We start from the raw sequence: 144,179 nt of genomic DNA on the forward strand, positions 1-144,179 counted from the left end.
GGGATGTTCCAAATAAGTGTTTGATGAGCATTCCTCAACTTTATCAGGTCTTTTTCGCCACTTGTGCCAGTTTTTTTGAAACATGTTGCAGGTATCAAATTACAAATGAGCTAATATTTGCAAAAAAAAAGTTTTCCAGTTTGAACGTTAAATATCTTGTCGTTGCAGTCTATTCAATTGAATATAAGTTGAAAAGGATTTGCAAATCATTGTATTCTGTTTTTATTTACCATTTACACAACGTGCCAACTTCACTGGTTTTGTGTGTGTATATATATATATATATATATATATATATATATATATATATATATATATATATATATATATATAGTGGCGGTGTATATATATACATATATATATATAGTGTATATATTTAGTGGCGGTGTATATATATATATATATATACACATACGTACATATATATATACACACACACACATATATATATATACATATATATACACATACGTACATGTTGTGTTTGTCAGTTCGCAACATATCTCAAAGAAGGATTCTTTATTATTTTAAACGTATGCTAATTTTGATATTTTTGAAAATCTTTCAAAAATAAGGAGCCATGTAGAGCATTCAAACAGGTTTCTTTATTTAGAACATTTCTACATATTTATTTTGTGGCATATAAAAAAGCCAGTGTTTTGAGATTCCACCAATTTTTTGAAAAACTTTTTTTTTAAAAAGTGCAAATAAGCATGTGTAAAATTTTTGAAATCAAATCCACAACTTGACTATTACTTTGAATCAGAAATGTGATTAAATCAATTACAATTAATGCAACCAGCTCCAGATTCCACAAACAAGAACAAAGATGTGTTTCTTTTGAATTAGTTTTAAACAATTATTAATTATTCAAATATATAACATTAGAGACACAAACGAACACACAAAAAGTGGCAGTGGCACACAATTTTAGGCACTTTTTCAAGCAAACAAGGTTAGCCAATGTAAGCGATTTCAACTATGAGTTGCAGTAGGATAAAAAAATACTGCCGCAGTTTCGTATTTTGGCAAGTTGCTGCGCCTGGAAGAACATGTAAGATGTTGTAGGGCTGCAGGAAGTAAATAGGATGTGTTCTCATTTACGTATCTGAACTAACTATGACACTAAGTTGTAGCCATGTACCTGGAAAATCTTCAAAACTTTAAATTGAGGCGCAACCACTTTATAAATATCCCTGAAGTACAAAACTTACTGAGCCGGTGAACTATAAGGAGAGGTATACTTGATCCACGCCACAAGAAAAAAGGTGAGGTCCCTGAGCTTAGTAGTTGAGGATCTGTACGTCAAAGAGGTCACACACACCCTCGTGGTCATCCAGGTGGAAGCTGTAGTCTGCATAAAAATGACACACAAAGAACACGCACACAGTGTTTACCATGCTGACTAACATCAGCTCATTGATGAAGTCAACAGCTTCTACGAGCGTATAGGATTTAAACATTGTACTGTAAGATGCACACTTGTGTATTTAATAATAATAATGGATTAGATTTATGTAGCGCTTTTCTAGACACTCAAAGTGAGAAGCCATCATTTATTCACACCTGGTGGTGGTAAGCTACTTTCATAGCCACAGCTGCCCTGGGGTAGACTGACGGAAGCGTGGCTGCCAGTTTGCGCCTACGGCCTCCTCCGACCACCACCAATCATTCATCATTCATTCACCAGTGTGAGCGGCACTGGGGGCAAGGGTGAAGTGTCCTGCCCAAGGACACAACGGCAGCGATTTGGATGGAAAGAGGCGGGGAACCCTCAGGTTTCTGGCACGGCCGCTCTACCCACTATGCCATGCCGCCCCAAATTTATATATATTTGAGGGGATTACAGTTTAAACCAGACCTGGGCAAATTAAGGCCCGGGGGCCACATGCGGCCCGTTAAGCTTTTCAATCTGGCCCGCCGGACATTCCCAAATTTTTTTTTTTTAGATGTTTAAGATGTAAAGTGTAGCTGCCATTATGATGTGCAGTGATGTTTTCTAATGATACATAACTGTATCATTAATGTAAACATTAAAGGCCTACTGAAATGAATTTTTTTTATTTAAACGGGGACAGCAGATCCATTCTATGTGTCATACTTGATCATTTTGCGATATTGCCATATTTTTGCTGAAAGGATTTAGTATAGAACAACGTCGATAAAGTTCGCAACTTTTGGTCTCTGATAAAAAAAAACCTCGCCTGTACCGGAAGTAGCGTGACGTTGTCAGTTGTTCACTCCCTCATATTTTCCTATTGTTTTCAACGCAGCTAGAGCTATTCGGACCGTGAAAGTGACGATTACCCCATTAATTTGAGCGAGGATGAAAGATGGACGAGGAACGTTAGAGTGACGGACTAGAATGCAGTGAAATACATATTTTTTTTCGCTCTGACCGTAACTTAGGTACAAGCTGGCTCATTGGATTCCACACTCTCTCCTTTTTCTATTGTGGATCACGGATTTGTATTTTAAACCACCTCGGATACTATATCCTCTTGAAAATGAGAGTCGAGAACGCGAAATGGACATTACAGTGCCTTTTATCTCCACGACAATACATCGGCGAAGCTCTTTAGCATCTTTAGCATAAGCTAACGTGATAGCATCTGTCTCAAATGCAGACAGAAACAAAATAAATAAATCCCTGACTGGAAGGATAGACAGAAGATCGACAATACTATTAAACCATGTACATGTAACTACACGGTTAATAGATCTCAGCCTGGCAAAGCTTAACAATGCTGTTGCTAACGAAGCTAAGGCTAACTTAGCAACCGGAGCTCACAGAGCTATGATAAAAACATTAGCGCTCCACCTACGCCAGCCAGCCCTCATCTGCTTTGCTCAGCAACACCCGTGCTCACCTGCGTTCCAGCGATTGACGGCGCGACGAAGGACTTCACCAGATCATCCATGCGGTGGGTCTGCTAGCATCGGCTAGGCGTCTGCTAGCATCGGCTAGGCGTCTGCTATCCGAGTAAGTGGTCCTTGTGTTGCTACAGCCATCTACAACGTTCTTCTTTGCAGCCTCCATTGTTCATTAAACAAATTGCAAAAGATTCACCAACACAGATGTCCAGAATACTGTGGAATTATGAAATGAAAACAGAGCTTTTTGTATTGTATTCAATGGAGAAGGCATACCTCTGTTCCTCGGGCTACGTCACGCGCATACGTCATCCTTCGAAGGCTTTTTCAACCGGAAGTGTGGCGGGAAATTTAAAATGTCACTTTATAAGTTAACCCGGCCGTATTGGCATGTGTTGCAATGTTAAGATTTCATCATTGATATATAAACTATCAGACTGCGTGGTCGCTAGTAGTGGCTTTCAGTAGGCCTTTAATGTTTACATTAATGTTTATTTTCAATTCTTGTTTCTTTTTGCTTTTTATTTTATTATTACTATTATTATTATTATTATTATTATCGTTTTTATTATTCATTCTTGAATGGCTTTTTTGTTGTTTTTTGCAAAATTTGTTTGTTTTTGTTTTGTCTACATATTCGAAATAAACATGAAAGAAAGAAAGAAAGAAAATGACCGTAAGTCTTGAACTATACCAAGTATTTCAATGGTTGGAATCTGCGCTTTTGCATGATATTTAGATTTTAGATTTAGATTTAGATTTTAGTGACTAGTGTTGTCCTGATACCAATATTATTTCGATACTTTTCGGTACTTTTTGATACTTTTCTAAACAAAGGGGACCAGAAAAAATTGCATTGTTGGCTTTATTTTAACAAAAAATCTTAGGGTGTGGAGGACCAGTACTTTTCAGCGGCGGTATAGTACCGAATATGATTCATTAGTATCGCGGTACTATACTAATACCCGTATACCGTACAACCCTACTAGCGACTCTGGTAATCTACGTCACAGCAGCTCAGACGAGGCACCAAGCAGTGTGGGTGGGGAGCGTTTCCACAGAGTGTTTCCAGAGCCTGAAATGCGAGTGTCAGGGACAGACGCGGAAGGAGATTTTTACAAGAAAATTCTAAAGCTTAGTGATATCAAATATATCATATTGTAGATGTTTATTGTTTTTTTACCCTTCACGTTCATATTCCACTGGTTTGTTGCATTTTTGTTGCATTTGGCTTGATTGTAAAATATGTCGATCGAGAGGGTGTGTGACATTCATATGTTCTCAATATTCAGTGTTTTATCGTTTATAGAAAAAAATAAAATTCCATTCCGTTTTTAAGGCGGTCTGTCATAACATTTTTAGCATTCAATCAGGCTTTATTGTGAGGTTTTGTATCAGTTTTCCTAAAAATAGATATACCGGCCCCCAGACACATTTTTTTCTCAAAATTTGGCCCCCGAGTCAAAATAATTGCCCAGGCCTGGTTTAAACTACGGCTGTCAAACCATTAAAATATTTTAATCGCAAATAATCGCATTATCCATAGTTACCTCGTAGTCGCAGATAATTTTATCTTTAATAAGTTTACCTTAGACCAGGGGTGTCAAATTACTCCCAAGTGGGCCGGACTGGTAAAATGATGGCACGATAACTTAAAAATAAAGACACATTCAGATTGTTTGATTTGTTTAAAAATAGAACAAGCACATTCTGAAAATATACAAATCATAATATTGTTGGGTTTTTTTACACTTATATTTTGCTGTTAATAATGTATTTGTTGTTATTTATATTGGTGTTAATTTTCAATCTATCAAGATAAAAAAAATTGTATCAAAATCAAATTACAGGATGTTATTTATGTACCGGTAGTTTGATAATTTTCCTGGACTGGTGCACTAACATCCTGTGGTTTAGCATCATCTACAAAGATACAAAGAATTGCTATTGCGACATCCAGTGGACACATTCAGAACAGCTGTTTCTTTCATTCAAAAATTTCAGGTTCATTTTTAAACTTAGCAAACTCATCCCGCATGCCGGGTAAAACCTGTTCGCGGGCCTGATCCGGCCCTCGGGCCGTACGTTTGACACCCCTGCCTTAGAATTGATTAACGTGGACCCCGACTTAAACAAGTTGAAAAACTTATTGGGGTGTTACCATTTAGTGGCCAATTGTACGGAATATGTACGGTACTGTGCAACCTACTAATAAAAGTTTCAATCAATCAATCAAAAGACAGTTCATTTTCAAGTTTTGTCAAACAGTGCCGTTAAAGGAAATTAACATTTCCTTGTTATCAAGGAGTTCACTTTGATGCGTTAACTTATAAATATTGCAGCGGTTAACTTATTGTTTACACACCATGCCTGTTATGATGGTCAAGATGTTAAATAAAAAATAAAGGCCTGTACAATTAAGTTTTCATGAGAAGAACAGTTTGATCCTGGAACATATTATTTGTATTTCCTTCTGGAATAATTGCTTTCAAATACTAACACATCATAGGTTGACATTAGAGGTGTCCAATAATGGCTTTTTTGCCGATATCCCGATATTGTCCAACTCTTAATTACCGATTCCGATATCAACCGATACCGATATATACAGTTGTGGAATTAACACATTATTATGCCTCATTTTGTTGTGATGCCCCGCTGGATGCATTGAACAATGTAACAAGGTTTTCCAAATTAAATCAACTCAAGTTATGGAAAAAAATGCCAACATGGCACTGCCACATTTATTATTGAAGTCACAAAGTGCATTTTTTTTTTTTAACTTGCCTCAAAACAGCAGCTTGGAATTTGGGACATGCTCTCCCGGAGAGAGCATGAGGAGGTTGAGGTGGACGGGGTTGTGTGTGTGTGTGTGTGTGTGGGGGGGGGGTGTATATTGTAGCGTCCCGGAAGAGTTAGCAGTGTTTCCCATAAACTGGCAAGATACATGTGGCGGTGGGGGCGTGGCTATGGGCGTGGTCACCATGACATTATCGAGTAATTTGCATAATTTACTACAATGATATGATTTTCTTTAAAAAGGCTCAAAAAATGTATACTTACTAATTAATAATAACCGTTTTGTTTTAAACGTCCATCTATCCATTTTACAATATAATTACAACACTTTATGTACATATTTATATACAGATTTGAACAATAAGTTATTCACTGAAATATATTTATTAATTGTGGTTCTTACAAAAAATATATCTTATAAAATATAAAAGCTAAAATGTCTCTTAAAGCTTTGCCCCTTTAATTAGTGCATACTAAATGATTTAACTTTAGCCTACTACTACAACCATATTATTTACCAGCAACATAAAGTGAAACAGAGGCAGAGGTGTCCTGCCACAGTCAGCAACAAATAAACAGAAAACAGTAGTGGTGGTAGATAGACACAGAGCTTCATCAAACATCTGATCCACTGAACAAAGAGCTCCAAAAATCTTGAACTTTAGACTGCCATCAGTTTTACTCCCTACACTTAACCATGTGTTTCCTACTGCCTGCAGACTTTGCACCCTTTGTTATATACACATGTTGTGTTTCTAATATAAATACATTTAATAAAGTCAAATACAAATAAGGCAACAAGAGAAGTATCCTACACTTCTCTTTTGTAAAGTAAATCTGAACAGCCGATATGGGCATCTACATCAACTATATGATTTGCCTGTGAAGCTGGACAGGACAAAAAAAAAATTTAAAAAAAAAAAATCTTTTTTTTTTTTTTTTTTAAATTGTGGCGGACGTAATTCTTTCGTGGCGGGCCGCCACAAATAAATGAATGTGTGGGAAACACTGGTTAGTGCTACCAGGGGTTCTGGGTATTTGTGCTGTTGTGTTACGGTGCGGATGTTCTCCCGAAATGTGTTTGTCATTCTTGTTTGGTGTGGGTTCACAGTGCGGTGCATATTTGTAACAGTGTTAAAGTTGTTTATACGGCCACCCTCAGTGTGACCTGTATGGCTGTTGACCAAGTATGTCTTGCATTCACTTGTGTGTGTGAAAAGCCGTAGGTATTATGTGACTGGGCCGGCACGCAAAGGCAGTGCCTTTAAGGTTTATTGGCGCTCTGTACTTCTCCCTACGTCCGTGTACACAGCGGCGTTTTAAAAAGTCATACATTTTACTTTTTGAAACCGATACCGACAATTTTGAAACCGATATCGATAATTTCCGATATTACATTTTAAAGCATTTATATTGTAAAACAAGACAAATTGATCAGAAATGTTGACTGACTGAGAGAGCAGCAATCTCTCCAGAGTCCTACCGTCTTTGTCCACCTTCATGGCGTTGTGCCTCAGCAGGCTGCTTACGTCCAGCATAGACTGGAACTCTGGGCCAGCCATGTCCATCTGCTCAACCTCCAAGACTGAGGCTGGCTGATAGGGACACCCTGCAGTGACAAGAATGATTAGCAAAGCACATGGAGACACCTGGAACATTCGCTCAGGTTAATGGAGGGACAATGATCCTGACTCCGGAACTGCAAGTGACGCTGTGAATGGATTGGTTTATCCTGCTCAACGAAAGCGGTCTTGCTCGCCTCTCATCTAGGCCCCACACAATATCCTTACCCATGTGTCCATCTGGTGGGGAGGACAAGGGCGTCAACATGTCATCATGATCTGGCAGCACCATCTGGTGGTCTGAGGTGAGCGAGTCCTGGCTGCAGGAGGTGGTGGTGCTGGACCTGGAGGAGTACGCGGGTGTCCAGAAGTGGCGCCGGTCAGGGCTGAGAGATGGACAGGGTGTGGTCAGCACGTGGTAGAGCTCATCGCTGGGGGGCACGGGGAACACCACGGGCAGAGTGCAGTCCGAGTCCCTGTTGATGAGCAAGACCTTGATGGGTGCTACCTTGCTGCGTAGGTTCACCTGGTAGTTCTTCTGACCGGTCTTGCTCACAGAAGCAGAAAGCAGATATTAGCAAAGGCAAATAAAGTAAAAATGTGTGTTCTTGAAATGGCCGACCTTTGGAAGTAACAGCACCTCCAGCTGAGTCTCAGGTGGAGCCACAACCGCCAGAACAGTGCTGCCGCTGAAAGCGTCGCAGATGTCCTCATGCGTCACAAATGTATAAGTGGGGAGGGTGTTAAGAAAAAGGATTACAAACCAGGGTGACACTGAGGACAATAAACTGGAAAAACAAGACTGGGAGCGCTGTGCGATTTGGGATTAGCCTGGCTAACAACAGCAATTATAGTCATAATCCACTCATCGTGTTTACTCTATTCTCTGAGCAAATGGTGTTAAGAGGATCATGCGGGAGGCTAAAATGAATGAGTCAGTCCCCAAAAGTTAGAGATGCTACCTCAAAGAAGCATTTAAGTCCCATCTTAAAACTCATTTGTATACTCTAGCCTTTAAATAGACCCCCTTTTAGACCAGTTGATCTGCAGTTTATTTTCTTTTCTGCTCTGCCCCCTCTCCCTTGTGGAAGGGGGGGCACAGGTCCGGTGGCCATGGATGAAGTGCTGGCTGTCCAGAGTCGGGACCCGGGGTGGACCGCTCGCCTGTGCATCGGTTGGGGACATCTCTGCGCTGCTGACCCGTCTCTACTCTGGATGGTTTCCTGCTGGCCCCACTATGGACTGGACTCTCACTATTATGTTAGATCCACTATGGACTGGACTCTCACTATTATGTTAGATCCACTATGGACTGGACTCACACTATTATGTTAGATCCACTATGGACTGGACTCACACTATTATGTTAGATCCACTATGGACTGGACTCACACTATTATGTTAGATCCACTATGGACTGGACTCTCACACTATTATGTTAGACCCACTATAGACTGGACTCTCACTATTATGTTAGATCCACTATGGACTGGACTCTCACTATTATGTTAGATCCACTATGGACTGGTCTCTCACTATTATGTTAGATCCACTATGGACTGGACTCTCACTGTTATGTTAGATCCACTATGGACTGGACTTTCACACTATTATGTTAGATGCACTATGGACTGGACTCTCACTATTATGTTAGATCCACTATGGACTGGACTCTCACTATTATGTTAGATCCACTATGGACTGGACTCTCACACTATTATGTTAGATCCACTATGGACTGGTCTCTCACTATTATGTTAGATCCACTATGGACTGGACTCTCACTATTATGTTAGATCCACTATGGACTGGACTCTCACACTATTATGTTAGATCCACTATGGACTGGACTCTCACACTATTATGTTAGATCCACTATGGACTGGACTCACACTATTATGTTAGATCCACTATGGACTGGACTCTCACACTATTATGTTAGATCCACTATGGACTGGACTCTCACTATTATGTTAGATCCACTATGGACTGGACTCTCACTATTATGTTAGATCCACTATGGACTGGTCTCTCACTATTATGTTAGATCCACTATGGACTGGACTCTCACTATTATGTTAGATCCACTATGGACTGGACTCACACTATTATGTTAGATCCACTATGGACTGGACTCTCACACTATTATGTTAGACCCACTATAGACTGGACTCTCACTATTATGTTAGATCCACTATGGACTGGACTCTCACTATTATGTTAGATCCACTATGGACTGGTCTCTCACTATTATGTTAGATCCACTATGGACTGGACTCTCACTGTTATGTTAGATCCACTATGGACTGGACTCTCACACTATTATGTTAGATGCACTATGGACTGGACTCTCACTATTATGTTGGATCCACTATGGACTGGACTCTCACTATTATGTTAGATCCACTATGGACTGGACTCTCACACTATTATGTTAGATGCACTATGGACTGGACTCTCACTATTATGTTAGATCCACTATGGACTGGACTCTCTCTCACTATTATGTTAGATCCACTATGGACTGGACTCTCACACTATTATGTTAGATCCACTATGGACTGGACTCACACTATTATGTTAGATCCACTATCGACTGGTCTCTCACTATTATGTTAGATCCACTATGGACTGGACTCTCACACTATTATGTTAGATCCACTATGGACTGGACTCACACTATTATGTTAGATCCACTATGGACTGGACTCTCACAATATTATGCTAGACCCACTCGACGTCCATTGCATCCGGTCTCCCCTCTCCAAGGTTTCTCATTGTCATTTTCATTGACATCCCACTGGGTTGAGTTTTTCCTTGCCCTGATGTGGGATCTGGACCGAGGATGTCGTTGTGGCTTGTGCAGCCCATTGAGACACTTGTGATTTAGGGCTACATAAATAAACATTGATTGATTGATGAAAAGACGTTGAGAGTGAGAGATGCACACAAAACATAACCCCATGACAAGGCCTTCTTATATTGAGTCCACAAGTAATTGTCAATGCCTGTTTTTGGAGGTTACTTCCCTCAGAACATAAAAAACAGCTTTCCTACATTCCAAATCTCATTTTCATACTTGGAAAATTTGTCTCTGACTCTTTTTACCTGCTTTTGTTAACTAACCAATGGTTTTCTGGTAGTTTCTACTAACATTTTTGAAACTTTTTCTTCATTTTTGTCAAATTGCTACTCCTCCCATAACATCCTCTGCGGCACACTTTGAGAAATCACTGTTAGAAGAACTGAAGTTGTTTGCGATCCAGACTCAAGCCAAAATGTACTTAGTATAAAATGGGACAATGATAAGAGTTTTTACACACTATTGCAGAGATGTGGCACCAAACCATTTTCAACATGAAGTCACGAGCATGCAAGGATATTTGCTGGTGACTGGATCGTGTTTCAAGCACTTGGTAGTCTCCTCTAGCCACATCTTCTGGTTGTCCAGTTCTTTCTCTTGGGCCTCTAGCGCAGAGATCTGGGCTTTCAGAACCTTCACCTGATCAACCACTTCCTGGGTCTCACTCCCCTTGCTCTCCCTCCTTATAAAGTTGTAGCACAATTGCTGAAGCTGTCACATTACATACAAAAAAAGACATGTTCTGAACCAACCTCCACCGGATGACATTTTTGTTTTTCTTCTCAATCAACCCCACTCCTTCCAGTACATTGGTGATGTCGTATATGCGTCTTTTCTGTCTCACGGCCAAGCTCTCTGCGGCCTGTTGATTGAAACAGAAATTGTTTAAATGACACAATTGTATATAAGTGTATATATGGTGAGATGAGTAAGATTATCTTGAAAATGAATGGATGGATGGGCTAAATTCAGAATGTTTATCATGGTTCTTCTTCTTTGTACTTTGTAAACACTTTAAGTTTGAAGAGTTTCTTGAAGTGGATCATATTAGTACATTGTTTGATTTCTTTGCTTAATCCATTCCATAATTTAATTCCACATACTGATATACTGAAGGTCTTAAGTGTTGTACGTGCGTACAATATTTTAAATTTAACAGTGGTTTCTTGCTACTTTATGTTGTATATTTTTACACAAGATTTCCAATTTTCCAGTTAATTTTATCATTTATTATTACACCCAAAATGTGTTTTTTACCCTTTCAATATCTACTCCGTCTATTTGTACTTGTGTTTGACTTTCCCTTCTACTGTTACCGAATAGCATTATTTTAGTTTTACTGACAAAAACAGACTATCTTGGAATCTCAGTAAAACTAAAATAATGCTATTTGGTAACAGTAGAAGGGAAAGTCAAACACAAGTACAAATAGACGGAGTAGATATTGAAAGGGTAGAAGTGGGTGACATTGTTATCACCAGGAAAGATGAGGTCACCTACCTAGGTTCCATTCTAGAGGCTAATCTTTCCTGTGATAAAATGGCAACCAAGGTAATCAGAAAGGTTACCAACGAACGAGATTTCTCTACAGAATCTCCTCTCTGGTCAACAAAAGCACCATGAAGATTCTAGCGGGAACTCTCGTTCAACCCTTTTTCGATTACGCATGCACCTCCTGGTACCCTAGCACCTCCAAACCTCTCAAATCTAGACTCCAAACATCCCAGAACAAGCTAGTCAGGTTACTTCTAGACCTCCACCCCAGATCCCACCTCACTCCTACCCACTTCTCCAAAGTGGGCTGGCTCAAGGTGGAGGACAGAGTAAAACAACTTGCACTGAGCCTAGTCTATAAAATCCGCTACACCTCCCTGATGCCGAAGTACATGTCAAACTACTTCCTTAACGTAAATGACAGCCATAACCACAACACCAGGGGGAGCGCCACTAACCACGTTAAACCCAGATTCCGATCTAACAAAGGTCTAAACTCATTCTCCTTCTATGCCACATCAATATGGGATGCACTCCCAACAGGTGTAAAAGAAAGTGCATCTCTATCCTCCTTCAAAACAGCACTAAAACAACACCTCCAGGCAACTTCAACCCTAGCCTAACACCCTCCCCCTTCCACATCCCACCTCCCCGGATTGTAAATAACCAAATGTAAATAATCAAATGTATTTCTAATGTATATACTTGTTCTTATGCTATCTGAGCTCACTATGTTTTCTGCTCGCTGTACATATCCTACCAAGTCAGACCTACACTGTTTCAATGCCCATTTCTCTGATGATACAATTGTTGATGACTGAAGTGCTGATATCAACCAAACCCTCTTCATTCCACCCCCCGGATTGTAAATAATGTAAATAAGTACATACTCTGATGATTAACTTGTGTGATGACTGTGTTATGATGATAGTATATATCTGTACCATGAATTGATTACGTGGACTCCGACTTAAACAAGTTGAAAAACTTATTGGGGTGTTACCATTTAGTGGTCAATTGTTCGGAATATGTACTGAAATGTGCAATCTACTAATACAAGTTTCAATCAATCAATGAATCAATCAAAAGAAACTCGACTTTTGGGTGCAATAATACATGATAAAATGAACTGGAAAACTCATGTGAAAAATATATAATAAATAACGGAAGAAATGAACAAATTAAAAAGATGGTTTGACAAAAACAGACTATCTTTTTAATTAGTTCATTTCTTCCGTTATTATTTATTTTATATTTTTCCACATGAGATTTCCAGTTCAATTTAGCATCAATCAAGCCTAGAAATGTGGTTTTCATTTACTCTTTCGATGGTAATCAGTGGTACTTTAATTTTAACTATCAAAACACTCCAATTCAACAAGAATGACAAGGCTGATTAGGCTTTTATTTGTACTTTGTACCGTTTGCCGAATTATTTCCGTCAACGTTGTACCGTTTAGTTCAGACCTGGGCAAAATAAGGCCCGGGGGGCCACATGCGGCCCGTTGAGTTTTTCAATCTGGCCCGCCGGACATTCCCAAATAACTTTTTTAGATCTTTAAGATGGAAAGTGTAGCTGCCATTATGATGTGCAGTCATGTTTTCAAATTACCATACATCTCCTACTATACAAAGTATTTCAATGGTTGGAATCTGCGCTTTTGCATATTTTAGTGACTAGTGTTGTCCTGATACCAATATTATTTCAATACTTTTTGGTACTTTTCGATACTTTTCTAAATAAAGGGGACCAGAAAAAATTGCATTATTGGCTTTATTTTAACAAAAAATCTTAGGGTGTGGCGGACCGGTACTTTTCAGAGGCGGTATGGTACCGACTATGATTCATTAGTATCGCGGTACTATGCTAATACCCGTATACCGTACAACCCTACTAGTTACTATGGTAATCTACGTCACAGCAGGTCAGACGAGGCACCAAGCAGTGTGGGTGGGGAGCGTTTCCACAGAGTGTTTCCAGAGCCTGAAATGTGGGTGTCAGGGACAAACGCGGAAGGAGATTTTTACAACAAAGTTCTAAAGCTTAGTGATATATCAGATTGCAGATGTTTTTATGTTTTTTTTTACCCTTCGCGTTCATATTTCGCTGTGTTTGTTGCATTTGGCTTGATTGTAAATATTAGGGCTGTGAATCTTTGGGTGTCCCACGATTCGATTCAATATCAATTCTTGGGGTCACGATTCGATTCAAAATCTTTTTTTTTTTTTCAATTCAACACGATTCTCGATTCAAAAACGATTTTTTTCCCGATTCAAAAGGATTGTCTATTCATTCAATACATTGGATTTCAGCAGGATCTACCCCAGTCTGCTGACATGCAAGCAGAGAAGTAGATTTTTGTCAATGTTTTATCAACTGATTGCAATAATGTACATTTGTTTGAACTATTAAATGAACCAAAAATATGACTTATTTGATCTTTGTGAAAATATTGGACACAGTGTGTTGTCAAGCTTATGAGATGCGATGCAAGTGTAAGCCACTGTGACACTATTGTTCTTTTTAATTTTTTTTTATAAATGTCTAATGATAATGTCAATGAGGGATTTTTAATCACTGCTATGTTGAAATTGTAACTAATATTGATACTGTTGTTGATAATATTCATTTTTGTTTCACTACTTTTGGTTTGTTCTGTGTCGTGTTTGTGTCTCCTCTCAATTGCTCTGTTTATTGCACTTCTGAGTGTTGCTGGGTTTGGAATTGGATTGCATTATTATGGTATTGTTTTGTTGGATTGATTAATTAAAAAAATAAAAAATTATAATCAAAAAAATCAAAAAAATTAAAATCGATTTTTAAAAAATGAGAGTCGATTCTGAATCGCACAACGTGAGAATTGCGATTCAAATCAATTTTTTCCCACACCCCTAGTAAATATGGTAAATGGGTCGTACTTGTATAGCGCTTTTCTACCTTTTTAAGAAACTCAAAGCGCTTTGACACTATTTTCCACATTCACACACTGATGGAGGGAGCTGCCATGCACGGCAGCTAACCAGTCCCATCAGGAGCAAGGGTGAAGTGTCTTGCTCAAGGACACAACGGACGTGACTAGGATGGTAGAAGGTGGGGATTGACCCAGAAACCCTCAAGATTGCTGGCACGGCCACTCTCCCAACCTCGCCACGACGATATGTGGATTGAGAGGGGGTGTGACGTTCATATGTTGTCAATATTCAGGGTTTTATCGTTCGTAGAACATTTTTTAAAATTCCATTCCGTTTTTAAGGAATAACATTTTTAGCATTCAATCAGACCTTATTGTGAGGTTTTGTATTAGTTTTCCTAAAAATAGATATATCGGCCCCCAGACACATTTTGTTTCTCTAAATTTGGCCCCCCGAGTCAAAATAATTGCCCAGGCCTGCTCTAGTTAGTGTGCTCACGTCCCCATTAAAAATAGTAGCCTTTTTAAACATTTGAGTAATGGCGGCGTCACCCAATGAAGACAGAATATACCTGAGTGCACCCCTTAATAGCACCATGACACAAAGCCAGCGTCCCTCTCCCCTTCTTTAACTTCCCACTGACCACTTTCAAGTCCAGGAGGCCATCTTTGGCGTCTTGCAGCAGGCCCACAAACTTGACGGTGAGGAGCCCCAAGCTCTTCTCGTGGCGGCTCGGCGTCGTCGAGGGTTCAGCCCGCGTCGTCTCAAACTCCATCTTGAGGTCAATGAAAGGGAACGTCTTCTACGTCAAAATTGTTTCCCTCCCCTCTCAAAACAAAAGAGCTACCGCAGCGTCTCTACCTGTCGGACATTCTTCTTCCTTATCAACCAACTTTACGTTAGTTTAAGGTTGCCATGGTAACCACCTGCCCCTCCTTCACCGAGCTGCTCTACCTTTGGCTTGGCAGTGCTGTTCATCCATCCATTTCCTACCGCTTGTCCCTTCAAAGATTGGCCAATATGGCTCTGATGGAGGTGGAAAAAAATGAGTAAAGTCGAATTTGTGAAAGATAAATGCCACAATAAACTAGGATCTTTATTTTAGGATTAGGTCTAAACCAGGCCCGATTATTTTATTGAAATAATTTGTTTTTTACATTTTATCCTATTAGTTATGCAATATTTTATTTAGTTATATTTATTTACCGTGTATATATATATATATATATATATACATACTGTATATATATATATATATATATATATATATATATATATATATATATATATATATATATATATATATATATATATATATATATATATATACAATACTTGCCGACCTTGAGACCTCAGAATTAGGGAGATATTGAAAAGGCCCGCTGGCTGGGTGTGTGTGTGTATATATATATATATATATATATATACACATATATGTATGTATATATAATACAATCAATACTTGAATTTCAGTGAATTAAAGATATATATATATATATATATATATATATATATATATATATATATATATATATATATATATATATATATATATGTATATATATATATATATATATATATATATATATATATATATATATATATATATATATATATATATATATATATAGCTGTAATTCACTGAAATTCAAGTATCTATTTTATTATATATATAAATATATATATATAGCTGTAATTCACTGAAATTCAAGTATTTTATTTTTTATTATATATATATATATAGCTGTAATTCACTGAAATTCAAGTATTTATTTTATTATATATATATATACTATATATATATATACTGTAAATATATATATATATATACTGTAAATATACATACATATATATATATATATATATATATATATATATATATATATATATATATATATATATATATATATATATATATATATATACACCCCCCAGCAGGCCTTTTGAATATCTCCCTAATTTCAGTGAATTACAGCTATATATATAAAATAAATACTTCAATTTTAGTGAATTACAGATATATATATATATATAGCTGTAATACACACACATATATATATATATATATATATATATATATATATATATATATATATATATATATATATATATATATATATATATATATATATATATATATATATATATATATATATATATATATATATATATTAGGGCTTGATTATTGTTTCTCAGCTGTTTGTAAATGTTGCAGTTTATAAATATAGGTTTATAAATGAAATAAAAAATAAAAAATAAAATAAATAAAAAAAAGTAGCCTCTGCGCATGCGCATAGCATAGATCCAACGAATCGATGACTAAATTAATCGCCAACTACTTTTATAATCGATTTTAATCGTTTAGTTGTTGCAGCCCTAATATATATATATATATATGTATATATATATATGTGTATATGTATATATATATATGTGTATATATATATATATATACATATATATATATATATATATATATATATATACATATATATATATATATATATATATATATATATATATATATATATATATATATATATATATATATATATATATATATATATATACACTACCGTTCAAAAGTTTGGGGTCACCCAAACAATTTTGTGGAATAGCCTTCATTTCTAAGAACAAGAATAGACTGTCGAGTTTCAGATGAAAGTTCTCTTTTTCTGGCCATTTTGAGCGTTTAATTGACCCCACAAATGTGATGCTCCAGAAACTCAATCTGCTCAAAGGAAGGTCAGTTTTGTAGCTTCTGTAACGAGCTAAACTGTTTTCAGATGTGTGAACATGATTGCACAAGGGTTTTCTAATCATCAATTAGCCTTCTGAGCCAATGAGCAAACACATTGTACCATTAGAACACTGGAGTGATAGTTGCTGGAAATGGGCCTCTATACACCTATGTAGATATTGCACCAAAAACCAGACATTTGCAGCTAGAATAGTCATTTACCACATTAGTAATGTATAGAGTGTATTTCTTTAAAGTTAAGACTAGTTTAAAGTTATCTTCATTAAAAAGTACAGTGCTTTTCCTTCAAAAATAAGGACATTTCAATGTGACCCCAAACTTTTGAACGGTAGTGTATATATATATGTATATAAATAAAAGGAGGATAGGGATGATGTGCATTAAGAAATTATCGATGTCGATGCCATTAGCGAATCCTCTTATCGAACCGATTCCTTATGGAATCTCTCATTGAATCCAGATAGGTTGTTGTGTGTGCACTGAGTTCCAAAAGCCGTAGATGTTATGTGACTGGGCCGGCACGCTGTTTATATTGAGGAAAAGCGGACGTGACTGAGGACAGCATGCGGCCGTTAAAGGGTGAAGGTTTCAGGTGAGAGAGGACGCTAAAGGCACGCCCCCAATATTGTTGGCCGGGTGGAAATTGGGAGAAATTCGTGAGAATGGTTGCCCCGGGAGATTTTCGGGAGGGGAACTGAAATTCGGGACTCTCCCGGGAAAATAGGTAGGGTTGGCAAGTACGATATATATACACTATATTGCCAAAAGTATTTGGCCACCCATCCAAAAGATGAGAATCAGGTGTCCTAATCACTTGGGCATGGAGACTCTTTCTACAAACATGTGTGAAAGAACGGGCCGCTCGCAGTGATTTCCAGCGTAGGATGCCACCTGTGCAACAAATCCAGTCGTGAAATTTCCTCGTTCCTAAATATTCCAAAGTCAACTTTATTGTAAGAAAAGTGAAGAGTTTGGGGAACAACAGCAACTCAGCCACCAAGCGGTAGGCCACGTAAACTGACAGAGCGGGGTCGGCGGATGCTGAAGCGCATAGTGCAAAGACCTTCTGCACAGTCAGTTGCTAAGGCGCTCCAAACTTCATGTGACCTTCCAATTAGCCCACGTACAGTACCCAGAGAGCTTCGTGGAATGGGTTTCCATGGCCGAGCAGCACCGACGCACGGAGGAGGGGGGGGGGGGGGGGGGTTTGATGGTAGCGGGGGTGTATAATGTAGACTGGAAGAGTTAGGGCTGCATGGGATTCTGGGTATTTGTTGTGTTGTGTTTATGTTGTGTCACGGTGCGGATGTTCTCCAGAAATGTGTTTGTCATTCTTTTTTGGTGTCGGTTCACAGTGTGGCGCATATTTGTAACGTAACAGTGTTAAAGTTGTTTCATACGGCCACTGTCAGTGTAAGCTGTGTGGCTGTTGACCAAGTATGCCTTGCTGTCTCCTACGTGTGCAAGTAAAAGCTACATACAACATGTAGACAGGCTGGCGCGTTGTGTGTACAGGCTATAGAGGATAATAAATGCAGTGCCATCACAGCACGCCCCTAATTAAGTTGTCAGGGTGAAAATCGGAGAATATTTGCCCCGGGAGATTGCTAGGAGAGGCACTGAGATCCGTAAGTCTCCTGGGAAAATCGGGAGGGTCGGCAAGGATGCAGCTGAGCTGCATCAGACTGGTCAAAGAGCCGCATGCGGCTCCGGAGCCGCGGGTTGCCGACCCCTGCGCTAGTAAGACGGTTCACTTTCTCCATGGTTCTTTTGTCGTTTTCGTTTTCAAGCAGCAGCTGGCGCATCTCCTCCTCCACTTCATACACCTGAAATAAAAAATCAAAAAGTGACCACACATCACAGAAGTACCTCCATTTACCATATTTTTCGGAGTATAAGTCGCTCCGGAGTATAAGTCGCACCGGCCGAAAATGCATAATAAAGAAGGAAAAAAACATATATAAGTCGCACTGGAGTATAAGTCGCATTTTTTGGGGAAATGTATTTGATAAAAGCCAACACCAAGAATAGACATTTGAAAGGCAATTTAAAATAAATCACGAATAGTGAACAACAGGCTGAATAAGTGTAAGTTATATGAGGCATATATAAGCAACTGAGAAGGTGCCTGGTATGTTAACGTAACATATTATGGTAAGAGTCATTCAAATAACTATAACATATAGAACATGCTTAGACTTAGACTTAGAAAATCTGTATTGTCCCCGAGGGGCAATTTGGTTTGCAGCAGTAGTCATTAAAAACAAGGTTCAACAGTAAAACGAGGTACAACAGTAAAAAACAAGGTACAACAGTAAAACAAGATACAAATACATAAAATACAAACAACATACAAACAATCATGAAGGCATTGAGCTAAAAACTAAAAAACTAAAAACATTTGTAAAACAATAAAAACTAATCATCACACGTCGCTTCCCACTAAAGTGACTGCATAGCAGCTAATCTTGTTTAAGAAGCTCATTTATAAAGGCAACAGCAGAGGGGACAAAGGATCTTATGTATCTGTTGTTTTTGGCCTTTCTATTAGTAGGGGCGTACCTGCATCCTGAGGGCAAGAGTCTAAACCAGGGGTCACCAACGCGGTGCCCGCGGGCACCAGGTAGCCCGTAAGGACCAGATGAGTAGCCCGCTGGCCTGTTCTAAAAATAGCTCAAATAGCAGCACTTACCAGTGAGCTGCCTCTATTTTTTTAAATTGTATTTATTTACTAGCAAGCTGGTCTCGCCTTGCTCGACATTTTTCATTCTAAGAGAGACAAAACTCAAATAGAATTTGAAAATCCAATAAAATATTTTAAAGACTTGGTCTTCACTAACTGACAAAGAAACAGATAATAGATTTGGTGTCCAGTTCAAAGTGTGACATGATTTATTTAAAAATTTGAGAGTTGACTTTTGTATTTTACATGAGTTATTATTTGTACAAACATGGTGCAAAGTAATTCATGATTTGTTAAAAAATTTTAGTGGCTCGCTAGTTAAAATGGGATATTGTGATTTCACAAGACTGTCTTAGAAGTGATCATTTGAAAATTTTCAATTTGAAAAATTTGCACTTAGAGAAAATATAAAAATAAAGTGTTGCATATTGATATTTATATGTTTCTATATATATTTATTGTGAGAAATCATTAAGATGATCAGTGTTTCCACAAAGATAAATATCATTAATTATTAATAATAACATAGACTTAAAGGTAAATTGAGCAAATTGGCTATTTCTGGCAATTTATTTAAGTGTGTATCAAACTGGTAGCCCTTCGCATTAATCACTACCCAAGAAGTAGCTCTGGGTTTCAAAAAGGTTGGTGACCCCTGGTCTGAACTCTGAGAAGAGAGGGTGCTGAGGGTTGACCAGAATGGCCTTTGCCTTCTGGATGACTCTGGCCTGATAGATCTGGTTCAGGGGGTTCAAGGTAGTGCCTATGGTCTTTTGGCACACCTTGATTATATACAATACGGTCAGTGTTGGCATCAAAGGTATATTTATTGTCTAAAATTGTGCCTAGATACTTGTAATCACGGACTATCTCAACAGCAGAGCCATTAATGAGAATGGGTGCTTTGGCATGCTACACGTTTACCAAACAATCTGTCACTCCTGATTGCCAAATCCCATGAAATCTTCTTCCTCGGTGTCGCTTCTAAACAACTCTGCCAACTCTAAAGGTAGACAATGTGCCGCTTCTTCTTCTATATTTTACGGTAATGTGTTAATAATTTCACACATAAGTCTCTCCGGAGTATAAGTCGCACCCCCGGCCAAACTATGAAAAAAACTGCAATTTATAATCCGAAAAAAACAGAATGCTGGACGACAGCAAAGACTTACTTACTGTGGAGCAAAGACGGCGTCCACAAAGTACATCCGAACATGACATGACAATCAACAATGTCCACACAAAGAAGGATAAAAACAACTGAAATATTCTTGATCGCTAAAACAAAGTAGATGCGGGAAATATTGCTCAAAGGAAGACATGAAACTGCTACAGGAAAATACCAAAAAAAAGAGAGAAAGGCCACCAAGATTGGAGCGCAAGACAAGAAGTAAAACACTACACACAGGAAAACAGCAAAAAAGTCCAAATAAGTCAGGGTGTGATGTGACAGGTGGTGACAGTACACCTACTTTGAGACAAGAGCTATAGTGATGCATGCTTGGTTATGCTTTAAAGTCATATCCAACAATTGCGACAACGACTTTTTACTGTCAACTGAGGTTTGTTTTTAATGATGTCTGCTGGTGGTGTGCCTCCGCATTTTTTCAACGCAAAAAATGTGCCTCGGCTCAAAAAAGGTTGAAAAACGCTGCGCTACGTAGCCAAGGTGGCAATGATTGAGCGTGGTTAGGCTCCATCGCTGCACGCTTGTGCAAAATGATTAGCGTAACTGCGGAAGCGCGCTGATTGAAACACAGCCAGGTTCTCTTAAGTTACCTTCTGATTGGCCAGTTCTATCTGTCTGTGCTTGTCATTGGCCAGCTGAAGCAGCTCAGCTTGATGGGCGGCCCGTACGGACTCCAGCTGCAGATGTAACGCTTCGTCCATGCAGTGTAGTTTCTCCATCGCAGCTCTGAGGGATGACACGATGGTGAAACATTTGTCGCAAACCCTCTCAACGTGAGTGCCAGCGGACCTGTGGGCTTCTGTGGCGTTGTCTCGCTCTTCCACAAGCGAGCGTTCCTTGCTGTGAAAGTTGTCCTTCATGCCCTTCACTTTGCTCTCCAGCTGGGTGAGCATCTGAGCCTTCTCCTGCCTAGGGAGGTACATTGTTAGGATTTCATCGACACCAATACCAATAGCGATAATGGTATTCATCAGGACTAAATGTATTTTTTATAAACAAAGATGTAAAAAAATGTATTTTTATAAATTAGCATTTTTACTAGCACAAGAGGTTGTGCACCAACAACATTATGATGTAAGATCTCACAACAGGGAAATATTTAGTTTTAGGTCTTGTTACGTCGTCATCTTGTAAAGACCACACAGATCCATTACTTTGTTTCTATTCATTACAATTACACTCAGTAAATCCATCCATCCATTTACTACTGCTTGTCCCTATAATACCGGTAACAATTAAAATAGTAAAAAAAAAGATAAATAATAAAGTAAAACAATTAGAGATGTCCGATAATATCGGCCTGCCGATATTATCGGCCGATATATGCGTTAAAATGTAATATCGGAAATTATCGGTACCGGTTTTTTTATTATCGGTATCGTTTTTTTGTTTGTTTTTTTTTTTTTTAATTAAATCAACATAAAAAACACAAGATACACTTACAATTAGTGCACCAACCCAAAAAACCTCCCTCCCCCATTTACACTCATTCACACAAAAGGGTTGTTTCTTTCTGTTATTAATATTCTGCTTCCTACATTATATATCAATATATATCAATACAGTCTGCAAGGGATACAGTCCGTAAGCACACATGATTGTGCGTGCTGCTGCTCCACTAATAGTACTAACTTTTAACAGTTAATTTTACTAATTTTCATTCATTACTAGTTTCTATGTACCCGGTAACTGTTTTTATATTGTTGTACTTTCCTTTTTATTCAAGAAAATGTTTTTAATTTATTTATCTTATTTTACTAATTTTTTTAAAAAGTACCTTATCTTCACCATACCTGGTTGTCCAAATTAGGCATAATAATGTGTTAATTCCACGACTGACGGTTGATATCAGTATCGGTTGATATCGGTATCGGTAATTAAAGAGTTGGACAATATCGGAATATCAGATATCGGCAAAAAGCCATTATCGGACATCCCTAAAAACAATATTAATGTATGGCATGGTACATGACTCTTGTCTTACATTAAACATTAAGAAAACGGCAGTAATGTATTTTGTAAACAAATATAAAATGTCATCCTTTCCAAATATAACTTAATAAGGAAATAATACAAAATGTTAGTGAATATCATTACCTGGGTGTCATTTTAGACCCAACGCTGGCTTTAAAAAACATATGAAACAGATGTGCCAGAGTCTTAAATACAACATAAAAATGTTCAAATGTATCAAGCAGCTCAAACTTATTTCAGAGCAATGATTATGTCTCGTTTGTATTATTGTATAACATGTTGGTCACAGGCAAGCAAAATGACACTGAGGCCATTGGAAACTTTGCACAAACAATCGCTCAAAATCCTTGACCGAAAACCACAACACCACCATGGTGGTAGCGGGGGGGTGTATTTTGTAGCGTCCCGGAAGAGTTAGTGCTGCAAAGGGTTCTGGGTATTTGTCCTGTTGTGTTTATGTTGTGTTACGGTGCGGATGTTCTCCCAAAATGTGTTTGTCATTCTTGTTTGGTGTGGATTCACAGTGTGGCGTATATTTCTAACAGTGTTAAAGTTGTTTATACGGCTACCCTCAGTGTAACCTGTATGGCTGTTGATCAAGTATACATTGCATTCACGTGTGTGTGCGTGCAGAAGCCGCACATTCTTGTGACTGGGCCGGCACGTTGTTAGAATGGATGAAAAGCGGACGTGACGACAGCTCGTAGAGGACGTTGAAGGCAGTGCCTTTAAGGCACGCCCCCAAGACTGTGGTCCGGGTGGACTATGAGATATAATGACTGAGGAAGACCTTCGTTCGATAATGAAGGTTGCCTCAGCTCAAAGCTGAACTAGCATCCCAGAAAAGATGGCAGGTATCTGGCTTGGGCACATCAGATTAGATCAGTGTGTTGCAAACTGAGCAGTTTAAAGTCCTGAATGGTTGTTTTATTCATTGTTATTTTATTTTCAAATTTATTAGCCTGTGGAAAAAGTTAATGTTGATATTTACCTCAGAAGGCTGCAAATAGAAAAGAGGCATTACATTTTTATTTAAATTGTATTTGATATGCCATTTATATTTTTTTATTATTATTATTATTATTTGAAACTGGATTTTGCATGTCACTATAAAGTTATTTAAGCCTTGCTTGTTCAATATTCAATGCAAAACTTGTGTGGGTCCTTATTAAAAGGTTAATTTGTTCAACCTTGGCCCGCGGCTTTGTTCAGTTTTACATTTTGGCCCACTCTGTATTTGAGTTCGACACCCCTGTTCTAGACGGTTAGTAATATCTCTACAAATCATTTATTAATGCATTTTAGGCAACACTGCTTACTTCCTGGAAATTGAGGCGCAGCAGCGGCTGCACACTGGCGCCGTTAGGCTCAAGGACACATGGCAGCGACTACACAGACTTTGCTTTGAAAATGTTCCCTACGAGTAAAAACAGAGCCAATCGCTTCGTTTCACTTCATTTCAATCGCTTCTACTTCCGTGGAGTCTCGTGTGCGTTTAAGAGCGCAATGCTGTTGGAGGACAATAATATTTGATGTTGTGGTTTCATTTTGAACGTGCAGCTAGAGTCCGTCCGTCAGCTGCGAGGACTGAGAGTTACCATGCAGCAGATGTGTAGGGAACGTTGACACAACTTGTTTATAAAGTCTTAAAGGTGCCATATGTAATAATTTGCTGGTTAGAGAGAGAGTTAGAGAGGTTAGGGTTAGAGTAGTGTTAGGGTTAGGGTTAGAGGTTAGAGTTAGAGAGGGTTAGAGGTTAGGGTTAGAGAGAGAGTGAGAGAGGTTAGAGGTTAGGGTTAAGGTTAGGGTTAGAGTAGGGTTAGAGTTAGAGAGGGTTAGAGGTTAGGGTTAGAGAGAGCGTGAGGGTTAGGGTTAGAGTAGTGTTAGGGTTAGGGTTAGAGAGGTTAGAGGTTAGTGTTAGAGAGGGTTAGAGGTTAGGGTTAAAGAGAGCGTGAGAGAGGTTAGAGGTTAGGGTTAGAGAATAGAGGTTAGGGTTAGAGAGAGTGAGGGTTAGGGTTGGGTTTAGGGTTAGGGTAAGAGAGGTTAGAGTTAGAGAGGGTTAGAGAATAAAGGTTAGGGTTAGAGAGAGAGTGAGAGAGGTTAGAGGTTAGGTTTAGGAGTAGGGGGTGGGTGGTAGGGTTAGGGTTAGAGTAGGGTTAGGGTTAGACAGGTTAGAGGTTAGGGTTAGAGTTAGAGAGGTTAGGGTTAGGGTTAGAGTTAGAGAGGTTAGGGTTAGAGTAGAGTTAGAGAGGTTAGAGTTAGAGAGGTTTAGAGGTTAGGGTTAGAGCGAGCGTGAGCGTTAGAGTAGTGTTAGGGTTAGGGTTAGAGAGGTTAGAGGTTAGAGTTAGAGAGGGTTAGAGAATAGAGGTTAGGGTTAGAGAGAGTGAGGGTTAGGGTTGGGTTTAGGGTTACAGTTGGGGTTGGGGTTAGGGTAAGAGAGGTTAGAGGTTAGAGTTGGAGAAGGTTAGAGAATAGAGGTTAGGGTTAGAGAGAGTGAGAGAGGTTAGGGTTAAGGTTAAGGTTAGGGTTAGAGTAGGGTTACAGAGATTAGAGGCTAGGGTTAGAGTTAGAGAGGTTAGGGTTAGAGTTAGAGAGGTTAGGGTTAGAGTTAGAGAGGTTAGAGGTTAGGGTTAGAGAGAGCGTGAGGGTTAGGGTTAGGGTGAGAGTAGTGTTAGGGTTAGAGAGGTTAGAGCTAGAGAGGGTTAGAGGTCAGGGTTAGAGAGAGTGAGAGAGGTTAGAGGTTAGAGTTAGGGTTAGAATAGGGTTAGAGTTGGGGTTAGAGTTAGAGAGGGTTAGAGAATAGAGGTTAAGGTTAGAGAGAGAGAGGTTAGGGTTGGGTTTAGGGTTAGAGTATGGTTAGGTTTAGTGTTGGGGTTAGGGTAAGAGAGGTTAGAGGTTAGAGTTAGAGAGGGTTAGAGAATAAAGGTTGGGGTTAGAGAGAGAGTGAGAGAGGTTAGAGGGTTAGGGTTAGAGTAGGGTTAGAGTTAGAGAGGATTAGAGGTTAGGGTTACAGAGAGAGTGAGAGAGGTTAGAGGTTAGGTTTAGGGTTAGGGTTAGGGTTAGATTTGGGGTTAGGGTTAGGGTTAGAAAGGTTAGAGGTTAGAGTTAGAGGGTTAGGGTTAGTTTTAACTGTAACCCTAACCCTATCCCTAACCTCTAACCCTTGTCTTTTCTTATGCACAGTCGCGGCACTTGAACTGAATGTGACAGTGTGTCATAGTTATGACGATCAGCTGGACAAAGAAAATACTCGTATTACTAATCCAGAATCCTAACGGTCAATACTCGGTATACATCCCTATCCCTGACACTTTTTGCCAGGTAAATCCAAGAGATGATCATCCTACTAAACAAAATGATTTAATTGACCTGTAAATGTGTTTCATTTCTTCCTCCTTGTCGACCAACTGCTGCTTCAGCTCCTCCTTGCGCAGGCTGAGGTGTTCCACACGTTCTATCAGATCGGACATCTGAGACGTTTCCTCCTCGAGCTGCTGCTGGAAGGTCTTTTGGGCCTCTGCTTTTTCGTCTCGCAGCCTGCGGACCAGCTCGTCGCGCTCCTGCAGGGTCTACACAGCAAGGTATGTTAAAGGCCTACTGAAATGAATTTTTTTAAATTTAAACGGGGATAGCAGATCCATTCTATGTGTCATACTTGATCATTTCACGATATTGCCATATTTTTGCTGAAAGGATTTAGTATAGAACAACGACGATAAAGTTCGCAACTTTTGGTCTCTGATAAAAAAAAGCCTTGCCTGTACCGGAAGTAGCGTGACGTTGTCAGTTGTTCGCTTCCTCATATTTTCCTATTGTTTTCAACGCAGCTAGAGCGATTCGGACCGAGAAAGCGACGATTACCCCATTAATTTGAGCGAGGATGAAAGATTCGTGGATGAGGAACGTTAGAGTGACGGACTAGAATGCAGTGCAAAACATATCTTTTTTCGCTCTGACCACAAGCTGGCTCATTGGATTCCACACTCTCCTTTTTCTATTGTGGATCACGGATTTGTATTTTAAACCACCTGGGATACTATATCCTCTTGAAAATGAGAGTCGAGAACGCGAAATGGACATTCACAGTGACTTTTATCTCCACGACAATACATCGGCGAAGCTTTTTAGCTACTGAGCTAACGTGATAGCATCTGGCTCAAATGCAGATAGAAACAAAATAAATAAATCCCTGACTGGAAGGATAGACAGAAGATCAACAATACTATTAAACCATGGACATGTAACTACACGGTTAATAATTCTCAGCCTGGCAAAGCTTAACAATGCTGTTGCTAACGACGCTGAAGCTAACTTAGCAACCGGACCTCACAGAGCTATGATAAAACATTAGCGCTCCACCTACGCCAGCCAGCCCTCATCTGCTCATCAACACCCGTGCTCACCTGCGTTCCAGCGATCGACGGCGCGACGAAGGACTTCACCCGATCACAGATGCGGTTGGCGGCTAGCTCGGCTGCTATCCAAGTAAGTCCTCCTTGTTGTGTTGCTATAGCCAGCCGCTAATACACCGATCCCACCTACAACTTTCTTCTTTGCAGTCTCCATTGTTCATTAAACAAATTGCAAAAGATTCACCAACACAGATGTCCAGAATACTGTGGAATTTTGAGATGAAAACAGAGCTTTTTGTATTGGCTTCAATGGGCTACCGATACTTCTGTTTCACTGGCTACGTCACGCGCATACGTCATCATCCAAAGGCGTTTTCAACCGGAAGTTTAGCGGGAAATTTAAAATGTGACTTTATAAGTTAACCCGGTCGTATTGGCATGTGTTGCAATGTTAAGATTTCATCATTGATATATAAACTATCAGACTGCGTGGTCGCTAGTAGTGGCTTTCAGTAGGCCTTTAAGTTGAAGAGGTTTGCACTGTGAGCGTCACTTCCTCTACCTCTTTGAGCTTGCGGATGGTTTGGGTTTGATCCTCTATGATTTTGCTTTTGATTCGGAGGGAGTCGTCGCTCTTGTCATTCTGCTTCTTCTGCGCCTCCAGCTCAGCGCCCAGCACCTCGACTCTGGACTCCAAGCGGCCACGGTCCTGAGCCAGGGACGCTCCTGGTAAACATGTCCATACACAGGAAAGTCAACAATGACGTGCAGCAAAGATCTGTGTAGCATACACAGACACACATAGACACCTAAACATACTGTAATGTAGAAGGAATAATCAGAATCAGTTTCAAAATATAATCAGTTGTCCCTTATCCTATTTGGGACATTTCCTGAAAGTTTCATCAAAATCCGCCTATAAACTTTTAAGTTATGCAGTTAACTAACTAACTAAGACAAACCAACGGCAACGATTACATATCCTTTTGGCATAGGTAATAATCAAGCAAAGTTTATGTCAGAATAATTGTACCTAAGTTATCACAAAACTTTGTGTTGACATGAGTTCCCGGCTAGCAGACAAAAGCTGTCTTTGATCCTACCAAGAAGGCTTGTAAAACTCCAGCATACGACGGGAAGCAACATGAAGGTGTTCTGTTTCTTTCATGTATTGTAATCCACAGAAAGATTTTGTCTTGACCCGAGAACTACAAAGCGGAGAGGAAGCAGGGCCTGACTCCCCTCAAGGCAACCTTTTCTTTGAACTGTTCTGTGACCGAGGGCAACGGCTGTTTTTACGACCTCTTCTTTGAACTGTTTTACAACCTTTTCTTTTAACTGTTTTGTAACAAAGGTGATGACTGTTTATGACCCCCCCTCCCTTAGAAACAGCTGTTGCCATGTTATCAGGGAAAGTCCAAATAAAAGTCCAAACAATCTTTCGTCAGAGCGTAGTGACACTGAACAAGGGTACAGATGTACGCGTTTCTCCTCACTGAGCCACATTTAATTCTGTCTCTGTTTGATTCCTTGCTTCTTGTCTTGTTTAATACATGCCATCAGTGTTTGAACCTGACAGTTTAATCTTTGAATGTTAAAAATTAAAATGAATTATGTTGTCGTAAGTTTTTTTGTAAATGCAGGACTTGATAGTATTCTTGCAAATCAAAACATTTGAATTGTTTTAATGAATTTTTACTTCCTAAAATTTAAAATATACACATAACTTATATTTAAGTACAACCTTTTCCATTATTGTCTTAAAACAACAAATCCTATGGTTCAAAGTTGAAGTTACCAAATACGGTTTCTCTTCTGGCAACATTATTAATGATTTTTGTTTTTCTAGATGAGAAAATTAGATGAGGCTGATACACACAAAGATTCTAAACCTGACAGATTATTTATCTGTTGCAGATTCCTCACATAAAGATACAAAATCAAGCATTGAGCAGTGTTGATGTACATGTGCGAGGTGTGTTACAATATCACCGATCGAGACTCTAGTCCCACAATCACAAAATCTTGTGTGAAAAAACCTGATCTAACAAAATCGAAGACGAAAGATAAGGCAATCACCATAGTAACGACCGGAAAAACAGGCAATTTAGAAGAGGACGTACGAGGAGAGGGAATGAAGATGGTCTTTGGCTTTTGGAGTATTTTTTGAGAGAAAAATCCCGCACTAAAAAAATAAATCAATCAATAAATAAAAAGACTGTGGAAAGAATCATGGAGATGGTGTACACACAGACTATCATCTACTGAATGAGTTAGTACGTTCTCAACATAATGGCTTTTTTTGGTTCTTGATTGGTCTTGAACTGTGAAAAGATGACGGCCTGATAACAATATCGGACAAGCTTTACTCCTTTTTGGACTTGTTAAATTGGTAAATGTAAGTGTACTTTTTTTCAACTTGTTGCCGATGTCAGAATAATTGTATCTAAGTTATCACAATACTTTGTGTCTGGAAATGAGTTCCCGGCGAGAAGTCAAAACATGTCTTTGAACCTACCAAGAAGAAGGCTTGTAAAACTACACAGTGTAGGGGGGAAGCAACATGAAGGTGTTCTGTTTCTTTCATGTATTGTAATCAACAGAAATATATTGTTTTAACCCAAGAACTACAAAACGGAGAGAAGGCAGGATCTGGCCAAGTTCCAGACACCTCTTCTACGAACCTCTTTTTTGAACTCTTCTACGACCTCTTTCTTGAACCGACCTTTTCTTTTGAACTGTTTTGTAATCAAAGGCGATGGCTGTTTATGACCCCCGTGCCTTTGGAAGCAGCTGTTGCCATGTGGTCAGGGAAGGTCCAAATAAAAGAAGGAGGCGTGCAATATTTTGACAGAGCGTAATGACACTGTGCAAGGGTACAGATGTACACGTTTCTCCTCACTGAGCCAAATTGAATTCTGTCTCTGTTTGATTCTTTGCTTCTTGTCCTGTTTATTAGATGTCGTCAGTGTTTGAACCTGACAGCAGATAAATATGATTGATTGATTGGCTACTTTCTTTACCATGTCACAATTCACAGAGCGATGATTTAGGCATGTTTTGGAGCAAATTATCGGGACAACTAACTCTTAACACACGTCAGACCAAATGACGACCTTATAAGACATTAGATAATCAGTTGTCTTTCAGAGGAAGGGGGAAAGTGTGCTCGTCAAGCCTTGGTGGAAATTTCTAGTTCTTTAAGTGGTTTTCAGAAAGGAAAAGAAGCCTGCACACTGCAAAAAGCGAAATCTAAGTAAGATGAAATATCTCAAATAAGGGTGATATTTGCCTATTTTCTGTCTGATAAGATAATTCTTCTCACTAAGCAGATTTTATGTTAGAGTGTTGTACTTGTTTGAAGGGTTTTGGTCCTAAATGATGTCAGTAAGATATTACAGCTCGTTGCTGAGATGTTATGACCTACCGTATATTGAGTAAAACATGCTTGGAACTAGAATATCAACTGTTGCAAAGCTGTGTCATCAACACTCACAAGTATAAAACTACTTTTTTAAAGTCATAATTTCTGACTTCAAGCATGAAAAAAAAATCATGATGCCGAGCGCATATCATTATGTCAAGATAATGGCACTAGCATTTACTTCATTTAAGAATATTTTTCAAAATATTGAGCAAAAAGGTCTCTTTTTTTCTACCAAGAAAAGTGCACTTATTACTAGTGAGGATATACTTATTTTAAGGTATTTTTGGGTTCATTGAGGTTAGCTAATTTTACTGGTTTTGGAAAGTCTTGACAAGCCGAATTTTCTTGTTCTATTAGCAGATAATTTTGCTTAGTTCAAATAAAATACCCCTCATTTTTGTATTTTTTTTCCTTGTTTTTGAACACTGGCTTTTTGCAGTGCATACATTTACATTACATCTCCATGCACATCTGCTAAATTGGAGGCTTCACGGCGCTCAACTGTGATTAAATGAAGCTAAACAGTAGCTGCTGTGTCCTTCATGCTACTAGGCAGGACAACAAATACAGCACAGACTATAGGAGCTGCTGCTAGGCAGGACAACAAATACAGCTCAGACTATAGGAGCTGCACCATATGAATCCACCAGAGGAGCGACAGAAAGTAGCAGTGTGCTTTTGCACTTCTCCCACCTTGCTGAGCGAGCTCTTGGCCCCAAAGCTTCCTCTCTGCCCTGAGGCCGTCTATGACAGACTCCTGCGCCGTAAGCTGGGATGACAGACCCGCCTTTTCTTTTTTCAGCATCTCCAACTGAAGGCCGAGGCGGCGGTCCTGATCCAGTTCAGCTTCAAGAGCTTGAACACGCTTCTGTCAGAAAGAGCGGCGTTGATTACATGAACGTTATGAAGTCATTACATAATTCAACGTTGTTACTCTAGGGCAGGGGTCGGCAACCCAAAATGTTGAAAGAACCATATTGGACCAAAAATACAAAAACAAATCTGTTTGGAGCCACAAAAAATTAAAAGCCATATTACATACAGATAGTGTGTCATGAGATATAAATTGAATTAAGAGGACTTAAAGGAAACTAAATGAGCTCAAATATACCTACAAATGAGGCATAATGATGCAATATGTACATAAAGATAGCCTAAATAGCATGTTAGCATCGATTAGCTTGCAGTCATGCAGTGACCAAATATGTCTGATTAGCACTCCACACAAGTCAATAACATCAACAAAACTCACCTTTGTGCATTCACGCACAATGTTAAAAGTTTGGTGGACAAAATGAGACAGAAAAGAAGTGGCATAAAACACGTCCTAGAAAGTTGGAGAAAGTTATACATGTAAACAAACTACGGTGAGTTCATGGACCGCCAAAATTAGTAGGACAAAACGGTGCTCGCCAAATACTCCAATCAGTGAAGCATGTTTACTATAAACAGTGTGCTTTATAACAATTAGTGTCATGTTTGTCCTCCTACAGAAACCATATTAAAACAAAAATTGTTTTCATTTTTCATACATTTTTGAAAAAGCTCCAGGGAGCCACTAGGGCGGCGCTACAGACATGCGGCTCTAGAGCTGCATGCGGCTTTAGAGCCGCGGGTTGCCGACCCCCGCTCTAGGGTAAACTGGATAACACACGGCACACTGACAAAGCTTAACCTATTGATACTATAACAATTTACAAGGTTAATATAAGTTGCTTCTCTTTCTTCCCCTCCATTTTTCTGCATTCTTTTGTATCTGTAGTTATTGTTACGTATATGCATTGTTGCATTTAAACAACTATATTGTTGATAATCGAGGTAAATTATTGATACTGTTCATTATCAATAGCGCTATTGCTATTGGTATTTGTATTGCTGTAGTGTAATAATGCTCATTGTCATTTCTGTATTATTATTTATCTCGCTAACTGCTTCTTTGCTATCACTTTTACCATCATATTTGTACATATCCTATTTGCTGATGTTGCTTTATTGTTGTTGTTGTTGTTGTCTCTCTGTCTAATCCCCCTCTTGTCCCCACAATTCCCCCCTCGGTCTCCCTTTTTTTCTCTTTCTATCCCCTCCTGCTCCGGCCCGGCTGCACCAAATGATAATATAAATACATTTAATAAAGTCAAATACAAATAAGGCAACAAAAGAAGTATCCTACATTTCTCTTTTGTAAAGTAAATCTGAACAGCCGATACGGGCATCTACATCTACTATATGATTTGCCTGAGGAGCTGGACAGGACAAAAAATAAATAAATACATTTAAAAATAAAAATACAAATAAGATATAAAAAAATAAGTCATTACAGTTTTAAAAAATGATGTCATCATTCGATTCATTACCTTACGCTCAGTTGCGGCTTCTCTCTTTTCTTTTATGAGGTCTGAAATGCGCCTCTTCTGCTCCTTGACTATGGCTGTGAGATCCTGCACCATGGAGGCAGATTTCTTCTCCGTCAGCTGCGAGTCAGCCAGGGTCATTCTGAGCTCCGACAGCTGTGCAGTCATTTTGTCACAGGCCTTCTTCACCTGCAAGAACATAGGATGGGTCATCCAGAAGTAAATGCATTGCAAAAACTGAAATCTAAGTAAGATGAAATACCTCAAATAAGGGTGATATTTGCTTATTTTCTGTCTGATAAGATAATTCTTCTCACTAAGCAGATTCTATGTTAGAGTGTTTTACTTGTTTTAAGGCAGGGGTGTCCAAAGTGCGGCCATTTGCGGCCCGCAGCTAATTGTTTACCGGCCCGCCACACATTCTGGAAATACTATTTTAAAAATAAAAAAGAACATTAAAAAAAGTGGAATGAGGTGAAATCTAACGAGAAAAAGTTGCAATGTTGACACAAAAGCTGCAATGCAGGCTGTTTTTTTTTCTTTTATCTTTCTTCATTTTTCTTTTTTTGCCATTGCTCAACAAAAAAAAAATAATGACAAAAAATCCATGTTATAATGAATTATTTTCATGTCTCCGAATACTTCAAATATTTCACTTTAAAATGTTTTATGTGGTAAATATTGCATATATTGTGTAGTAGCCATATAAAAACATCAAAGTTTTCTTTGACAAAAGCGCATAAAACAAACAAAATAATAGTTCCAGCATAAAATGGACAGATATATCTGAAGTTGATCTTGTAACTTAAGTGTTGAAAGTAAAAGAAAAACCTAATAAAAATGTATCACTTTATGAGTGGGGCACCTTTTGGATCCCAAATATATTTAGTGATTTTTTTATTTATCTTTTCACTGTGATTACTCAAAAATATGAAATAATTAAAATCAGTGGTGTCCTGCATTATTGATCTTTTAGGGCTCTAATTACTAAATACTGCATATTTCAGTTTTACTATAAAAAAAACTAAGTTGTTTTTGACAGAAAAGCCATAAAACTTTTTTTTTTGATTTGTATTACTTTATATCAACTTGAATTTGATATAGAGATTTACTGTAAGCGTTAAATAATTTAAAAAAAATAATAATCTGACTTATTTTTAACATTTTAATGACTGAGACCCTTTATGGTCCCTGGGACCCCTAAAGGTAAAATAAATAAAAAATGCATATATTTTGTTATGGTTTGAAAATGAAATGTATCAAAATGGCCCCCACATGCTTTAATTTTTCCGTGTATGGCCCTTAGTGGAAAAAGTTTGGACACCCCTATTTTAAGGGCTCTGGTCTTAAATGATCTCAGTAAGATATTACAGCTTGTTGCTGAGATTTTATGACATATATTGAGTAAAACATGCTTGAAACTATTTTTGTCCAAATGTCCAAAATACACCCAGCAATGGTGCACAGGAAGGCTGGGAAGAAAAGGGGAAAAGGTGGCCAAAATGGTCAAAAGTCCCAATTTTATCCAAAATACCTCAGCGGGTTCCAGTCTTACGAGTCCCGCCGCCAGCCGCACAAGTCCCGGGATGCAAAAAAATGTCCAAAACGCACCCACGGGGGAGAAAAGTTGGCAAAAGTCCCTCAAAATACCTACCCAGGTTCGAGTCTCACAAGTCCCGCCGCTGACTGCGCAAGTCCCGGGATGCCCAAAATGTCCATAACACACCCAGCCGAGTCCCTCGGGGAGGGGGGATGAAAGTTGGAAAAGTAGGCAAAAGTCCCAAAAATTTTCAAAATACCTACCCAGGTTCGAGTCCCGGGTGTGATTTTTTAACATTTTACAGACTTTTCTTACTTTTCTCCCCGCCTTCCCGTGAGACTTTGCTGGGCGCGCTTTGGACATTTTGGGCATCCCGGCCGGCGGCGGGATTTGTGGGACTCGAACCTGGGTAGGTGTTATGAACATTTTTGGGACTTTTGCCGACTTTTCCAACATTTATCCCCCGTCCCCGTGGGACTCGGCTGGGTGTGTTATGGACATTTTGAGCATCCCAGGACTTGCGCGGCCATACATAAGATTTTATGTTAGAGTGTTTTACTTGTTTTAAGTGTTTTGGTCCTAAATGATCTCAGTAAGATATTACAGCTTGTTGCTGAGATTTGATGACCTATATCAGGGGTCACCAACCTTTTTGAAACCAAGAGCTACTTCTTGGGTAGTGATTAATGCGAAGGGCTACCAGTTTGATACACACTTAAACAAATTGCCAGAAATAGCCAATTTGCTCAATTTACCTTTAACTCTATGTTATTATTAATAATTAATGATATTTACACTTAATTGAACGGCTTAAAAGAGGAGAAAACACGAAAAAATTGACAATTAAATTTTTAAACATAGTTTATCTTCAATTTCAAAAAAGAAGAGAAAAACTAGCTAATTCGAATCTTTTTGAAAAAATAAAAAAAATAATTCATGGAACATCATTAGTAATTTTTCCTGATTAAGATTACTTTTAGAATTTTGATGACATATTTTAAATAGGTTAAAATCCAATCTACACTTTGTTAGAATATATAACAAATTGGACCAAGCTATATTTCTAACAAAGACAAATCATTATTTCTTCTAGATTTTCCAGAACAAAAATTTTAAAAGAAATTCAAAAGACTTTGAAATAAGATTTAAATTTGATTCTACAGATTTTCTAGATTTGCCAGAATATTTTTTTTGAATTTTAATCATAATAAGTTTAAAGAAATATTTCACAAATATTCTTCGTCGAAAAAAACAGAAGCTAAAATGAAGAATTAAATTAAAATGTATTTATTATTCTTTACAATAAAAAAATAAAATAATACTTGAACATTGATTTAAATTTTCAGGAAGGAATTTAAAAGGTAAAAAGGTATATGTGTTTAAAAATCCTAAAATCATTTTTAAGGTTGTATTTTTTCTCTAAAATTGTCTTTCTGAAAGTTATAAGAAGCAAAGTAAAAAAAAAAAAAGAATTTATTTAAACAAGTGAAGACCAAGTCTTTAAAATATTTTCTTGGATTTTCAATATATATTTGAGTTTTGTCTCTCTTAGAATTAAAAATGTCGGGCAAAGCGAGACCAGCTTGCTAGTAAATAAATACAATTTAAAAAATAGAGGCAGCTCACTGGTAAGTGCTGCTATTTGAGCTATTTTTAGAACAGGCCAGCGGGCTACTCATCTGGTCCTTACGGGCTACCTGGTGCCCGCGGGCACCGCGTTGGTGACCCTTGACCTATATTGAGTAAAACCTGCTTGAAACTAGAATATCAACTGTTGCAAAGCTGTGTCATCAACACTCACAAGTATAAAACTACTTTTTTAAAGTAATCATTTGTTATTTCAAGCATGAAAAAAAAAAATTATCTAATTTTGACACAATTGTGTCTCATAATTAAAACAAATGATAGCCAAATAGACTTTGCTATTTTATTTTCAATGAAACAATAGAAAATACGTACTCATATAGTAGTACAGTTGTTATTAGTGAGAATATACTTATTTGAAGGTATTTTTGGGTTCATTGAGGTTAGCTAATTTTACTGGTTTTGCAAAGTCTTGACAAGCCAAATGTTCTTGTTCTATTGGCAGATAATTTTGCTTAGTTCAAGTAAAATACCCCTCATTTTTGTTTCTTGTTTTTGAACACTGACTTTTTGCAGTGTGCTACCTGCTTGGACCATCTTATCGATCAATGACGAGGAAAATACAGGACTCTAGCGAGCAAATGTAATACAACAGTAGTTAGGGAGTTATTTGTATGGCAGACCTCGGAGAAGCGTGACGCCTCGATGGTTAGCGCCATGCGGAATTCATCCTCCAAGGCTGCATACGCCTTCTTGCTTTCCTCCGCCGTCTCCTTCAACTCAGACTCCCTCCGACTGTGTTTTTGGACCTGAGACGCCACTTCTTGCGCCACCGCCGCAAGGAATTCAACCCCGCCCGGCTGCAGCCGCATCTCCAGCTGCTTCCTATGGACAGAGTGATTAGCATGGTGTATTATGCAGCTACTGTAAATGCTCCGGATCTGTAACTAAGAGTACAGCCCAATACGTCTCTCCTCATTGAGCCAAATTGAACTCTGTCTCTGCATGATTCCTTGCTTCTTGTCTGTTTAATAGATGTCATCAGTGTTTGAACCTGACAACTTGCACTTGCCCATCTCATGCATGTCATTTGGCTTTGTTGTTGGCTTCCTTTTAGTTTTATCCACCGCTATGCTAAGCTTGTAACAACACACCACTATGCGCGCACCACCCACTAGCTGATGGTGCGCGATAAATTCTGAATGGGCAGCACAGGTAGCCTACTTTAGTTCTGTATTGTAGTTACGTTATATAGCGTCCTCAAAAATCAAAACATTTAAAAGCAAGACGTTTATGCATGTTTTAAGTAAACTTTGTTTCAAAATCATATTGCTTTTATGAGATTTTTAGACATTTTAAGGCCTTAAATCCAAATTGTTGGATTTAAGACTTTTTACGACCCTGCGGAAATCGAGTATTTTATATCGAAATGTTTTTTTTCTTTTTACGAGGCATGTTACATTAAGCAATCGAGTGGACTCTCACTATTATGTTAGATCCACTATGGACTGGACTCTCACTATTATGTTAGATCCACTATGGACTGGACTCTCACTATTATGTTAGATCCACTATGGACTGGACTCTCACACTATTATGTTAGATCCACTATGGACTGGACGCTCACACTATTATGTTAGATCCACTATGGACTGGACTCTCACTATTATGTTAGATCCACTATGGACTGGACTCTCACACTATTATGTTAGATCCACTATGGACTGGACTCTCACAATATTATGTTAGATCCACTATGGACTGGACTCTCACTATTATGTTAGATCCACTATGGACTGGACTCTCACTATTATGTTAGATCCACTATGGACTGGACTCTCACTATTATGTTAGATCCACTATGGACTGGACTCTCACAATATTATGCTAGATCCACTAGACGTCCATTGCACTGGTCGCCCAGGGGGGGGTCCCCACATCTGCGGTCCCCGCCAAGGTTTCCCATTGTCCCATTGAGTTTTTCCTTGCCCTAATGTGGGATCTGAGCCGAGGATGTCGTTGTGGCTTGTGCAGCCCTTTGAGACACTTGTGATTTAGGGCTATATAAGTAAACATTGATTGATTGAAACATTGAAGCTTGTTAAAATTGTGATGATTTTATAGGCTCTCTAACTCATTTAAATTTCAATTAATTTCAATGGAAAACATGATTTGAGTTACGAGCTCCGTCAGAAAAACCAATCAGCAGAGGTACCACTGTAATTAAATATGTACACAGTACTAACAAAACAGAAAAAAATATTAATATATATATATATATATATATATATATATATATATATATATATATATATATATATATATATATATATATATATATATATATATATATATATATATATAGCTTTACGAATATTTTATTTGATCAATTTGTGAATTCTCTGGAATTTGTTGGGCAGATGTTCAGAAGATGAATGTTAAAAAGACTAAAATCTATAGAAAGTACATTGCACACAATACATAACGGAACAAAGACGTTGACCCGTGCTGATGAAAACAAACTTTTAACAACAGTAAAACATTCATTCAAATAGGCCAAAATCATAATTTTGAATGGTCCCAGAGGAGTACCTGTGCTCTTGTTCTCGGTTTGCCAGCAGTTCCTGCAGCTGCTGTACTTTGTCAGTGTGCTGGCACACGCTGGCCCTCTGAATGTGTAACTCCCGCTTCAGGGCCGATACCTTGTTCTCCAGCTCCTGGTGCCGCTTCATCTGAAAGAAGAGGGAGGGGCCACAGCCAATCATTCATGGGAGCCTGCCGCATTCACCCCCTCTCTGCTGGAGACCCTTTTGGAGGATTAGAGGATTTCCACAGGCGTTCAGTCTTTCGACAATCTCTTAAGTCTAAGGATATCTTCATTAGTCCAAGGCAGGGAATTCCTGCAGTGCCTAAACTAAAGTCTTAACAAGCTGCTCCGCTTAGTTTTGCCTCTGTCAGTACGTCACTGCAGCACCCAGCATTGTCCCACCCACGCATTATTGACCTACAGTTAACAACTAAGTTATTTCACTTTACCCTTTTCTGTGTTGATTGAGCTGTGTTGAAGCAGCAAAAAACAACATTATGTTAAATGAAGAGTTTCCTGAAGCTGTCTCTGATAGTTGATATAATAATGTAAGTGCATCATTAAGCCTACATGAACTCCATGGTGTTCAGGAATGAATAGTCTCTCCTATTGCTATTGTACTATTTTTTCAGCTATAGTTACATTAATCATTAGTAATGTTGCAGCCTAGTTTTGAATGGCAGGGTCCCTGCTATCACATGTTGATAAAAATATAACATTTACATACTAAAAATCAACTACAGGCTTCCCAAATGCTGTAATAAATTAAGTATGATGAGTTGAATAGCTGAGATAGGCTCCAGCACCCCACGCGACCTTGAACGGGACAAGCGGTAGTAAATGGATGGATGGATGGAGTTGAACATATTTCAGCATGTGGCTCCACTTTTAACTCTTTTTTTCAAACGCTTACTTACAGTAAGTCATTATTTTGACTTACTAAATTACTAAGTCAAAATATTGACTTACTAAGTCATAATAATGACATACTTAGTATCTCAGGTAGCTAGGACTGTTTTGTTTTTACTTTACGGGAAAAATATCGAGATATATATTAGGGCTGTGAATCTTTGGGTGTCCCACGATTTGATTCAATATCGATTCTTGGAATCACGATTCGATTCAAAATCAATTTTTTTTTTTCAATTCAACACGATTCTCGAGTCAAAAACGATTTTTTCCCGATTCAAAAGGATTGTCTATTCATGGAATACATAGATTTCAGCAGGATCTACCCCAGTCTGCTGACATGCAAGCAGAGTAGTAGATTTTTGTAAAAAGCTTTTATAATTGTAAAGGACAATGTTTTATCAACTGATTGCAATAATGTACATTTGTTTGAACTATTAAATGAACCAAAAATATGACTTATTTGATCTTTGTGAAAATATTGGACACAGTGTGTTGTCAAGCTTATGAGATGCGATGCAAGTGTAAGCCACTGTGACACTATTGTTCTTTTTTAATTTTTTTTTATAAATGTCTAATGATAATGTCAATGAGGGATTTTTAATCACTGCTATGTTGAAATTGTAACTAATATTGATACTGTTGTTGATAATATTCATTTTTGTTTCACTACTTTTAGTTTGTTCTGTGTCGTGTTTGTGTCTCCTCTCAATTGCTCTGTTTATTGCAGTTCTGAGTGTTGCTGGGTCGGGTTTGGTTTGGGAATTGGATTGCATTGTTACGGTATTGCTGTGTATTGTTTTGTTGGATTGATTAATTAAAAAAATAAAATAAAAGTATAAATAAAGAAAATAAAATAAAAATCGATTTTTTTAAAATGGGAATTGATTCTGAATCGCACAACGTGAGAATCGCGATTCGAATTCGAATTGATTTTTTCCCACACCCCTAATATATATCGTATATCGCCATTCAGGAAATGGAGCGGAAAACACAACCAAAAATTGTAGGCTTCTTCATGCGACGAAGCCGGCCTACTTCACTGCAGTCTGTAGTCCAGGGGTCACCAACCTTTTTGAAACCAAGAGCTACTTCTTGGGTACTGATTAATGTGAAGGGCTACCATTTTGATACACACTTAAATAAATTGCTCTATGTTATTATTAATAATTAATGATATTTACACTTAATTGAATGGTTTAAAAGAGGAGAAAACACGAAAAAAAAAATTGAAACATAGTTTATCTTCAATTTCGAATCTTTAAAATTCTAAATTCAACCGAAAAAAAGAAGAAAAAAACTTTAAAAAATAATTTATAGAACATCATTAGTAATTTTTTCTGATTAAGATTAATTTTAGAATTTTGATGACATGTTTTAAATAGGTTAAAATCCAATCTACACTTTGTTAGAATATATAACAAATTGGACCAAGCTATATTTCTAACAATGACAAATCATTATTTCTTCTAAATTTTCCAGAACAAAATTTTTTTTAATAAATTCAAAAGACTTTGAAATAAGATTTAAATTTGATTCTACAGATTTTCTAGATTTGCCAGAATAATTTTTTTGAATTTTAATCATAATAAGTTTGAAGAAATATTTCACAAATATTCTTCGTCGAAAAAACAGAAGCTAAAATGAAGAATTAAATTACAATTTATTTATTATTCTTTACAATAAAAAAAATACATTTACTTGAACATTGATTTAAATTGTCAGGAAAGAAGAGGAAGGAATTTAAAAGGTAAAAAGGTATATGTGTTTAAAAATCCTAAAATCATTTTTAAGGTTGTATTTTTTCTCTAAAATTGTCTTTCTGAAAGTTATAAGAAGCAAAGTAAAAAAATTAATGAATTTATTTGAACAAGTGAAGACCAAGTCTTTAAAATATTTTCTTGGATTTTCAAATTCTATTTGAGTTTTGTTTCTCTTAGAATTAAAAATGTCGGGCAAAGCGAGACCAGATTGCTAGTAAATAAATAAAATTTAAAAAATAGAGGCAGCTCACTGGGAAGTGCTGCTATTTGAGCTATTTTTAGAACAGGCCGGCGGGCTACTCATCTGGTCCTTACGGGCTACCTGGTGCCCGCGGGCACCGCGTTGGTGACCCCTGCTGTAGTCTATTGCCAGGCCAGTCTGTAGTCTATACCCAGGCTGTGGTGGCAGCGACGAGGTGGAGACGTGATGGCGACAGGCCGAGTTACACTGATCCTTACACCCACCCACCCCCTTCCCCGGTCTGTCCGCCGGAGAGACACCACCTTAACTAACACATTTTCTGGGGGAAACACTGCAAGGGCACACTTTTTTCTGAGTAGACAAGCTGGATTTAACAAGAGCCACCTGATCCGGAGTTGTTACACAGTGATTGTTAAAACAGTGAATGAGATCATCCACATCGAGACAGTTCATAACTAAAATAGGCTCAAACATATCAGAAAATCTGTCTGCAGTTTTAGCAGTGAGAACACGCCTCTGAGACCTTTTGAAGGCTCGGGCTCAGGACTAAAGTGCCGATCAAACAAAACAAGACTATGATCCTTCATGTGGGCATCATTTACAGACAAGTTTAAAATGTATAAGCCAAGCGTAAAAACTAAGTCTAAAATATGGCCTTTTTGGTGAGTGGTAGTAGTATGTGTACCTCTTCAGCCTGCTGGCGAGCTCGGTGCGCTTCTCCAGCGGAGATGTTCTCCTTCAGTTTGAGTATTGATTGTTTCTGCTGCTCCTCCGCGCCGCGGGCCTGTTGCAGCTTCTGAGTCAAAGATCGACACCTGCCTTGCAGCTCCTCTACACGCATCTGCAGTTCACAGCGTCCCGATTGCTCCTTCAGCAGAACATCTTTCAGCCTGGATGAAGACATCAAACCACCTCATACACTGCAAAAACTGAAATCTAAGTAAGATGAAATATCTCAAATAAGGGTGATATTTGCTTATTTTCTGTCTGATAAGATAATTCTTCTCACTAAGCAGATTTTATGTTTTTGGTGGAATATTTTGCAAATTTGGTAAATAAATAACCCAAAAAAGTATATTTTGTTGTTTTATTACTGTACCAAAAATGAACCGAACCGTGACCTCTAAACCGAGGTACGTACCGAACCGAAATGTTTGTGTACCGTTACACCCCTATGCACTACATGTTATACCTTGCTGTTATTAAAAGATAAACGAAATACCACGTCACTGACTTTACCTCGGGGAAAATAATAAAACAGCTGTTTATTCATTATAGGAGAGAACGGAGTTGTCAGAACGCTGGTTTGTAATCTATTAATAAAGTTTGACTGACCTATCTGACTGTTTTGTTGACATTCCCTTTAGCGCAGCTCCATCTAATGGATGCATAATGTAACCCCAGCCTCTACTGTAGCGTCTAATCCAGGGGTGGGCAATTAATTTTTACCGGGGGCCGCATGAGCAACCCGAGCACTGCCTGAGGGCCACATCAACAATATTTCAATTAAATTTTGCTCAATACTATTTTTGATGTATACCGTAACATTAATAATAATAATAATAATAATAATAATAATAATTAATAATAATAATAATACTTTCATTTAACCTAACTTAACTTTATACCAAAAGCACTGCTTTGGAAATCATTTGTACCCCTTTCAGAGATCACATTTAGTTCCCCTTAAACAATCTCATGTTGCACAATGAATGTAAGCATAGGATGAAGTGTGCATTCCTGTAACTTTCTCTAGTAACAGCATTCCATGATTAATATCAATAAATTAACATTAATAATAAATGACGGTAAAATAAGCACACGTATGACTGAGGAGTCATAGTGTAACTTTGTGTGGTGTTTGAGTTGTCCGACTTTTTGTGTGGCCATAAACGCACCAGTGGTTTAGTGGTATGCGTGTTGGTGACAGATGACAAATTGGTTTTGGCCTGGTTTGTATGGCAGAAAATTACTAGTTTTTCGAGATAGAAGTGTTTTACTCATGTTTTTGATGTGGTTATGGCCCAATATAAACAGTTTTGCTCAATAAAGTGATCGATATAATTCCTGTCCTCGAAGCATCTCGATAGACGTTACAATAATTGAACGGTGTTCAATTGAACGGTGTTGACGAACACCGTTAGGGCCGCTTGTTGTCACTGTCACTCAGAGTTGCATTGCAAAATTACACAGAATAAATGTGTTTATTTTGTTTAGAATTCAGACGGGTTTGATTTGGTGCGCGGCATATATTTGCTGTGCACAGAGGACGCTTGAGCAGTGCGCAATTGCGCAGGCGCGCACCTTAGACGGAACGTTGCTTGGCAGTCCATGTCTTGTTGAAAACACGCCATTCCTCATCAACTTTTCTCTTTTTAGCGTCTCGGGTGTAAACCGAGCATCACTTGTCGCTGTGCACCTTCACTCACAGGTTACACACGGACATACACCCATAAATAACACTTTTCAAAATAAAAGCAGCACAGTTGTATTGCGCACACGACATTTATGTTTTTTCAACTTTATTTTGTAATTTGTGATTGCAGCTGTTCACATTCACACACAATCACGCACGCGCATACGTCCACACGGAAGTAATACAAATAATGCTTTTCAAAACAAAAGCAGCACCGTTGTATTGCACACTCGACATAGATACTTTTTAAAATGTATTTTGTAATTTATGATTGGCCTCACACGGGCCGGACAGGGACGCACAAAGGGGCGGATGTGGCCCGCGGGCCGCAGAATGCCCAGGTCTGGTCTAATCTATGCGCTTTATATATATATATATATAGTGCGGAAAATACGGTAATACACGAGTTAGTTTTAAGTAATACATAACTTATTTTAAAGAAACCTTTTAGTTAGTCTTAAACGGGAGTTAGTTTTAAAGGGGTCCTATTGTGCAAAAACAACTCTTTTTACATGTTGGTACCTTTGTGTATTTGGGACCCTCATAAGTCCTGAAAATGTGAAATCAAACTATAGCGGCATGTAAGAGATATTTATAAAAAAAATATTACCTTCTACCAAACTTGCTCCAAATGAGCCGTTTGAAATTCAAGATTTAAAGGCCTACTGAAACCCACTACTACCGACCACGCAGTCTGATAGTTTATATATCAATGATGAAATCTTAACATTATAACACATGCCAATACGGCCGGGTTAACTTATAAAGTGACATTTTAAATTTGCCGCTAAACTTCCGGTTCGAAACGCCTCTGAGGATGACGTATGCGTGTGACGTAGCCCGGCGAACACGGGTATGCCTTCCACATTGAAGCCGATACGAAAAAGCTCTGTTTTCATTTCATAATTCCACAGTATTCTGGACATCTGTGTTCGTGAATCTGTTTCAATCATGTTCATTGCATTATGGAGAAGGAAGCCAAGCAAGCAAAGAAGAAAGTTGTCGGTGCGAAACGGACGTATTTTTCGAACGTAGTCAGCCACAACAGTACACAGCCGGCGCTTCTTTGTTTACATTCCCGGAAGATGCAGTCAAGATGGAAGAACTCGGATAACAGAGACTCTAACCAGGAGGACTTTTGATTTGGATACACAGACGCCTGTAGAGAACTGGGACAACACAGACTCTTACCAGGATTACTTTGATTTGGATGACAAAGACGCAGACGTGCTACTGTGAGTATGCAGCTTTGGCTTTTTTTTGCGTATGTACGTAACTTTTTTAAAATATATAATCTTTATGAACCTTGGGTTAGGTGAACGGTCTTTTGGGCTGAGTGATTGTGTGTGTTGATCATGTGTTTGAATTGTATTGGCGTGTTCTATGGAGCTAGGAGCTAGCAGAGGAGCTAGGAGCTAGCATAACACGTACCGTACCGTACGTGCGCGTCACGTACGTAACTTTTTAAAAATATATAAGCTTTATGAACCTTGGGTTAGGTGAACGGTCTTTTGGGCTGAGTGATTGTGTGTGTTGATCAGGTGTTTGAATTGTATTGGCGTGTTCTATGGAGCTAGGAGCTAGCAGAGGAGCTAGGAGCTAGCATAACAAACACGCAGGTGTTATTATGCAGGATTAATTTGTGGCATATTAAATATAAGCCTGCTTGTGTTGTGGCTAATAGAGTATATATATGTCTTGTGTTTATTTACTGTTGTAGTCATTCCCAGCTGAATATCAGGTACCGTGAGTATGCAGCCTTGGCTGCTAAACATTCGATAACTTGACCGTATGTGCGCGTCACGTACGTAACTTTTTAAAAATATATAAGGTTTATGAACCTTGGGTTAGGTAAACGGTCTTTTGGGCTGAGTGATTGTGTGTGTTGATCAGGTGTTTGAATTGTATTGGCGTGTTCTATGGAGCTAGGAGCTAGCAGAGGAGCTAGGAGCTAGCATAACAAACACGCAGGTGTTTTTATGCAGGATTAATTTGTGGCATATTAAATATAAGCCTGGTTGTGTTGTGGCTAATAGAGTATATATATGTCTTGTGTTTATTTACTGTTGTAGTCATTCCCAGCTGAATATCAGGTCACCCCCGCCTCTCACAGCATCTTCCCTATCTGAATAGCTTCAACTCCCCACTAGTCCTTCACTTGCACTTTACTCATCCACAAATCTTTCATCCTCGCTCAAATTAATGGGGAAATTGTCGCTTTCTCGGTCCGAATCTCTCTCACTTCATGCGGCCATCATTGTAAACAATAGGGAACTTTGCGTATATGTTCAACTGACTACGTCACGCTACTTCCGGTAGGTGCAAGCCTTTTTTTTATCAGATACCAAAAGTTGCAATCTTTATCGTCGTTGTTCTATACTAAATCCTTTCAGCAAAAATATGGCAATATCGCGAAATGATCAAGTATGACACATAGAATAGATCTGCTATCCCCGTTTAAATAAAAAAAATTCATTTCAGTAGGCCTTTAAGGGACGTTATTTTCCCTTTGTTATGTCAGCGGATGCTTCCATTTATGTTTGAGATTTAACGTAAGAGCTTTGCCATGAATTGATTAACGTAGACCCCGACTTCAACAAGTTGAAAAACTTATTGTGGTGTCACCATTTAGTGGTCAATTGTACGGAATATGTACTGTACTGTGCAATCTACTAATAAAAGTTTCAATCAATCAATTAATCAAGAGCTTGGCGCAAGTCGGCCATTTTTAGGGGGCTTGGCCTGGAGGAGGGCTTTGACATGTAAATGAGACAGCCCACAAAACAAACCATTACATGTTATGTAGATCACAAGGTGTTTGTTTTAAATGTAGAAAACAAAGTATGAAGTGTATGAGTCTGTTTAAAGTAAAACACAAGTTAGTTTAACGTAATACACTAGTTTGTTTGAAGTTTGAATAGATGAGTCTTTGTACCTGTCTGTGGTGTGCATGGCCATGCTCTGCAGGTCTTTCTCCTCACTGACTTTGGTCTTAAGGCACTTTAGATCCTCTGTGAGTTTAGTGACGGCCTGCTCGGCCTTCCATCGCCTCTCTCTTTCCTGGTCCCGCTCCTCCACAATAGCCTGAGTACGTAACACATGGAATGGGGTCAAAAATAAGGCCTCCTTGCCACCATTGATTTTTTTTCCTGCCATTGTGCACCCTGTAAGTTTCCTCCTCGTTGAACTTGGATTTCTCATTGCTTGGTGCACTCAGTGAGACGCTTCCTGCTGGCCTTGATGCATCTGTGCCTCCTTTGGTTGTGGAAGAACACCTCCTGGGTCTAACAGCAGACTTGGAAATCTTCTGTTTGGGATTTTCCTGATCGCTGCAGACAGAACCAGAATGGTTTTGCTGCCCAACAGTCCATAAAACAGGTGTTTTATCAGCTCGATGGCCAATCCAAATTTGAATTATTTGCTTTTTGATGGGGACAGAAACGCTCTGGCTTAAATTAAATTACCAACGCTGGCATCTTCAAGGGGAAGTCCACTTTTCTTTTAATTTAGGCTATCATTTACAATCCCTATGTGAGACAAACACATAGATGTCTTTCTTTTTTTAATTCAATCTAAATCGTAAATATACACTATCAACTACTACTAATACTACTAATTTGTGAGGGCCAACAATGACTAATTAGCGCACCCTTGGCTTCGCACCACGCCTAACTAATTGAGAAGAACTGTTTTATGGACACAACCTTCTACTATACAAGTTATTTGGCATGATTTATAATCCAACACAAACTTTTACCAACTCAGAGGCGAGCGATCCAGCAGCAGCTCAGTATATCAATAGCCGCATAAGCTAGTTACCTCTCGGTGATCAATACGCTATGTTACTAAAAAATAGTTCCTCGGCGTTTACTCTAATAATAACATTGCCAATACTAGGTTAATATGCAGGCCACGGCTTGTAAATGGAGTTTTGTTGGCAGTTTTTGAATATTTTTTATAGGACTTCACAGGTGCCTTCATAGATGACTCCCATTAGCTACAGTCAGTAAGTGTCTCAAATAGTTCGGCTCTAAAGAAGCATCCTACAATCCATTGAAACACCCTAGTCCTATCGTGTTCGGTTTTTGAAAAGTCGGACTAACACACCTAGATTATGCGATTGAAAACCAGGGGCCGTATTTATCAAGCGTCTTAGAGTGCCATTTTACACTTAAGTCCTGAGAATTTGCGAAATTTAGTCCTACTCTCAAACTTAAGAATAAAAGCTATTTATCAACTTTCTTAAGTCTAAGAATCACTCCTACTCTCCACGATATTTAAGAGACCTTCAGAGGTGTCTTAAAGGCCTACTGAAATGAATTTTTTTTATTTAAACGGGGATAGCAGATCTATTCTATGTGTCATACTTGATCATTTCGCGATATTGCCATATTTTTGCTGAAAGGATTTAGTATAGAACAACGACGATAAAGATTGCAACTTTTGGTATCTGATAAAAAAAAGGCTTGCACCTACCGGAAGTAGCGTGACGTAGTCAGTTGAACATATACGCAAAGTTCCCTATTGTTTACAATGATGGCAGCATGAAGTGAGAGAGATTCGGACCGAGAAAGCGACAATTTCCCCATTAATTTGAGCGAGGATGAAAGATTTGTGGATGAGTAAAGTGCAAGTGAAGGACTAGTGGGGAGTTGAAGCTATTCAGATAGGGAAGATGCTGTGAGAGCCGGGGGTGACCTGATATTCAGCTGGGAATGACTACAACAGTAAATAAACACAAGACATATATATACTCTATTAGCCACAACACAACCAGGCTTATATTTAATATGCCACAAATTAATCCTGCATAAAAACACCTGCGTGTTTGTTATGCTAGCTCCTAGCTCCTCTGCTAGCTCCTAGCTCCATAGAACACGCCAATACAATTCAAACACCTGATCAACACACACAATCACTCAGCCCAAAAGACCGTTTACCTAACCCAAGGTTCATAAAGCTTATATATTTTTAAAAAGTTACGTACGTGACGCGCACATACGGTCAAGTTATCGAATGTTTAGCAGCCAAGGCTGCATACTCACGGTACCTGATATTCAGCTGGGAATGACTACAACAGTAAATAAACACAAGACATATATATACTCTATTAGCCACAACACAACCAGGCTTATATTTAATATGCCACAAATTAATCCTGCATAATAACACCTGCGTGTTTGTTATGCTAGCTCCTAGCTCCTCTGCTAGCTCCTAGCTCCATAGAACACGCCAATACAATTCAAACACCTGATCAACACACACAATCACTCAGCCCAAAAGACCGTTCACCTAACCCAAGGTTCATAAAGCTTATATATTTTAAAAAAGTTACGTACGTGACGCGCACGTACGGTACGGTACGTGTTATGCTAGCTCCTAGCTCCTCTGCTAGCTCCTAGCTCCATAGAACACGCCAATACAATTCAAACACATGATCAACACACACAATCACTCAGCCCAAAAGACCGTTCACCTAACCCAAGGTTCATAAAGCTTATATATTTTAAAAAAGTTACGTACATACGCAAAAAAAAGCCAAAGCTGCATACTCACAGTAGCACGTCTGCGTCTTTGTCATCCAAATCAAAGTAATCCTGGTAAGAGTCTGTGTTGTCCCAGTTCCCTACAGGCGTCTGTGTATCCAAATCAAAAGTCCTCCTGGTTAGAGTCTCTGTTATCCGAGTTCTTCCATCTTGACTGCATCTTTCGGGAATGTAAACAAAGAAGCGCCGGCTGTGTACTGTTGTGGCTGACTACGTTCGAAAAATACGTCCATTTCGCACCGACAACTTTCTTCTTTGCTTGCTTGGCTTCCTTCTCCATAATGCAATGAACATGATTGAAACAGATTCACGAACACAGATGTCCAGAATACTGTGGAATTATGAAATGAAAACAGAGCTTTTTCGTATCGGCTTCAATGTGGAAGGCATACCCGTGTTCGCCGGGCTACGTCACACGCATACGTCATCCTCAGAGGCGTTTCGAACCGGAAGTTTAGCGGCAAATTTAAAATGTCACTTTATAAGTTAACCCGGCCGTATTGGCATGTGTTATAATGTTAAGATTTCATCATTGATATATAAACTATCAGACTGCGTGGTCGGTAGTAGTGGGTTTCAGTAGGCCTTTAAGTGGTTAGGAGTTGCCAGCGGGGGATGGCACTGAGGCGAGAGAGACGTGCGCGAACGTTCATGGAGCGGAAGGATGTCCTGGCTTTGTTTGATGACAGGCAGCTGATCAAACGGTATCGTTTAGACAGAGCGGGTATTATTTTTGTCACAGATTTAATAATTTTCGATTCCTTGTTGATTTCTGCATGTGGCTGCAGTGGGCTAGTATATATAGAGCCACCCACACCAGTTTCAAATTAGTTGCCTAATTAATGAATTGAAAAGAAAATGTTATGAGAGTAGCGTATGTGTGTGTGTGGCCCTTTAATAGGTGACAGCATGTGAGGTGAGTGACGTCAGTGAGTGTGTGGGCGAGAGAAGAGAGGGAGCGGTAGCGTGAATGCGGGTGGGGACTAGTTTGTTTTGTATTGGATTGGCTGTGTGCAAGCAATCAATAAAGCAAGATTTGCAACTAATCGCCGGACTCATCATTCACTCTAAAGTCGTCCGCTGTGGAGATCCACTGCCGGGTAAAGTGAAGGGTGTTGCCCCGAGCATACATCGGCCCTGGAGAAGTGTCTCCCCTGCGCTCTTCGACTACGGTCTGGGAGCAGGAAGCAGGAAAGGTGCAACAAAAAGGAAACATTTATTTTTGATTCATTGCCAATATTGTTTGTTTGTTTTGTATTATTTTGTAGTTTATTGTCAAAATATACACTCCCATTGTCCACTTAAATATTTCTAAGATATTTCTTTATTCTTAGACAAGGGATTCCCCTTCCGTGATTGGTCATTTCTATGGACACAGAAATGACGTCACCTAAAATTCCGTTTACGGCACGTAGTAATGTCGTAATTCAGCTCTGAGTCTGACACTTAAGATTCAGTCCTACACTTCGCTGAAAGTGTGAGTAAGACGCTTGATAACTAACTTTTAAGTGCAGCTTTCAGCGAGGAATTTATTTACTCTTACGTCAACTCTTAGCAGACTTCTTAGGAGTAATTCTAAGAAGCTTGATAAATACGGCTCCACATCTCTCGAGTGGGTGTGTGCGGTCGGAGAGGACTCTGTATCGCTCAGGATATAACCCAGAAGCAGATACCATTCAATAAAAACATAGCAACAATTGGAATGAAGAGGAGACTGTCTATTTGCTTCACAAATTAAAATTAGAACATTTTGAAGTGTATCAATGGGAGAAAGAGAACAGAGATTTATTTAAAAAGGTAGCAAAGGAAATGGAAAATTTCCGGCTTAATTCGGACCGCCGAACAAAATACAAATTACGTGAAAGAGAATAAAGCAGGTATTACATGGCAAATAATAAAGCGTACCCAAACCTCTTCACGCTGCATTTGTGCACTCTGAACTGATCAACAATAACTCTGCATTCCGCACAACTGGCAGGATAGTCCAGAACAATAACAACCTTCATCTGGAACAATATTGGCCTGGTAATAAACTGACTTTTCCTTCGGATTTAAAACGCTTTCCATCGATCCAAAGAGCCTTATGAATGAACTACAAGACATTCGAAAGTTTTGCTTCCATGATTCTCCGTCCAAAATTATTTCGAAACAACTCCTGTCGGTCTTTCTTTTGCTTCGGAGCTGCATCCGCTCCGATACATTATTGGTAGTAGCGTCATGTTCGTAGCACAATATTACATCATTTCTCGATACTGTCTGTTATTTAACATCAGCATAGCCACACTGCAAAAACTGAAATCTAAGTAAGATGAAATATCTCAAATAAGGGTGATATTTGCTTATTTTCTGTCTGATAAGATCATTCTTTTCACTAAGCAGATTTTATGTTAGTGTTTTACTTGTTTTGAGTGTTTTGGTCCTAAATGATCTCAGTAAGATATTACAGTTTGTTGCTGAGATTTGATGACCTATATTGAGTAAAACATGCTTGAAACTAGAATATCAACAAGCTGTGTCATCAACACTCACAAGTATAAAACTACTTTTTTTAAATAATAATTTCTTATTTCAAGCATGAAAAAAAAATCATGAATTTGACACAATTGTGTCTCATAATTAAAACAGATGACAGCCAAATGGACTTTGCTGTTTTATTTTCAATGAAACAATAGAAAATACGTACTCATATAGTAGTACAGTTGTTATTAGTGAGAATATACTTATTTTAAGGTATTTTTGGGTTCATTGAGGTTAGCTAATTTTACTTGTTTTCGAAAGTATTGACAAGCCAAATGTTCTTGTTCTATTGGCAAATAATTTTGCTTAGTTCAAATAAAATACCCCTCATTTTTGTAATTTGTATTCTTGTTTTTGAACACTGACTTTTTGCAGTGCATTTGAGACCTAATATTTGTATTCTATTCCAATATTACAGCGGACATTTTTACTTGTAAGGAGCTGCAGATGCCTGGTGTGACGTCACAGATCAACTGGAGTAGCAATACATTGATCCTTGCTAAAAGGAAATGAGCGCCCCCCAGTGTATGGGAGGCACACAACGTATGACCAATAGTCGCATTAGAGTGTGCATGGACACTTGGACTTCACATGTGGGTGTGAAAATACCAAAAAAATGTTTGCGAAATCAGACAAATTTAGTGCATGGAAACATAGTGACCGTTAGACATCTGGGACAAGCCGTATTTTACAATTTAGAATACACAAAAAAGACCTTTAAGCCCTTGTTATTAGTAAAATGAGGGTGCAGACCAAAGATCCACAATCTGATGTTCTTTTGTGTCTCAGAAGGAAATTAATTCTTCTACTTGATGATAATAAGTGAATTGGGCTAAATGAAGTGTAAATATGAATAAATAAATCCCTACTAGGCAAGAAGAAAACATAATGTAACAAAAACTAACAAATCACCTGTCAAATCTCCTTGATGCACTTTTGCGATATTTTGGGATCGCCGTGCGTCCAAAGTTTTCCTTCCCGCTGTCACACTCACTCTCTGATGTGCGGTCCGTGTCCTTCTTGGCCTTGGGTACTTTTTCTCTTGGGGGACCAGAATTGTGCCTTGCAGAAGCCTGAGTAGAATGCGGCAAAATTACTAACAATAATAATAATAATCATAAATCATTCTATTACATTGCTGTTAAATCATAGATATACTTGGAACAAATTACATTTATTATAATACAATTTCACTGTGCTTTGTTAAGCACACAAATGCAGGTTCCACTCATGTAAGCAATTGTGGTGCGTTGCACTTTAAACGCCTACGGCAATTCCATCTACAAGGATCAAGTCTCCGCTTTTCTCACTGGCACTCATCGAGGGCAGACGCTCCCCTTCCCTCTCCTGCTTGCTTCTTTGTCTTGTCTTAACTTAACGCCCTCGACGCAAATCCCATAGGGGTGATGGAAGGATGGGCAGCGCCTGAGAGCTGCAGCCGGTCACCATGGCCCCCCACTCCCTCCCCTCTGTTGCTAGATATCTTGAGATGTACGTTGTAATATGTATATGTGCTTTGCTATGGAGGTTTTTGTTTTTTCCCACTCCAGACTGGGCCCCCTTAGGAGCTCAGTCTAGATTGTATTGTTTTACTCATCCTTCCCCAGCGTTTACCTTTTTCCCATCTTTTACAGGGCGCTTTGTGGCGACCCATCAGCGTTCCTGTTCTGTAACCCTGTACACTGTTTGTTTGTCTCATCTTGAACAGTTTTGTGCTGAAAACAAAGTTTCGTTGTACTTGTGCAATGACAATAAAGACCTATCCTATCCTATCCTATCAGTGTTTCCCACACATTCATTTATTTGTGGCGGCCCGCCACGAAAGAATTACGTCCGCCACAAATAAAAAAATTTTAAAAATAAATAAATAAATAATAATAATAATATAAATATTTTTTGTCCTCTCCAGCTTCTCAGGCAAATCATATAGTTGATGTAGATGCCCATATCGGCTGTCCAGATTTACTTTACAAAAGAGAAGTGTAGGATACTTCTCTTGTTGCCTTATTTGTATTTGACTTTATTAAATGTATTTATATTAGAAACACAACATGTGTATATAACAAAGGGTGCAAAGTCTGCAGGCAGTAGGAAACACATGGTTAAGTGTAGGGAGTAAAACTGATGGCAGTCTCAAGTTCAAGATTTTTGGAGCTCTTTGTTCAGTGGATCAGATGTTTGATGAAGCTCTGTGTCTATCTACCACCACTACTGTTTTCTGTTTATTTGTTACTGACTGTGGCAGGACACCTCTGCCTCTGTTTCACTTTATGTTGCTGGTAAATAATATGGTTGTAGTAGTAGGCTAAAGTTAAATTATTTAGTATACACTAATTAAAGGGGCAGAGCTTTGAGACATTTTAGCTTTTATATTTTATAAGATATATTTTTTGTAAGAACCACAATTAATAAATATATTTTAGTGAATAACTTATTGTTCAAATCTGTATATAAATATGTACATAAAGTGTTGTAATTATATTGTAAAATGGATGGATGGATGGACGTTTAAAACAAAACTGTTATTATTAATTAGTAAGTATACATTTTTTGAGCCTTTTTAGAGAAAATCAAATCATTGTAGTAAATTATGCAAATTGCTCGATAATGTCATGGTGACCACGCCCATAGCCACGCCCCCACCGCCACAGGTATCTTGGCAGTTTATGGGAAACACTGCCTATCCATGTTTATCACAAACATATCAGATCTGTTTTCACATTATTGCATTTTTTGCAGCATTAATAAAGCAATGAATAATATTTGATTTATTTGGGTCCAAATTGACAACTTATACCGTACTATAAGGCCGCAGAACCTTTTTTTTTTTTTCAAGATGGCGCAGCTGAAGTGGCTGCCTGTTGCAGTTGCTCTGTGCTCTTTTACGTATATTCTCCTCTGTGTGTTCTTGAATGTTTCCCTATTGTTTCCATGTGTTTCTACAGTATCTCCATTCGGAACTGCGCAACTAAGGGTGGCACTTTTGTGAGTTTTGCGCTACTTTCAGTACTTTTTTTTGTGGACTTTTTGAATTTGCTTCCAGGGAGCCTTTCAGCCACGGCGCCATTGTTGACACCGAAGACCAGTCGCAAGCTCTCTCCCACACCGGAGTCCACATGATGAAACCAGAGACTACAGTGGAGATGCAGAGGAAAAGACAAGAGTGCAGGGCTGGCGCTAAGCGTACGGAAAAGGAAGCGGACGTTTAAGATGAGGTCACCTACCTAGGTTCCATTCTAGAGGCTAATCTTTCCTGTGATAAAATGGCAACCAAGGTAATCAAAAAGGAACAACATTTCTCTACAGAATCTCCTCTCTGGTCAACAAAAGCACCATGAAGATTCTAGCGGGAGCTCTCATTCAACCCTTTTTCCATTACGCATGCACCTCCTGGTACCCTAGCACAGTGTTTTTCAACCACTGTGCCGCGGCACACTAGTGTGCCGTGAGATATTGTCTGGTGTGCCGTGGTAAATTATGCAACTTCACCTAATTTATCCCAAAAATATTTTTGGCAAATCAATAATTAGAATCTGCCAATAATGTGCCGTTGCTTAGTGTCTGTGCTGCGTAAAACTCGGCAGGGTAACCACGTAATACTCCATTTCAGTAGGTGGCAGCATTGCTTTGTAAAAGTCGGAATGTGTCGGGTGAGACGAGGATGGTTTGTTGTGATCCTGATATGCAGACCACAGTGGGAGGCAGGGTGTAGGTAAAAAGGGTATGTAATGCTTAAACCCAAAATGAACGAAAGGAAAAGGCTATGCAAAACAAAAGTCAAACTGAACTGGCTACAAAGTAAACAGAGACAGAATGCTGGACGACAGCAAAAACTTACGGCATCCACAAAGTACATCCGTACGTGACATGACAATCAACAATGTCCACACAAAGAAGGATAGCAACAACATAAATAGCCTTGCTTGCTAACAAAGCAGGTGCGCGGAATAGCATTAAAAGGAAGACATGAAGCCACTACAGGAAAACACCGGTTAAACAGGAAGGGCCACCAAAATAAGCAAGACAAGAACTAAAGCACTACACACAGGAAGACACCAACACACTCAAAATAAGACACGACGACTTGGTGGAGTTAAGTTTTTTAAAGTTTTCTGCTGGTGGTGTGCCTCCGGATTTTTTTTATGACAAAAATGTGCCTTGCCTCAAAAAAGGTTGAAAAACACTGCCCTAGCACATCCAAAACCCTCAAATCTAGACTCCAAACATCCTAGAACAAGCTAGTCAGGTTACTTCTAGACCTCCACCCCAGATCACACCTCACTCCTACCCACTTCTCCAAAGTGGGCTGGCGCAGGGTGGAGGACAGAGTTAAACAACTTGCACTGAGCCTAGTCTATAAAATCCGCTACACCTCCCTGATACCGAAGTACATGTCAAACTACTTCCATAACGTAAATGACCGCCATAACCACAACACCAGGGGGAGTTCCACAAACCACGTCAAACCCAGATTCCAATTTAACAAAGGTCTTAACTCATTCTCCTTCTATGCCACATCAATGTGGAATGCACTCCCAACAGGTGTAAAAGAAAGTGCATGTCTACCCTCCTTCAAAACCGCACTAAAAGAACACCTCCAGTCTACTACAACCCAACCTAAATTTCTCCTACTTAACTTTGTCCTGTCTCATTAGACACACCAACAAGCTTGTTTATAAATGTTCAATAAAACTCCTCATATGAAGTTATAACTTTGTGACATGCACATGAATGAACATAGGATGAGCACATTAATGAGCATCTCATTGCAAAGAAACACTAATTTCAGCGTTGTAGTCAGTTGTATTTTTCATGCACTTATTTTTTGCTGTATTTATCTGGCACACGTGGAAAGCCGCTCCCTGAAAATAAAGCCTGCATTAAACAGGTGCAAAAAAGGTTGAGGACCACTGATCTACAGTGCAAGAAGGAGCGTTATCACAGCTCCTTTCTACTGACAGCCATAAGTAGGGGTGTAACGGTACACAAAAATTTCGGTTCGGTACGTACCTCGGTTTAGAGGTCACGGTTCGGTTCATTTTCGGTACAGTAAGAAAACAACAAAATATACATTTTTGGGTTATTTATTTACCAAATTTGCAAAATCTTCCGCCAAAAATATTTTTCTTGGTGGAATATTTGATGTGAAGTAATGGGAACCTTGGATAGGTCAATAATTCCTAATAACATTGATTTTGATTCAATATTATGTTTTGAGCAATGACAGTTTGAAAGAAAAAAAAACAGCTTTGTTTTATTAGTCAACATTGCAACTTTTTCTAAATTACATTTAACCTTTAACCTTTTTTATTTCACTTTTGTTATGTTTTTGTTTATTTTAATAGTATTTTTAGAATGTGCCGTGGGCCTTTAAAACATTAGCTGTGGGCCGCAAATGGCCTCCGGGGCACACTTTTGACACCCCTGCTAAAGATAATAAAAAATGTAATCTGATAAATCTATGGATAAAAAGCAGAGCCTGGCGACGCATGCGCGTTTATCATAACTCTCTCTCTCTCTCTGTCTCTGCCCCTCCCTCACCAATGCTGCTGCTCACACAATTTGTTTTGTTTTTAACCCCTTCTTAACCCTGAACGTACATTGAAAATACACGCAACCCTAACTCAAAATGCCGGACATTTGAGGCATTTAAGAAACTCCGCCCTGACAGCTCCGCAAAAGAGGACATGCCCGGTGAAAAGAAGACGTATGGTCAGTCTATCCTAGCCCGTTAGCGTTACGCTACTTAATATGTCCGTGTGGAAACTCGTTCGGTACACCTCCGAACCGGAACCCCCGTACCGAAACGGTTCAATTCAAATACACGTACCGTTACACCCTTAGCCATAAGACTTTACAACGCACTTATGTGATTTCTGTGGTATCTTGTCTTAGTGTTTTGTTTTATTTTATCTATTATTTGTACATATTAGTGCGCAATATGTAGTATTTATTACATTTTTTTTGTTTTTCATTACGCTTGTTATTTCTGTTACTATATGTAAAAACCTGCAATGCAACAATGTACTTTCTTCATTGTGGGAAAAATGTAAAAGTCTATCCTATTTATATTTTGGAACTAGTGTTTGAAACACAGCACCTGCAGAATGAGGCGCGACACCTGCTGTTCCAGTTTCTTGACCCGTTCTTCGTTAAGTGCTTGCTCAGCATCGAAGAAGCGGACCTGCTGGGCGTGCTTCTCCTTGGGGAGCGCCGCTTCAGGAGCAACGCTTTGTTGAAAGCTGGCCAGAACCTTGTTGATGCCTGGTGTGGTCAGAAGGGCGTCCTACAAAATAAATCTGTATTACTATATTATTCCTTGATTACAATGACACACGACAAAATAAAACAAGTCCAAAGTCTGAAATCACCACATCACTGTGACTAGCGTCTGAGCAGAGGAGGTCCACGTAGTTCTCCAGCCCAGGAATGTCAAACAGACTGTCAGCCTGGGAGTGTGACGGATTTCCCAGCCTATCCAGGCCATCCAGAAATGACACTTGCGGTAACGACCGCATGACAATCTCCCGGTAGCCTGCACAAAAACATCCCAAAGCAGAAAAGGATTAATTCTCAGCATGTCTTTTGCTTTGTCTTTGGGGTTTGGTAAAGATACAAAAAGACGGACTGAGACGACATTGTGTGAAATATGTGCACTGCAAGTAAGGATGCAACGATGATAGATTGTGTGATTTTGTAATAATCACAGTTTTACGATTATTATGCATTGATCTATTTCACAATAAAAAATGTGTAAAATCACATCAACATTCCTTAGAGATTTTAACGTATCATTTATTACTGTCAGAAATAACAGTAATCAATTAATAACATTACATTAAAAGTACAAAATGAAAAAATATAAAACATTCACTGTCATGATCCGTGGCCCGGATCATGTTTTGTTATGTTCTGTTGGTTTTTGGACTCCCTCAGTTCCTGTTTTTGTGCACCCTTGAGTTTTGTTTTTAGTTACCATGGGTGCTTATTGTTTCCACCTGTCTCTGATTGGTGTTCGGGACGCTCACCTGTTTCCAGAGCACTAATCAGAGGGACTATTTAATCCTGCCTTTGCCGGTCAGTCGGCTGGCTTCATTGTTTGCTACACGCAAGCTGCTACGTTAGTAAGGCTGCAGCTAACGATTATTTTTCTATCGATTAATCTATAGATTATTTTTTCGATTAATCGGTTAATCTATAGATTATTTTTTTCGATTCATCTATAGATTATTTTTCCTTTTACCGATTATTTTTTATTTTATTTTATTTAAAATGAAGATGAAAAAATAAAAGTAGGCCAGTTTTTTCAAAAGGCATGGCTTTTATTTACAAAAAAAAAAAGTATGGCCACTCAGTCAACATTGACAACAACATGACAAAATATTCTGTAACAATGTAAACATTTAAAACTTTTAACATTTAACAAAATTAAAAGTAGCTTATTTGCTTTTTAATGTGCAAATATAAAAGTAAACATCCAGTGCAAATCTTAATATTCTGCAATAGTATAAGCATTTCAAAAGTAAAAGTATTGCTTATTTTGCTTTAAAATGTGCAAAAATAAAGATAAACATCCAATACAAAAAAGTGCAAAACGAAATATTCTGTAACAAAAGTGTAAACATTTCAACAAAAGTGAAAGTATTGCTTATTTGCTAAAATGTGCAAAAATAAAGATAAACATCAATACAAAAAAGTGCCAATCTAAATATTCTGGAGCACTGTAAACATTAAGTATTGCTTTTAAAATGTGCAAAATAAACATCCAGTCCAACACAGTACACAATAACCAATTCTACTCATTCCAGTGAGTGACTAACAGTTGTAATGAAGAAAGGTTAGCATGTCTACTTGCTTTGCTTCTTTTCTTGTTTACAATATTCCCAGCAGCTGAAAATAGGCGCTCAGAAGGGGTCGATGTGGCTGGAACTGAGAGCTAATTAGCCTTCACCTCAAACCACGACTGCGAGCGAGCTGAGCTGCAGTTTAAGTTTCTAGTAGGTCAACGGGCTCATAGTGATGTTACTAGTAGTTGACTGGGAGGTGTTTATTATCATTTGGGGACAGTCCGCTGCCTGATGCTCACCTGCTAAACACCTATCTGCTCCACGCTGAAGCGCTGACTACATGCGCTCTGAATACGCACTGCTGATTGGCTGATAATGCTTCGTGTGTACCAATCAGATGGTTGTGTGGGTGGGACAATGCTGCGTGTGTACCAATCAGATGGTTGTATGGGTGGGACAATGCTGCGTGTGTACCAATCAGATGGTTGTGTGGGTGGGACAATGCTGCGTGCTGAGACAGAGGCAGCCGCAGAAGGAGCAAAGCAACTTGTTAACACTTTAGCAGCTAAAGTTAGCTTTAGCTTAGAAACTCGTTCGGTACGCCCCCGTACCGAACCGAAAGCCCCGTACCGAAACGGTTCAATACAAAACACATAACGTTACACCCCTAGCAGATACAAATGACACATTCATGTTTTTGTGTAATGATGACAACGTATGCTAACGCGGACGATTGACTAGTTGATGGTTGATGGTTTTCTTTTCAAATGTTCGTTCATAGCCGTTGTGCTGCTATGATAGGCCATTTACGCTCGACACAGTGTGCATACAACAACATTATTAGGCTGTGTATTGAAATACTCCCACACTTTTGACGACTTTTGGCGTGCGTTTTCCCCTCGCTCGCACAGTCTGCTTTGCGCTCCGCCATGACGGTAGTGTGACGTAATTATGCGACGCGTCGACGCACAAAAACGGCGTCGACGTATTTACATAACCGATGACGTCGACTACGTCGACGCGTCGTTTCAGCCTTATACGTTAGTATTTCTTGTCTCCTAGTATATGCTGCCTGTGCTAAGTGGTAGCCTAAACTTCACTTCTGCTTGTTTTCTGTTTTTGGTACGTGTTTTGATTTTGAAGATTAAATCATGTTCCTACCTGCACGCCTTGTCCGGAGTGGTCCATCTGCACCCCGGGGGAACGAACCCCGCAGTAAGCTGCGACTCCCCCCCCGTTGTGACAGAATGAAGCCAGCCAACTGACCGGCAAAAGGCAGGATTAAATAGTCCCTATGATTAGTGCTCGGGAAACAGGTGAGCGTCCCGAACACCAATCAGAGACAGGTGGAAACAATAAGCACCCATGGTAACTAAAAACAAACTCAACGGTGCACAAAAACAGAAACTGAGGGAGTCCAAAAACCAACAGAACATAACAAAATTCACATACACACATTGAGTAATAACTGTATTAGTACTATAAAACCTAAAAAAAACTTATGCGAAATAAACTCAAGTGTTATTGTCATCAACTATCATATATATAAATATATATATATGATAGTTGATGCTGGTCAATTTTTTAGGGCATCACGGCAAATGACCAGTGCGGTCGCGGCAATTGCCTTGGTGGCCGTGGTTACATTTGAGCCCTGCTAGCATGTCTCTCGATAGGTGCGGATAAGTGCCTGCAACGCTGGTGTAACTTTGTTATGGAAGTCTTATTGTCACGGCGGGGGGGGGGGGGGGGGGGGGGGGGGGTCGCAGCTTACTGCAGGGTACGTTACCCCGGGATGCAGACGGACCACTCCGGAAAAGACGTGCAGGTAGGAACATGATTTATTCTTCGAAATCAAACAAGTACCAAAAACAGAAAACAAGCCAGAGGAAAAAGGTGCCGATCGCACTGGACGCTAAGGCTACCACTTAGCATAGGCTAGGAGACAAGGAATACTCACGTAAAAGGTTGCGTGTAGCAAACAATGACGCCAGGCCGTCTGACCGGCAAAGGCAGGCTTAAATAATGCCTCTGATTAATGTTGTTGTATTGCCCATATCTAAAGTTGTATTTAATGACAGTCAGTGCCTCACCTGGTGCCCTACACAGTGGGTTATCTTTGCCGTCTCGGCTCAAAAGGACCTCTCCTAAGGCGCGCAATCCCAGCAGGCACTGCAGGAGGTGGTCGATGCTGCCCAGGTGGTTGCTATAGAGACTGAGGTACTTCAATTTGCTTCCTGGGCCATGAAGATGCAACAAACCTGGTGAACACAAACTGTAAGAAGTAGCACTACCAAATGTGGCAATTAGGTCTGAACATAGTCGCTCCTTAACTCACCAGTGAGGTCGTTTATCTGATTGAAGGATAAATCTAATCTGGTTAACCTCACAAGGCCGTTCAGTCCTGTGGTTGAGAAGAAAAGTTATCAATCGCAAACTTTCTCAACAGGGTACAGCCAACAACACTACGGGGTGAGGCTCACCCTCAACCTTCTTAATTGTGTTACAAGATAAATTCAAAGTCCTCAGAGACGTGAGCGTGCTTAGACCCTCAATCTTTGAGATACAGTTGGAGGAGAGGTCCAAGTGCCTCAGGAGCCATGCCGAGTTCAGGCCCTCGATCCTCGGGATGTTGTTGCAGTGCAGCGTGAGTGATGTTACGGAGGGATGCAAGGGAACCACCAGCAAACTAGAAGACAGGGAGAGACATCTTTATAATTCTCCTGACATCATCCTACTGTATCATGCATTTCTTTGATTACAACAGAGTTATCTAAAAAGTTAAAGTTAAGTTAAAGTACCAATGATAGTCACACACACACTAGGTGTGGTGAAATGTGTCCTCTGCATTTGACCCATCCCCTTGCATAATTTTTGGTGATTTAACCCCCAAGTCCAACCCTTGATGCTGAGTGCCAAGCAGGTCCCATTTTTTTATAGTCTATGGTATGACTCGGCTATTGTCAGTATTTTTTTTAGCTGCTGCATTACGTACTTACCTAGGAGGAAGAAAATGTATTTCCCACCAATTGTGTTTTATTTCGACAAGATCGCAATGATTGAGTTAGATTGCACTGTGTTCCTGTTAATGATATACTGTACATTATCTCAAATAACTAAAGTATCAAAAGAATCAATATTTTGATTTGAGAATCAATATCAGAGCATAAAGATCTGGGGCCGTATTTATCAAGCTTCTTAGAATTACTCCTAAGAAGTCTGCTAAGAGTTGACTTAAGAGTAAATAAATTCTTCGCTGAAAGCTGCACTTAAAAGTTAGTTATCAAGCGTCTTACTCACACTTTCAGCGAAGTGTAGGACTGAATCTTAAGTGTCACACTCAGAGCTGAATTACGACATTACTATGTGCCGTAAACGGAATTTTAGGTCACGTCATTTCTGTGTCCATAGAAATGACCAATCACGGAAGGGAATCCCTTGTCTAAGAATAAAGAAATATCTTGGAAATATTTAAGTGGACAACGGGAGTGTATATTTTGACAATAAACTACAAAATAATACAAAACAAACTAGTCCCCGCCCGCACTCACGCTACCGCTCCCTCTCTTCTCTCGCCCACACACTCACTGACGTCACTCACCTCACGGCCACACACATACGCTACTGTCATAACATTTTCTTTCCAATTCATTAATTAGGCAACTAATTTGAAACTGGTGTGGGTGGCTCTATATATACTAGCCCACTGTAGACACATGCAGAAATCAACAAGGAATCGAAAATTATTAAATCTGTGACAAAAATAATACCCGCTCTGTCTAAACGATACCGTTTGATCAGCTGCTCGTCATCAAACAAAGCCAGGACATCCTTCCGCTCCCTGAACGTTCGCAGCACGTCTCTCTCGCCTCAGTGCCATCCCCCGCTGGCAACTCCTAACCACTTAGGACACCTCTGAAGGTCTCTTAAATATCGTGGAGAGTAGGAGTGATTCTTAGACTTAAGAAAGTTGATAAATAGCTTTTATTCTTAAGTTTGAGAGTAGGACTAAATTTCGCAAATTCTCAGGACTTAAGTGTAAAATGGCACTCTAAGAAGCTTGATAAATACGGCCCCTGGTATCGACGGTATTGATATTTTAGTATTAATCCGCACATCCTAATACCTACTCAGTATCAGTAGCGGTAAATACACACACACATGTGTACTTACTACTTTTAGTCAGTAGAAGTATTAAATATACAAGAACATGTGTACAGAGATAATGGAGGTGCGGAGATGAAAAAGTTTGTCACAGGAATGAAACAAAAAAGGGAGTTGTCGGCGGCATCACCAAAATGATTCCCGAGCGCGGTCACCGCTGCTGCTCACTGCTCTCCTCACCTCCCGGGGGGTGGAACAAGGGGATGGGTCAAATGCAGAGAGTAATTTCACCACACCTAGTGTGTGTGTGACTATCAGGGGTACTTGACTTAATATACAGTATTAAAAATGTAACTCACACTATTACATACTAGGGCTGCAACAACTAATCGATTATAAAAATAGTTGCCGATTAATTTAGTCATCGATTCGTTGGATCTATGCTATGCGCATGCGCAGAGGCTTATAAAAAAAATAAAATAAAAAAATATATATATATTTTTTTAAATAAATCTTTATTTATAAACTGCAACATTTACAAACAGCTGAGAAACAATAATCAAAATAAGTATGGTGCCAGTATGCTGTTTTTTTTCAATAAAATACTGGAAAGGATAGAAATGTAGTTTGTCTCTTTTATCCGATTATTAATCGATTAATCGAAGTAATAATCGACAGATTAATCGATTATCAAATTAATCGTTAGTTGCAGCCCTATTACATACATACATAAATAAATAAATAAATATCAACTTCTCAATAGTACTTAAATTCAGGGGGTTCGAGGGAATGTCTGTTGGAGTCATGACACAAAAGCTGTTTTGCAGAGTGCAATCCCTTGATCACACTGCAAAAAGTGAAATCTAAGTAAGATGAAATATCTCCAATAAGGGTGATATTTGCTTATTTTCTGTCTGATAAGATAATTCTTCTCACTAAGCAGATTGTATGTTAGAGTGTTTTACTTGTTTTAAGGGTTTTGGTCCTAAATGATCTCAGTAAGATATTACAGCTTGTTGCTGAGATTTCATGAGCTATATTGAGTAAAACATGCTTGAAACTAGAATATCAACTGTTGCAAAGCTGTGTCATCAACACTCACAAGTAGAAAACTACTTTTTTAAAGTCATCCTTTCTTATTTCAAGCATGAAATAAAATAATCATGACTTTGACACAATTGTGTCTCATAATTAAAACAGATGACAGCCAAATGGACTTTGCTGTTTTATTTTCAATGAAACAATAGAAAATACGTACTCATATAGTAGTACAGTTGGCACAGTACAGTAAACTGACAGTTAATATTTAAACATTTAACATGTGACATTTCTAACTATTTTGAACAGAAATAGTTCAGATGAATTCTTCAAAATTACAATTAAAACATTTTTTGGCCGGGGGACGCACTTGGCACGATGATGTCATGTTATCCATGGAAAAATGCATTTTTAGAGAAAATAATTTGCCTGAGCGGCTAGGAGACTCCGAGAGTAACAAGCGGTTGCCTTTCAATTAAGAACAATAAATTAGTTTTTAGTATAAGTTTGCTGGTTTCAAGAAATGTAATGTCTTTTCCTCACAATGTGTCGACTTTTTTCTTATAAAATTGGGAACAATTTCACATATTCCTTCTGTTTCTGTCATATTGCAATGTTTTCTCGTAAAATTACTACTTTATGCGAAATTCTGACTTTTTATTGCAATATGGTGACATTTGTCATGTAAAATTCAGACTTTTATCACAATATTGCCAATTTTTTTGTTGTTCTCGTAAAATAGTTTGAGTAATATTGGTGGTGAAATCTATCTAAATGAGGGTGGTCCCAAAAAGGAGGGATTTTTCAAATTGACTGTGTGTCGGTTTTAAAAGTGCTCCCCCTCTGGTCAACATATGTAATAACAAGTGTGTGTAAGAAATTATATCATTATGTCAAGATAATGGCACTAGCATTTACTTAATTTAAGAATATTTTAACATATTGAGCAAAAAGGTTTCTTTTTTTTTGAACCAAGAAAAGTGCACTTGTTATTAGTGACAATATACTTATTTTAAGCTATTTTTGGGTTCGTTGAGGTTAGCTAATTTTACTTGTTTTGGAAAATCTTGACAAGCCACATTTTCTTGTTCTGTTGGTAGATAATTTTGCTTAGTTCAAGTAAAATGCCCCTCATTTTTTTTGTGTTTTTTTTTCTTGTTTTTGAACACTGACTTTTTGCAGTGCAAGGAGTGCGGATGTAACAATAACAGGTACAAATGATAAAAAGCTAGCCCACCGCTAATCGCTAGCTAGCTACGGGTGCCGCTTATCGCTAACAAACAGCTAGCACCGCTAATAGCTAGCTAGCTTAAATGCTAAAATGAATACAAGCGACATAAACATCTTTCTGCATTAAAAAAAGACATACACCAAATCTAAACTTGTACAAAGTCATTGCTGAATGCGTGTAATAGTGTAAGAAATGTGTACATTGAATGGAGTGGTAAAGATGAATTTTCTTCAATAAAACTTTAAGATTTCATTGTAGCCTACTTTTTGAGCACATTCAACATTTATCCATTTCTTTTTCACCGCTTGTTCCTTTCGGGGTCGCGGTAATGCTGGAGCCTATCCCAGTTGCATTCGGGCGGGATACACCCTGGACAAGTCGCCACCAATAATGTAATAATATTAGATAATATTAATAGTGATAAAAGTGATCATTTTGGTTACAATAACCGTGATATGAAATAGTCATAACGTTACCGCCATATTTAGTAGAGAGGAAGGTCAGATTAGAAAAATACGATATTAAGTTGTAATAATATAGATTGTATAACGACAGAAGATGACGAGTGTAGAGAGACAGAACTGTACTTACCTTGAAATATTCTGATCAATAAAACTGATTTCCTTTTCTTCCATAACAAAGAGTGACTGAAATGCAAAAAGAAAGATGCATCCAACTTCAAACAACAGCGATTTAGTTGAAAAGCATGCAGTTTTGGGGGGGAAAGTTGAAAGAGCATCAAAATACGGTGCGATTCTCTTACCAGTGGTGTAAATAAATCTGCCTTCGCGTCTAAGACAATGCAGATTTAATGATTTATTGCCATAATGCAGACTGGACGTTGAATGTTGTCTTTAGTGTTGTTACTACACGATGAGAAGCGGAATACATGAGCAGCCACACGCATGCGCGAAGACTACGTCACTTCCTGGACATGCAATTTTTTTTCTGCTACGTTATGTTTTATTATTGTTTTGTATAAATAATATATGTAATATAATATAATATAATAAAAACAATATACCGAGGAGTAAAAAGGAACAATAAGATAAAATGACTCTTCTGTCATACATTTTCATAACATGATCACTACCATAGACATCTTATAAGTAGACGCAGCATTGGCTGCTGTGACGGGAGAAATTGGGCCGCCATCTTGAAGTGGTGATGAGCAGCCTAAACTGACAGTTGACAGGTAGAAAACAAAGATGGTGTTCCACGTTTTCCTGCTCAAATGAGCGGACTGTTGAAAATAGGAATCGGGGGATTACTTTTCACAATTAAGATTTAACATTAACGTACTATTGGTTGTATTTTGTGAAAAGAATATTACCAAAGAGTTGAGAAGGAGCAAAGATCTTCAATAGTACTGAAATCGTAGCCGCTAGCAAACAAGAGTATGACCATAATAGAATTGCTTGTCAGTGAAATTAATTACATTTAAAGATAAGATAAGGTAAGAAAGATAAGATTTTAGCTGATATAAAGACTTTCAGGTGTTTATATATGTTTATGTTGAAGTATTTGGCAGACACTTTTATCCAAAGCGACATACATCAAAAATACATATAAAACAATGACTGTAAACATGATCATTTAAGGGAAGAATGTAATACAAAATATCAAAACAAAGTGTCAAGACAGAATAAACTCTCTGCTGCTGCAGCAACAGAGATACAGTCTATAGATATATAGATATCTAATGTATTTATACATTGTTTATGTAGGATATACGCATGTATATATAACCTAATCATATTCTGTAACGCTCCCTGTGCGTTACAGAATCAACTTTAAACTCCTTTTATTTGTTTTTAAATGTCTAAACAACCTCGCGCCAACATATCTCTCCAACCTCCTTAAGCCTTACTGCCCCACCCGATCCCTAAGATCAGCCGATCAGCTGCTACTGACGGTCCCTGACACAAGGCTGAAGCTTGGAGGTGACAGAGCTGTCGCCGTTGCTGCTCCCAAGCTCTGGAACGACCTACCTCTGAGTGTTAGACAAGCCTCCTCTCTTCCTGTTTTTAAATCTCTCTTAAAAACATACTTTTATTCCCTGGCTTTTAACACTGAGTGATATCCATCCTGCAAATGGCGCTACATAACAAACCTGCTGTGAACCTGTTTTTATGTTTTATTTATTTATTTTTTATCGTGTTCTGTTTGTGTTGTGTTGTGTTTGCTCGGTACTCGTATTATCTTTTAACCTGCCCATTGTACAGCACTTTGGCTACCCCTGTGGTCAATTTTAAATGTGCTTTGTAAATAAAGTTGATTTGATATTGTTTCTTCAACTTAAAAATAGCTGACCGTTTTTTCTCCGCTTCTCTGGGATTATATTCCCAGTTTTGGTCACTTATAGCATATAATAATATTCTGTTACTGTTAAGCAAACTATGAATAATAAAACATGTGTCCTTTATCATAGCTACACTTATGGTGTGACTATGTGATGCGTCTAGCTGGTGAGTGTTACCGTACAATGTTGAAGGTGCGTGTTGTGAGAGGTGCGGAAGTCCAGAAGGGGCGAGGCAGACTCGGAGGTCCGTGGGCAAGAGGTCAGGGGCAGGAGCGAGGCGTCAAGGCAGTAAGAAGACCAGAGGGAATCCGGGGAGACGAGACACACAGCTCGAATCCAGGGAAGGAAGAGGAACTGCGGAATGACGACACAGGACAGGACACAATGAGCACAGAGGAGGGGAAACACAGAGAGCGAGTAGGCACATGAAAATGGAACAAAAGACGTGTGAGCTTATTGAACAATGCAGGTAGCTACGTTCTGGCACTGGAACGCAGGACACGCTGGTTTAAGAAAGGCGTCAAGCTCTCATCAGCGAGTTCAGGGGCGCACAGAAGAATGAGAGGCGGCAGGTGCTTGAGCCGTAACAAAAGTGTTGGGAACTAAAATGCTAGTTTAAAAAAAAAAGTATTAACATTTTTGGGAGAATAAAAAATATACAGTGAAAGCTAGTGCAATATTGGTTCAGGGAAAAATAAGAAATGAAGAATGTCTAAAAAAAAAATATTTGTAAATAAGACAGGAAACAAATATGATACATACTGTATAAAATAATTTTTAGTAAGTAAGTTTAATAAACAAAAATGAATAAATAGATAATAGGGGAAATATTTACCAAAAACACACAATTGATAAATGTATCCATCCATTTTTCTACCGCTTGTCCCTTTTGGGGTCGCGGGGGGTGCTGGAGCCTATCTCAGCTGCATTCGGGCGGAAGGCGGGGTACGCCCTGGACAAATCGCCACCTCATCGCAGTATGGTAGATAGATTTAGATAGAAGTGTTAGTTCAAATGTAAATATCTTAAGAACTTTAGGAATTTTTTTTATTTTTATATATTTTACAGTTAAAAAGTACTGTACACTTGCTTAAGCATCTGTTAGATTAATTGTGTTATGATCATGCCACCTATTATCATTAGCAGCATTTTATAGTCCGAAAGCAGGCAAGAAATGATTGAAGCAGTCAATGTAATGACTCGACTTAACGATAATAAAAATACAAGTGTGATTAAAGCCATAAATTGCTGCTAATGAAGTGAGCGAATAACCATCAGTTTAAATAAACTTACACGGCCAGGGGCCAGCACTGATAACACATTTTAGGATGTGCTTTTCAAATTCCATAAAACAACAAGTATATTTTATGGGGGACTTGATTGAGAGGAACATATTTATTTAAAAAAAACAAACAAACAAAACACGCTGTGCAACTACAGCAATGCATTCAATACAAACAAAACTGAACTGGCTGCAAAGTAAACAAAAACAGAATGCTGGACGACAGCAAAGACTTACTGCGGAGCAAAGACGGCGTCCACAAAGTACATCCGAACATGACATGACAATCAACAATGTCCCCACAAAGAAGGATAAAAACAACTGAAGTATTCTTGATTGCTAAAACAAAGTAGATGCGGGAAATATCACTCAAAGGAAGATATGAAACTGCTTCAGGAAAATACCAAAAAAAAGAGAAAAAGACATTAAAATAGGAGCGCAAGACAAGAAGTAATACACTACACACAGGAAAACACCAAAAATATAAAAAATATAAATATATTTAATAAATTATAATAAATTAATACATAATTAATTAATAATTTATTTATTTAGTAATAATAATAATTATTTATTAATTAATAAATTGTTTAAAAAAAAAGAGAAAAAGCCACCAAAATAGGAGTGCAAGACAAGAAGTAAAACACTACACACAGGAAAACAGCAATAAAGTCCAAATAAGTCAGGGTGTGATGTGACAGGTGGTGACAGTACACCTACTTTGAGACAAGAGCTATATTGATGCATGCTTGGTTATGCTTTAAAGTCATATCCAACAAATTGCGACGACGACTTTTTACTGTCGACTGAGTTTCGTTTTTTAACGATGTCTGCTGGTGGTGTGCCTCCGCATTTTTTCAACGCAAAAAATGTGCCTCGGCTCAAAAAAGGTTGCCAAACAAATATGATTGGATTTCCTTTCTGTCAACATTTTCATCTCGTTTTTACTTGTTACTTACATGTGATGTCGTCTTAGTCAACGTGCCTTTGTTTTGATTAGTTATCGTAAAAAATAATAAAAAATGAAATAAAATAAACAGCTTCGAGGGCCAGTTTACAGTTACATTTTTTAAAATAAAATTATACAAAATATAGTCATCTTTTCATTATCTTGTCAGAGACAGGAAGTAAAAAAAAAACCTGTGATGTGAATACTGTGTGGGAAAGAGACAAGATGACAAAACACATAATAATCAAATATGTTCCTCTTACAGTACATTCATGTTTTAACGTACATTGTCTGTACAGCAAAGGAGGAGCCTGATAAGTTACAATACAGACTGTCATGAAGTGTATTGTACTCCTAATTTAGCATGTGTGGATTGCTCTGTGCAGTCCAAAATGTTCAAAACAAGCCGTTTGGACGATGAACGAGTGTCCTTTTTCTTCACACATCGAGTCACTTCTTCATTGCTGAGCTTTCATTTCAAACAATCCTTCTTCCTTTATCACAAACTGCTAACATCTTCTCCAGCTGGGGGGAAAAAAAAGATCAGAAAGGTTGGTATCACAACACTGCAATTCATAACTGTAAGCCCCAGCAACCACTGATTCATCTCAACATTATTTGAAGTTTATTAATGTTAAAAATTCAGGTGAGAAGCCTCCCCACCACTAGTTGGCGTAGTGAATGCCACAATGAACTCCTTAATATCTGACCAAAACATCCTTCTTATGCAGACCTGGGCAATTATTTGAACCCTTCTTGAGACATCCACAAGGAAAAGTAGCTTCCATATGAGGAGGTGTGAACAAGTGATAGCATAAATCATGGTCCAAATACGTAAAACCATTGCATTTAATAGAGAATGTCTCATTTGCACCCCTGGTGGTGACATCTATCAAAATTAGGGTGGTCCCAAAAAGGAGGGATTTTTCAAATTGACTGTGTGTCAACATATGAAATAACATGTGTGTGTAAAAATTTGAAGTGCTCTCCCTCTGACCAACATATGAAATAACAAGTGTGTGTAACAATTTGAAGTGCTCCCCCTCTGGTCAACATATGAAATAACAAGTGTGTGTAAGAAATTGAAATGCGCCCCCTTTGGCCAAAATTAATTTAAAATAATATATATATGTATATAGAAACATACTGTAATAACTTGAAGTAAATCATTAAGATTAAAAACCAGTTACAAAAAAATTAAAAATAACTAAAAGCAGTCTTTTTCTCACAATGTGTCGACTTTTTTTGTATAAAATTGGGAACAATTTCTCATATTCTTTCTGTTTCTGTAATATTGCAATGTTTTCTCGTAAAATTATGACTTTATTCGAAATTCTGACTTTTTACTGCAAACTGGTGACATTTGTCATGTAAAATTCTGACTTTTATCACAATATTGCCAATTTTTTTGTTGTTCTCGTAAAATAGTTTGAGTAAAATTCGTGGTGAGGGTAAATGAGGGTGGTCCCAAAAAGGAGGGATTTTTCAAATTGACTGTGTGTCGGTTTTAAAAGTGCTCCCCCTCTGGTCAACATATGTAATAACAAGTGTGTGTAAGAAATTGAAATGCGGCCCCTTTGGCCAAAATTAATTTAAAAAAAATATATATATGTATATAGAAACATACTGTAATAACGAAGTAAATCATTAAGATTAAAAACCAGTTACAAAAAAATTAAAATAACTAAAAGCAGTCTTTTTCTCACAATGTGTTGACTTTTTTTGTATAAAATTGGGAACAATTTCTCATATTCTTTCTGTTTCTGTAATATTGCAATGTTTTCTCGTAAATGTATTACTTTATTCGAAATTCTGACTTTTTACTGCAAACTGGTGACATTTGTCATGTAATATTCTGACTTTTATCACAATATTGCCAATTTTTTTGTTGTTCTTGTAAAACAGTTTGAGTAAAATTGGTGGTGAAATCTATCTAAATGAGGGTGGTCCCAAAAAGGAGGGATTTTTCAAACCGACCGTGTGTCGCTTTTAAAAGTGCTCCCCCGCTGGTCAACATATGTAATAACAAGTGTGTGTAAGAAATTGAGATGCGCCCCCTTTGGCCTAAATTAATTTAAAATAAATAAATAAATATGTATATAGAGACATACTGTAATAACTTGAAGTAAATAATGAAGATTAAAAAACAATTAAATAAATAAATAAAAGCAGTCTTTTTCTCACAATGTGTCGACTTTTTGCTTATAAAATTGGGAACAATTTCTCATATTCTTTCTGTTTCTGTAATTTTGCAATGTTTTCTCGTAAAATTATGACTTTATGCGAAATTCTGACTTTTGACTGCAAAATGGTGACATTTGTCATATAAAATTCTGACTTTTATCACAATATTGCCAATTTTTTTGTTGTTCTTGTAAAATAGTTTGAGTAAAATTGGTGGTGAAATCTATCTAAATGAGGGTGGTCCCAAAAAGGAGGGATTTTTCAAATCGACTGTGTGTCGCTTTTAAAAGTGCTCCCCCTCTGGTCAACATATGTAATAACAAGTGTGTGTAAGAAATTGAAATGCGCCCCCTTTGGCCTAAATTAATTTAAAATAAATACATAAATATGTATATAGAGACATACTGTAATAACTTGAAGTAAATAATGAATAGTAAAAAACAATTAAATAAATAAATAAAAGCAGTCTTTTTCTCACAATGTGTCGACTTTTTGCTTATAAAATTGGGAACAATTTCACATATTCTTTCTGTTTCTGTAATATTGCAATGTTTTCTCGTAAAATTATGACTTTATGTGAAATTCTGACTTTTTACTGCAAAATGGTGACATTTGTCATGTAAAATTCTGACTTTTATCACAATGTAGCCAATTTTTGTTGTTGTTCTTGTAAAATAGTTTGAGTAAAATTCCTATTATTATTATAATATTGCCAACATTTTTTAGTTTTCTTATAAAATTGTGACTTTTGTCAAGTAAAATTACGACTCTTTTCATAAAATTGCCAACATTTTAAGCAATGTGTTGCTGCCATTAAATTCTAAAAAAAAAAGTTTGAACATTAAATATTTTGTCTTTGCAGTCTAGTCAATTGAATATAAGTTGAAAATGTTTTTTTTCTTCCTTGGGAAACTGAACGCTCTGCGTTTGCATATCTTTTCAATACCGACCTTGCGCTCAGTTGTCAATATCTGATAAGTGGTTCTCTATCTGCAATAAAAAAGTGGAAAATAAAATATCAGAAAGGTAAAACACAATAATAAACATACAGTTCTGTTAAATTAAGACCTTAAAAAAAAGAGACAATTATCTTTGAGTTTTGACACATATCTTGCATTATTGTTCCCAATGATTTGACCAGTTGGAACTCGTCCCACCATGTCGCCAGCGCCCTCGTCCTCGAAGAAGTGGTCGCCGCCGTCTGTCGTCTCCATTGTCTTGGCGGTGTCCCCCGCCTCTCCTCCGCAGTGGTGCTCGGCTCTGTCGCCATAGTGACACTCGCACGCCGCCTGGTGTGTCCGCGGCATGTCTGGTTAAGGAAAGCGAGAGCGGCTGGCGTCACTTTGAGAATTGGATCGACATCATCAGGTCATCTTAGACTGAAATATGTGAAGCAGGGGTGTCAAAAAAATAAATAATTTTTTCGATTTAATCGCGATTATTATTTGCAACCATTTTTTGTCAATCAAACACATTTAAATTGATAAGATGTGGGGGGACAAGAGGGGGATAAATCAGAGAGACAACAAAAACAACAACAACAAACACAACAATAACAACAACAATAGAGCAACATCAGCAAATAGGATATGTACAGATATGGTGGTAAAAGTGTTAGCAAAGAAGCAGTTAGTGAAATAAATAATAATACAGAAATGACAATGAGCATTATTACACTACAAATGGAGCAATACAAATACCAATAGAAATAGCACTATTTATAATGAATAGTACCAATAATGTATTCGTATTATTCACGTGTGAATAATGCTGTATAATAGACTGTATTTATAGTATTCACATGTGATTAATGCTGTATAATAGATTGTATTTGTTATTCTCATGTGAATAATGCTGTATAATTCCAGGAAATTCCAGGAACATCGAATTTTGAGAAAAGGGAATACATATTTTGAATTCGATATATTGGAAGAGTTTTAAGGGTGGACGGTTGATAGGTCGGAATCCGGTTTAAAAACGGCGTTAAAATTTTGAGAGTTTTGGCTGTTGTAAAACTATGAATACATCCAACTATTTGAATTGGGATTTTCTGGAAATTTGGAAATTTCGGGAATACCGTGAATTTTTTAAAGCATTGATACAAGTACAATTGTCCTAGATGATATAAATGGGTTGGTGTTGGAATTTTTGGAATCGGTTGAAGAATGTTGACGTAGCAAGTTTAAATTGAGAGTATTTCGGAATTCCTGAAATTTCGGGAAAGGGGAATTTGTAGGAAAAAAAACAAGAGCATTTTTTTATTCCAACTAAGAAAAGAGTTTTGAAGGTGGACCGCTCAAAAACGGTTGAAATATGTAGATTGTACAAACCCCGTTTCCATATGAGTTGGGAAATGGTGTTAGATGTAAATATAAACGGAATACAATGATTTACAAATCATTTTCAACCCATATTCAGTTGAATATGCTACAAAGACAACATATTTCATGTTCAAACTCATAAACTTTTTTTCTTGTTGCAAATAATCATTAACTTTAGAATTTGATGGCAGCAACACGTGCCAAAGAAGTTGGGAAAGGTGGCAATAAATACTGATAAAGTTGAGGAATGCTCATCAAACACTTATTTGGAACATCCCACAGGTGAACAGGCTAATTGGGAACAGGTGGGTGCCACGATTGGGTATAAAAGTAGATTCCATGAAATGCTCAGTCATTCACAAACAAGGATGGGGCGAGGGTCACCACTTTGTCAACAAATGCGTGAGCAAATTGTTGAACAGTTTAAGAACAACCTTTCTCAAGCAGCTATTGCAAGGAATTTAGGGATTTCACCATCTACGCTCCGTAATATCATCAAAGGGTTCAGAGAATGTGGAGAAATCACTGCACGTAAGCAGCTAAGCCCGTGACCTTCCATCCCTCAGGCTGTACTGCATCAACAAGCCACATCAGTGTGTAAAGGATATCACCACATGGGCTCAGGAACACTTCACAAACCCACTGTCAGTAACTACAGTTGGTCGCTACATCTGTAAGTGCAAGTTAAAACTCTCCTATGCAAGGCAAAAACCGTTTATCAACAACACCCAGAAACGTCGTCGGCTTCGCTGGGCCTGAGCTCATCTAAGATGGACTGATACAAAGTGGAAAAGTGTTCTGTGGTCTGACGAGTCCACATTTCCAATTGTTTTTGGAAACTGTGGACGTCGTGTCCTCCGGACCAAAGAGGAAAAGAACCATCCGGATTGTTATAGGCGCAAAGTGTAAAAGCCAGCATGTGTGATGGTATGGGGGTGTATTAGTGCCCAAGACATGGGTAACTTACACATCTGTGAAGGCACCATTAATGCTGAAAGGTACATACAGCTTTTGGAGCAACATATGTTGCCATCCAAGCAACGTTACCATGGACGCCCCTGCTTATTTCAGCAAGACAATGCCAAGCCACGTGTTACATCAACGTGGCTTCATAGTAAAAGAGTGCGGGTACTAGACTGGCCTGCCTGTAGTCCAGACCTGTCTCCCATTGAAAATGTGTGAAGCCTAAAATAGCACAAGGGAGACCCCCGGACTGTTGAACAACTTAAGCTGTACATCAAGCAAGAATGGGAAAGAATTCCACCTGAGAAGCTTCAAAAATGTGTCTCCTCAGTTCCCAAACCTTTACTGAGTGTTGTTAAAAGGAAAGGCCATGTAACACAGTGGTGAACATGCCCTTTCCCAACTACTTTGGCACGTGTTGCAGCCATGAAATTCTAAGTTAATTATTATTTGCAAAAAAAAAAAAAAAGTTTATGAGTTTGAACATCAAATATGTTGTCTTTGTAGCATATTCAACAGAATATGGGTTGAAAAGGATTTGCAAATCATTGTATTCCGTTTATATTTACATCTAACACCATTTCCCAACTCATATGGAAACAGGGTTTGTAAAAACTTTCCAGCAAGAGGTAAAAATGGGGCTTTGGAAAACCGGGAATTGTTTGAAAATTGGCCCATGCATTTTCAATAGGCAAAATTGTAGGAAAATAGAGTAAAATAGCATGTTTATTGTTGTGATTGTAGCGGTGTACAAGTATCTAACTTTTGACGTATGACGTTGCACGCGCGACAGTATGTGACGTATGTAAGAAGGTGCGCTTGTTTTATGTCTCTGTGAGAAGGAGAGACAAGAAAGAGTGAGAAGAGACTGTAGTGTGATGCCCGCAGTCAATGTTCCTTCAAATTTTTCATGTGTGAGCAAAGGCAAAAAGTCAGTGAGCGTTGAGTGGAGGCCATGTGAGCAACATCAGACGTGCACACTGTGGCTACACCTGCAGCACACCTGTCCCAAACCTGACTAAATAACAAGTTACATCTCCATCCATACATCCATTTTATACCGCTTGTCCCTTTCGGGGTCGCTGGAGCCTATCTCAGCTGCATTCGGGCGGAAGGCGGGGTACACCCTGGACAAGTCCCCACCTCATCGCAGGGCCAACACAGATAGACAGACAACATTCTCTTATTATTATAATCAAATGACAGCAGTCATTTCCATTTCTAATATAAGTATTTAGGCCCACTTACAATGACAATAACAACAAATATAGTTTTTCATAAACTGTGTACTTGTATTGTTTGTCTGGGTGGAGGTCCTGCTTTGGAAATAGTTTGTACCCCTTTCAGACATTGCATTTAGTTCCCATTAAAACATTCACATGTTGCACAATGAGATGTAAGCAGGGGATCATGTGTACATTCCTGCAACTTCCTGTTTGTAAAAAATATATTTTTATTAGTATTTATTTAATATACTAACAGCATTTCATGATTCATATTTATAAATGAAGATTCCTAATAAATGACACTAGAATAAGCACACTTTTGATTGGTAAATCATTGTGTAACGACCTGGAATGACACTTTATGTGTGGTGTTGGAGTTGTCCGACTTTTTGTGTGGCTGTAAACGCATCACTGGCTAAGTGCCATATGTGCATGTGTTGGCGCAAGTGAGAAAGAGCGAGCGGCTGCTGTTGATATAACAAAGTTGCTTTTGGTCTGGTTTGTACTGCAGAAAATGACCACTTTTGCTGGATATCATTTTTTTTACTAATGTTTTGGTGATGTGTTTATGGCCGACAATAAAGAGTTTTGCTCAGTAAAGTGATGGATGGAATTCATGTCCTCAAAGCATCTCGACAGACGTTACAATATTTGGACACTGATGACGAGAACTGTTTTCTCTGTCGTGTCCGTGTGTCGAAAATTGTTATGCGCTTATTTTTTAGGGTCCGCCTGTACCATGTACAAAGGACTCCCACAGGGAGTCCTTTGTACATGGACAAAGGACACTATTGTTATTGTAAGGTTTATTATTCGGCAGCTTTGCACACTACTTTGCCCCCCTTAACATGCTTCAAAACTCACCAAATTTTACACACACATAGAAAAACGTGCCCCAAAGAGTTTAGTAAAAAAAACCTAACCCCAAAAATCAAAATTGCGCTCTAGCGCGCCCTAGGAAGTAAACTGTCTCTAACTCCCACTAGGAAGGTCGTAGAGACATCAAACAAAAACCTCCATGTAGGTCTGACTTAGACCTACATTTCATAAATTCACATCCTCGGGCAAAAACCAACAGGAAGTTGGCAATTTCCCCTTCAACACAAAAAATTACTAAAAACACTCATTTTTGCCTCTTTGAGCTGTAATTTGACCCCCTTAAAATACTTCAAAACTCACCAAACTTTTCACACACATCGGGACTGGTGGAAATTGCGATCTGAAAAAAAAAAAAACGAACCCCAAAACTCAAAATTGCGCTCTAGCGCAATTTTTGAATAAAACAGAGACAAAACTGCTCCTCAGAGGAAAACTCAGACAAAACTGCTTGTAACTTCCAGTAGGAACGTCTTAGAGACATGAAACAAAAACCTCTATGTAGGTCTCACTTAGACCTACATTTCATAGATTGACATCCTTCATCAAAAATTAACAGGAAGTTTGCAATCTCCCCTTCAAAACTAAATTTTTGTAAAAAACGGCCACCAAACATCAAACATTATCTCCTCTGAGCGCGTTTGTCGTTTCGGCTTCAAACTACTACAGGAGAGAGATTGAACCCTTCTGATTAAAAGTTGACGAAAGAGTTTGGATAAGTGCTACGGTTTTGATTTTACGAGCCTTCAAAGAACCACTGCGCTGACGCTGCTCCGCTGCTGTGATTTTACGAGCCTTCAAACCACTGTGCCGCAGCACCTAGGAAAAAAACACAGACACAACTCCCAGTACGAATATCGTAGAGACATGAAACAAAAACCTCTATGTAGGTCTGACTTAGAGTTAGAATTTCATACACTGACCACTTAGGACTAGCACCTGCCAAATATGCGGGCCCGACCAACACTGCTTGCAGCTTTAATTTTATTTGATTTTGTGCGTGGCATAGATTTGCCGTGCGCAGAGGACGCTTGAGCAGTGCGCAATTGCACAGGCGCGCACCTTAGCGGGAACATTGCCCGCAGCTAAAAGCAACTGCGTGAGAACGTATACTCCAATATCACCATAGTCATTTTCTATATCGCACAGAGACAAACCCGCCATATATCGAGTATATTCCATATATCGCCCAGCCCTACATCCATCCATTTTTTACCGTTTGTCCCTCTCGGGGGTCGCTGGGGGTGCTGGAGCCTATCTCAGCTGCATTCGGGCGGAAGGCGGGCTACACCCTGGACAAGTCACCACCTCATCGATAAAAAGCAACAAAATAAACCCTGACTACACGTTGGACACCCTTGCACTAGCAGATTGAACGTCCTTTGTCTTTGTCTTTTTTGATTGATTGATTTGGACTCCGCCATGGCTGCCCTTTGTCACCCATTCTGTTCATAACTTTTATGGACAGAATTTCTAGGAGCAGTCAAGGCGTTGAGGGGATCTGGTTTGGTGGCTGCAGGATTAGGTCTCTGCTTTTTGCAGATGATGTGGTCCTGATGGCTTCATCTGGCCAGGATCTTCAGCTCTCGCTGGATCGGTTCGCAGCCAAGTGTGAAACGACTGGGATGAGAATCAGCACCTCCAAGTCCGAGTCCATGGTTCTCGCCCGGAAAAGGGTGGAGTGCCATCTCCGGGTTGCGGAGGAGACCCTGCCCCAAGTGGAGGAGTTCAAGTACCTCGGAGTCTTGTTCACGAGTGAGGGAAGAGTGGATGGTGAGATCGACAGGCGGATCGGTGCGGCGTCTTCAGTAATGCGGACGCTGTATCGATCCGTTGTGGTGAAGAAGGAGCTGAACCGGAAGGCAAAGCTCTCAATTTACCGGTCGATCTACGTTCCCATCCTCACCTATGGTCATGAGCTTTGGGTTATGACCGAAAGGACAAGATCACGGGTACAAGCGGCCCAAATGAGTTTCCTCCGCCGGGTGGCGGGTCTCTCCCTTAGAGATAGGGTGAGAAGCTCTGTCATCCGGGGGGAGCTCAAAGTAAAGCCGCTGCTCCTCCACATGGAGAGGAGCCAGATGAGGTGGTTCGGGCATCTGGTCAAGATGCCACCCGAACGCCTCCCTAGGGAGGTGTTTAGGGCACGTCCGACCGGTAGGAGGCCACGGGGAAGACCTAGGACACGTTGGGAAGACTATGTCTCCCGGCTGGCCTGGGAACGCCTCGGGATCCCCCGGGAGGAGCCGGACGAAGTGGCTGGGGAGAGGGAAGTCTGGGCTTCCCTGCTTAGGCTGCTGCCCCCGCGACCCGACCTCGGATAAGCGGAAGAAGATGGATGGATGGATGATTTTTTTGGAATCCTACCAGCGTCACAGCGATGTTGCCTCTCAAACTTGTCCATCCTCCCCAGCAGGGAGTCGATCTTGGTCTTGATCTGCAACAGCTCCTTCTTGATGGCGAGCAGCTGCTCCGTCTTCACTGTGAGCGTACATGCACACACATGACCATGAATTATGCATGTGGAAGTACCGGAGAAACACACTTGACGCATTCAATTCCGTCACGGTGCTCTCTGAGGGAAATATCTGTCAGTTTGCAAACATTATAGGAATTCAGAAACGGCTTCTTTTATGAACCAGAACAGATGTGATGGACACTTCATTAGGCACACCTGCATGGTCAAATGAGATGGGTCGGAAAGTCCTCCTTTGCGCGGATAATACATGTTGGGGTATTTAAAAGACTATGAAAAAAATACTATGAAATAGTAGAAAATGCGTGCATGTGAACGTGGGCAAACTAGCGGGAGTCACAAGGGACAAAACGTGACCAAGTATGGTTCCTTGCAGACTAAGTGCATCAATAAGATGTGACTTTAAGGTTTTACTACTTAGGTATAAAATACTACACGGTTTAGCTCCATCCTATCTTGCTGATTGTATTGTACCATATGTCCCGGCAAGAAGTCTGCCTTCAAAGAACTCCGACTTATTAGTGATTCCCAGAGCCCAAAAAAAATCTGCAGACTATAGAGCGTTTTCTATTGGGGCTCCAGTACTCTGGAATGTTCTAGCAGTAACAGTTAGAGATGCTACCTCAGTAGAAGCATTTAAGTCCCATCTTAAAACTCATTTGTATACTCTAGCCTTTAAATAGACCCCCCTTTTAGACCAGTTGATCTGCCGTCTCTTTTTCTGCTCCGTGTAGAGGGGGGGGCAGATGAGGCGCTAGCTGTCCAAAGTGGGGACCCAGGGTGGACCACTCATCTGTGCATCTGTTGGGGACATCTCTGTGCTGCTGACCTGTCTCCACTCAAGATGATCTCCTGCTGGCCCCACTATGGACTGGACTCTCACTATTATGTTAGATCCACTATGGACTGGACTCTCACACTATTATGTTAGATCCACTATGTACTCTCACTATTATGTTAGATCCACTATGGACTGGACTCTCACTATTATGTTAGATCCACTATGGACTGGACTCTCAATATTGTGTTAGATCCACTATGGACTGGACTCTCACTATTATGTTAGATCCACTATGGACTGGACTCTCACTATTATGTTAGATCCACTATGGACTGGACTCTCACACTATTATGTTAGATCCACTATGGACTGGACTCTTACACTATTATGTTAGATCCACTATGGACTGGACTCTCACACTATTATGTTAGATCCACTATGGACTGGACTCTCACACTATTATGTTAGATCCACTATGGACTGGACTCTCACACTATTATGTTAGATCCACTATGGACTGGACTCTCACACTATTATGTCAGATCCACTATGGACTGGACTCTCACACTATTATGGTAGATCCACTATAGACTGGACTCTCACACTATTATGTTAGATCCACTATGGACTGGACTCTCACACTATTATGTTAGATCCACTATGGACTGGACTCTCACACTATTATGTTAGATCCACTATGGACTGGACTCTCACACTATTATGTCAGATCCACTATGGACTGGACTCTCACACTATTATGGTAGATCCACTATGGACTGGACTCTCTCACTATTATGTTAGATCCACTATGGACTGGACTCTCTCACTATTATGTTAGATCCACTATGGACTGGACTCTCACACTATTATGTTAGATCCACTATGGACTGGACTCTCACAATATTATGTTAGATCCACTATGGACTGGACTCTCACACTATTATGTTAGATCCACTATGGACTGGACTCTCACTATTATGTTAGATCCACTATGGACTGGACTCTCACTATTATGTTAGATCCACTATGGACTGGACTCTCACACTATTATGTTAGATCCACTATGGACTGGACTCTCACAATATTATGTTAGATCCACTATGGACTGGACTCTCACACTATTATGTTAGATCCACTATGGACTGGACTCTCACTATTATGTTAGATCCACTATGGACTGGACTCTCACTATTATGTTAGATCCACTATGGACTGGACTCTCACACTATCATGTTAGATCCACTATGGACTGGACTCTCACAATATTATGTTAGATCCACTATGGACTGGACTCTCACACTATTATGTTAGATCCACTATGGACTGGACTCTCACAATATTATGTTAGATCCACTATGGACTGGACTCTCACAATATTATGTTAGATCCACTATGGACTGGCCTCTCACAATATTATGTTAGATCCACTATGGACTGGACTCTCACACTATTATGTTAGATCCACTATGGACTGGACTCTCACAATATTAAGTTGTGGCTTGTGCAGCCCTTTGAGACACCCGTGATCTAGGGCTATATAAGTAAACATTAAAGAGAGGTATAGTAAGTATTCATACTAGAGTGGAGCCAAGCGGTGCGGTGACAAAACAATCCAGCAGATGAAGGCGTTGTTTGACCTTGGCGGAGAGATAGAAACTGGTTTCACTTAAGCAAACCTTTTTTAACGTCCAATAATGCAAATGAATAAATATCATGTATTAGGGTTGTACGGTATACCGGTATTAGTATTAGAGCAGAGGAGCATGTTCGGCAGCGCACAATCACGGAGTACTTACAAGCAGACAGTGTGTAGACAGACATCCACTGTAATGATACCAAGTACAGGAGCGTATCTAGTTGATACTACTATGATTATGTCAATGATTTTTAGCATGACAACATCTTCTTTCGTTATTTTAAAATGTATATTATGTTTATAAACTCAGTAAATATGCCCCTGGACACATGAGGACTTTGAATATGACCAATGTATGATCCTGTAACGACTTGGTATCAGATTTATACCTAAATTTGTGGTATCATCCAAAACTAATGTAAAGTATCAAAGAAGAGAAGAATAAGTGATTATTACATTTTAACAGAAGTGTAGATAGAACATGTTAAAAGAGAAAGTAAGCAGATATTAACAGTAAATGAACAAGTAGATTAATAATCAATTTTTACAGTTTGTCCCTCATAATTTTGACAAAATAATAGAATGGAAAATGACACAATATGTTACTGCATATGTCAGCAGCTAAATTAGGAGCCTTTGTTTGCTTACTTACTACTAAAAGACAAATTGTCTTAAATGTTCACTGTTTTATTTATGGACAAACTTGCAATAATAAAAATATGTTTAATGTACCCTAAGATTTTTTGCTAAAATAAAGCCAATAATGCAATTTTTTGTGGTCCCCTTTATTTAGAAAAGTATCGAAATACATTTTGGTACCGGTATCGGGACAACACTAGTATGTATGATTCCTCCTGATAAATCGGATACAAATATCAGTATTGGCCAAAAGAAAGACTCCAATATTGGTATCGAAAGTGAACAGGTTGTATCGGGACACCAGTATAGGTAACCTATTGTTATTAAATACTATTCAAATCAAGATGTATAATTCAGTGTTAATATTTGTACTGGAAAAGGTTCTAAAGTACCTCTTAAGGCCCAAGCTGTTTGTTTACATGCTTTTTTTTCTTTTTCTCTTTGCTATTTGGGCTTATTGGACCCTAATTGGAATAAAAACTAAGAATCATCTTTTAATATGATGTACTTAGTCCATAAGTACACAAACGTGTACGTCATGTTTAGTGACATGCTAATTCTTATTTTTTACCAAATTCCATTGTATGTTATACTCTTCTGACACCACCAGATGGCAGTATAAGTGTCCACATAAGTGGCCATAAGACCCCAATTCAGTAGTGTACACAATTTTGGAAATAAGAGCTAAAAGGTGCTGTCCACGCATGTGGCCACTAAGCCTTTAGAGGTTTTAAGGGGGAAATCAAGGCTTCCATAGACTGAAGTTATCTACTTAAAGGTAGAACTTTTGTTCCGCTACTGTGGAATGACATTGAAGTGGGATAAGAAGAACATACGTTTGGGGGCTGCGAGTGAAGACCCAACATTGACCGCTCGTGAAGAAGAAGAGGAGGAGGAAGAAGAGAAAGAGCAAGCCCGGACGGGAAAAGAGGACTTGGCTCTGCGTGTGGACGGCACGACTAGCCGGGAGCGCTTGACGGGAATGGCGGCCCGGGCGGGCGGCGCCACGCGACCGTGGTACTCCAAAAGTCTGAGGACACGTGACAAGAAGACAGAAAGAAATATGAACTTTTGCAAGACTGCAATTTCTGCCCAATCACGTCTAAGGCTTGCAGAATTCCGGGAATATTCAAAGTTGGAAACTTTCCATGGGAATTAACGGGAATATATGGGAGTTAAAGGGAAATGAATGGGAATAAACATTGAATGCAACATGCTAGCGTGATTATTAGCTAAAGCAACCTGATATTACTATCATCATAATTGTAAAGTTAAAGTTCCAATGAGAGTCACAAACACACACGAGGTGCGGTGAAATTATCCTCTGCATTTGACCCATCCCTACAGGGGAGCAGTGAGCAGCAGCGGTGGCCGCGCCCGGGAATGCTCTTATTGCCTCGCATGTTAATCAAGCTATTGGACGAGAGGACTTCTTCGAGAATGCGAGGACACAAAAAAACGAAAGTACGACTTTTCCAACATACCTGCTGTAGAAGTCCTCTCTGCAGTAGTCGTAGTCAAACTCATAGCCACTGTGACGACAGAAGAGAGAATATAAATGATGATGACGCACTTGGACTCCTGCTGATCGCAACCTGCTTTCACTTTCACATTGATTGACGAGGCATTTCAGGGTAGCAAACGTCTGCTGCTGCTGGGTGAGACAAGCAGCACACCAGCTCCAATTTACTCAGGAAATGTTGTGGAAACATAGCCAGCGTAGGGAGGGGAACGGGCTTCAAATATTAGGCACCAAACGTCCTATTCTCCCATGCGCTTAAAGGCCTACTGAAAGCCACTACTAGCGACCACGCAGTCTGATAGTTTATATATCAATGATGAAATCTTAACATTGCAACACATGCCAATACGGCCGGGTTAACTTATAAAGTGACATTTTAAATTTCCCGGGAAACTTCCGGGTGAAAACGTCTAGGTATGATGACGTGTGCGCGCGACGTCACTAGATAAACGGAAGTATTCGGAACCCATTGAATCCAATACAAAATAGCTCTGTTTTCATTTCATAATTCCACAGTATTCTGGAAATCTGTTGTTATAAATTCCCTTTGTCAGTGATTAAGATTAAGAGAAAGTTCCCTATTTAATATGATAATTGTTGAATATAATTGACTATATTATTGTTGACATAAACAAGCTATTATTGTAGTCATGCACCCTTAAGTTGCGTCTGTTTTGAGTCAGGCAGTTTACCGGGCAGCTATGTTTACTTTCTGGGGTCCTTCAGGCAATGTGTCGAACAGTGTGTATGTGAGAGTGTGCTTAGCTGCTACTGCTACAAAGTTATACATAAAGAAGGAGTTGAAACGTAAAACGGTGTCCTTGTTCCCTAACCGGAGTACGCTCACAGGTGAAGAGTCCCAGCACAACAACAACAACATCAGTTTAAACATATAGTTCTTTAATATCTGTGTTGGTGAATCTTTTGCAAATTGTTTAATAAACAATGAAGACTGCAAAGAAGAAAGTTGTAGGTGGGATCGGTGTATTAGCACAAACAGGAGGACTTACTTGGATAGCAGACGCGCTAGCCGACGCTAGCCGACGCTAGCCGCAAACCGCACGGATGGTCGGGTGAAGTCCTTCGTCGCGCCGTCGATCGCTGGAACGCAGGTGAGCACGGGTGTTGATGAGCAGATGAGGGCTGGCGTAGGTGGAGCGCTAATGTTTGTATCATAGCTCTGTGAGGTCCGGTTGCTAAGTTAGCTTCAATGGCGTCTTTAGCAACAGCATTGTTAAGCTTTGCCAGGTTGGGAATTATTAACCGTGTAGTTACATGTCCATGGTTTAATAGTATTGTTGATCTTCTGTCTATCCTTCCAGTCAGGGATTTATTTATTTTGTTTCTATCTGCAGTTGAGCACGATGCTATCACGTTAGCTCAGTAGCTAAAGAGCTTCGCCGATGTATTGTCGTGGAGATAAAAGTCACTGTGATTGTCCATTTCGCGTTCTCGACTCTCATTTTCAAGAGGATATAGTATCCCAGGTGGTTTAAAATACAAATCCGTGATCCACAATAGAAAAAGGAGAGAGTGTGGAATCCAATGAGCCAGCTTGTACCTAAGTTACGGTCAGAGCGAAAAAAGATGTCTTGCACTGCCTCTCTAGTCCTTCACTCTAACGTACCTCATCCACGAATCTTTCATCCTCGCTCAAATTAATGGGGTAATCGTCGCTTTCTCGGTCCGAATTGCTCCAGCTGCATTGAAAACAATAGGAAAAAGTGAGGAGACTTTCAACCTGCGACGTCACGCTACTTCCGGTAGGGGCAAGGCTTTTTTTTTATCAGATACCAAAAGTTGCGATCTTTATCGTTGATGTTCTCTACTAAATCCTTTCAGCAAAAATATGGCAATATCGCGAAATGATCAAGTATGACACATAGAATGGATCTGCTATCTCCGTTTAAATAAAAAAAATTCATTTCAGTATGCCTTTAAGTAAAAAAAAAAGCTGGACAAATGCTCAGTTACCTGCTGAGGAGCATTCGTACAGGAGAGAAATGTCGCAAAAATCAGGTGTAAAAAAAGACAGCCCTTCAAGTTCACAGAGGACCTACTGGGGCAGATGTGGAGTGGGAAACATAGAGCAACGTCTTAGACGGATATACAGCGACCCTTAAAGAGAGCAGGAGTTTGGAGAGTGCAACATCTACATCGATCCTCCTGAACGAGAAGTGCAGTTTGACACATCAATGCTGCAGCTGAAGGAAGTCAGAGAGGTCGTCCGCAAAGCGAGGGCGAGCTCTACTCCTGGACCAAGTAGCACTTCAGACAGAGTGTACAAGATCTGTCCCAAACTCTTGATATGTCTGTGGAAAATCCTGCAAATCTTCTTGAGGAAAGGGAAGATCCCAGATCAATCAAAGGAGTGTGGATCCCGAAGGAGGAAAACTCTACCCAGTTGGGCGAGTTCTGCATCATCTCTCTGCTGTGCGTTGAGGCAAAGATTTATTTGCGTGCCATCTCCAAACGGCTGTGCTCCTGCCTAAAGAGAACGTCTGCATTGACACATCCGTCCAGAAGGGTGGCATTTCAGGAATGAGCACACTGGAGTTATGACACAGCTTATTCTGGAACAAAGGCAACTTCTCTGTGCTGTGGCTTGATCTGTCGAATGCATTTGGCTCAATTCCGCATAAGCTCGTTCAATTTAGTCTGTTAGAGCATTATGTCCCCAGCAAGTGCAGAGACCTCATTGCTCAATTTCAAGAGGTGGGTCTCTCATGTGGAGCAGCTACATCTAGTTGGCAGGTACAGATTGGCATTATCACAGGGTGAAGTATATCTGTGACATTGTTTACCTTAGCCATCATCCATGGCCTGGGCATTGAACTATGGAACGCAAGCTGTAGTCCAGGCAGCAAGAGCCCCCTCTCCGCATGGCTAGTGGATCCAAGGGCGCGACGAGTGTCGATACAGCTTGGCACCAGCCACGCCGCAGGAGTTGCCGGAATGACGCTGCAACGTCAAAACCGCCTCCCGGACTCCGGCTCCTGACTTTCTGTCGGGGTTTACTCCCTTAGCCTTACCCTTGAGTGGGTTGACCGAAAGGCAGCGGTGGTTTTGAGATTGGAGATTTCCTTCTCCTAGGTGGGCTGCCTTACCCGGTTTACGAGCCCCATCTGCCCGAATGCGGCAGGTAGCACGGGGGTACATCTTACCCGGTATAAGCCCAACCTGACTCCAACTTTAACCATGAACATGCTCATTAAAGGCCTACTACAATGACATTTTTTTATTTAAACGGGAATAGCAGATCCATTCTATGTGTCATACTTGATCATTTTGCGATATTGCCATATTTTTGCTGAAAGGATTTAGTATAGAACAACGTCGATAAAGTTCGCAACTTTTGGTCTCTGATAAAAAAAAAACCTTGCCCCTACCGGAAGTAGCGTGACGTTGTCAGTTGTTCACTCCCTCATATTTTCCTATTGTTTTCAACGCAGCTAGAGCGATTCGGACGATTACCCCATTAATTTGAGCGAGGATGAAAGATTCGTGGATGACGAACGTTAGAGTGACGGACTAGAATGCAGTGAAATACATATTTTTTTTCGCTCTGACCGTAACTTAGGTACAAGCTGACTCATTGGATTCCACACTCTCTCCTTTTTCTATTGTGGATCACGGATTTGTATTTTAAACCACCTGGGATACTATATCCTCTTGAAAATGAGAGTCGAGAACGCGAAATGGACATTCAGTGCCTTTTATCTCCACGACAATACATCGGCGAAATGCTTTAGCTACGAGCTAACGTGATAGCATCGTGCTTTAACTGCATATAGAAACAAAAAAAATAAACCCCTGACTGGAAGGATGGATAGAAAATCAACAATACTATTAAACCGTGGACATGTAAATACACGGTTAATGCTTTCCAGGCTGGCGAAGCTTAACAATGCTGTGCTAACGACGCCATTGAAGCTAACTTAGCAACTTAGCAACCGGACCGCACAGAGCTATGCTAAAAACATTAGCTCTCCACCTACGCCAGCCAGCCCTCATCTGCTCATCAACACCCGTGCTCACCTGCGTTCCAGCGATCGGCGGAAGGACGAAGGACTTCACCCGATGCGTTTGGCGGCCCGGAGACGTAGGAAGTCAAGGTGAGGTCGGCGGCTAGCGCGTCTGCTCTCCAACAAAGTCCTCCTGGTTGTGTTGCTGTAGTCCGCTGCTAATACACCGATCCCACCTACAACTGTCTTCTTTGCAGCCTTCATTGTTCATTAAACAAATTGCAAAAGATGGCCAGAATACTGTGGAATTATGAAATGAAAACAGAGCTTTTTGTATAGGATTCTACGGGGTACCACAACTTCCATTAAACTGACTTCGTCACGCGCATACGTCATCATACCGCGACGTTTCAGCCGGATATTTCCCGGGAAATTTTAAATGTCACTTTATAAGTTAACCCGGCCGTATTGGCATGTGTTGCAATGTTAAGATTTCATCATTGATGTATAAACTATCAGACTGCGTGGTCGGTAGTAGTGGCTTTCAGTAGGCCTTTAAGTCTGCTGAGCCAGGGTAGAGCGGGCCCCAAACAAATCCCAGACAACATCAGCCACCCAACAGGGCATTCAACGATGACCTTACAGTCACAACAGAATCAGTCCGAGGCTGCTGCTGGATTCTGAAGGGACTCGAAATGATGGTGGAATGGACCGTTTCTAAACCTGCCAAGTCAAGCTCCATGACACCTTCAAGTTTTACCATGCAAGTTTTTTGCCCTAATTAAACTCAGTCCATCAATGGCACACTTGCATGATGGTCACCACACACCATGCTATGCAGTATGATTAGTTAATAAAACATAAAGCCATAGAGAGAAATCCAACCTGTATAGGGACGACAGCGGCCTCTTGGTGCCCATCTTCGGCCTGTATGGTTTGGGCTCTCCTGCCATGTTGACATCTGGGGAGAAAAACGACACGACTGATCCAGACAACATCACTCCTTGCAAGGATGCAAGCACACAATACATTCATTTTGAATGACTAATTATTCATACGCAACGATGCCTGGGTATTGTCATGATTGACAGATCCTTCTATCCTGCCTTTTCAGACTCCTTATTCCTTTCTTCTGGGGGCTTAATCAGCTTTGAGTGCAGCATTCAAGGTCGCACACGAGGACTCAAACAATTAGCCGACAGACGCTATAAATTGCCCCGCAAATGGATAGATGAGTCAACCTCGTTAGCTGCGAAAAAGTCTGCAATCACCAAGATCAATAATAAAACTAGATTTTTGGGCAGGATGTCTGCGTTTATCAACAGGGATACACTTAAGACCCTTGCCGGTGCCCTCATACAGTGTCATTTGGACTACGCCTGCACCTCATGGTTCACCAGTAAACCCAAGCCACTAAAAACAAAACTGCAAACTTCCCAAAACAAGCTGGTGAGACTCCTGCTCAACCTCCCATACAGGACTCACCTAACTCAAGCCCACTTTACCAAATTGGGATGGCTTAGAGTTGAGGAAAGAGTACATCAAATCGCAATATTCAAAATACTCAGAGAAACTGTCCCCAAGTACCCGTCCAACTATTTCACCAGAGTAAGTGATGCTCACAGGTGCTACACCAGAGGGAGTTCCTCAGACCTCGTCCCCCCCAAATTCAAGACTCTCATGGGAAAAAATGCATTCTACTATTTTGCCACCACACAGTGGAATGCACTACCAACACACCTTTAAATTCCAACTCCCCTACTAAATTTTAAAAATGCCATTAAATCCTGGCTCAGCGCAACCTCTACCTGATCTGAACCAACATTGATCCCCAGCAACTTTCCCAAGCATCAAGCCAGTTTATATGTGGTTATATTGTATATATATTTATATGTGGTTATATTGTAAATATATTTATATGTGGTTATAGTGTATATATATTTATATGTGGTTATAGTGTATATATATTTATATGTGGTTATAGTGTATATATATATTTATATGTGGTTAACATCTAACACCATTATGTTAGATCCACTATGGACTGGACTCTCACAATATTATGTTAGATCCACTATGGACTGGACTCTCACTATTATGTTAGATCCACTATGGACTGGACTCTCACACTATTATGTTAGATCCACTATGGACTGGACTCTCACACTATTATGTTAGATCCACTATGGACGGGACTCTCACAATATTATGTTAGATCCACTATGGACTGGACTCTCACTATTATGTTAGATCCACTATGGACTGGACTCTCACACTATTATGTTAGATCCACTATGGACTGGACTCTCACACTATTATGTTAGATCCACTATGGACTGGACTCTCACAATATTATGTTAGATCCACTATGGACTGGACTCTCACAATATTATGTTAGATCCACTATGGACTGGACTCTCACACTATTATGTTAGATCCACTATGGACTGGACTCTCACTATTGTGTTAGATCCACTATGGACTGGACTCTCACAATATTATGCTAGATCCACTATGGACTGGACTCTCACAATATTATGTTAGATCCACTATGGACTGGACTCTTACACTATTATGTTAGATCCACTATGGACTGGACTCTCACACTATTATGTTAGATCCACTATGGACTGGACTCTCACACTATTATGTTAGATCCACTATGGACTGGACTCTCACACTATTGTTAGATCCACTATGGACTGGACTCTCACTACTATGTTAGACTTACTATGGACTGGACTCTCACTTTTATGTTAGATCCACTATGGACTGGACTCTCACACTATTATGTTAGATCCACTATGGACTGGACTCTCACACTATTATGTTAGATCCACTATGGACTGGACTCTCACACTATTATGTTAGATCCACTATGAACTGGACTCTCACACTATTATGTTAGATCCACTATGGACTGGACTCTCACACTATTATGTTAGATCCACTATGGACTGGACTCTCACACTATTATGTTAGATCCACTATGGACTGGACTCTTACACTATTATGTTAGATCCACTATGGACTGGACTCTCACAGTATTATGTTAGATCCACTCGACGTCCATTGCACCGGTCGCCAGTGGGGGGGTCCCCACATCTGCGGTCCCCTCCAAGGTTTCTCATTGTTATCCCATTGGGTTGAGGTTTTTCTTGCCCTGATGTGGGATCTGAGTCGTTGTGGCTTGTGCAGCCCTTTGAGACACTCGTGATTTAGGGCTATATAAGTAAACATTGATTGATTGATTGATTGATTGATGAATCATAATTATCGTAGCTTTTGGAAACTGCTGACCTCCAACAAAGGAAAGTGTATTAAATTCGGAGTTTATTGCTCATGAAGCAAACACACTACAGTACTAAATATTCACTAAAATACTTTACACTATTTCAGCTGTTGCACATAAATGTGGCTCAAGGGTACACATACAGACAGACGGCATTTTTGGCTGGCGTACTAAACACAGGTTGCTACCTTTTGCCTGGTTCCTATCTCACAAATGGTCCACGGGAAGTAGTAGGAGGGAGCTGGGATGGAAAGTATCAGCGGCTTTCAGCTGTATCATTGTAATTAGGCCACAGAAAGACATGAGGGATGGTTCACATAACAAAGTGCACTCTCCTGTGGTCCCCTGCTTGGGCCATTAAAGCCCTCTACAATGAACAAGTCGCAGCTCCGCACAAGTACAACCGGCCTCGGATTAATTACAGTCATTATGGCACCCTCATATGAATACAAACAAACAAAACATTGCAAATGTATATACATGTTGGCATGAGAATCATTTCAAATTTGAGGAGGCAGACTGCATTGCTAAGCAACCAAATTGGAGCTTTGGAGGCAGGGGCTGGGTTCCTCATGCTGAAGTAGACCTCTTTTTTAGGTCTATATCTAAGCAGAGCACCTCAGAAGAAGAGCTGGATGTTGTTTCATGCAGACTATAAGGGAATATGAGTGGCCACATCTTTATTCAGTGTTGTTGTTTGGGGCCAAAAGCAAAACAAAGCCTACTAAGATGTGTGTCTACTGTAAGTAGTGTTGGGACTAACATGTGTGGTGGATTGTCCAGAGCTTAAACAGCAACAAAAGTGAATTTAGTACAACAAGTTTATTTCCTCATAGTCAAAAGTGTATAAGTTGGATTGTTTTGTCCCTGCAAACAAACGGCCGTCCTCCGGAGGACTCACAAAAAGCAATCTCTCTCGAGTCCCGGTCTCCTGCCATTTTTATCTGTCTCTTCGTGCGTCACTCTGTTTTTTCTCGTGCGTCACTTTTTTTTTTTTTTTTTAATAATGTCCTGCCCAGCTTCTCGGGCAAATCACATAGCAGATGTAGATGCCCATATTGGCTGTTCAGATTTACTTTACAAAAGAGAAGTGTAGGATACTTCTCTTGTTGCCTTACTTGTATTTTGACTTTATTAAATGTATTTATATTATCATTTGGTGCAGCCGGGCCGGAGCAGGAGGGGATAGAAAGAGAGAAAAAGGAAGACAGAGGGGGGAATTGTGGGGACAAGAGGGGGATTAGACAGAGAGACAAAAACAACAACAGCAAACACAACAACAACAACAACAACAACAGAGCAACATCAGCAAATACGACATGTACAAATATGATGGTAAAAGTAATAGCAAATAAGCAGTTAGCGAAAATGAGAAAAAAAAAATACAGAAATGACAATGAGCATTATTACACTAAAAATGGAGCAATATGAATACCAATAGAAATAGTGCTATTGATAATAAACAATACCAATACTTTACCTTTATTATCAACAATACAATTGTTCAAATGCAACAATACATATACGTAATGATAACTTGAGATACGAAAGAATGCAGAAAAATGGAGGGGAAGAAAGAGAAGCAACCTACATTAACCTTGTAGATTGTTATAGTAACAAAAGGTTAAGCTTTGTCAGTGTGCCATGTGTTATCGTGCGTCACTCTTGTGGTCTTCGACGTGTTTGTTTTTGCAACACTCTTGGATCCCTTAATCATACTTAGACAATCAAAACATTCTGTAGACAGGTTGGCACGACTTAATATTCACTTTTGTCCCACACCCGGTTCATTCAATGGCACAGAATAGAAGAGAAATTAAAGTCCTACTGAAAGCCACTACTACCGACCACGCAGTCTGATAGTTTATATATCAATGATGAAATCTTAACATTGCAACACATGCCAATACGGCCGGGTTAACTTATAAAGTGCAATTTTAAATTTCCCGCTAAACTTCCGGTTCGAAACGCCTCTGAGGGTTGACGTATGCGCGTGACGTCAATCATTGAAACGGAAGTATTCGGACACCATTGAAGTCGATACGAAATAGCTCTGTTTTCATCTCATTATTCCACAGTATTCTGGACATCTGTGTTGGTGAATCTGTTGCAATTTGTTCATTGCATTGTGGAGAAAGAAGCTGAGCAAGCAAAGAAGAAAGTTGTCGGTGCGACGTGTCTATTTTGCGAGGGAAGTCAGCAACAACACGTACACAGCCGGCGCTTCTTTGTTTACATTCCCGAAAGATGCAGTCAAGATGGAAGAACTCGGACAACAGAGACTCTAACCAGGAGGACTTTGATTTGGATACACAGTTGCAATAACGTGAGTACACAGCTGCGCTTCCAAACATTTGATCGCTTGCTATAACTAGCTCGAGCTAGTAGCTAGGAGCTAGGAGCTAGCATTAGGATTAATTTGTGGCATATTAAATATAAGCCTGGTTGTGTTGTGGCTAATAGAGTATATATATGTCTTGTGTTTATTTACTGTTGTAGTCATTCCCAGCTGAATATCAGGTCCCACCCGCGCGCTTCCAAACATTTGATTGCTTGCCCGTACGTGCGTGTCATGTACGTAACTTTGATTAAATATATAAGCTTTATGAACCTTGGGTTAGGTGAACGGTTGTTTGGGCTGAGTGAGTGTGTGTGTTGTGCAGGTGTTTGAATTGTATTGGCGGGTTATATATACGGGATCCCGTCCATATTACCCGCTCGAGCTATAACTAGCTCGAGCTAGTAGCTAGTAGCTAGGAGCTAGGAGCTAGCATAACAAACACCTAGGTGTTTTTATGCGGGATTAATTTGTGGCATATTAAATATAAGCCTGGTTGTGTTGTGGCTAATAGAGTATATATATGTCTTGTGTTTATTTACTGTTGTAGTCATTCCCAGCTGAATATCAGGTCACCCCCGCCTCTCACAGCATCTTCCACTCCCCACTAGCCCTTCACTTGCACTTTCCTCATTTAAAAATCTTTCATCCTCGCTCAAATTAATGGGGAAATTGTCGCTTTCTCGGTCCTAATCTCTCTCACTTCATGCGGCCATCATTGTAAACAATAGGGAACTTTGCGTATATGTTCAACTGACTACGTCACGCTACTTCCGGTAGGGGCAAGCCTTTTTTTTATCAGATACCAAAAGTTGCGATCTTTATCGTCGTTGTTCTATACTAAATCCTTTCAGCAAAAATATGGCAATATCGCGAAATGATCAAGTATGACACATAGAATAGATCTGCTATCCCCGTTTAAATAAAAAAATTTCATTTCAGTAGGCCTTTAAATGAGCGTACATTCTTGACAAACATGAAATAGAGGTCAAAGGTCAGAAATTCTACTACACGTGTTACTGTAACACTGTTACTTTCGGCAGTAAATAGTAATCTAACGCGTTATTTTTTATATTCAGTAACTCAGTTACTGTTACTACATGATGCGTTACTGCGTTATTTTACGTTATTTTTTATGTGGGTACCGAATCAATTTTAAACTCCTTCTATTTGTTTTTAAATGTCTAAACGACCTCGCGCCAACATGTCTCTCCGACCTCCTTCAGCCTTACTGCCCCACCCGATCCCTAAGATCAGCCGATCAGCTGCTACTGACCGTCCCTGACACAAGGCTGAAGCTTAGAGGTGACAGAGCTTTCACCGCTGCTGCTCCCAAGCTCTAGAACGACCTACCTCTGAGTGTTAGACAGGCCTCCTCTCTTCCTCTTTTTAAATCTCTCTTAAAAACATACTTTTATTCCATGTTTTTGAACACTGAGTGATCTCCATCCTGCTATGACGCCCCATAATACACCTGCTGTGAACCTGTTTTTATGTTCTATTTATTTTAGTTAGTTATTTTTTATCGTGCTCTGTTTTTGTTGTGTTTGCTCGGTTCTCGTATTATCTTTTAACCTGCCCATTGTACAGCACTTTGGCTACCCCTGTGGTAAATTTTAAATGTGCTTTATAATTAAAGTTGATTTGATTTGATTTATGTAGTATCGGCTAGAAACTGAGAAGATCTGAGTGTGTTTTGTTGGAGCGCTGCGGAAGAGGCGACAAGGAAGAGGCTCACAGCGCGCTGTATGTGTGTGTGTGGGAGGGGGCGTGTCTGTGTTTACTAACAAGACGTCATGGCGAAGCCCGAAGCCAAGTTTCTTAACATGGAGATATTCTCACTACTTTTCTTTTGTCGACCACAAAGAAAAGAACATTTCAGTTAAGTGTAAGTTGTGTCTTGGATCAAAAAACCTATCCTAGCAATTCAAATCTGCCGAAACAGCTACAAAAGCAACATGCTTCGACGAAGCTAGTAAAGAGAGACACACTTCACCTCCTAAGCAACAGCGGCTGGATTTTAACGAGGCACTGCGCACTGAAGGTACACACACTCTGTCAATTCTCTTATATACTCTTTCATTCTAGACTTCTAGTGTGTTTGATTATCACATCACTCTAAATGTATAGACTATAAAGTTCACAAACATAAAGAGGGATGCTAGTGGGCCAGGCCAATCTTTCCTTATCTCTAAACTAAAACTGGGGAAATGCGTATAGTGTTCTGGGCTTCAGACATGATTTTATTTCAGAATTCCTTGAGAGAAAAAAACGGCTGGTTAGGCTTTGTGTATGTAGTGTGTGCCTTCCTTGCTTTACAGCTATGTTGTTATTATGCTGTTTGTTACTTATGTATGTTATGCTGCAGCTATTTAAAGGCCTACTGAAATGATTTTTATTTATTTAAACGGGGATAGCAGATCCATTCTATGTGTCATACTTGATCATTTTGCGATATTGCCATATTTTTGCTGAAAGGATTTAGTAGAGAACAACGACGATAAAGTTCGCAACTTTTGGTCTCTGATAAAAAAAAGCCTTGCCCCTACCGGAAGTAGCGTGACGTAGTCAGTTGATTGCCTCCTCATATTTTCCTATTGTTTTCAACACAGCTAGAGCTATTCGGACCGAGAAAGCGAGGATTACCCCATTAATTTGAGCGAGGATGAAAGATTCATGGATGAGGAACGTTAGAGTGACGGACTAGAGTGCAGTGCAAGACATATCTTTTTTCGCTCTGACCGTAACTTAGGTACAAGCTGGCTCATTGGATTCCACACTTTCTCCTTTTTCTATTGTGGATCACGGATTTGTATTTCAAACCACCTGGGATACTATATCCTCTTGAAAATGAGAGTCGAGAACGGGAAATGGACATTCACAGTGACTTTTATCTCCACGACAATACATCGACGAAACCCTTTAGCTACGGAGCTAACGTGATAGCATCGTGCTTAACTGCATATAGAAACAAAATAAATAAATCCCTGACTGGAAGGATAGACAGAAGATCAACAATACTATTAAACCATGGACATGTAACTACACGGTTAATGCTTTCCAGCTTGGCAAAGGTTAACAATGCTGTTGCTAACGACACCATTGAAGCTAACTTAGCTAGGGAGCTAACGTGATAGCATCGGGCTTAACTGCAGATAGAAACAAAATAAATAAATCCCTGACTGGAAGGATAGACAGAAAATCAACAATACTATTAAACCATGGACATGTAAATACACGGTTAATGCTTTCCAGCTTGGCGAAGCTTAAAAATGCTGTTGCTAACGACGCCATTGAAGCTAACTTAGTATAACGGGACCTCACAGAGCTATGATAAAAACATTAGCGCTCCACCTACGCCAGCCAGCCCTCATCTGCTCATCAACACCCGTGCTCACCTGCGTTCCAGCGATCGACGGAAGGACGAAGGACTTCACCACGATCATCCGTGCGGTCGGTGGCTAGCGGCGGCTAGCGCGTCAGCTATCCGAGTCAAAGTCTTCCTGGTTGTGTTGCTGCAGCCAGCCGCTAATACACCGAGCCCACCTACAACTTTCTTCTTTGCAGTCTTCATTGTTCATTAAACAAATTGCAAAAGATTCACCAACACAGATGTCCAGAATACTGTGGAATTTTGAGATGAAAACAGAGCTTTTTGTATTGGATTCAATGGGGTACCGATACTTCCGTTTAACTGGTGACGTCACGCGCATACGTCATCATACATAGACGTTTTCAACCGGAAGTTTAGCGGGAAATTTAAAATGTCACTTTATAAGTTAACCCGGCCGTATTGGCATGTGTTGCAATGTTAAGATTTCATCATTGATATATAAACTATCAGACTGCGTGGTCGCTAGTAGTGGCTTTCAGTAGGCCTTTAACGAGGGACAACTTCATAGTTTATTTAAAATCCTTATGGAGCACTTGGTGGAAATACTTTAAAAACATATATACTAATGTACTGTACTTACTGTGTACTTATTATTATATTGATAATTATCATCTTATTTATCATACAACCCGCACTTATTCTTAAATATTAAAAAAAAAAATTCTTATTACATTTTTCAATAGACTATTTTTCTGTCAACATTATTTCTTTGTTTATTTATTTGACTGAAAATGCTGAAAAAACCCCCCCATCAATTTATAATTTTACTTTCACTATTACTAACATCAGGGCCAAACCTTGGCACACTTAATGCCTGGGCTTTTGTAAAGAAAAAAAAAAGAAAAGTTCCCCATTTGAAGTCTGTCAGTTATAAAAGATGAAGGAGCATCTTCGAAGCAGGTGAGCAAAATATTTGAGGAGGAGACCACGCAGGCACCTGTGTGAATATGAATGATGCTTCCAAAGATGACAGTGCACCGAGATTCCATCTACGCCTTTGCCCCGTAAATCTGACAGGCGGGACTTCAATACTCTATGATCTTGTCTCAAGGGCACAGAAAGCTGCCACTTTTTTACCTTTTATTACACCTGAGAGGGTTTGTTTTTGTCTCCCTCAAACAGTGCAGTCGCAGGAATGACAGCATGACAAAGCAGGCACTTTGGAAGAGTCAACTGGAATGAATCTACATGCAAAACTATGTTAAAAAGCTACAATTTGCAGATCCATCCATCCATCCATCCATTTTCTACCGCTTATTCCCTTCGGGGTCGCGGGGGGCGCTGGAGCCTATCTCAGCTACAATCGGGCGGAAGGCGGGGTACACCCTGGACAAGTCGCCACCCCATCACAGGGCCAACATAGTGTATATATATTTATATGTGGTTATAGTGCATATATATTTATATGTGGTTATAGTGTATATATATTTATATGTGGTTATAGTGTATATATATTTATATGTGGTTATAGTGCATATATATTTATATGTGGTTATAGTGTATATATATTTATATGTGGTTATAGTGTATATATATTTATATGTGGTTATAGTGTATATATATTTATATGTGGTTATAGTGTATATACAGTATATTCATATGTGGTTATAGTGTATATATATCTATATGTGGTTATAGTGTAAATATATATTTATATGTGGTTATAGTGTATATATATTTATATGTGGTTATAGTGCATATATATTTATATGTGGTTATAGTGTATATATATTTATATGTGGTTATAGTGTATATATATTTATATGTGGTTATAGTGTATATATATTTATATGTGGTTATAGTGTATATATATTTATATGTGGTTATAGTGTATATATATTTATATGTGGTTATAGTGTATATATATTTATATGTGGTTATAGTGTATATATATATATATGTGGTTATAGTGTATATATATATTTATATGTGGTTATAGTGTATATATATATTTATATGTGTTTATAGTGTATATATATTTATATGTGTTTATAGTGTATATATATTTATATGTGGTTATAGTGTATATACAGTATATTCATATGTGGTTATAGTGTATATATATCTATATGTGGTTATAGTGTATATATATTTATATGTGTTTATAGTGTAAATATATTTATATGTGGTTATAGTGTAAATATATATTTATATGTGGTTATAGTGTATATATATTTATATGTGGTTATAGTGCATATATATTTATATGTGGTTATAGTGTATATATATTTATATGTGGTTATAGTGTATATATATTTATATGTGGTTATAGTGTATATATATTTATATGTGGTTATAGTGCATATATATTTATATGTGGTTATAGTGTATATATATTTATATGTGGTTATAGTGCATATATATTTATATGTGGTTATAGTGTATATATATTTATATGTGGTTATAGTGTATATATTTTCTCATTCTCTTTTGCACGCTCTTGGAGTCAACATGTGCATAGTCATGTACATAGTGTATATATATATATATATATATATATATATATATATATATATATATATATATATATATATATATATATATATATATATATATATATATACATTGTTTTTCAAATCACCTGACATGTATACTGTGTATATGTATATCATTTATCCATTTTTTTTTTAACATATTTTTTATATACATGTTACAGATTATATATATAATTTATTATTGAATGTATCAAATGTGATGAATATGTAATGGACCACAATGGAAACAAGCCTTTTGGCTCTTTTAAAGCATTACATGGATTCAATTCTTTAAGATGTCAATAAACGTCTCAATCAATCAATCAAACTAACAGCATGCACGACCAAAACAAGCCCGTGAATGCCAATTATTCACAGTAACGCACCTCTTCTACATAACAACCTGATCTGAGGAACTTTTCTCCCCAACTGCCACTGATGTGATTCGTCCAATTGGAGATCTTAAAGGCACAAGTAAGCGTAAAAAAAGGTGTGGTTAAATGGCCATCTTGATACTCACATCTCTGAGAGCGGCGCCTGGCTTTGTACATGTCGAGGAAGGAAGATGCTTGGCTGTGGCTGGGCGGACTCTCGGTTTCTCTCTACCCCCTAAAAGCAGACATCCAGTGTGTTGGCAGCTACAGCTTCAGACTGTACCATTTGTCAAGTCCTCTCGGGGGGGAACTTTGGCCTCAAATGCCCCCAGTGAGCTCCCAATGCAGGCGCACCAACCCGTCTAGTGCAAGTAGCACTCGCCCGCCCATTTACCCGCCTCCCGTTTTGTTCGACAGATGAGGTTGCCATGGATTACAAGGGGCTGAATTATGGTCCCTCCTGCTTTCAGCTGGCAGGCTGCCTGGAAAATAAAGAAGTCTCTCTCGCCGCCTTCCGTCGAAATTTGCAATGCAGCAGGCAAGGTTCGCTTAAAACAGGGGTGTCCAAACTTTTTCCACTGAGGGCCGCACACGGAAAAATTAAAGGCCTACTGAAATGAATTTTTTTTATTTAAACGGGGGTAGCAGATCTATTCTATGTGTCATACTTGATCATTTCGCGATATTGCCATATTTTTGCTGAAAGGATTTAGTATAGAACAACGACGATAAAGATTGCAACTTTTGGTATCTGATAAAAAAAAGGCTTGCCCCTACCGGAAGTAGCGTGACGTAGTCAGTTGAACATATACGCAAAGTTCCCTATTGTTTACAATGATGGCCGCATGAAGTGAGAGAGATTCGGACCGAGAAAGCGACAATTTCCCCATTAATTTGAGCGAGGATGAAAGATTTGTGGATGAGTAAAGTGCAAGTGAAGGACTAGTGGGGAGTTGAAGCTATTCAGATAGGGAAGATGCTGTGAGAGGCGGGTGGGACCTGATATTCAGCTGGGAATGACTAAAACAGTAAATAAACACAAGACATATATATACTCTATTAGCCACAACACAACCAGGCTTATATTTAATATGCCACAAATTAATCCTGCATAAAAACACCTGCGTGTTTGTTATGCTAGCTCCTAGCTCCTCTGCTAGCTCCTAGCTCCATAGAACACGCCAATACAATTCAAACACCTGATCAACACACACAATCACTCAGCCCAAAAGACCGTTCACCTAACCCAAGGTTCATAAAGCTTATATATTTTTAAAAAGTTACGTACATACGCAAAAAAAAGTTGCGCACATACGGTCAAGCGATCAAATGTTTAGAAGCCAAAGCTGCATACTCACAGTAGCACGTCTGCGTCTTTGTCATCCAAATCAAAGTAATCCTGGTAAGAGTCTGTGTTGTCCCAGTTCTCTACAGGCGTCTGTGTATCGAAGTCAAAAGTCCTCCTGGTTAGAGTCTCTGTTATCCGAGTTCTTCCATCTTGACTGCATCTTTCGGGAATGTAAACAAAGAAGCGCCGGCTGTGTACTGTTGTTGCTGACTACGTTCGAAAAATACGTCCATTTCGCACCGACAACTTTCTTCTTTGCTTGCTCAGCTTCCTTCTCCATAATGCAATGAACATGATTGCAACATATTCACGAACACAGATGTCCAGAATACTGTGGAATTATGAAATGAAAACAGAGCTTTTTCGTATTGGCTTCAATGTGGAAGGCATACCCGTGTTCGCCGGTCTACGTCACGCGCATACGTCATCCTCAGAGGCGTTTCGAACCGGAAGTTTAGCGGCAAATTTAAAATGTCACTTTATAAGTTAACCCGGCCATATTGGCATGTGTTATAATGTTAAGATTTCATCATTGATATATAAACTATCAGACTGCGTGGTCGGTAGTAGTGGCTTTCAGTAGGCCTTTAAAGCATGTGGGGGCCATTTTGATGTTTTTCATTTTCAAACCATAACAAAATATATGCATTTTTTATTTATTTTACCTTTAGGGCTCCCGGGGACTATAAAGGGTCTCAGTCATTAAAATGTTAAAAAAAATTTAATTTTTAATTAACGCTTACAGTAAATCTCTATATCGGGGGTCGGCAACCCGCGGCTCTAGATCTTTAGCGCCGCCCTAGTGGCTCTCTGGAGATTTTTCAAAAATGTATGAAGAATGGAAAAAGATGAGGGGAAAAAAATCCATTTTTTTGTTTTAGTATGGTTTCTGTAGGAGGACAAACATGACACAAACCTCCGTAATTGTTATAAATCACACTGTTTATATTAAATATGCTTCACTGATTCAAGTATTTGGCGAGCGCCGTTTTGTCCTACTTATTTTGGCGGTCCTTGAACTCACCGTATAGTCTGTTTACATGCATAACTTTCTCCGACTTTCTAGGACGTGTTTTATGCCACTTCTTTTTCTGTCTCATTTTGTCCACCACACTTTTAACGTCGTACATGAGTGCACAAAGGTGAGTTTTGTTGATGTTATTGACTTGTGTGAAGTGCTAATCAGACATATTTGGTCACTGCATGACTGCAAGCTAATCGATGCTAACATGCTATTTAGGCTAGCTATATGTACATATTGCATCATTATGCCTAATTCGTAGCTATATTTGAGCTAATTTAGTTTCCTTTAAGTCCTCTTAATTAAATTTATATCTCATGACACATGTAATATGGCTTTTGATTTTTTGCGGCTCCAGACAGATTTGTTTTTGTTTTTTTGGTCCAATATGGCTCTTTCAACATTTTGGGTTGCCGACCCCTGCTCTATATCAACTTCAAGTTGATATAAAGCAGGGGTCACCAACCTTTTTGAAAGCAAGAGCTACTTCTTGGGTAGTGATTAATGCGAAGGGCTACCAGTTTGATACACACTTAAATAAATTGCCAGAAATAGCCAATTTGCTCAATTTACCTTTAACTCTATGTTATTATTAATAATTAATAATATTTACACTTAATTGAACGGTTTAAAAGAGGAGAAAAACACGAAAAAAATGACAATTAAATTTTGAAACATAGTTTATCTTCAATTTCGACTCTTTAAAATTCAAAATTCAACCGAAAAAAAGAAGAGAAAAACTAGCTAATTCGAATCTTTTTGAAAAAATTAAAAAAAGAATTCATGGAACATCATTAGTAATTTTTCCTGATTAAGATTAATTTTATAATTTTGATGACATGTTTTAAATAGGTTAAAATCCAATCTGCACTTTGTTAGAATATATAACAAATTGGACCAAGCTATATTTCTAACAAAGACAAATCGTTATTTCTTCTAGATTTTCCAGAACAAAAATTTTAAAAGAAATTCAAAAGACTTTGAAATAAGATTTAAATTTGATTCTACAGATTTTCTAGATTTGCCAGAATAATTTTTTTGCATTTTAATCATGATAAGTTTGAAGAAATATTTCACAAATATTCTTTGTCGAAAAAACAGAAGCTAAAATGAAGAATTAATTTAAAATGTATTTATTATTCTTTACAATAATTTTTTTTTTTACTTGAACATTGATTTAAATTGTCAGGAAATAAGAGGAAGGAATTTAAAAGGTAAAAAGGTATATGTGTTTAAAAATTCTAAAATCATTTTTAAGGTTGTATTTTTTCTCTAAAATTGTCTTTCTGAAAGTTATAAGAAGCAAAGTAAAAAAAATTATGAATTTATTCAAACAAGTGAAGACGAAGTCTTTAAAATATTTTCTTGGATTTTCAAATTCTATTTGAGTTTTGTCTCTCTTAGAATTAAAAATGTCGGGCAAAGTGAGACCAGCTTGCTAGTAAATAAATAAAATTTAAAAAATAGAGGCAGCTCACTGGTAAGTGCTGCTATTTGAGCTATTTTTAGAACAGGCCAGCGGGCTACTCATCTGGTCCTTACGGGCTACCTGGTGCCCGCGGGCACCACGTTGGTGACCCCTGGTATAAAGTAATACAAATTAAAAAAAATGTTTTATGCCTTTTCTGTCAAAAACCACTTAGTTTTTTTTATAGCAAAACTGAAATATGCAGTATTTAGTAATTAGAGCCCTAAAAGATCAATAATGCAGGACACCATTGATTTGAATTATTTCATATTTTTGAGTAATCACAGTGAAAATATAAATAAAAAATCACTAAATATATTTGGGATCCAAAAGGTGCCCCACTCATAAAGTGATACATTTTTATTAGGTTTTTCTTTTACTTTCAACACTTAAGTTACGAGATCAACTTCAGATATATCTGTCCATTTTATGCTGGAACTATTATTTTGTTTGTTTTATGCGCTTTTGTCAAAGAACACTTTGATGTTTTTATATGGCTACTACACGATATATGCAATATTTACCACATAAAACATTTTAAAGGGAAATATTTGAAGTAATTGGAGCCCTGAAAATAATTCATTACAACATGGATTTTTTGTCTTTTTTTTTTTTTGAGCAATGGCAAAAAAAGAAAAATGAAGAAAGACAAAAGAAAGAAAAAAACAGCCTGCATGGCAGCTTTTGTGTCAACATTGCAACTTTTTCTCGTTAGATTTCATCTCATTCCACTTTTTTTAATGTTCTTTTTTATTTTTACAATAGTATTTCCAGAATGTGTGGCGGGCCGGTAAACAATTAGCTGCGGGCCGCAAATGGCCCCCGGGCCGCACTTTGGACACCCCTGCCTTAAAGAAAAAAACTCCATACTATTAAAGTGAGGCCATTGCAAAATGAATGCATGCATCTCTTCGCACCTCTCGTATTTGAACCGAAGCGGTACCCACGATACCAGTACTCACCGGTACCAATTTTCATAATGTTTGTGTTTGTTAACGTACAAACCCCGTTTCCATATGAGTTGGGAAATGGTGTTAGATGTAAATATAAACGGAATACAATGATTTGCAAATCCTTTTCAACCCATATTCAGTTGAATATGCTACAAAGACAACATATTTCATGTTCAAACTCATAAACTTTATTTATTTTTTGCAAATAATAATTAACTTCATGGCTGCAACACGTGCCAAACTAGTTGGGAAAGGGCATGTTCACCACTGTGCATACTTGCCAACCCTCCCGGTTTTACCGGGAGACTCCCGGTATTCAGCGCCTCTCCCGGTAACCTCCCGGCAGAAATTTTCTCCCGACAAACTCCCGGTATTCAGCCGGAGCTGGAGGCCACGCCCCCTCCAGCTCAATGCGGATCTGAGTGGGGACAGCCTGTTCTCACGTCCGCTTTCCCACAATATAAACAGCTTGCCTGCCCAATGACGTCATAACATCTAGGGCTTTTAGAGAGTAGAGTGCACAACTGCGCACACAACAAGGAGACGAAGCAGAAGAACGAGGAAGTTACAGACATGGCGACGCCGTCGACGAGTAAGATGAAGAAATACGCTTGCAGGTTCCAAAACGAATGGATACAAGAATTTCAGTTCATCCAGGACAGTTCGAAGGGGAAGGGGTATGTTGCCTGTACATTTTGTAGAACAGACTTCTCCATTGAACACGGTGGCCGAAATGATATACTCATTCATGAACGGAGAAGTTAAACAGGACAATGCTGCCATCTACTGGATAGCCTCCAGAACACTGAAATTCAAGTATTTATTTTATTTATATGTATAATAAAATTAAAAAAAAATATATATATATATATATATAGCTAGAATTCACCAACTCAAGTATTTCATACACATATATATATATATATATATATATATATATATATATATATAAATACCAACTCAAGTATTTCATACATATATATATATATATATATATATATATATATATATATATATATATATATATATATATATATATATATATATATATATATATATATATATATATATATATATATATATATATATGTATGAAATACTTGAGTTATATATATATATATATATGTATGAAATACTTGAGTTATATATATATATATATATATATATATATATATAACTCAAGTATTTCATACATATATATATATATATAACTCAAGTATTTCATACATATATATATATATATATATATATATATGTATGAAATACTTGAGTTGGTGAATTCTAGCTGTAAATATACTCTCCTCTTTTTTTTTACGAAGCCACGCTGTTGTAACACGTGCTGAATGTGGCTTGGCATTGTCTTGCTGAAATAAGCAGGGGCGTCCATGAAAAAGACGGCGCTTAGATGGCAGCATATGTTGCTCCAAAACCTGTATGTACCTTTCAGCATTAATGGTGCCTTCACAGATGTGTAAGTTACCCATGTCTTGGCCACTAATACACCCCCATACCATCACACATGCTGCCTTTTACACTTTGCGTCGATAACAGTCTGGATGGTTCGCTTCCCCTTTGGTCCGGATGACACGATGTCGAATATTTCCAAAAACAATTTGAAATGTGGACTCGTCAGACCACAGAACACTTTTCCACTTCGCATGAGTCCATCTTAGATGATGTCGGGCGGCGTTTCTGGGTGTTGTTGATAAATGGCTTTCGCTTTGCATAGTAGAGTTTTAACTTGCACTTACAGATGTAGCGACCAACTGTAGTTACTGACAGTGGTTTTCTGAAGTGTTCCTGAGCCCATGTGGTGATATCCTTTAGAGATTGATGTCGGTTTTTGATACAGTGCCGTCTGAGGGATGGAAGGTCACGGTCATTTAATGTTGGTTTCCGGCCATGCCGCTTACGTGGAGTGATTTCTCCAGATTCTCTGAACCTTTTGATGATATTATGGACCGTAGATGTGCATCTGTGAAATTTAATTTGCAGGAAAAGAGTGAGTTTAGGGTTGAATTGTCCATCCTCGTTCTATTCTCTGTCACTCGTCGTCGCCATGACTGTCCCTTTTTCGTTCTTCTGCTTCGTCTCCTTCTTGTTATGTGTGCAGTTGTGCACTCGCCAAAAGCCGTAGATGTTATAACGTGACTGGGCCGGCACGCTGTTTATATGAAGGAAAAGCGGACGTGACGACAGGAAAATTCGGGAGGGTTGGCAAGTATGCCTTGTGGTCGACATAACATGTAATGGTGGTTCTTTGCTGAAAATGTTGCATAGATGATGTTTTACACATCATCTTCAAGTCACAAAACGGCGCGTCCGGAAGCAACCGTCTTATTTACGTGGCTCACCTTGGACGACGTCTTCTCCCCGTCATCTTTGTTGTAGCGGTGCAAGGACGGGAGTGGAAGAAGTGTCAAAAGATGGCGCTAACTGTTTTAATGACCTTAACTCTTTACTTCAATCAATAACGGAGCAGCATCTCCTCATCCGGAAACAACAACAACACCGCCAATGTCCCGTGAAAAAACGTCCGACCAGAACTCTAATAACTAAAGTTCCTTGGGTGAATAATGTAAACTCACTACACCGGTATGTTTTAGTGCTTTCATGGTGAGTTTACTGACAGATATAAGTAAGAACTTAACACTACTTTATATTAGAAATGGCAACAGCGGAGGATGAATGTCACATAACAAGAAGATAGAGAAAAAGAAGAAGCTTATCGACTACGGCAGGGGTCACCAACGCGGTGCCCGCGGGCACCAGGTAGCCCGTAAGGACCAGATGAGTAGCCCGCTGGCCTGTTCTAAAAATAGCTCAAATAGCAGCACTTACCAGTGAGCTGCCTCTATTTTTTAAACGTTATTTATTTACTAGCAAGCTGGTCTCGCTTTGCTCGACATTTTTAATTCTAAGAGAGACAAAACTCAAATAGAATTTGAAAATCCAAGAAAATATTTTAAAGACTTGGTCTTCACTTGTTTAAATAAATTCATTTCTTTTTTTACTTTGCTTCTTATAACTTTCAGAAAGACAATTTTAGAGAAAAAATACAACCTTAAAAATGATTTTAGGATTTTTAAACACATATACCTTTTTACCCTTTAAATTCCTTCCTCTTCTTTCCTGACAATTTAAATCAATGTTCAAGTAAAAAAAATGTGTTATTGTAAAGAATAATAAATAAATTTTAATTTAATTCTTCATTTTAGCTTCTGTTTTTTCGACGAAGAATATTTGTGAAATATTTCTTCAAACTTATTATGATTAAAATTCAAAAAAATGATTCCGGCAAATCTAGAAAATCTATAGAATCAAATTTAAATCTTATTTCAAAGTCTTTTGAATTTCTTTTAAAATTTTTGTTCTGGAAAATCTAGAAGAAATAATGATTTGTGTTTGTTAGAAATATAGCTTGGTCCAATTTGTTATATATTTTAACAACTTTGACTGACTTTTGTATTTTACATGAGTTATTATTTGTACAAACATGGTGCAAAGTAATTCATGATTTGTTCAAAAATGTTAGTGGCTAGCTAGTTAAAATGGGATATTGTGATTTCACAAGACTGTCTTAGAAGTGATCATTTGAAAATGTTTAATTTGAAAAATGTGCACTTAGAGAAAATATAAAAATAAAGTGTTGCATATTAATATTTATCTGTTTCTATATATATTTATTGTGAGAAATCATTAAGATGATCAGTGTTTCCACAAAGATAAATATCATTAATTATTAATAATAACATAGAGTTAAAGGTAAATTGAGCAAATTGGCTATTTCTGGCAATTTATTTAAGTGTGTATCAAACTGGTAGCCCTTCGCATTAATCACTACCCAAGAAGTAGCTCTTGGTTTCAAAAAGGTTGGTGACCCCTGGACTACGGTGTCGACACGGACTACAAAGGCGGACGCGCACAATTTTTCAGGATTTATGCAGATCCCAAATGCAGATCAGCAGGTACCACACTGCAAAAAGTGAAATCTAAGTAAGATGAAATATGTCAAATAAGGGTGATATTTGCTTATTTTCTGTCTGATAAGATCATTCTTCTCACTAAGCAGATTTTATGTTAGAGTGTTTTACTTGTTTTAAGTGTTTTGGTCCTAAATGATCTCAGTAAGATATTACAGCTTGTTGCTGAGATTTGATGAGCTATATTGAGTAAAACATGCTTGAAACTAGAATATCAACTGTTGCAAAGCTGTGTCATCAACACTCACAAGTAGAAAACTACTTTTTTAAAGTCATCATTTCTTACTTCAAGCATGAAAAAAAAAAATCATGATGCCGAGCGCATATCATTATGTCAAGATAATGGCACTAGCATTTACTTATTTAAGAATATTTTTCAACATATTGAGCAAAAAGTAGGGATGTCCGATAATATCCAATATCCGATATTCCGATATTGTCCAACTCTTTAATTACCGATACCGATATCAACTGATATCGATATATACAGTCGTGGAATTAACACATTATTATGCCTAATTTGGACAACCAGGTATGGTGAAGATCAGGTCCTTTTTTAAAAAATTCATAAAATAAGATAAATAAATTAAAAACATTTTCTTGAATAAAAAAGAAAGTAAAACAATATAAAAACAGTTACATAGAAACTAGTAATGAATAAAAATGAGTAAAATGAAGTGTTAAAGGTTAGTACTATTAGTGGAGCAGCAGCACGCACAATCATGTGTGCTTACGGACTGTATCCCTTGCAGACTGTATTGATATATATTGATATATAATGTAGGAAGCAGAATATTAATAACAGAAAGAAACAACCCTTTTGTGTGAATGAGTGTAAATGGGGGAGGGAGGTTTTTTGGTTTGGTGCACTAATTGTAAGAGTATCTTGTGTTTTTTATGTTCATTTAATTAAAAAAAACAAAAAAAACACTTATATCGATAATAAAAAAAAAGATACCGATATTTTCCGCTATTACATTTTAAAGCATTTATCGGACATCTCTAGCAAAAAGGTGTCTTTTTTTTCTACCAAGAAAAGTGCACTTGTTATTAGTGAGAATATACTTATTTTAAGCTATTTTGGGGTTCATTGAGGTTAGCTAATTTTACTTGTTTTGGAAAGTCTTGACAAGCCAAATTTTCATGTTCTATTGGCAGATAATTTTGCTTAGTTCAAATAAAATACCCCTCATTTTTGTATTTTTTTTCCTTATTTTTGAACACTGACTTTTTGCAGTGCAGAAGGTAATAATATTGCGAAACAAAACGCCAGATAATATGTCTTACCTTATACCAGTGGTTCTCAAACTTTTTTTGTCATCCCCCACTTTGGACAAGGGGGAGTTTTCAAGCCCCACCTGCCCCCATCGCCCCAACAGAACGCTAATGCCAAGCTTAACATTTTCAAATTTATCGAACATCAGGTAACATCAAGTTTTATACATTCAAACTCAATAACATAAAATAAAATCAAGTTCAATAATAAATAAAATAACTGTGCAGCTGTGGTATAACTTGCATCAAGTTCAATATCAAATAAAATAACTTGCATCAATTCAATAATAAATAAAACAAAAGTGTTATAACTTGCATCAAGTTCAATAATAAATCAAAAAAAGTGTTATAACTTGCATCAAGTTCAATAATAAATCAAAAAAAGTGTTATAACTTGCATCAAGTTCAATAATAAATCAAAAAAAGTGTTATAACTTGCATCAAGTTCAATAATAAATCAAATAAAAGTGTTATAACTTGCATCAAGTTCAATAATAAATCAAAAAAAGTGTTATAACTTGCATCAAGTTCAATAATAAATAAAAAAAAGTGTTATAACTTGCATCAAGTTCAATAATAAATCAAATAACTAGATAATAGATAATAAAATAAAATAGAAAAAGGAGAGTGTGGAATCCAATGAGCCAGCTTGTACCTAAGTTACGGTCAGAGCAAATAAAGATACACCCTGCACTGCCTCTCTAGTCCTTCACTGTAACGTTCCTCATCTACGAATCTTTCATCCTCGCTCAAATTAATGGGGTAATCGTCACTTTCTCGGTCCGAATCTCTCTCGCTCCATTGTAAACAACGGGGAATTGTGAGGAATACTAGCTCCTGTGACGTCACGCTACTTCCGCTACAGGCAAGGCTTTTTTTTTTATCAGATACCAAAAGTTGCGAACTTTATCGTCGATTTTCTCTACTAAATCCTTTCCGCAAAATTATGGCAATATCGCGAAATGATCAAGTATGACACATAGAATGGATCTGCTATTCCCGTTTAAATTTAAAAAAATCATTTCAGTAGGCCTTTAAGCATACTGTGAAAAATCCACAGCACTTTTCCACAAACTGAACGTCATTAAAAGCAATCATGTGCAGCATGTATTTCCTCCTCAAGGGGGCACTGCAGGACCACAGTACCACACAAGCAGGCTCTGCTATGGCACCATTCAAGGAGTGCAGGATTACAAATGCAATAATCTACTTTGAGTAAAGACAAAATGCAGAGTCATTAGAAGAAAGTTCACTAGCCGTGGCCATTCCAGCACATTGAAAGGGACGTCTTTTTGCATCAGCCGCTCATAAGTGAGTTATCTTAATAGAGGCAAGGAGCCAAATTGTACTTCTCTAAGCTTTTCCTATCTGACCTCTGTTAACTTCCTGTCACGGCCAGATGACAGCTCCTCCTGTCACTCATCAGGACATGTGATTGTTTAAAAAAAACTGGAGACTGCCAGCCACTGTTAAGAGCACACTTCCAGCAGCCTTAATGCGAAGGTAATGTTTTAAAGATAAGGCATAAAAATTCATCGTGTAGAGGTGCAGTTGAATAAAACCTGCACCTTCTTGTGCATTTTTAATGCAGCCAATATTGTAAAAGTGACACGGATCAGTGGCGGGCCGTGCGTATCCCACCTAGGCCTTCAGTGATGTCCGACTTTAATGATTACCTCCAAAAGTATCATCATTTATGTCCCCACATGACCATTGCTGGAGGAATACTATACAGCAGGGGTCACCAACGCGGTGCCCGCGGGAACCAGGTAGCCCGTAAGGACCAGATGAGTAGCCCGCTGGCCTGTTCTAAAAATAGCTCAAATAGCAGCACTTACCAGTGAGCTGCCTCTATTTTTTAAATTGTATTTATTTACTAGCAAGCTGGTCTCGCTTTGCCCGACATTTTTAATTCTAAGAGAGACAAAACTCAAATAGAAAGAAATATTTTAAAGACTTGGTCTTCACTTGTTTGAATAAATTCATTAATTTTTTTACTTTGCTTCTTATAACTTTCAGAAAGGCAATTTTAGAGAAAAAAATACAACCTTAAAAATGATTTTAGGATTTTTAAACACATATACCTTTTTGCCTTTTAAATTCCTTCCTCTTCTTTCCTGATAATTTAAATCAATGTTAGTAAATTAATTTTTTTTATTGTAAAGAATAATAAATACATTTGAATTTAATTCTTAATTTTAGTTTCTGTTTTTTCGACGAAGAATATTTGTGAAATATTTCTTCAAACTTATTATGATTAAAATTCAAAAAAATTATTCTGGCAAATCTAGAAAATCTGTAGAATCAAATGTAAATCTTATTTCAAAGTCTTTTGAATTTCTTTTAAAATTTTTGTTCTGGAAAATCTAGAAGAAATAATGACTTGTCTTTGTTAGAAATATAGCTTGGTCCAATTTGTTATATATTCTAACAAAGTGCAGATTGGATTTTAACCTATTTAAAACATGTCATCAAAATTCTAAAATTAATCTTAATCAGGAAATATTACTAATGATGTTCCATAAATTATTTTTTTAATTTTTTCAAAAAGATTTGAATTAGCTAGTTTTTTTTCTTCTTTTTTTCGGTTGAATTTTGAATTTTAAAGAGTCGAAATTGAAGATTAACTATGTTTCAAAATTGAATTGTCATTTTTTTCGTGTTTTCTCCTCTTTTAAACCGTTCAATTAAGTGTAAATATCATTAATTAATAATAATAACATAGAGGTAAAGGTAAATTGAGCAAATTGGCTATTTCTGGCAATTTATTGAAGTGTGTATCAAACTGGTAGCCCTTCGCATTAATCAGTATCCAAGAAGTAGCTCTTGCTTTCAAAAAGGTTGGTGACCCCTGCTATACAGGAACACATTTACACTGCAAAAAGTCAGTGTTCAAAAACAAGAAAAAAAAAATACAAAAATGAGGGGTATTTTATTTGAACTAAGCAAAATTATCTGCCAATAGAACAAGAAAATTTGGCTTGTCAAGACTTTCCAAAACAAGTAAAATGAGCTAACCTCAATGAACCCAAAAATACCTTAAAATAAGTATATTCTCACTAACAACAAGTGCACTTTTCTTGGTATAAAAAAAAAAGAGACCTTTTTGCTAGAGATGTCCAATAATATCGGCAGGCCGATATTATCGGACATCTCTAGCAAAGAACCGAGACACAGGGGCTTAAACCGTCCATCCATCTACAAACCCCGTTTCCATATGAGTTGGGAAATTGTGTTGGATGTAAATATAAACGGAATACAACAATTTGCAAATCATTATTTTCTACCGCTTGTCGAAAACCGTCCGGGAGTTATTTAAGCAGTGCTAGCCAATGAGCTACAAGCCATGGGCTGTCAACTCATTTTCTAGCACAGCTCTTAAGGTATCAGGAAATAAGGTTTGCACAATGTACCGTATTTTCCGGACCATAGGGCGCACCGGATTATAAGGCGCACTGCCGATGAATGGTCTATGTTCGATCTTTTTTCATATATAAGGCGCACAGGATTATAGGGTGTCATATTATTATACATTTTTTTCTAAATGTAAAAGACTTCCTTGTGGCATACTTGCCAACCTTGAGACCTCCAAATTCGGGAGATTGGGGTGGGGGAGGGGAGATGTCCGATATCTGCCTGCCGATATTATCGGCCGATAAATGCTTTAAAATGTAATATTGGAAAATATCGGTATCGTTTTTTTAAATTATCGGTATTGGTGTTTTTTTGTTTTTTTTATTAAATCAACATAAAAAACACAAGATACACTTACAATTAGTGCACCAACCCAAAAAACCTCCCTCCCCCATTTACACTCATTCACACAAAAGGGTTGTTTCCTTCTGTTATTAATATTCTGCTTCCTACATTATATATCAATATATATCAATACAGTCTGCAAGGGATACAGTCCGTAAGCACACATGATTGTGCGTGCTGCTGCTCCACTAATAGTACTAACCTTTAACACTTCATTTTACTCATTTTCATTCATTAATAGTTTATATGTAACTGTTTTTATATTGTTGTACCTTCTTTTTTATTCAAGAAATTTTTTTTAATTTATTTATCTTATTTTATTATATTAATTTTTTTAAAAAGGACCTTATCTTCACCATACCTGGTTGTCCAAATTAGGCATAATAATGTGTTAATTCCACAACTGTATATATCGTAATCGGTTGATATCGGTATCGGTAATTAAAGAGTTGGGCAATATTGGAATATCGGATATCGGCAAAAAGCCATTATCGGACATCCCTACTTTTTGCTCAATATGTTGAAAAATATTGTTAAATGCAGTAAATGCTAGTGCCATTATCTTGACATAATGATATGCGCTCGGCATCATGATTTTTTTTTTCATGCTTGAAATAAGAAATGATTACTTTAAAAAAGTACTTTTGTACTTGTGAGTGTTGATGACACAGCTTTGCAACAGTTGATATTCTAGTTTCAAGCATGTTTTACTCAATATAGGTCATCAAATCTCAGCAACAAGCTGTAATATCTTACTGACATCATTTAGGACCAAAACACTTAAAACAAGTAAAACACTCTAACATAAAATCTGCTTAGTGAGAAGAATGATCTTATCAGACAGAAAATAAGCAAATATCACCCTTATTTGACATATTTCATCTTACTTAGATTTCACTTTTTGCAGTGTACGCACTACTGTGTATTGACACTAGGGCTGCAACTAACGATTAATTTGATAATCGATTAATCTGTTGATTATTACTTCGATTAATCGATTAATAATCGGATAAAAGAGACAAACTACATTTCTATCATATCCAGTATTTTATTGGAAAAAAAACAGCATACTGGCACTATACTTATTTTGATTGTTGTTTCTCAGCTGTTCGTACATGTTGCAGTTTATAAATAAAGGTTTATTAAAAAAATTTAAAAAAATAAAATTATTTAAAAAAAACAAAACAAAAAAAAATGCGCATGCGCATAGCATAGATCCAACGAATCGATGACTAAATTAATCGGCAACTATTTTGATAATCGATTTTAATCGATTTAATCGATTAGTTGTTGCAGCCCTAATTGACACACATCAACAGTGTACAAAACGGGTTACTTTCTGGCGCATTTAAAAATAAATTGAAACGCATCAGCAATTAAAACATATCTCGTGTGGTACTGTCAAAATTAAAATTGCAAAATACATATTAAAAGTTAAAAAATTCTAATTATTCGAGTGGAAATGCTCGCCCCATTTTATCGGCAGAACAGCTGAGCTAGCTTCTCTTTAAATATCCTTCTTGAAAATGGCCTTTCAAGTTAAAGTTAAAGTACCAATGATTGCCACACACACACTAGGTGTGGTGAAATTTGTCCTCTGCATTTGACCCATTCCCTTGTTCACCCCCTGGGAGGTGAGGGGAGCAGTGGGCAGCAGCAACCGCGCCCGGGAATCATTTTTGGTGATTTAACCCCCAATTCCAACCCTTGATGCTGAGTGCCAAGCAGGGAGGTAATGGCTCCCATGTTTATAGTCTTTGGTATGACTCGGCCGGGGTTTGAACTCACGACCTCCCCATCTCAGGGCGGACACTCTAACCACTAGTACATACATCCATACACTTAGTTACAGTCTAGTATGTCCACTATACAGCTGGTCACATGGAATGTGTGTGGGGTCAGGTCCAGGGGAAAAAATTAAAAAATGGTAATAATTTGACGAGCATGCAAGCAGACATTGCTTTACCACAAGAGACTCAACTCTCCAAGTCCGATACCTCAAAATTGCAATCACCACAATACCCACACACATACTTAGCTAGTTTTTACACTCCATTACTCCATTACTGACATAAAGGGCAGATACATCATTCTTAATATTTATGTTGACAGAATAAACTTTTGTATCGCCAACATTTATGGTCCAAATGTTGACGACCCCCACTTTTTTCACACTTTCCTCTCTTCACTCTCTACTCACTCAAACGCATCCCTTGATTCTAGGAGGGGACTTCAACTTAGTACTTAATCCAAATATAGTGCGTCAACGATTGATTGATTGATTGAGACTTTTATTAGTAGGTTGCACAGTGAAGTACATATTCCGTACAATTGACCACTAAATGGTAACACCCGAATAAGTTTTTCAACTTGTTTAAGTCAGGGTCCACTTAAATTGATTCATGATACAGATATATACTATCATATATACTATCATCATAATACAGTCATCACATAAGATAATCACAATGAATTATTTACATTATTTACAATCAGGGGTGTGGAGATGGGGGGGGGGGTATGGACATCAAGTAGTGGACATAGAGAGAGAGAGAGAGAGAGAGAGAGAGAGAGAGAGAGAGAGAGAGAGAGAGAGAGAGAGAGATCAGAAGGCATAAGAAAAAGAAAAAGTATCTGCATTTGATTGTTTACATTTGATTATTAGCAATCCGGGGAGGGTGTTAGTTTAGGGTTGTAGCTGCCTGGAGGTGAACTTTTATTGCGGTTTTCAAGGAGGATAGAGATGCCCTTTCTTTTACACCTGTTGGGAGCGCATTCCACATTGATGTGGCATAGAAAGAGAATGAGTTAAGACCTTTGTTAGTTCGGAATCTGGGTTTAACGTGGTTAGTGGAGCTCCCCCTGGTGTTGTGGTTATGGCGGTCATTTACGTTAAGGACGTAGTTTGACATGTACTTCGGTATCAGGGAGGTGTAGCGGATTTTATAGAGTATGCAATATATGAACAATTATGCTCTTTGTCATGTCTGGTGTTCTTATCACACGTATTTTTCTACAGTTCACCACTCATTCTCTCGCATTGACTACTTTTTAACAATTTTCTCTGACAACTCAAACATTCAGATCCACCCTATCGTCATCAGTGACCATGCACCTGTCTCACTCTGCCTCACTAATACAACTATTACTGCACCTACAAAACAATGGAGACGTAATAGATCATTACTAAATGACCCAGACTTTCGGAACTCTTTAAAATGGTAATAATTGCACCAGCTCGACCCAGCAAAATACCATGACTATTATTGCCACAATATAAATATTAGCACGGGTCATCAGCAGGCAAATGCACAATATTCAAATAAACAAGAGGATGTTTTGCTCTTTTTATATCTGCTCTCTGGTTCCATTAAACACGGTCGTGTCCGACGTTGAGATAGAAGGTACGGCGGGGTGAATAAATGGTGTGACGCAGCCGTTTAAAACCTTCATTAAAAAATATTACGCTCAACTGCTTTAACAATATGCGCTTAAAGGCCTACTGAAAGCCACTACTAGCGACCACGCAGTCTGATAGTTTATATATCAATGATGAAATCTTAACATTGCAACACATGCCAATACGGCCGGGTTAACTTATAAAGTGACATTTAAAACTTCCCGGGAAATATCCGGCTGAAACGTCGCGGTATGATGACGTATGCGTGTGATGAAGTCAGAGTAACGGAAGTTATGGTACCCGTAGAATCCTATACAAAAAGCTCTGTTTTCATTTCATAATTCCACAGTATTCTGGACATCTTTTGCCATTTGTTTAATGAACAATGAAGGCTGCAAAGAAGACAGTTGTAGGTGGGATCGGTGTATTAGCAGCGGACTACAGCAACACAACCAGGAGGACTTTGTTGGAGCGCTAGCCGCGCTAGCCGCCGACCTCACCTTGACTTCCTACGTCTCCGGGCCGCCAAACGCATCGGGTGAAGTCCTTCGTCCTTCTGCCGATCGCTGGAACGCAGGTGAGCACGGGTGTTGATGAGTAGATGAGGGCTGGCTGGCGTAGGTGGAGAGCTAATGTTTTTAGCATAGCTCTGTGAGGTCCCGTTGCTAAGTTGCTAAGTTAGCTTCAATGGCGTCGTTAGCACAGCATTGTTAACCTTCGCCAGCCTGGAAAGCATTAACCGTGTATTTACATGTCCACGGTTTAGTAGTATTGTTGATTTTCTATCTATACTTCCAGTCAGGGGTTTATTTTTTTGTCTCTATATGCAGTTAAAGCACGATGCTATCACGTTAGCTCGTAGCTAAAGCATTTCGCCGATGTATTGTCGTGGAGATAAAAGGCACTGAATGTCCATTTCGCGTTCTCGACTCTCATTTTCAAGAGGATATAGTATCCCAGGTGGTTTAAAATACAAATCCGTGATCCACAATAGAAAAAGGAGAGAGTGTGGAATCCAATGAGCCAGCTTGTACCTAAGTTACGGTCAGAGCGAAAAAAGATACGTCCTGCACTGCCTCTCAAGTCCTTCACTGTAACGTTCCTCATCTACGAATCTTTCATCCTCGCTCAAATTAATGGGGTAATCATCACTTTCTCGGTCCCAATCTCTCTCGCTCCATTGTAAACAACGGGGAATTGTGAGGAATACTAGCTCCTGTGACGTCACGCTACTTCCGCTACAGGCAAGGCTTTTTTTTATCAGCGAGCAAAAGTTGTGAACTTTATCGTCGATGTTCTCTACTAAATCCTTTCAGCAAAAATATGGCAATATCGCGAAATGATCAAGTATGACACATAGAATGGATCTGCTATTCCCGTTTAAATAAAGAAAAATCATTTCAGTAGGCCTTTAACTCCTAACCTTGTAGACAAAGAGGACAACAGCAGCCGTTTGAGGGGATGATTTAGTTTTTGAAGCACAGCACCCAAAATGTGTTATGATCCGCTGCCCGGGTCATGTTCTGTTTGGTTTTTGGACTCCCTTAGTTGTGTTTCAGCACCCCTGTTTTGTGTCTCCTTGGTTACCATGGGTGCTGATTGGTTCCAGCTGCCTCTGATTAGTGCCTAGGATGCTCACCTGCTGCCAGCCACTAATCAGAGTGCTATTTAGTCCCGTTTCTTTCCACACTCAGTCTGGCTTCCTAATTTGCTACCCGCAACAGTTGACAACTTTGATTCCTGTTTGTGTATGCTAGCTCCCGCGCTAGCCTCCTTAGCTTCGCCTCCCGTGCACACCTTTTTTTTTCCCTGTATGATTTATCCCAATAAATAATTTCCTCTGTTGCTGGTAAATAATATGGTTGTAGTAGTAGACTAAAGTTAAATGATTTAGTATGCACTAATTAAAGGGGCAGAGCTTTAAGAGACATTTTAGCTTTTATATTTTATAAGATATATTTTTTGTAAGAACCACAATTAATACATATATTTCAGTGAATAACTTATTGTTCAAATCTGTATATAAATATGTACATAAAGTGTTGTAATTATATTGTAAAATGGATGGACGTTTAAAACAAAACTGTTATTGTTAATTAGTAAGTATAAATTTTTTGAGCCTTTTTAGAGAAAATCATATTGTAGTAAATTATGCAAATTACTCGATGATGTCATGGTGACCACGCCCATAGCCACGCCCCCACAGGTATCTTGGCAGTTTATGGGAAACACTGCTAAGTGTGGTGACATTTGTCCTCTGCATTTGACCCATTACTCTTGTTCACCCCCTGGGAGGTGAGGGGAGCAGTGAGCAGCAGCGGTGGCCGCGCCCGGGAATCATTTTTGGTGATTTAACCCCCAATACCAACCCTTGATGCTGAGTGCCAAGCAGGGAGGTAATGGGTCCCATTTTCATCGTCTTGGGTATGACTCGGCCGGGGTTTGAACTCACAACCTACAGATCTCAGGGCGGACACTCTAACCACTAGGCTTGGGAGAACGACCCCCGGATCACTATGCGACCTGGTCGTCACAAAATGGTTTGGAACCTCTCCATGAATCCAATTTCCATATTTTGACCCACAGAGGGCCACTTTGCTATAAGCCTAAACATATACTTTTAGATATGCTTTATGGACATAACTGTTAGAATAATTATGTATATATTATCACACTAACTTTAGTATGCTTAAAGTCTGTTGCTTTAGATATTTAGCTATTGTGCTCAAGTTGGACATTTCTAATCTGTGCAAGGACAAAGACTTCTTGTCTGAGGGGTGGCCTCAGCCGTAGATGTTATCTTTGTTTCAGCCCGCTAACAGCCAAGGACTTCAACGACGTCAACGAAGATAAGATGACAACACGCAGACGAAGCAGAGACTTCAAGGACCTCGACGAAGATAAGATGCTAACACGCAGACGAAGCGGGGACAAGGCGAAATCACAAGGCCCCCAGCACATTCCGTCACGTATTGTGCGTCCTGGACCTGCTTTGTATAATATATGTGACCACTCCTTTTAGAGGCAGCCTTAGTGTTGTTGACTGTGGAACTCCTGAATAAATAGAGGGACGCAGGAGCTGAACCTTAGAGCGTAGGGCGAGACTGTGACTAAGTGTTCAGCTCCATGCGTTCTCCTCATGAGCTAAATTGAACTCTGTCTCTGATTGATTCCTTGCTTCTTGTCTGATTAATAGATGTCATCAGTGCTTGAACCTGACAATAACACACCTGTTAAACATATTTTTACAACACTTGTAAAGGTCCCACATTAGTGTGTTGATCCTAAGATGTTTAAAAGTGATTTTAACGAGACCTTTTTGTCCGTGTACCTTTAATGTCTGAAATTTGGCGCTAACTGTGATGCGATGTGTAAGAAGGCTCACCAACGTTTGTACTGTCTGAGAAAACTGTCTCATTTCAATGTCGACAGGCCCATAATGATCATATTTTATAGAAGCTGTTTCTCCCGGGTGCCATGGTTCAGTCGACTGTCACTAAAGGACAAGAATGATCTTAATTAAATTGTTAAAGTGTCAAGCAAATTAATTGGTGAGTCTCATCTGTCTCCGGCCATCCCGTATAATAAACGGGTAGTGCAGGAAGCTTCCTCCATTTTAACTGATGTGTCCCATAATCTACACTGCAAAAAGTCAGTGTTCAAAAACAAAACAAAAAAAATACAAAAATGAGGGGTATTTTATTTGTACTAAGCAAAATTATCTGTCAATAAAACAAGAAAATTTGGCTTGTCAAGACTTTCCAAAACAAGTCAAATTAGCTAACTTCAATGAACCCAAAAATACCTTAAAGGCCTACTGAAAGCCACTACTAGCGACCACGCAGTCGGATAGTTTATATATCAATGATGAAATCTTAACATTGCAACACATGCCAATACGGCCGGGTTAACTTATAAAGTGACATTTTACATTTCCCGGGGAACTTCCGGTTCAAAACGCCTTTGGAGGATGACGTATGCGCGTGACGTCGCGAGGTCCACGGAAGTGTTTGGACCCTATTGGACACTCTGTTTTCTTCAACAAAATTCCACAGTATTCTGGACATCTGTGTTGGTGAATCTTTTGCAATTTGTTTAATGAACAATGGAGACTGCATAGAAGACAGTTGTAGGTGGGATCGGTGTATTAGCGGCTGGCTGTAACAACACAACCAGGAGGACTTTGTTGGATAGAAGACGCGCTAGCGGCGACCTCACTTTGACTTCCTACGTCTCCGGGCCGCCGACCGCATCGTCGATCGCTGGAACGCAGGTGAGCACGGGTGTTGATGAGCAGATGAGGGCTGGTTGGCGTAGGTGGAGCGCTAATGTTTTTATCCTAGCTCTGACGAGGTCCCGTTGGTAAGTTAGCGTCGTTAGCAACAGCATTGCTAGGCTTCGACAGGCGACACAGCATTAACCGTGTATTTACATGTCCAGTGTTTGGTTCGGTGTCTCCTGATAGTAGTATTGTTGATCTTCTGTCTATCCTTCCAGTCAGGGATTTATTTATTTTGTTTCTATCTGCATTTGAGCCCGATGCTATCACGTTAGCTCCGTAGCTAAAGTGCTTCGCCGATGTATTGTCGTGGAGATAAAAGTCACTGTGAATGTCCATTTCGCGTTCTCGACTCTCATTTTCAAGAGGATATAGTATCCGACGTGGTTTAAAATACAAATCCGTGATCCACAATAGAAAAAGGAGAGTGTGGAATCCAATGAGCCAGCTTGTACCTAAGTTACGGTCAGAGCGAAAAAAGATACAGTACGTCCTGCACTACCTCTCTAGTCCTTCACTCTCACTTTCCTCATCCACAAATCTTTCATCCTCGCTCAAATTAACGGGGTAATCGTCGCTTTCTCGGTCCGAATCTCTCTCGCTCCATTGTAAACAACGGGGAATTGTGAGGAATCCTTCCTCCTGTGACGTCACGCTACTTCCGGTATAGGCAAGGCTTTTTTTTTATCAGCGACCAAAAGTTGCGAACTTTATCGTTGTTGTTCTCTACTAAATCCTTTCAGCAAAAATATGGCAATATCATGAAATGATCAAGTATGACACATAGAATGGATCTGCTATCCCCGTTTAAATAAAAACATTTCATTTCAGTAGGCCTTTAACGTAAATGACCGCCATAACCACAACACCAGGGGGAGCTCCACTAACCACGTTAAACCCAGATTCCAATCTAACAAAGGTCTTAACTCATTCTCTTTCTATGCCACATCAATGTGGAATGCTGATCTCTCTCTCTCTCTCTCTCTCTCTCTCTCTCTCTCACTTGCTGTATATATCCTACCAAGTCAGATCTACACTGTTTCAATATCCATTTCTCTGTTCTCAATTATTGATGACTGATGATAACAACCAAACCTAACATTATTATGCCTAATTTGGACAACCATGTATGGTGAAGATAAGGTACTTTTTAAAAAAAATAATAAAATAAAATAAGATAAATAAATTAAAAACATTTTCTTAAATAAAAAAGAAAGTAAAACAATATAAAAACAGTTACATAGAAACTAGTAACTAATGAAAATGAGTAAAATGAAGTGTTAAAGTTTAGTACTATTAGTGGAGCAGCAGCACGCACAATCATGTGTGCTTACGGACTGTATCCCTTGCAGACTGTATTGATATATATTGATATATAATGTAGGAACCAGAATATTGATAACAGAAAGAAATGGTGGGAGGGAGGTTTTTTGGGTTGGTGCACTAATTGTAAGTGTATCTTGTGTTTTTTATGTTGATTTAATAAATAAAAAAATTAAAAAAAACAAAAAAAAAACGACACCGATAATAAAAAAACGATACCGATAATTTTCCATTACCGATAAATGCGTTAAAATTACATTTTAACGCATTTATCGGCCGATAATATCGGACATCCCTAGTTACGTACGTACGTAATAAAGTCAATACGGAGACGCTGTGAGAGGGCGGGATATACTCTGTAAAATACATCTAGTCATCTGTGTAAACATTGCAAACAGTCCCTTTTAAAACATGTATTTAATTCTAGTTTTAATTACTCAATGACACATTAAAGCGGGCTGTTTGCATAGTTTATATATCAATGATGAAATCTTAACATTGCAACACATGCCAATACGGCCGGGTTAGATTAGTAAAGTGCAATTTTAAATTTCCCGCGAAATATCCTGCTGAAAACGTCTCGGTAGGATGACGTTTGCGCGTGACGTCACGGATTGTAGCGGCTATTTTGGGACACCATTGTGGCTAGCTATTAAGTCGTCTGTTTTCATCGCCAATTTCCACAGCATTCTGGACATCTGTGTTGGTGAATCTTTTGCAATTTGTTTAATGAACAATGAAGACAGCAAAGAAGAAAGCTGTAGGTGGGAAGCGGTGTATTAGCGGCCGGCTGCAGCAACACAAACACGTAGCGGCTACGTCGTAGCTGGTGTTTCATTGTTTACATTCCCGAAATATGACAGTCAAGCTTTACCATTGGCCTGTGGAGAACTGGGACAACAGAGACTCTTACCAGGAGGAGTTTGAGTTGGATACGCGCTACCGTGAGTACGCAGCTGCGGCTTCCAAACGTTTGATCGCTTGCCCGTACGTGCGTGCCGCTATGTGCATGTCACGTACGTAACTTTGGGGAAATATATGTGCAGTATGAACTTTGCGGAGGTGAACGATACTTTGGGCTGTGGGATTGAGTGTGTTGTGCGGGTGTTTGATTTGTATTGGCGGGTTATATGGACGGGAGGGGGGAGGTGTTTGTTATGCGCGATTAATTTGTGGCATATTAAATATAAGCCTGGTTGTGTTGTGGCTAATAGAGTATATATATGTCTTGTGTTTATTTACTGTTGTAGTCATTCCCAGCTGAATATCAGGTCACCCCCGGCTCTCACAGCATCTTCCCTATCTGAATAGCTTCCACTGCCCTTAAAGGCCTACTGAAATGAAATGTTTTTATTTAAACGGGGATAGCAGATCTATTCTATGTGTCATACTTGATCATTTCGCGATATTGCCATATTTTTGCTGAAAGGATTTAGTATAGAACAACGACGATAAAGATCGCAACTTTTGGTATCTGATAAAAAAAAGGCTTGCACCTACCGGAAGTAGCGTGACGTAGTCAGTTGAACATATACGCAAAGTTCCCTATTGTTTACAATGATGGCCGCATGAAGTGAGAGAGATTCGGACCGAGAAAGCGACAATTTCCCCATTAATTTGAGCGAGGATGAAAGATTTGTGGATGAGTAAAGTGCAAGTGAAGGACTAGTGGGGAGTTGAAGCTATTCAGATAGGGAAGATGCTGTGAGAGCCGGGGGTGACCTGATATTCAGCTGGGAATGACTACAACAGTAAATAAACACAAGACATATATATACTCTATTAGCCACAACACAACCAGGCTTATATTTAATATGCCATAAATTAATCCTGCATAAAAACACCTGCGTGTTTGTTATGCTAGCTCCTAGCTCCTCTGCTAGCTCCTAGCTCCATAGAACACGCCAATACAATTCAAACACCTGATCAACACACACAATCACTCAGCCCAAAAGACCGTTCACCTAACCCAAGGTTCATAAAGCTTATATATTTAAACAAAGTTACGCACGTGACGCGCACGTACGGTCAAGCGATCAAATGTTTGGAAGCCAAAGCTGCATACTCACAGTAGCACGTCTGCGTCTTTGTCATCCAAATCAAAGTAATCCTGGTAAGAGTCTGTGTTGTCCCAGTTCTCTACAGGGGTCTGTGTATCGAAGTCAAAAGTTCTCCTGGTTAGAGTCTCTGTTATCCGAGTTCTTCCATCTTGACTGCATCTTTCGGGAATGTAAACAAAGAAGCGCCGGCTGTGTACGCGTTGCTGCTGACTTCCCTCGCAAAATAGACGCTTCGCACCGACAACTTTCTTCTTTGCTAGCTCAGCTTCTTTCTCCATAATGCAATGAACATAATTGCAACAGATTCACCAACACAGATGTCCAGAATACTGTGGAATTATGAGATGAAACAGCTATTTCGTATTGACTTTAATGACGTCCGAATACTTCCGTTTCAATGATTGACGTCACACGCATACGTCATCCTCAGAGGCGTTTCGAACCGGAAGTTTAGCGGGAAATTTAAAATGTCACTTTATAAGTTAACCCGGCCGTATTGGCATGTGTTGCAATGTTAAGATTTCATCATTGATGTATAAACTATCAGACTGCGTGGTCGCTAGTAGTGGCTTTCAGTAGGCCTTTAATCCTTCACTCTCACTTTCCTCATCCACAAATCTTTCATCCTCGCTCAAATTAATGGGGAAATCGTCGCTTTCTCAGTCCGAATCGCTCTCGCTGCTGCTGGCCATGATTGTAAACAATGTGCAGATGTGAGGAGCTCCACAACCTGTGACGTCACGCTACTTCCGCTACAGGCAAGGCTTTTTTATCAGCGACCAAAAGTTGCGAACTTTATCGTTGATGTTCTCTACTAAATCCTTTCAGCAAAAATATGGCAATATCGCGAAATGATCAAGTATGACACATAGAATGGACCTGCTATCCCTGTTTAAATAAGAAAATCTCATTTCAGTAGGCCTTTAATTGTTAATTCTATCGTAACAACATGACTGCAAACTGTTAGTTGCTCCTTTTGGACTGTTTATGTGTTGAGCACGACGTGTGTATGAGACAGCAGTGACTTGAGTTCAATGCAACTTTGAGCAAGTGTCAAGCAGCCCCTTTAATAATTGCTCAAAGACGCATTGATTTTTTTTTCATCGTGTCCCATTTGACCCGCCGCAGTTGTGTCAGAACACGATGAGGTGTCTTCCAAGGTAAACAGAGTTGATTGCGTCGGCTCCTGGGGAAGAATGTTGTCACTAGACGTGTTGATTCCATTGTCCCACTAATGAACATGACGCACACTCAGCCTTTGTCCACTTAACGCCCTTCAAAGACAGCGTGCAGTATACTATGCACGAGCTAGGGAATAAATCAAGAAGTAATATCAGCAGGATTTAGTCGGATCCACTCAGCCAGTTGACATTTCTTTCTTCAAGTGGAGTTTTTTGGTGTTTATGATCAAATAACATTCGATTGCAAACCTAAAAGTTATTTCATGACTCATTCTTTGCTTTGTAATAATAATGGATTAGATTTATATAGCGCTTTTCTAGACACTCACAGCGCTTCACAGAGAAGTGAGAAGCCATCATTCATTCACACCTGCTGGTGGTAAGCTACTTTCATAGCCACAGCTGCCCTGGACTAGACTGACGTAGGGCTGGGGGCGATATATGGAATACACTCCATATATCGCCGGTTTGTCTCTGTGCGATATAGAAAATGACTATATCGTGACAATACCAGGCATGTGATTTGACCACAATGAAAAAGACTGTAAACATTTCCGGGGGTCTGGGGGACGAAGGCCTGGTCCAGGGTGGGGGGGCAAGGGGGGCAACGCCCCCCGAAGCTCCTGGGTTTTCACCACTTTAACATGCTAAAATTAACAAAGACAGCACCATTTGAAGAAAATATTTTAGTGTTTAAAGACATGAAAACATCATTAATAGAACATACATAACCCAATTATCCTAATGAATCACTGTATATGGTTCAGTCCCAACAGTATTTAGTAGGGATGTCCGATAATATCGTTTTTTTTATTATCTGTATCGTTTTTTTTTTATTTTATTTTATTTTTTAATTAAATCAACATAAAAAACACAAGATACACTTACAATTAGTGCACCAACCCAAAAAACCTCCCTCCCCCCATTTCTTTCTGTTATCAATATTCTGGTTCCTACATTATATATCAATATATATCAATACAGTCTGCAAGGGATACAGTCCGTAAGCACACATGATTGTGCGTGCTGCTGCTCCACTAATAGTACTAACCTTTAACAGTTCATTTTACTCATTTTCATTAATTACTAGTTTCTATGTAACTTTTTTTATATTGTTTTACTTTCTTTTTTATTCAAGAAAATGTTTTTAATTTAGTTATCTTGTTTTATTTTATTATTTTTTAAAGTACCTTATCTTCACCATACATGGTTGTCCAAATTAGGCATAATAATGTGTTAATTCCACGACTGCATATATCGGTTGATATCGGTATCGGTTGATATCGGTATCGGTAATTAAAGAGTTGGACAATATCGGAATATCGGATATCGGCAAAAAGCCATTATCGGACATCCCTAGTATTTAGTCACTAATATTTACATCTTGTGTTCATTTCACATCCACAGGTGTCACATTGATCAGTGTTATTATCTACAGTTTATTTACAGTATTACCACATTACTTCAGTTCACTTCACACATTAGCTTTCTCGGAGAGCCCAGCCCTAACATGAGCTTTCCTTGCAAATGTACACTACCGTTGAAAAGTTTGGGGTCACATGTAAATGTCCTTATTTTTGAAGGAAAAGCACTGTACTTTTCAGTGAAGATAACTTTAAACTAGTCTTAACTTGAAAGAAATACACTCTATACATTGCTAATGTGGTAAATGACTATTCTAGCTGCAAATGTCTACTTTTTGGTGCAATATCTACATAGGCCCATTTCCAGCAACTATCACTCCAGTGTTCTAATGGTACAATGTGTTTGCTCATTGGCTCAGAAGGCTAATTGATGATTAGAAAACCCTTGTGCAATCATGTTCACACAGCTGAAAACACTTTAGCTCGTTACAGAAGCTACAAAACTGACCTTCCTTTGAGCAGATTGAGTTTCTGGAGCATCACATTTGTGGGGTCCATTAAACGCTCAAAATGGCCAGAAAAAGAGAACTTTCATCTGAAACTCGACAGTCTATTCTTGTTCTTAGAAATGAAGGCTATTCCACAAAATTGTTTGGGTGACCCCAAACTTTTGAACGGTAGTGTATTTAACAAAATACCAAATGTAAACATTTCATTCTTTTCGCCAAAATAGGATATACATTTATGAAAATAATTAAACATGTTTAGTATTGTTTACTCATATTTGAAAATAGAAAATAATAATAATGTGAGGACGCTGACATATTGCATGAAACAAGTGTGAAAATATTTACCTTCAAGATTGTTACACCACTGACAATAGTTTCAAGAGACTACATAAGAAGTTAATATTACAAAATAGTATTATATGCAAATTTATTTCAAATAAATTGTTAACTGGAATCAATAATGCGACTCTTTGAATTTCTGTAATTTCATCATATATTTTCACGTGGCTTTTTATTTTTAGAAAAACCCATTTATATTTCGCAAAGCAATAATTGGTTAATATTTAAAACAAACATGCGTATTTCGCAAGCAAATATTTTTTAGCTTACCTCATTATTAACAACCCTGTCTGCAACTGAAGTGGGTGGATCTTTCCTCTCCATGTAAACAAAAGATGAAGTCCGTAAGGTTTGCTCACTTTCGGTTGACATCCAAAAGTACCAGCTAGTGAAAAGTTTGTTTTCCTTGCTTCAAGTTGTTTCATATGTTTTTGGCGTTTCGCATGTACTTCCAAAGCCTTGAAACCTCGTGATCCATAGTCGATATAATCATGACACCACGTGCACCAAAACCTTTCCGGGACGATCGATTTTCCGAATAAAATCACCCGACAAAGTCCCAACTTCCTTCTTCCCAACAGTATCAGTGATTTCCCTTTCCATCCAGTACCATCGAAACTTATTTTTGACATGTTTATCAATTTCTTTTACTCGTAAAGCGTCCTTTCTCTCGAGAACCGACATCGTTTACATATGGAAAATGGCGGTAATAACCATTATGAATGATGACGTTATTAACGTCATCATTCATAACAGATGTCCTGATTGGTCACAAGGAACATATCGACCAAACAACTACGGCGTAATATAAACTATGTCTCGAATCTTGATTTAGGGTCGGAAAAAAAAACGGAAAAACGGGAGATAATTTTTTTTTTTCCCCCCGAGATTAAAAAAGACGGAATTCCGACTTTAGACGGAAAAATCACATGCCTGCAATACGGGCACTACAGGCTCTTCTCACTCTTTCTTGTCTCTCCTTCTCACAGAGACATAAAACAAGCGCACCTTGTTACATACGTCACATACTGCCGCGCGTGCAACGCCTTACGCCATCGCCGAGCAGAGAGGTAGCGGCATGGTAAAGCTAGCTGTGATGCTAGCGGTAATACGAGAGAAAGAAGGTGCGAATCTGGTAACAAATGAAGGAAGAAGAATTCATTCCCAAGAAAAACAGCAGGGGGTCCATCGTCTGCCGGTGGTTTGGCTTCAAGCGGGAAGATGTTGAACAGACAACCGTGATATGTCAAGTATGCGGCAAAAGAGTTGCTACAAAAAGTAGCAGCACTGCTAATTTGCAGCATCATTTGAAAAGTCTCCAAGGCAGAAGCATATTAGGAGGTATCCAGTAACAAATGTGCCCGCATCATTCAACTTACTGCATCATTATTGTGGCCACTAATGTCGGCAGAAATACATTTCCACTTCAACATAAAGACAACATAAGTCTGTCATAAGGTAAATAATAACAAAGTTGTTGATTTTCTTCATTACAATTGTTCTCTGAGTAATTCCAGGCAATACTCAGGGCTCCAATATTGCTATCTCTTAAATTGAACTTAATTCATCAAAATGTTCTTCTCTTTATCCCTGAATGAGCTCTTCATCTATTGCGACACATTTTCTCTTCTGTCTACTCTTCTACTTGATAACTGTGGGGGGAGGTGTGGCCAGCGCTGCCTGCAGGGGCAAAGGTCACCGCCTCTGTCCATCAGAGCGCCATCAGACGGGGGCGGGGCAGTGCTGACGGCGAGACACAGCTGGCAGGTGATTAGATTTCACAGGTGGTACGTGTTCATCTAATCATCTGTTGTCTTTAAAGGCCTACTGAAATGAATTTTTTTTATTTAAACGGGGATAGCAGATCCATTCTATGTGTCATACTTGATCATTTCGCGATATTGCCATATTTTTTCTGAAAGGATTTAGTAGAGAACATCGACGATAAAGTTCGCAACTTTTGGTCGCTGATAAAAAACGCCTTGCCTGTACCGGAAGTAGCGTGACGTCGTTGGTTGAAAGGCTCCTCACATTTCCCCATTGTTTACACCAGCAGCGAGAGCGATTCGGACCGAGAAAGCGACGATTACCCCATTAATTTGAGCGAGGATGAAAGATTTGTGGATGAGGAACATGAGAGTGAAGGACTAGAGTGCAGTGCAGGACGTATCTTTTTTCACTCGGACCGTAACTTAGGTAAAAGGGCTCATTAGATTCCACACTCTCTCCTTTTTCTATTGTGGATCACTGATTTGTATTTTAAACCACCTCGGATACTATATCCTCTTGAAAATGAGAGTCGAGAACGCGAAATGACATTCACAGTGACTTTTATCTCCACGACAATACATCGGCGAAGCACTTTAGCTACGGAGCTAACGTGATAGCATCGTGCTTAAATGCAGATAGAAACAAAAGAAATAAGCCCCTGACTGGAAGGATAGACCGAAGATCAACAATACTACTATCAGGAGACACCGAACCAAACACTGGACCTGTAACCACACGGTTAATGCTGTGCCGCCTGTCAAAGCCTAGCAATGCTGTTGCTAACGACGCCATTGAAGCTAACTTAGCTATGGGACCTCGTCAGAGCTATAATAAAAACATTAGCGGTCCACCTACGACAGCCCTCATCTGCTCATCAACACCCGTGCTCACCTGTGTTCCAGCGATTGACGGCGCGACGAAGGACTTCACCCGATCATCGATGCGGTTGGCGGCTAGCGCGTCTGCTATCCAACTCAAAGTCCTCCTGATTGTGTTGCTGCAGCCGGCCGCTAATACACCGATCCCACCTACAGCTTTCTTCTTTGCTGTCTCCATTGTTCATTAAACAAATTACAAAAGATTCACCAACACAGATGTCCAGAATACTGTGGAATTTTGCGATGAAAACAGAGCTGTTTGTATTGGATACAATGTGTCCCAATACTTCCGTTTCAACCATCGACGTCACGCACATACGTCATCATACGTAGACGTTTTCAACCGGAAGTTTCGCGGGAAATTTAAAATGTCACTTTATAAGTTAACCCGGCCGTATTGGCATGTGTTGCAATGTTAAGATTTCATCATTGATATATAAACTATCAGACTGCGTGGTCGGTAGTAGTGGCTTTCAGTAGGCCTTTAACAGTAAGCGGCTGGGAGCAGGAAGAGAGAGAGGATACGGACGTGACTGAAAAGACACGTTCTGCGGGAGAAAGATTTTGAAAAGACCTATGTACATTAAAAACTTTGTTAAAAACTGCACGCTTGGCTCTTGTGCCGTGTCTACAGTGGAACTGCTAGGAAGCAACCTCCACAATAACCTTTAAAGACAGGACGTAAACAAACTGTTTGCTGAGACAAGGAGAATGTGAGGGATCACAAATAAGCTCTGCTTCTTCCTTCTCCTTCTCGGACATGTTGAAATGTGCAATGGTGACTTTACTCGATACAAGCCGTTGAAACAGAACCATTAAGACGCTGAAAGATGTTTGATTGACAGCTTCAGAGCAACATTACCTAGCGATTGCCCCGCGATGACTCTGGCGTTCTCCCCGGCCACGGCCGCCCTGGCGTTCCTCTCGCTGACATACTGGACGAAGGCGAAGCCCTTGTGCACGGAGCAGCCCAGGATCTTGCCGTACTTGGCGAAGATGGCCTCGATGTCGGCCTTGGTCACCACCGCCGTGTTGAGGTTGCCGATGAAGACGCGGGAGTTGAGCGAGCGCGGGTCATTCTTGTTCGTCACGTTGCTGGTCTGGGTCTTCCCGGTCATCCTAGACCTGCAGCAAGGCCTGATGGGTAAACATGGGGAACACGTGAGAATCACAAATGCTTTATTTATTAATCCCGGATGTGTTTATTATTTTCATGCATATCTAATAAATATAGCTGACTAAATAATAAGTAGAATGAAGTCCCTATTGTCTAATAATGACAAAGTCCTAAATCCAGATCAGCGCCAAAATATAATCACTTGTTCTGGTATAGTTCGGTTGGTAGAGTCCATACTTGCCAACCCTCCCGTTTTTAGCGGGAGACTCCCGGTATTCAGCGCCTCTCCCGATAACCTCCCGGCAGAAATATTCTCCCGACAAACTCCCGGTATTCAGCCGGAGCTGGAGGCCACACCCCCTTTCAGCTCAATGCGGACCTGAGTGGAGACAGCCTGTTCTCACGTCCGCTTTCCCACAATATAAACAGCTTGCCTGCCCAATGACGTCATAACTGTAGAATGATCGAGGGCGAATTCTTGGTTTCTTATGTGGGTTTGTTGTTAGGCAGTTTCATTAACGTCCTCCCAGCGCGGTAACAACACACAACAACACACGTCACGTTTAGTCTACCGTAAAGCAGTTCGTCTGCCGTAAACTGCAATGTTGTGACACTCTTAAACAGGACAATACTGCCATCTACTGGATAGCCTCCAGAACACTGAAATTCAAGTATTTCTTTTATTTATATGTATAATAAAATAAATATATATATAGCTAGAATTCACTGAAAGTCAACTATTTCATACATATGTATATATGTATATATATATATATATATATATATATATATATATATATATATATATATATATATATATATATATATATATATATATATATATGAAATACTTGAGTTGGTGAATTCTAGCTTAAATATATTCCCCTCTTAACCACGCCCCCAGCCCCACCCCCGACCCCCCACCTCCCGGTATCGGAGGTCTCAAGGTTGGTAGAGTGGCCGTGCCGGCAACTTGAGGGTTCCAGGTTCGATCCCCACTTGATTTTATGGGCGGAATAATGGAGCTCCCTTTATTTACATTTATCTAATATGTAGAATGCATTGAAAAAAATCCACCTGTCAATGATTGTGAACGATAGGCAACATTAAAAAAAAAGTGCAGTTCCCCTTTGACAGAGACCGAATAGATAGTATTTTAATTGCTTTCAGTTGTGATTTTTATTCAAGTGCAAAATATTTTCAACAGACAGACATTACTTGTTTGTTTTATTTAACGAGGAGATTTAAAAGTTTATGTTCCACATACAATGATAAAATATTATATATGAGGAATACACATTTTTTGCATCTGAAGGGGTATACTTGCATTATTATTATGTATTATCATTACATTAGTGGTTATGTGGTCTCAAAACACTATTGCTAGTAAAGTCATTTATCAGCAATAATTTGTAGGTCAATATATTGTCGAGCAGGCCTATTTAACAGTCCTTCCTGAATCGTTTACCCCTCCTGGTTGTATGACAAACTAAGGAATGTATTCTAAAGATGGGGGATTCGACCAAGTGCAGCAAATAAGAGATTCAATACTTTTATTTCAAATTTTATGCTGAAAATGCCAAACATCTGCATCATGCATGCACCAGATGTAGCTCAGCTTCTCTTTGATAATAACATGTCTTCCTTCTGTAGGCAACACCACAGCGCCTCTGCTGGCTGTGATTGAGTACTGCGCTCCTTTTGACTTCAACTGCTTCAAGACGCGATTTATCCACAATTAATTTGTACACAATCCATCAATTTAGTCCGCGTCTTGGCAATAACTAACGTTTCTGCACCAGATTCCTAAAAACACCAGAATGTTGTCATAAAGAGCAATGTTTTTCAACCACTGTGCCGCGTGCCGTGAGATACAGTCTGGTGTGCCGTGGGAGATTACATAATTTCACCTATTTGGGTTAAAAATATTTTTTGCAAAGCAGTAATTATAGTCTGCAAATGATGTGTTGTTGTTGAGTGTCGGTGCTGTCTAGAGCTCGGCAGAGTAACCGTGTAATACTCTTCCATATCAGTAGGTGGCAGCAGGTAGCTAATTGCTTTGTAGATGTCGGAAACAGCGGAAGGCAGGGTGCAGGTAAAAAGGTATCTAATGCTTAAACCAAAAATAAACAAAAGGTGAGTGCCCTAAGAATAGGCAGTGAAGCTTAGGGAAGGCTATGCAGAACGAAACTAAAACTGAACTGGCTACAAAGTAAACAAAAACAGAATGCTGGACGACAGCAAAGACTTACTGTGGAGCAAAGACGGCGTCCACAATGTACATCCGAACATGACATGACAATCAACAATGTCCACACAAAGAAGGATAAAAACAACTAAAATATTCTTGATTGCATAAACACAGTAGATGCGGGAAATATCGCTCAAAAGGAAGACATGAAACTGCTACAGGAAAATACCAAAAAAAGAGAAAAAGCCACCAAAATAGGAGCGCAAGACAAGAAGTAAAACACTACACACAGGAAAACAGCAAAAACGTCCAGATAAGTCAGGGTGTGATGTGACAGGTGGTGACAGTACACCTACTTTGAGACAAGAGCTATAGTGATGCATGCTTGGTTATGCTTTAAAGTCATATCCAACGACTTTTTACTGTCAACTGAGTTTATTTTTTAATGATGTCTGCTGGTGGTGTGCCTCCGCATTTTTTCAACGCACAAAATGTGCCTTGGTTCAAAAAAGGTTGAAAAACACTGATATAGAGGACAAGCATATGTGGCAGTATAGGTTTTGTATAAAAACAGCAAATTGCCTTTGTCATATAAAGAATCTTTGAAGATCAACCAGTGGGTGGTGTTTTGTTCTGTAAAAAATACCCAGCAAAGTGCTCCTATCAGATTCATTTACCAGATCTTAGACTATTTTTTTTTTGCAGGTAATTCTCATTGGATCGGTTCGCAGCCGAAGAATCATTCAGCACCTTTAAGTCCAAGTCCATGGTTCTCGCCCGGGAAAGGGTGGAGTGCCATTTCCGGGTTGCGGAGGAGAGCCTGCCCCAAGTGGAGGAGTTCAAGTACCTGGGAGTCTTGTTCACGAGTGAGGGAAGAGTGGATGGTGAGATGGACAGGCGGATCGGTGCGGCGTCTTCAGTAATGCGGACGCTGTATCGATCCGTTGTGGTGAAGAAGGAGCTGAGCCGGATCACGTTTCCAGTGAGGGTTGGACTCCGCCAAGGCTGCCCTTTGTCACCGATTCTGTTCATAACTTTTATGGACAGAATTTCTAGGTGCAGTCAAGGCGTTGAGGGGATCTGGTTTGGTCGCTGCAGGATTAGGTCTCTGTTTTTTGCAGATGATGTGGTCCTGATGGCTTCATCTGGCCAGGATCTTCAGCTCTCACTGGATCGGTTCGCAGCTGAGTGTGAAGCGACTGGGATGAAAATCAGCACCTCCAAGTCAGAGTCCATGGTTCTCGCCCGGGAAAGGGTGGAGTGCCATCTCTGGGTTGCGGAGGAGACCCTGCCCCAAGTGGAGGAGTTCAAGTACCTTGGAGTCTTGTTCACGAGTGAGGGAAGAGTGGATGGTGAGATCGACAGGTGGATCGGTGCGGCGTCTTCAGTAATGCGGACGCTGTATCGATTCGTTGTGGTGAAGAAGGAGCTGAGCCGGAAGGCAAAGCTCTCAATTTACCGGTCGATCTACGTTCCCATCCTCACCTATGGTCATGAGCTTTGGGTTATGACCGAAAGGACAAGATCACGGGTACAAGAAATGAGTTTCCTCCGCCGGGTGTTGGGTCTCGCCCTTAGAGATAGGGTGAGAAGCTCTGTCATCCAGGAGGAGCTCAAAGTAAAGCCACTGCTCCTCCACATAGAGAGGAGCCAGATGAGGTGGTTCGGGCATCTGGTGAGGATGCCACCCGAACGGTGTTTAGGGCACGTCTGACCGGTAGGAGGCCACGGGGAAGACCCAGGACACGTTGGGAAGACTATGTCTCCCAGCTGGCCTGGGAATGCCTCGGGATCCCCCGGGAGGAGCTGGACGAAGTGGCTGGGGAGAGGGAAGTCTGGGCTTCCCTGCTTAGGCTGCTGCCCCCGCGACCCAACCTCGGATAAGTGGAAGAAGATGGATGGATGGATGGATGATTGATGATTGACTCTTCTCACCCTGGACACAAACTATTCTCCCCTCTCCCCTCAGGCAGGAGACTACGGTCCATCCAGACCCACACCTCCCGCCACCTGAACAGTTTTTTCCCCCTCGGCCATCAGACACATGAACAATAACAAGATCTTATAGCTCAGTTACAGCTGCTTCCCCCGCGGCCCCACCTCGGATAAGCGGGAGAAAATGGATGGATGGCTGGAATTCCTAAAAACAGCAGAATTCTCCTTTCATATCGCAGCTCTTTGACTAACATATGTGGCCGTAAGTAAAGACCACCAACATCTTGTTAGCAGCTGCCAGTATTCAGCTACAACACTAATCATCGCTAATGGTTAATGTGCTGATGTGGTCAAACACCTCCAACTGCACCACACACACACACACACACACACACACAGTTTGTGCGACTAGAGTGGTCCAAAAGAAATGCAAGTCAGCTCAACACTGACACTTTAATCTGAAAATGATTTTTCCACCCTGACACCAGCCAGACACCAAAAGCGTGTCTATTGAAATAAAAGAATAATAATGGAAATATGTACCATCTATAGGAAAGAGTATATTTCCCAGAGGAAGCATGAAGATGTGCACACACAACAATATTCTCCACAGTGGATTTCCCCTCAGACGTATTTGAATGTTTGAATGGCTTCCACCTGCTGTCTTCTTTGCATCAAACACAAACCACGGAGCTCAGCAGAGACTTTTGGGAGTTGATGAAGATTCAGGCCGAGATGTCCGACCAAGCCCACGATTACGCGACAAGGTCATTGGAGGTTGGGGGTAGTGCTGAGGAGGAGCAAAACACCTGCGCAGTGAATTGATTTAAGTGGTGGTAGAAGTGCGCAGTCTCTACCCGCACTGTTTTGTCTTGGCCCCATGTGGCGTCCTCCAGTGGCATGAAAAGCTCATGACGACCTTCTGCCGCACGGTGTTGCAGAGGACTGCCAGAGCACCGGTCTGTTGGTGACTGCCTAATGCGGGTCCTCGCCACAGATTTTTCGTTAGGGGTTTTCTCCCGTAGCCTATAACCAAGTGGTTAGCCAGTAGGCACTGGTCAATGAGGCAGAGACTTTTGATGCGGTCTCTGCAAGCTATTTTAACCCATAGCAGGGACCCTGACAGGTACTACCACCCCGGGTCAGAGTGGACCTGGGAGTAATGATGACTGAGGGGTAACTCCACCTTCCCCAAAACTCCAGAACTCCCGAACTGAAGCCTCATCACCGGATGCAGTTTTGAGTCATACCCAGGACTGTCATTGGACGGTCGACTATGCAAAGCTGGTTTTCAGCTCATACTAAATTGGACAACGGCAGAATCGCTGAATTCGAGCCCATGCTGAGCACAAAGGACACAGAGGGGGGGCTTTGCTCATTAATTATGACTTGTAAAAGCTTTGTACAGGAAAAAGAAGTGGACCGAAGTGAAGATATGGTGCTGGGCCACCTACTCAGTGGCCTAGTACCTACTCAGTGGCCTAGTGGTTAGAGCAGTGGTTCTTAACCTTGTCTGAGGTACTGAACCCTACCAGTTTCATATGCGCATTCACCGAACCCTTCTTTAGTGGAAAATAAAATGTTTTTTTTTTCAAATTCAAGACAAAGTTATATGATTTTTTACTGGTGCACAAAATGAAGTGTGCATGAACATCACCTTGTTCGAAGAACAAAACCAACACAGTGCATGAACTCACAACAAATGACACACCTGCTAATCAGTCTGACTTCTGCTGTTGTCGTATCCGTAATATGCCGATAGGGAGAAGTTTTTATGTACACGATGAGTCGGGTGTGGCTTGAGGCTCCGCCGAACCCCTAGGTTCTTTCGCAATTTGTTTAATGAACAATGGAGACAGCAAAGAAGAAAGCTGTAGGTGGGATCGGTGTATTAGCGGCTGGCTGCAGCAACACAACCAGGAGGACTTTGAGTTGGATAGCAGACGCGCTATCCGACGCTAGCCGCCGACCGCATCGATGATCGGGTGAAGTCCTTCGTCGCGCCGTCGACCGCTGGAACGCAGGTGAGCACGGGTGTTGATGGGCAGATGAGGGCTGGCGTAGGTGGAGAGATAATATTTTTAGCATAGCTCTGTCGAGGTCCCGTAGCTAAGTTAGCTTCAATGGCGTCGTTAGCAACAGCATTGCTCGGCTTTGCCAGGCGGCACAGCATTAAAGGCCTACTGAAACCCACTACTACCGACCACGCAGTCTGATAGTTTATATATCAATGATGAAATCTTAACATTATAACACATGCCAATACGGCCGGGTTAACTTATAAAGTGACATTTTAAATTTGCCGCTAAACTTCCGGTTCGAAACGCCTCTGCGGATGACGTATGCGTGTGACGTAGCCCGGCGAACACGGGTATGCCTTCCACATTGAAGCCGATACGAAAAAGCTCTCTTTTCATTTCATAATTCCACAGTATTCTGGACATCTGTGTTCGTGAATCTGTTTCAATCATGTTCATTGCATTATGGAGAAGGAAGCCAAGCAAGCAAAGAAGAAAGTTGTCGGTGCGAAATGGACGTATTTTTCGAACGTAGTCAGCCACAACAGTACACAGCCGGCGCTTCTTTGTTTACATTCCCGGAAGATGCAGTCAAGATGGAAGAACTCGGATAACAGAGACTCTAACCAGGAGGACTTTTGATTTGGATACACAGACGCCTGTAGAGAACTGGGACAACACAGACTCTTACCAGGATTACTTTGATTTGGATGACAAAGACGCAGACGTGCTACTGTGAGTATGCAGCTTTGGCTTTTTTTTGCGTATGTACGTAACTTTTTTAAAATATATAAGCTTTATGAACCTTGGGTTAGGTGAACGGTCTTTTGGGCTGAGTGATTGTGTGTGTTGATCATGTGTTTGAATTGTATTGGCGTGTTCTATGGAGCTAGGAGCTAGCAGAGGAGCTAGGAGCTAGCATAACACGTACCGTACCGTACGTGCGCGTCACGTACTAACTTTTTAAAAATATATAAGCTTTATGAACCTTGGGTTAGGTGAACGGTCTTTTGGGCTGAGTGATTGTGTGTGTTGATCAGGTGTTTGAATTGTATTGGCGTGTTCTATGGAGCTAGGAGCTAGCAGAGGAGCTAGGAGCTAGCATAACAAACACGCAGGTGTTATTATGCAGGATTAATTTGTGGCATATTAAATATAAGCCTGGTTGTGTTGTGGCTAATAGAGTATATATATGTCTTGTGTTTATTTACTGTTGTAGTCATTCCCAGCTGAATATCAGGTACCGTGAGTATGCAGCCTTGGCTGCTAAACATTCGATAACTTGACCGTATGTGCGCGTCACGTACGTAACTTTTTAAAAATATATAAGCTTTATGAACCTTGGGTTAGGTAAACGGTCTTTTGGGCTGAGTGATTGTGTGTGTTGATCAGGTGTTTGAATTGTATTGGCGTGTTCTATGGAGCTAGGAGCTAGCAGAGGAGCTAGGAGCTAGCATAACAAACACGCAGGTGTTTTTATGCAGGATTAATTTGTGGCATATTAAATATAAGCCTGGTTGTGTTGTGGCTAATAGAGTATACATATGTCTTGTGTTTATTTACTGTTGTAGTCATTCCCAGCTGAATATCAGGTCACCCTCGGCTCTCACAGCATCTTCCCTATCTGAATAGCTTCAACTCCCCACTAGTCCTTCACTTGCACTTTACTCATCCACAAATCTTTCATCCTCGCTCAAATTAATGGGGAAATTGTCGCTTTCTCGGTCCGAATCTCTCTCACTTCATGCGGCCATCATTGTAAACAATAGGGAACTTTGCGTATATGTTCAACTGACTACGTCACGCTACTTCCGGTAGGTGCAAGCCTTTTTTTTATCAGATACCAAAAGTTGCAATCTTTATCGTCGTTGTTCTATACTAAATCCTTTCAGCAAAAATATGGCAATATCGCGAAATGATCAAGTATGACACATAGAATAGATCTGCTATCCCCGTTTAAATAAAAAAAATTCATTTCAGTAGGCCTTTAACCGTGTGGTTACATGTCCAGTGTTTGGTAGTATTGTTGATCTTCTGTCTATCCTTCCAGTCAGGGGCTTATTTCTTATGTTTCTATCTGCATTTAAGCAAGATGCTATCACGTTAGCTCCGTAGCTAAAGTGCTTCGCCGATGTATTGTCGTCGATGTTCTCTACTAAATCATTTCAGCAAATATATGGCAATATCGTGAAATGATCAAGTATGACACATAGAATGCATCTGCTATCCCCGTTTAAATAAGAAAATGTCATTTCAGTAGGCCTTTAAAACTCTACTATGCAAAGCGAAAGCCATTTATCAACAACACCCAGAAACGCTGCCGGCTTCGCTGGGCCTAAGCTCATTTAAAATGGACTGATGCAAAGTGGAAAAGTGTTCTGTGGTCTAACGAGTCCACATTTCAAATTGTTTTTGGAAACTGGTGACTTTGTGTCCTCTGGACCAAAGAGGAAAAGAACCATCCGGATTGTTATTGGCGCAAAGTGTAAAAGGCAGCATGTGTGATGGTATGGGGGTGTATTAGTGCCCAAGACATGGGTAACTTACACATCTGTGAAGGCACCATTAATGCTGAAAGGTACATACATGTTTTGGAGCAACATATGTTGCCATCCAAGCAACGTTATCATGGACGCCCCTGCTTATTTCAGCAAGACAAGACACGTTGATGTAACACGTGGCTTGGCAACTTCACTGGTTTTGGGTCTTGTAGAAGAAATCAAATTATTTGAGGAATCAAGATTCATTTAGTGCAATGTCAAGGGAAATTTGCTACTATATCTGATTAATGGCGAAGTAGGAAAGGGCCAGAATAAGTTTGCTGTAAAATGTAATTAAAAGGGCTCAGCCAGTCGTTAATTAACATTTCCAATACGCTAATTCACACAAAATGGTTGTCCCCCTCGCAGAGTGCGTTGTCCTACACCAGTGTTTTTCAACCTTTTTTGAGCCAAGGCACATTTTTTGCGTTGAAAAAAAGCGGAGGCACACCACCAGCAGACATTAAAAAACAAAACTCAGTTGACAGTAAAAAGTCACAATTGTTGGATATGACTTTAAAGCATAACCAAGCATGCATCAATATAGCTCTTGTCTCAAAGTAGGTGTACTGTCACCACCTGTCACATCACACACTGACTTATTTGGACTTTTTTGCTGTTTTCCTGTGTGTAGTGTTTTACTTCTTGTCTTGCGCTCCTATTTTAATGGCTTTTTCCTCTTTTTTTTGGTATTTTCCTGTAGCAGTTTCATGTCTTCCTTTGAGCGATATTTCCCGCATCTACCGTATTTCCTTGAATAGCCGCAGGGGCGCTAATTAATTTAAAACCTCCTGTCACTCCGGCGTTTACCGGAAGCCTGCGGGATGGCCGTGCATGCGCTAATTATTTTAAAACCTCTTCTCACTCCGGCGTTTACCAAAAGGAATGCGGTAAATTTAGGCGTGCGCTTTGAGTGTGATGTAAGCATACCATCATGAAAAGCACATTTAATAAAAAAAACGTTATTATGGTCTTACCTGTACTTATAAATGGAGTCCATTTGCAGCTCCTTCTGACCAAAAGCATCGATAACTTGTTTATAGAAGTCTTCCTTATTTTCTTTCTTCCGTTTTAAAAGTCTCTCTGTCTCGATGGAGATATTCCTTTAATTATTACCTCCTGCTTCGATTGAAAGTCCAGTTTAGAAAACTGTTTTATTTTAGATACCGGTATGTAATCCTCCATTTTAAAAGTTCAGGCGAGAGGAAAAAAAAGACGATCTGTTGCTGCGTGTTGTCACTTCTTCTGCAGTACCGGAAGTCGCAAGAAGGATCACTAGCGCCCTCTACCACCAGGAGGCGGGAGTCATTTAATGACTCATACCGTATTTGACACACGCAGATACGGTATATTAATAAAACATAGCTGCTTACTGTTCTTTTTAGCATACCGTACCGGTATTTAATAGCTTGGACCTTAAATCCTAGTGAATAACTCTTTATCTTTTTTCCTTTGTGCGATTGCAAACTACTGAAATCAGCTTCCTCCATTTTGAAAATGAGGACAGGTAAAGCGTCACTCGTGACGTAACGAATTTGACCCGGCGGAAGTTCTAGACATATGCTAAATATTTTGCGAAACGAGTTTGACCCGGCGAAAATTATAGACATGCGATAATAAAATGAATATTTTGCGAAACAAATTTGATCCGGCGTTAATAATGAACCGGCGATAAGGCCACGCATGCGTTTATTATTTTGAGAAACGAGTTTGACCCGGCAGTAATTCTAGACGTGCGAATACTATATTCCCTGCGCCAATTCAAGGAAATACGGTACTTTGTTTTAGCAATCAAGAACATTTCAGTTGTTTTTATCCTTCTTTGTGAGGACATTGTTGATTGTCATGTCATGTTCGGATGAACTTTGTGGACGCCGTCTTTGCTCCACAGTAAGTCTTTGCTGTCGTCCAGCATTCTGTCTTTCTTTACTTTGTAGCCAGTTCAGTTTTAGTTTCATTCTGCATAGCCTTCCCTAAGCTTCGTTGCCTTTTCTTAGGGGCACTCACC

General features: G+C 39.2%; 3 protein-coding genes across 11 annotated transcripts in view; all 3 read right to left on the reverse strand.

Annotated features, from left to right (window-relative positions):
* Positions 1-592: 592 nt before the first annotated feature.
* e2f5 (E2F transcription factor 5) lies at positions 593-15,475 on the reverse strand. The gene is made up of 7 exons (XM_062023800.1): positions 15,149-15,475; positions 10,851-10,960; positions 10,619-10,780; positions 7,858-7,966; positions 7,464-7,782; positions 7,157-7,282; positions 593-1,354 (listed from the first exon to the last, which is right to left on the reverse strand). The coding sequence occupies exons 1-7, from the start codon at positions 15,278-15,280 to the stop codon at positions 1,284-1,286; spliced, it is 1,029 nt and encodes a 342-aa protein (XP_061879784.1). The 5' UTR covers positions 15,281-15,475; the 3' UTR covers positions 593-1,283.
* A 2,340-nt stretch (positions 15,476-17,815) lies between these two features.
* Positions 17,816-67,423, reverse strand: lrrcc1 (leucine rich repeat and coiled-coil centrosomal protein 1). 3 transcript variants are annotated; one of them, XM_062023799.1, is made up of 20 exons: positions 67,230-67,423; positions 67,058-67,113; positions 62,577-62,782; positions 62,432-62,497; positions 62,187-62,354; positions 58,678-58,841; positions 58,407-58,592; positions 53,219-53,379; positions 47,407-47,572; positions 47,179-47,327; positions 42,513-42,717; positions 38,959-39,098; positions 37,050-37,251; positions 33,246-33,431; positions 31,585-31,756; positions 28,027-28,190; positions 26,482-26,681; positions 21,928-22,047; positions 21,729-21,864; positions 17,816-19,092 (listed from the first exon to the last, which is right to left on the reverse strand). In XM_062023799.1, exons 2-20 carry the CDS (start codon positions 67,099-67,101, stop codon positions 18,874-18,876), a joined length of 3,054 nt encoding a protein of 1,017 aa, XP_061879783.1. In that variant the 5' UTR covers positions 67,102-67,113; positions 67,230-67,423; the 3' UTR covers positions 17,816-18,873. The 3 variants fall into 3 exon arrangements, with proteins under 3 accessions (XP_061879783.1, XP_061879782.1, XP_061879781.1); XM_062023798.1 differs by having other exon boundaries at positions 31,585-31,759; positions 67,058-67,142; XM_062023797.1 differs by having other exon boundaries at positions 17,817-19,092; positions 31,585-31,759.
* Positions 67,424-69,941: 2,518 nt separating this feature from the next.
* The window catches only part of LOC133631517 (RNA-binding Raly-like protein), a 106,586-nt gene continuing 32,348 nt past the window's right edge, over positions 69,942-144,179 (reverse strand). The window contains exons 2-9 of one of the 7 annotated variants that reach the window (XM_062023804.1): positions 133,233-133,507; positions 90,474-90,549; positions 85,586-85,633; positions 84,938-85,131; positions 80,937-81,050; positions 74,341-74,492; positions 74,134-74,173; positions 69,948-71,524 (exon numbers count right to left, since the gene is read on the reverse strand). In XM_062023804.1, coding sequence (XP_061879788.1) covers positions 74,141-74,173; positions 74,341-74,492; positions 80,937-81,050; positions 84,938-85,131; positions 85,586-85,633; positions 90,474-90,549; positions 133,233-133,488 — 873 coding nt within the window. In that variant the 5' untranslated portion in view covers positions 133,489-133,507 and the 3' untranslated portion in view covers positions 69,948-71,524; positions 74,134-74,140. Of the gene's footprint in view, positions 71,525-74,133; positions 74,493-80,936; positions 81,051-84,937; positions 85,132-85,585; positions 85,634-90,473; positions 90,550-101,606; positions 101,818-133,232; positions 133,508-144,179 lie in introns of those variants that run through there. The other 6 variants (XM_062023801.1, XR_009821479.1, XR_009821478.1 and 3 more) reach the window with 6 other exon arrangements.

This window comes from Entelurus aequoreus, linkage group LG16, assembly GCF_033978785.1.
Source record: "Entelurus aequoreus isolate RoL-2023_Sb linkage group LG16, RoL_Eaeq_v1.1, whole genome shotgun sequence".
Lineage (NCBI taxonomy): Eukaryota > Metazoa > Chordata > Actinopteri > Syngnathiformes > Syngnathidae > Entelurus > Entelurus aequoreus.

Coding starts and splice junctions, on each gene's coding strand:
- e2f5 (XM_062023800.1), bottom strand. CDS start 15,280: ATGGAGTTTGAGACGACGCGGGCTGAACCCTCGACGACGCCGAGCCGC. Junction 10,961..15,148: donor GCCTCCTGGACTTGAAAGTG/GTCAGTGGGAAG, acceptor TTCAATCAACAG/GCCGCAGAGAGCTTGGCCGT. Junction 7,283..7,463: donor CCCACCAGATGGACACATGG/GTAAGGATATTG, acceptor TTGTCACTGCAG/GGTGTCCCTATCAGCCAGCC.
- lrrcc1 (XM_062023798.1), bottom strand. CDS start 67,101: ATGGAAGAAAAGGAAATCAGTTTTATTGATCAGAATATTTCAAG. Junction 39,099..42,512: donor CTCGCCAGCAGGCTGAAGAG/GTACACATACTA, acceptor CTCTTCTTTCAG/ATGAAGCGGCACCAGGAGCT. Junction 37,252..38,958: donor AACCGAGAACAAGAGCACAG/GTACTCCTCTGG, acceptor CTCTGTCCATAG/GAAGCAGCTGGAGATGCGGC.